The 144,179-nt window shown below is 40.3% G+C and overlaps 5 protein-coding genes across 6 annotated transcripts in view; all 5 read left to right on the top strand.

Moving 5' to 3' along the window:
* cbarpb (CACN subunit beta associated regulatory protein b) overlaps positions 1 to 13,813 on the top strand; it is a 16,686-nt gene extending 2,873 nt beyond the window's left edge. The window contains 9 exon segments of the mRNA XM_034216251.1: positions 1,864 to 2,003; positions 3,618 to 3,679; positions 4,929 to 5,091; positions 6,210 to 6,381; positions 6,778 to 6,930; positions 7,390 to 7,621; positions 8,125 to 8,317; positions 9,390 to 9,665; positions 9,667 to 13,813. Of these exon segments, the coding sequence (XP_034072142.1) occupies positions 1,864 to 2,003; positions 3,618 to 3,679; positions 4,929 to 5,091; positions 6,210 to 6,381; positions 6,778 to 6,930; positions 7,390 to 7,621; positions 8,125 to 8,317; positions 9,390 to 9,665; positions 9,667 to 10,813 (2,538 nt within the window). The 3' untranslated portion in view covers positions 10,814 to 13,813.
* Positions 13,814 to 39,878: 26,065 nt separating this feature from the next.
* Positions 39,879 to 44,733, top strand: fstl3 (follistatin-like 3 (secreted glycoprotein)). The gene is made up of 5 exons (XM_034216196.1): positions 39,879 to 40,422; positions 40,820 to 41,005; positions 42,717 to 42,932; positions 43,026 to 43,253; positions 43,358 to 44,733. The coding sequence occupies exons 1-5, from the start codon at positions 40,353 to 40,355 to the stop codon at positions 43,408 to 43,410; spliced, it is 753 nt and encodes a 250-aa protein (XP_034072087.1). The 5' UTR covers positions 39,879 to 40,352; the 3' UTR covers positions 43,411 to 44,733.
* Positions 44,734 to 53,041: 8,308 nt separating this feature from the next.
* On the top strand, positions 53,042 to 59,301 carry LOC117546131 (E3 ubiquitin-protein ligase RNF126-like). The gene is made up of 9 exons (XM_034216243.1): positions 53,042 to 53,172; positions 54,588 to 54,646; positions 55,081 to 55,141; positions 55,620 to 55,855; positions 55,970 to 56,038; positions 56,142 to 56,211; positions 56,365 to 56,458; positions 57,057 to 57,172; positions 57,276 to 59,301. Exons 1-9 carry the CDS (start codon positions 53,098 to 53,100, stop codon positions 57,453 to 57,455), a joined length of 960 nt encoding a protein of 319 aa, XP_034072134.1. The 5' UTR covers positions 53,042 to 53,097; the 3' UTR covers positions 57,456 to 59,301.
* A 769-nt stretch (positions 59,302 to 60,070) lies between these two features.
* bsg (basigin) lies at positions 60,071 to 70,851 on the top strand. Of its 2 annotated transcripts, none has more exons than XM_034216245.1 (8): positions 60,071 to 60,341; positions 66,072 to 66,240; positions 67,039 to 67,127; positions 67,294 to 67,433; positions 67,647 to 67,923; positions 69,438 to 69,450; positions 69,549 to 69,621; positions 69,749 to 70,851. In XM_034216245.1, the coding sequence occupies exons 1-7, from the start codon at positions 60,278 to 60,280 to the stop codon at positions 69,607 to 69,609; spliced, it is 813 nt and encodes a 270-aa protein (XP_034072136.1). In that variant the 5' UTR covers positions 60,071 to 60,277; the 3' UTR covers positions 69,610 to 69,621; positions 69,749 to 70,851. The 2 variants fall into 2 exon arrangements, with proteins under 2 accessions (XP_034072136.1, XP_034072135.1); XM_034216244.1 differs by having other exon boundaries at positions 69,426 to 69,450.
* A 1,181-nt stretch (positions 70,852 to 72,032) lies between these two features.
* On the top strand, positions 72,033 to 137,956 carry hcn2b (hyperpolarization activated cyclic nucleotide-gated potassium channel 2b). The gene is made up of 8 exons (XM_034216228.1): positions 72,033 to 72,847; positions 74,211 to 74,634; positions 91,141 to 91,302; positions 112,543 to 112,761; positions 121,550 to 121,696; positions 122,207 to 122,447; positions 131,101 to 131,265; positions 135,625 to 137,956. The coding sequence occupies exons 1-8, from the start codon at positions 72,033 to 72,035 to the stop codon at positions 136,590 to 136,592; spliced, it is 3,141 nt and encodes a 1,046-aa protein (XP_034072119.1). The 3' UTR covers positions 136,593 to 137,956.
* Positions 137,957 to 144,179: the final 6,223 nt, after the last annotated feature.

Genomic DNA, 144,179 nt, shown 5'->3' with positions numbered 1-144,179 from the left:
GTCTCAAACTCAAGGCCCGGGGGCCAAATCCGGCCCGCAACTTCATTTTATGTGGCCCTGCAAGAGCTTGCAAAGAATATAATACGTTTATTATACGGTTACATGCCACTTTACAGAAGCAGGTTGCCCATAAACTACATGTCCCACAATGCATCTCGTTTTGTGACATGGGTACACTGAAGAGACTTGCAATTGTTTGCCCTGGACTTCTGCTTTCAGACGTAGTTAATTACTAAGTTATTTTCCTATCCGATATTAATCCAATTCAGAGGCAATAATGTAATATAATACATTATTTGATATATTATATATTTATATAGTTAAAACCGGCCCTTTGAGTGCAACCTTTATGTGAATGTGGCCCGCGATTAAATTGAGTTTGACACCCCTGAACTAAACCATTCAAATACCTGTTCTGTAGCATACATGGGCATCAAGGAACTTGGGAAAAACATTTAAAAAATGAAATAAATAAGGAATATTCAACTGTAAAATGTTGAAATAAATACATAAAATGGGCAATTTATTAATAAACAAATAAACTCTGCATCATTTTGGACCACTAAGTAAAAATGTGTAATTAAAAATGTGGACCCTGCTAAATAAAATAATAAAAAAGATTACGGAGTTGACAGAGAGAAATGTATGGTGTAACTTTTCATTCATCATACATACAATTAATTTGACCTTTTTATTTATCATTCACTGATTTATATCTTCATAAATCATGTTACCTTGGACTCAATGTTATGCACATGTACAGATGGAGGCACAATGCTACCTACCGAATGATATTGACAAAAATTTCCTTTTTATAAAATCATATTAAGGTGGTGAAAATCATGGGTTTATCAGAAATGTCTTTCCATCTGCTTTTGTGTGAGCTGACATCATGGATTGTACAACGTTTTTTCTAATGAATAAAGAGGGAGGGCTTTCAACATATCCTCCTCTGTTGAAACGTGTTCATGCTTGAAAAACTATCTGTAAATCATAACTATAGATAAGATAGAGCCTCTACCGGTGCGCCCTGGGTGGTTAATTCACTAAGCTGCTGTCCTTCCTGGGAGGGCTTTGCCGTAGCTCAGGTACACTGTAGACAGGTTAATAGCATTGGCCTTTAATGATTCATTTCACTGTTGCATTTATAGATTTACTTTATGCAGGCCAACCAGCCAGTGGTGCTAAATCAATCCTTTAAGCTGCACCGTGTTACTGGGAAGGTAAAACAGCTGCACAGTGATGTCGTTAAGTCTTGGCTGCACTTCCTATGTTGCGATAGGAATGGCATATTCAGAGCTTGTTTATCTATTGTATTGTGTTGAAGTGTTTTTTATTTTCTAAAAAGAGAGCAAGTTAGTTCTAGTACCCACATAGGAAATACACACAGTATGTTAAATGTAAAAATTGTTTGCTCCACTCTTTCCGTAAACCCTGTGTTGAGAGGCAGTCGCATTTTTACACTGTTTTTGGAAAATAATCCTTTGACAACTGAGAGTTGCTGCAGTAAGCATCAGCGAAAAGCTTCAGCAGGTAGAGTGCTTATGTGGGAAGTGTTTGGTTGTCCCTGAACCAGCGCATTTAATGTACACAATCAGCTCAGGTCATCACATACCTGTAAAGCATATTTGGGTTCAAGAAAAGCGCTATAGAAATAAAATATATTATTATACCTCTCTTTCACTGCCTACGACTGTAATGAGTCAAATATACCAGTTAGCAGGTCCGTCGGTACAGTACAATAAAGTACCATAGACCTATATATATATATAGACCTTTTCACTGCGGACTATTCATAACAGGAAAGGAATAGATGTTACTAATAATCTAACTATCCATTTTGCCCTCCTCTGTGTATTTCAGGAGATCCCATTTGAGGCTGAGGAGCAGCAGGATGGCTACGTGCTCCTCCTGGTTATCCTGTCCATCCTCCTGGTAGGAACGTTGATCTTCATCTCTGTCCTCCTCATCACCTGCCGCAGAGGAGGCCAATTCTGTACCAGGTACGATGCAAAAAAACATCCATAACATTCAGGATTTCACTTAACTAGAGTGACTTGTGAAGAGTTATAGGATCAAAACTAAGCAACAAACCGTGAAGACCTATGAGCAGTGGACTTATTAAAAAAAAAAGCTTCTGCACATTCTAATAAAGATAGCCACACCATTCCTGCTTTGCTTAACAAGGCTGCCTTTGTGGACGTACAGGTGGTGCTTTTTTTACAGTGCTGCAAACACACACACACACACACAAAAACACACAGTTGACCAACAGAGACTGCTCTTCCTGAGCTCATATGCATTTGCTATTTATAGAGAGCATGACACTTATGTTGAATGTGTTTACCTGCATAATAGATCGGGCTCATTCAGTTTAAAATGAAGCTAACTACTTCCTGTCCACTTTGCTCCATACGGTGAATCCCGAACACATCTTCAGGACGATTCCATTAACAGACAAAGCAGTGATCCACGAAACAGATTAAATCATCTCAAGCTGTTTTGCAGTAAGTGGTAGAGCAAATGATGCAACCCTATATAGTTAGAGATGCTGTTAAACCAAGACAACAGGCTGCATCTAGTACATGAAGCAACTCAGCTGTTAGAGTGTCAGGACCCTCTGTGGGGCTGTTGTAAAAACACCTTGCTGGAAATACATTAAATATTTATGCCCATCTATTTGTGATTCATCTGTGTTTATTCAGCAGTAACATAGCTACCCTCCAGATGCTTTGTCCCTCACTACAGCAGCACGCATCATCAAGTACACTTGAATATATGAGTGCACACCAACTAGATGCAGATAAAACTCAGAGGCTGAGCAGGGAAAAGACGAGGCTTGCCGGCGGAGAGCAGGGGCGAATCGGGCAGACCGGTACAAACGATGAGTGTAATGAGATTTCATAGCAGCCATCGGCGGTGATTAATCCCACATCTCCACCGAACCAGGTGTGTGCACAGAGAGAATACACACACAGTATGAGGAAGCAACAGAGGAAATGAGAGACGAGAAGAAGCAGAGATCGAGGTGGACGGAGAAATCCCTCAAGTCACAAATACAAGCACAGACACATAGCTCTGCTAAATAAAATCAGATGGGATGAAATGTCTGTAAAGAGCTTTCTTTTGTTATGCCTCAAAAATTACTTCCTGGGTACGGGATTAAAAACTCTTCCATTGAGAGACAAAGAAGTTGACACTGGGAGGTTTAAAGAGTGGTTATACTTAAAGAAGGAAGCATTATTCATCCCTTTAACAATGTGACCTTTAATGTGTGTTTTTTCTCTGCAACTTAAAATGAATGGAACTTTAAAATCCAATACAGCACCATGCATTATCAGTTCAAGAGGTTATCAAGTTACTATCAATGATTTAGGCCCGATTATACAGCCAGCCATTTAGAAAAACAACGTGGTGAAAATGTAGACTTATTGTCCTTATGCCTGGATTTTCAATCATTGAACAGAAATGTCCACAGCAACGCAGCAGATCACAAAGCTTTGTACTGTGGCCCCACATGTGGCTGCTGCACACATCAGTCGGGTTGGACAGATGAAAGCCAGACTTCAGTGGTGATCATGTCACAGCATTGATCTGAATGTTTCTGTGTGCCCCAGGGCCAGCGATGACCCTGAGAAAACCAACACCACCTACGTGGAGGAGTCTCTGCCCACCCATGGTAAGAGCAAAAAGGACAAAGAGGAAGAAAGGAAGGGAGGGGGAGGGATAAGGAAGCAGATAAAAAAAAGGCAAATAACCGAGAGAGGGAGGAGTAATGGAGATTGAGGGATTGGATTGATGGAAGCAGGGATATTTGTATCTCGTCAGCACAAAGTGTAACGTTCATTGCATTACAATATTGCGATATCAACCCAATGAGTTTAAGTAGCTGTGCCGCTCCTGGAACACATTTTGGGACCAGTAGATGCACTCAGATCTCAGATACAAATGATTTAGTAAAGGAAAGTATCCATTTGGCACCAAACTGCTTTTGTCAGACTTTTTTCTTTCATTTATTTTAGTCAGCAGTTTGTCATATTACCAGTCACTCTCTACAGAGGTGTCTAAACATCAGAGGCTTCGCTTCACTTATAGTCAGTGTAAATCAAATCAAGTTTTATTTATATAGCACATTTATAAACGATTTTTGGTCGAGCCAAAGTGCTGTACATATAATAAAAATAGCCTACAGTAGAGACACAGGGCTTACATTGTTTTTCTTGTATGATATTATGCCTTATATCACAGTTGAAAGTGATGAGGAATGGCATGCAACACTAACCCTAACACCTGAACCCCTTGATCACCACATGGAACGCCCATTTACGACAGACTGCAAATAAGTCTTGTAAATTCTGTCACATATCAACTAAAACTTCTATTATGTGGTCCGAAGTTCACCTACAAAATGTGAGCTAAACAAGAGTAGGAGTGTACATCTATGGTAGAAGATATGTGAGGCTTTACTGCTAATGTGCTAACATTAGCATGAGTAATGTTTAGCATTTTAGATTATCCTAAGCATGTGAACGTTTTCTAACTTGAACTAAGCACAAAGCAGAGATCTCTGATTATTTTTGCTTTAAACAAAAGTCAATTTGACCAGTGAAACCTTGAACTGTTTGAATATGTTTAAATATTTCACTGAATGAATGAAATTGTTGACTTGCTGGTGAAGCTTGGGGAAAGTCAGGAGATCATCAGTCAGTAGGCTTCATCCTTTAGGTAACATGAATGCTGTTAAGGTATTTAGGTCTGGCTTAGAGAACTAGTTGAGCTGATAAAAGTCACATTTACTTTAAGAACATTACAATACAAATAGAATAATGTCTTGAACACTAACAATGACATCTCGATCTTCCTATACGCGTGTTTCTATTTAATTAACCGTCTGCCTCCCCTGTCTTTTTCCCCTTGTTCTCCGGTAGAAATCACCATCAGGGTGGATGAGTCCGAATGCATGTCAATGGCCAGCTTTCACGACCAGGAGACCGAGCGCTTCCTCTCCACGGGAACAATGGGCCGTCGCGTCTCCTTCAATGAGGCTGCGCTCTTCGATCATGGCAAGAAGGCCCAGGAGAAGGGCCGCAGGTTAGAAAGCCAACATACACAGAAGCCCACATTTGCTATTTTTATATCAGTGTATAACCTTCTTTAATATCCATTCACTCCAGCTCCACTGCTTTCTGAGATCAAATAATTTCACATTTAACCGTGTCCGTCTCTCTTATATGCTGGTTAAGGAACGGGTTAATAATGAATTCAGAATGCATTATGTATGCTACGGGCACAAGGAACTGTCACCCTTTCCCATTATTTCCCTGCCCTGCTTTTCTCATAGAGCCCCGAGCATGATATGCAAATGCTTCAAAGGGATTCAGTGTTGCTAAATGCAGAATCCAGTTTAGCTCTGATCGTTCTGAAGTCAGATATTCCCCCTGTGTCTTTTTGCCTCTTATGCAAGGATAAGCTTCATGATTTAAGACTTCTTGAGAGTGCATGCAACTTATGGCTAATCTTAAGAGGATTTAAAAAGGCCCTATTGTGCTTTTTATGGGGGTTCTCTTTCCTGTGCATGTGAATGCCTGCATGAAATGCCTCGATTGGACTCCTTTGTTAACTAATGTACATAGTGATATCACTATGTAACACTTGAGCTTCTATCGGCTAGCGCTTAAACATATTGTATGTCGTTGATATCCTGGCTCCAAAATGATGGATTCGAGCTTCCTATTGGTATCAGGACAGAGAGTCTCCACACATTCCGTCGCAGACTGAAAACTCACCTGTTCGACTGCATCTTTGCTAAAAAAATAATGTTCTGTATGTAGCACTTACAAAGGATTTGGCTTTACGTGAAGCTAATGCAGTAGCACTTCATCTGGTTGGGCTTATAGATAGGAAATGTACCTGCAGGATTCTTGCTTTTGAGATTTGTCTTAATGGTTGAATGCACTTATTGTAAGGGGCAGGCCATCTCATAGCAATTGACCAATCACAACAGAGCCGGCCACCAAACAAATCAGAGCAGACTGGGCTCTGGTTTCAGACAGAGGGTGAAAAGAGGTGCTGCAGTATGAGAAAAATAAAGAGCTTTTTGAACATTAAAGCATGTAAACATGTCACAGTAAAGTAACAAAGTACTAATATCAACCTGAACATTTGAATAAAATGTCCTCTTTAATTTAACTCTATGTTGTTCTCCTCAGGTACACTCTGACCGAGGGCGACTTCCACCACCTGAAGAACGCACGGCTCACACACCTCCACATCCCTCCCCCCGCCCTCAAGATAGTCACCATCCACGAGTGCGATTCGGCCGAGAACAGCATCACCATGACGACTCGCCCTGTCGCTAAGTCGGCACTTTCCATCTTCCAGGTGACAGCCTCGAACCTGCTATTAGTCCTAATGCATCGTTATTCTTGACTGGGGTCAATTTGAACATCAATCACTTGGGACGGGGCAAGAAGATGAATCAACCCTAATGTAGGTGCATGTGTAGCCAAACAGAGGGATCAAGACCCTCTCATTACAACAGACTGAGCACATTGATTTCACATTTATGTGTTCGAATATCTGTGCAAGGATGACAGCTGGAGATAGGATCGCAACTTGATATTTATATTTACTTAAACATGAAAAAAATGGGAATAGATTTATAGTACCGATTTTGAACAAGTGGGGAAAACATTAGAGCTCTGTAAAAGAGATGCAGGTTCAAGAATGTATTCATGAAGAGTAAAAGTGAAATGTCCTTGTCTTTGTATCCTACAGCCGATGCTGTGCCCCCTACCACAAACTGCGCTGACCAGCCTGAGTGTCAATCCCAGCTGTGCCCTCCCTGGAGATGCTCTGAACTCTGTGGTGAACACCAGCTTCAGTGAGAACACTATCGCTCTCGGCACCAAAGGGCGAATAACCAGCTCTGTAAGTTACCTCCAACTACTGTCACATATATTGCATCAAGTAATAAATACTTGTCACAATTTTGTTGAAGAAATGTCTTAGAAAAGTAGGCCACACAGTGAATCTCCTTCTGTCAGTCATTAAAACAAGAAAAGTGAGTCTGCATACAAATCGCCTGTTAGCGCTCGTGTTGTGAAAAAATGCAGTTCATAGGTCAAAATGAACTGTGTTGAGTTAATAATTTGTAGAGTGCTGCATTTTCTCAAGAAAGTACACCAAACGGCTATTCGAGCCAGTCAACCAGGGAGTCATCCACAGGGACATTATGGGGTCACGGAGCCCGAGGGAGGACCAATAGCGGTGATGTTTGATGGGTAAACAAGGAAGCCTGTGTGGGACTTCACTGTCAGAAGGGATTACACACACACCACAAGTCACGGCAGGTTTTCTTTCTGACGCGTTTCTCCCTCCGTCTCTCAGATCGAGATGATGGGAGCGGGGCCCCGGGGCCGAGGCAGCAGTGTTAGTGTTGGAGAAGGGGCCTTGGTGAGGAGCAGGGGTTCCCCTTATGCGGCAGGAAGTCAGGGGCCTGTGCTGCAGTTCTTCACTAAACTGCGGCGCCATGCTAGTCTGGAGGGGGCCAGTCCCTACTTCAAGATCAAGAAATGGAAGCTGGACAGCAGTCAAAGGGCCTCAAGTCTGGACACCAGAGGTAATGGATCCTTGATAGTGTACAAAATATGTTTAGAAACAATCTGTGCCAGAGGAGGGAAGTGCAACACTTAAAAAAAAAACTTGGCAGTTTTATTTCTTTCATGTATTTCTCTATTTATATGTGTGTTTTTGTATTTTGGGCAAGCTCCTCTCTTGGTTAAGCAGGAGGCTCCAGGAATCAACTGTGCGATGCCTTTCTGTCGCTAATACTGGGATATACACACAGACACACACACGACCAAGACAGATGGGTCAGTGACGTAAAGTGTCCTCGTTCTGAGTCAATTTGAGCCCCTGAGTAAATCCTACCGGCAGATTCCCTTCATTCTATACACACACAATTCCTCTTTGACGATACTTAAGGGACCAAAAAAATATCACAAAATCCCCTCTGAAACCTCGATAAGCTTTCTCCTGAATTAAGTGTCACTTCTGTCCTGTCCGCTGTGACGCAACTTGTAAAACTCACTGCTCTCTTCCCCCATGTTTGTCGTGAGCCAGGCTCCCCGAAGAGGAGACATTTCCAGCGTCAACGAGCCGCCAGTGAGAGCATGGACCAGGAGGACAACGACGCACACCACATAGACCTCATCCAGTACATCGCCCGCACCCAGGACCTCCCCTACTGTCCCAGCAGCCACCCCACCACACGCCTCCTCTCACCTCCTTCCACACCACCCCCCTCCCTCGGCAGGTATCTTTAATTCCCTTGCCATTCATCCTGTTCACTGCTTTGCTGCCTTGCACTCATTTCTTTACCCTAGCTAGAAAAATGTATTATGATAACGATATTACACCGTTAGATAAAGCTCTAAGTCCCAATTCTTCAACACTTTTCCCGTACATAAAAGGGTCCCCTTTATAATCTCAATAAAACACCATTGCAAAATAAATCAAAGTGGTTGTTTTGACAAGCCAGTTGATGTGCAAATGTAAACTATCAGTATCCAAACGATTGAAGGTTAGGTTATATTTCTATTTTAAATTTAGGAAATCATGTTTAAAACTGCGAGTTTTAAATTGTTATTGTTATCACATGAATCTACATTCAAACACAACATGCTGTGTAATTGTAATCCAACACAGGCTTATCTGTGTGTAGTGAGATCCCTGTAAACAAGAACCACTTGAATGATTTGGAGCCAGGGGATTCCCAGAGTGCATTTCTTTTAGAGATTGAAGTGGAGAATCGGGACGCAGAGTTTATTTTGGCATAGGAAATCATTCCACCGCTGACATGATCTGATAATGTCATGATGTCGAAAGACCGCAAAGGTCACTGCAATTCAGTTATTTTAAGAGCGCAATTCAAGCAATGGAGTTTAGCTCAATATAGGGTTATGCAGCGAAAATAACCAGTTTCCTAAAGTACTTTCTTATATAATGTTTATTTCCCTTTACGAAATGTTATTTTAAACAAAAGCAGCATTTCCTGTGTTTTTTTTGCAGACGATTATTGTTGATTGTATTGCTACTGATATAACTTGTGTTCTTTAAATCTGCTGACTATAATGAAAGCAAGGGATTTCTAGGAAAGTATGGTCATGCATGGCATCAGTATTCAGTTTAAGGACATGCAACAGCAGCCATTGCAAGTCATGAAAACCATTGTGTGCACTGTGAACACAGCCATGTGTCAGCTGATTGTGATATTCAGGCAAATGCTCCGACACTGACAGTTGTTTTTGCGAATGTGTGTGTTTCTCCCCTTCCTTCTCTCCTTACTATCTTCATTTTATCTCTCCACACCTGTGTGCACACTACAGGGTAGAGGTGGAAGTGATGGTGGAGGCCAGCTGCAGCCATGGCGGACCAGGGGTGATTGGCCTATCCCCTGATCCCCAGGATGAAGCACTGTCCCTATCAAGAAGGGAAGGTGCAGACCCTCTGGACCCCCCAGATCCCCAGGAACCCCAGTCCCTTTACAAAGACATCTGGAGCCTTCGTGCAACACTGGAAAAATACGCCGCCTCCGACCACAGCAGCAACAACGACAGGAACTCCGTCTGCAGCGATGTGGAGAGTGTGTGTTCTCTGGGGGGGGCGCACAGAGAGAGGAGGGCTCCCCAGATACCCGTCCCAGGAGTTAGGGGATGAGGCAGAGGACATTTCAATGTTTATTGATGAGAGGTTGGAGGTGAAAGAGGGAAGAAAGAGGAAACAGGGAAGCACAGACTCAGAGCGAGGGAGCAGCGATGGAGAAACATCGACTCGTAAACTGCTGCAGATGGACAGCGGCTACACGTCGATAGAGGCTCCGTGTCGCGGTCCAGAAGACTTGCGACTGTTTGGGAGCGCCAGCAGCAGCCCGAAGGACAGAACAGCCCACGAGAAAAGGCACCACTTTACCAGCGCAGGGCGAAGTGGCACTATCGGTGAGAGCTTTGAGTCTCACCACTTTGAGGAGGAACCGGAGGATGAGAGCTTGTTGGGTGCCAGTGGAGGAGTTTCCATAGAAACAGGTGCTAGTTCACTTAGCTGGTTACCGTACGGTCAGATTCTCACACCTCGAGAGGCTGCAACGCCTTCGCCTCAACCACTAATGCTGATGCGGCGAGACTACAGCATAGATGAGAAGACGGACGCCCTCTTCCACGAGTTCCTCCGTCACGACCCTCAGTTTGACCAGCAGGAGTCGCCGCAGAGGAAGCACCGCTCACGGATTCACCTCCGCAAGCAGTGGCAGCGGCACAAGCAGTGGAGCGACCCGGGAGTTAGGTACTTCCAGACCTCTTTTGAAAAACAGAGAACCCCGCTACGGAGGGGGGACAGTGTGAACTACCCTCTGGACACGAGCTACCACAGCACACTCCCCCGCATCGTCAGCGCTCCCGACGAGGAGGCCAGCGACAGGACGGGCAGCACACCCGACAGGAAAAACAGGGAGCAGGGTGTCACCGAAATCACATCCTCTTCTCCACCACCTTGTGATCTCTCCCTCTCAGAGCAAGATGGAGGGCAGGTTGAGCACCACGACCTCCCTCCTGATCCCCCGGACGAGCTCTGGCTCCTTCAGGCGCCCGACTCCCCAGGCCACGGCCCGCAGACCATCACAGCAGAGCTCACGGACAAACTGACTGCTAACCTGGGCGAGAGGCTGTATATGGGCCTGCGCAGGGCCAGGGACACAGCCGCTGAGTGTGTGACGGTGACGGCCACACACACTTCTCCGGACCACAGCCCAGTGTAGCAGGGCTCCAGTCGCCCTCCTCGTCACTCCTGCTGAAACAGCTTTGTTTGATTTGTCCCGACTCAGTTTAGAATGGTGTGATCCAGACCCATAAACACACAATGGAAATGTCTGTCTGTCTTCATATCTGCTGTCATTTAATGTTCAATGTTGCCAAGCTAACTTATCAAAAAAAATCTATTAGTAACAGTTGTGTTCATTGATTGTTTCTGTCTCTACTGCTGCCTTCTTGTCTCTGCTCTCCAGTATTAATAAGTGAAGCTGAGGGCCAACATGGCTTCTGTACTTGTTGATCCACTGTGAAACCAGGTGCTATTAGATGAGTAGAAACCTAGAGATCTGGACGCAACAGCTGGTCCCATGATCATGCATTGGTGGAAAATAAGTATGTTTATCACTATTCATGAGATAAAAATGACTCCATTGATGTTAATTAAGTCTTGTGAGATACACTAGCTGATCACACAAGCTGTTTAGATCAGTAGTTCCTAACCAGTGGCGGTCTTAAGAGAAGTCTGAGATAATTTAAGTTATTTATATTTACACTGAATTATATTTATTTTTATATTGTTTGGTTTTGTCCTAGGCAATGAGCAGTTAAGGCCATTTTAAGTCAGTCTGGAAGCCATGATAGCAATTTCTAGGCACACTAAACATTGATTTATTAAATATATTTCGACAAGTTGTTATTTCCATAAGTTGGTTTACAGCAACCTGTCCAGCTTTGTCAAACTCTTCCATGCTTGTGGCCATGTTTTTTTTATTTTTTTAAAGTAGTTAGTTATCTAGCATTGTTGGAAGATGACATCCCCATTCTTTATCCCGCCTACAAAGCTCTGATTGGTTGATGCTTATCCCCATTGTTTGAAAAGGTTGTTAAGTGAATTTTGATTCAAAACTAGACTTTACTTGATTTAAGGGGTAGCTGAAAAGGTTGGGAACCATTGGTTTAGATATATACACATAATACAGTTAGAAAATGCCAGGAAAGTTAACAAAGTGTCACTTTTGTCTTCATTAAGTGTCTGACTTGTCATGATGTTGGTTGTTTTTGACTGAAAATACTTCTAAGCTATGTGAAAACTGTTGAATAAGTTGTAATATATATTTTGGTACATGCATTGCTGAAATGACAATGTAAACTGATTGGCTGGTCTGAAGAGGACAGGTTAGGACTTAACAAACCAGACAGCCACTTGCACTTGGGTATGATCTTCATCAGTCACAGAGATGACATTAATCTCCATGAACTATGACTCTTAGTGCTTTAGGCATCACTGACATGAGGCGAGCAGTTACATTACAGCTTTTAAACAAGATGGCTGCCCTCACAGACATTTGTTGTCAATTTGTAAGAAAGGCATGCTTTCTTGTGCATGGGGCTCACAGAACAGTCTTCATTTATCCGCATCTGACATTCTTGTTTTCTCCTCCTCTCCCTCTTCTCCTGAGAAAGTTGACAGTGAAGTAGATGCCTCCCTCGGGGGCCGAGGACTTCACTTCCTGCCAGCTTATAAAACCAGGCTGAACAAAGATGTTGTTTGTTGTTAGGTCCACTTGGTTTGTTTTCTTTCTCTTTTTTGGCTTCCTCTGTGCGATTGAAAACAAACCACTACTGCCACTCAAATGAAACCCCAATAACAGATTATGTTCTGTGGGCAAAGAATGATGTTGAAAACCCACTTTTGCTCACAGATCTTAGTTTTTACATCCTCAGCAGTAGCAGCAGGTTGATTCTCGCTCATAAAACGTCGATCTCAGAGGGGCTGTTGGGCTTTCCGTTTCTCCCACGTGCGGGGAGGGGAGCCACTGCTGAAGATGGTGTTGAATACTAATCAAAACGAGAAGGATTTCCACCTTTCATCCCCCTGCCTCCCCTTCCTCGTTGTTTGAGGCTATTACCATGCAGTAAATTGAAATCACTGCATAGAAAATCAGGGGAGAAAAACATTATCCGCCTCTCTTTGTCTGGGTGTGATGATGCTCCTTCCCAGCCTGCATAGATTAGATCTCTCCTGACAGTGTGACAGGAGTCTCCTCTTGTGGCTAAGTGCAGATGCTGCGTTCCTCATTAGGAGGGCAGTGACTGAGATGAAAGAAGGTGAACTCAAATAAGGAGTAGAAAGTGATTTGTCTTTGGATCTCTCCTTTTCCTTCACGCAGGCTCCCCTCCGACACACATTATTTCACCATGAAGAAACACAATGTGCTCAGGCACAATTTTGTGCAATCAAAAATGGTTATGCCAGCGCTAATCAGCAGAAAGGAAATTAAATCCCCCCCTCTGATATAATGGAGCTGATGCCTCCCTGATGATAAAAATTACTCCGCAGAGAAAGTGGAATACAGCTTCATTTCCCACAGATATAAAACTAGAATGTCTTCGAGCTGAATCAAACACAACAGTCTAAAGGAATTTGCCATACGGGGTGATTTTCCGTACATGTGTACAAAGATTGCTGTGTATACAAGCACAATGTCACAGGAGCTAGACTAAATGGATGTCCTTTATTAGGTTTAGACAGATGCTGTGTACCTGGAGACACTGTGGTAAATGGTGTTTGTAAACTAACCAGTAGCCTGTCAATGCATCGATGCTGTGTGTAGGTCTGCATGAGAGTTAACATTTTAGTATAGAAATCCTTATGTTTTCTTAGACTTACGGTACAAGATTTACCTTGAGTTACTGATCCTTTGGTAAAAGGCAGAAGCCGAAACATTGGTATGACCTAGAGATTTTGTACTTTTGAGAGTCATGCTAGAATGCTGTAACTGATGAGATTTTGTGAGATTTATCTCTTGAAAATAGAAGTATTTCTGTATTCCTTGCTTGTTAGTAAATCGCTTAATTTCTCAAAGGAAAAAAAAAAGATGAGCTTTCTTAACAACTTTGCTTTTGTTGATCCAAATGTATTGAGCCTTGAGGGACCAAATTATATTTAAAAAAAAGTGTTATTTTAGGATTGTTTTCCAATCTGTGAATAAATGAATGAAGCAAAAGTGTTTGTAACTTGCTTTATTCCAAGGGAATGGTTGTTAATCATGGCGTGGGAACAGATCCCAGATAAGGTTCCCCGCTCAAGAATCTCATTTCATTTTTCTCTGTTGCTTATAGGTTCCTATTGATTTCTTGCCTCTCCTCAGCCCCGACAGATTAATTGGAAAGAAAAGTCAAATCCAACCTGCCATCTACAAAGGGAACGTCTCAAATGTCTGATTTCTAAAAAGAACAACCTTATAATCTGTCTCACTGAACTGCGCCTTGAGCTGCAGGGCCATTATTTTATAATACAGAAGAAATACTGCCATGCTATCGCACTGGCGATAAATAAAAGTAAGGAGGAGCAAAGTGAAGTGTTGGTGAATAAGGAGGTGATAACTGCTGCTTCCAATGCAGTCACAAATACAGAATACACACTTGTAAAATATGTCGGAGCTGAATTATAATCATGTTCCTGTGAATAAAATACTAGCTACTATCACCAATCATAACATATTCTAAAATCAACATAGAATAGAAAACGAGACTAGGCAATAAGAAAAAGGCTTGACTATTAAAAACATTTGGTAGACAGAGCTAAGTCCGTTTTTTTCTCTGCCCTAAACTACATCATTAAATGGAATTTCTCCACACGGAACATTTTTCTTTTCCATAAGAGCAAATGTATTTTCCTCACTGAAATCACTGTCAGTCTACTGATTCAATACACATCATACTGACAGACTGCAGGGTGGACTACACTCATTCCGTGGAGGGTGGGGGACCTCCTTGTCCTCTGGGTGTGTTTCAATGTTTTGCATCATGGTGTGCATTACCTCTATCCCTTTTATTGTCTGTCAACCAATCGCAGGGCAAAACACCTCAACACTCAGCCAATGGGGAATGTGTAGAGGGGGCTCCTTCAGTATTGCCGGTACGTCATTATCTGTGCAGTGTTGAAAAAAACAGAGTAGGCTGTTCCCCCCCCCTTCGGTGTGAACTGTACTTGATGGTAACTTGAAAGGAACAGGGGTCCAACAAAAAAAATGTGGCTCCAACATGCCTCATGCACAGATTCAGCTAAAATCTCTTTAACATTTGAAATACATAACTATAAATCCAGTCTGGGAACATAGCCTTTTCACACAAAAATGGCAATAGTATGCATTAAGATAATGTGACAAAATACACATATTGTTGTTTATTCTGTTGTTTTCTGTTGTGATTGGCTTTTATCAAACAACATTTAGACAGTAGCATGTTACAGGCCTAAGCTTTACAATGGAGACGGGTCCATGGGCTAGTCGAGGGTCCATGGTGAGTTTGTTCACTTCTTTGTAATACAAGCAGGATAGACACAGACAGACAAAGACAGAACTGCAGCTAAAAAGTTGGAAAATGTAGTTTTGGGTGATATGATGAAAATCATGTGACAGTCATGCTAGAAGTTCTGTGTGAACAGAGAAAATATTATTGTTATTTCACTTTGTGACAGTCATAAAGGTTACAACTCCAAAAAGCGAGTGCCTGTGTGGAAGGCCAGTTTGTCTTAAAACATATTTATTATGAGGGACTGAGGCTAAATGACATGTTGTTATGGGTTACAGAAGCAAGGGAAAGACTATCAGATAGAATCAATGGCCCGGTCCCAAAAACCAGTTAAACACTCAGGGACTTAATTAAAGTCACCTGGTAAGTGAAGAGAGGCTGATATAAATAGGAATAAGACAGCACTTTGCAACAAACCAGGTTACCTTGACAACATCTGAACACGTTAATCACCAGAGTAGGATTGGGACTTTTCATTTGATGTGTTTTCTTTCTTCAAGCACTTTAAGCATCGACTGCTTACCTCTGCTTTACAATGTGATGAAGACATAATTGTCAAATTATCAATTTATTTGTATTTATTAATATAAGTATTGCTTTTGGGCTTCACCTAATAATCCCACATCACAACGCTATGAACTCTGTGGGGAAGTTCCCTCACGCAAAATCTGCTGAAACGTACTCTTACTGAAAGTGTGTATAAAATGTCTCCAACGGCCGATTTGAAAGCCCTTGCAGACTTTACGGTTGAGTTTTGTAATTGGGATAAGGCCAGCGGTTGTACTGTGTGTGTGTGGACTGGTGTTTTGACTGCAGAGGATCCTTCCCTACCACTTCTTAGTCTAGCTGCTTTGTAAACGCATGGCTGGTTTTCCGTGTTAGCATGAAAACTGATGTTGATTTTTTGCCACTGGGAGACTCTTGCAGAAAAATACGAGCTGCAAAACACAAAACCCCATGAATACAGATGTTACTGAAATGCTTCAGCTGTCATGTTTTTTTTACATTATTACTGCACATATTTTATGTATGTGTATATATTTTACTATATTTTTTATTATTTGTAATGTTATTATAGTTTTCTTATAGTTCTCTATCTGTGTTTTTTTTTTTACTTGTATGTATGCACCACGACACTAGTCAAATTCCTCGTACGTGTCAACCTGGTAATAAACCAGTTTCTGATCCTGATGGTGTCTTACAGCTTGGTGCAGTTACACTTCACTAAATAAACACAGTGACTTATTCAGTCCATTCACAACTAAACTGTTGCTCATGCCACAGAAAGGGATGGTGGTGCTGCTGTGCCCTTCTTCACACACCTACACAAACACATTGCACTATCTTACACACTCATTTGCAATCCCCTCCACTTCCCCTCCTCTTCTGCCTTCAACATCAGAGGACTGCATTCAGGGATGTTTCTGAAAGGAAAACCCTTTGCCTCCCTCCCTCCCTCCTCACCAGCATCACCAGCTCCTCCCCCGTCCCCCCTCCACCCACACATTTCCCCTCCTCTCCCTCACCAGATTTCCTTTTAACTCCAGGCGTTGTTTGAATGTGCGAGAGCTGTCGATGACTCACCGGGTTCCTCTCTGCTCATGATTAAGCGGCTATTGTATTTCTCACTTATTATGGTCGGCGAAAGAAAATGTGATGCCAAAGGCTGATAAGTGTGAAATAATGTTAACAGAGCAGACCTAAGCTGTGTGTTAGACAGCCATAAAGCTAAAAAAAAAATTGTTTTTACTACTAGTGTTGCTTTGTATATTGGAGGGAAATAGTGCCAAGACAAGTACTAGTGTTTATTTTGGTACATGATTCATAAAATAGGAGCAGCTCATGTTCATTATAAGAACAATGATGGTAATTACATCAGATATCTGGAGTCTGTGGATATATTTGTGAGAGGCAATGGATTTTTCATACTCAAATCAAATCAAGGAGAAGAACACTATTAAAGTGTTTGCTGCTGAGTGAGTCATCGAGGAAATGAGGGGGACAGTGAAAATTAAGACAAGAAGATGTGAAGACAGTGAGGCAGACACAGATCGGGCTGTCACAAATTAATGGGCTGCTACAAAAAAGAAAAGTGGAAAAAGTAAAGAGAAAAAGAACCGGAGAAAACCCTAGAAAGCTGATTATGCAGCATCTCCTGCCCACACAGTCTGCCCACGCTCCCTCTCTCCAACGCCTCCTCACCCTCCTCTTCCTCCTCTTCTTCTTCCTCTTCTCCTCGTTTAGGATTCTGCTCCATCCATTCCTCCGTCCCTTTTCCCTTCTCAGCTGCGTCATCCAGCTTTTTCATTGTGTTGCGCTCCCATTCTCCTCCTCCTCCCACCTCTCAGGGGACGGAGCAGAACTCTCCACTGCTTCGCTTTGTTATTACATTCAGGATGAAGCTTTTGGGCTATTAGCTTCAGCAGCTACACTCCATGATGGTTTGAAGGACAAACGCACACCCACACACATGCAGACAATATTCAGTACCACTTTACAGTAAGACTACCCTTATAAAGGGTTTACGAATAGTTTGTAATTCATTTATTAATTAGGTTGTGAACACTTTATAAATCATTAATAAGCTTTTATAAGACATGAGATAAACAGGGCAACTGTGACCGGTTGCTTGCCAAATAGTGAGCCCACATGTATCTGTACTGCTAAGTCTTATATTGGCTACTTAGCTTACTTCGTCTTCTTCATCAGCCAGCATCCTTGGTATCTGTTGCTCACTGAGTTGATTCTCGCTAAGTAGCCAATATAAGGCTTAGTCATCTTGCCAAATAGTGAGCCTGTGTTGATATATAGGTTTATATGTAACTGGTTTATAAATGGTTCTTAATGATTAATAAAGTGTTTACAACCTAATTCATAACCTAATTATAAACCCTTTATGAATCCTTTATAAGGGTAGTCTTATTGTAAAGTGGTACCCAATATTCCACACACTGGAGAGTTATAAGCCGCCTTTAACTGTAGTTATGTGTCATTAAAAGCTTGGTAAAATGCTTTAAAGAGAGGGGATTCAGTTGTATCTTTGTGTTAAACGTACTGAATGAATATAAATATATAAAGCTGACTACAGAAACAATATTTATTACGTACAATTTAGACTTTAGGTTAATCGGTATGACTTTGGTTGTTGAGGGTTTCCTTTCCTGCCATGTGTAGTTACTGTGTTTACAGCTGGAAACGTTTTCATCCAAATCTTTGTCTGATCCCGCAGATAAAGAGTTTCTCCGGTTTACCAGTCACACAGATATTCACACACACACACACACACACACACACACACACACACACACACACACACACACACACACACACACACAATAATGGGTATTGACAATTACGGGAAAGTATAAAGCGGTGACAATAACAAGTCAAACAAACATGGACTTAACATGTGACAGCCACACAAAGCAACCAATATATCCTTGCATGTGTGTGTGACTACCCTACATCAAAGTGTACACATGTACCTCCCACGCATCACACACACACTCTTCACTACACTCACACCTCCCACACTTGTGCCCACACATACACATATACTACTTCATGCAGTTAGGTTAGAAAAAGGTCTCTCCACGCACGCACGCACGCACGCACGCACGCACGCACAATCCTGAGTGCTCCTGCCATCCTTAACACAACCTGGGGAGAGACGTGTGTCAGTGCTGAGGTGAAAAAAGGGGATGAGAGTGACTCACTGCACCTTGGGACAGGCAATCCATAACATCAACACTGATGTCCACACTGCCAAAGGGACATGACTGGAGGATTATGACTCAAATTATCCTACGTATTAAAATATCAATGCTTGTCCAGGTCACACAGGGCCTGAGGAACTGAGTGGGAAGAGTAAGGTCGCAGAAGAGACAGACCAATAGGAAATAACCATAAAAAAGAGAAGATTAAAGCAGCAATAATCTATATTTCTTTGGCTGTTTCCATAAGTGAAAAAATAAATAGTGTATCCGCCCTGTGATTTTTTAAATTGCTATGGGTCTTTCTTGGCCTATTACACCCTTTCACCATGTTTTTGATGAAAAACTTGCATTGTTTTTTTCTTTAATCCTGCTAACAAACACAGACACACATACCAACATGACCTCTTCGGCAGAGGTAAACATCATGAGATCACAAAAAGCATTATAGTTAACTCTGAGGAGGACATTAATGTCTGTACCATGTTTGCTTCAATTCATCCGACATTTGAGAGCTGCTTTCAAAAATGTTGTACAAAGTAGTATATTGAGACAGTGAGATCCTGTCGTAGTGTTCACTTGTTCCAAAATAATACTTATTGCACTAATTATTGCATATCTATTGGAAACAACAGTGGTAAGCGTTTAAAGGTACTTGATTGGACTCCTTTGTTTAACTTCCTTAACATAGTGACATCGATATGTGACACTCGCTCTTCTATTGGCTAGCACGCCAATACATTGTACGTGAAAAAAATAAGTGAAATGTCAGTAGAGTAATCTTAACAAGTGTTTATTAAAGAAGACCTTGACCTATTTCCATTTGTTTGGCAACAGGTGCAAAGCAGGAAAGCAGACTGTGTACTAACTCACCTTACAACAACAATAGCTGGTTTCACTCATTCGAGCTGTGTGACAACGAACTGACAATGAGGTGTTGGATGATTCATTTCAAAAGGAGAGGTGTTTTGCTAATGTTAGCAGGTGCAGCTGTAAAGTCCTATTATAAGAAAACAGGAAACAACTCCAAACAAAAGGCATTTTTTTGTCCTTTTTTTTTTTTTAAAGCTAACAAGTGTTCTTGGAAGAAAAAGTAGTGTTATGTGCCCCCTCCTCTATGTGCCTCCCCCATCTCTTCTCACACCTCCTTCACAGTGTGCCTCTCAGCTGTGGGTGTACTGATTAGCCTGATCCATAAATAAATAATCAAAGTGAGAGCAGCGTCATTCCACACGCCCCTATTATCACACACACACACACACTTTTCTGATCCTCGTTATGATGTGTTTTATCGGAGGATAACTGAGAGACGGAACTCAAGCCAGATTATCTCCTGCTCTGATGAAATGCACAACAATAGGAATATCAGCATGTGTGTGTTTGTGAGTGAGTGCGTGCATGTGTGTGTGTGTAGGAGATAGTGATAGAGACAGGAGAAAAAGTGAAACATACAGTCAGTGCGAGTGTGACTAAACTGACTGCAGCAGAATGACTCACCCTGTTGCCATGGTAACCTAAAGACACTCTCTCCTCTATATCGTGCCATTCCAGCTAAAGGGGAGAAAATGTACGTTTCCGGAAATCAATGTGGAGAAAAAAGGCTAAATAAAAACCCTTATATATAAAAGCAGAATTACCAAATAACACAATGCTCTGATCCAACCACACCTCGTTATCTCTCCCCCCTGTCTTTCTCTCTCTCTCTCACACACACTGCAGTATAAAACCCAGCAGCACACTCTCCTCCGCGGTAGTGGACTGGACTGATGTGTGTGGGTGTTAAGCTCGAATGCCCTTGGTAAGTGAAAGCCATGTTGAATAAAGTTGGCCTCCAACCACAAAACTAAACCCCCTTTAGAATTCATTTTGAGCCAAGTTTGGATTGTCCCAATTATTAAAAAATACTGTGTGTCCTTCCTATGAGATGCAACAACCAGCAGCAAAACAGCAAATACCACAGCATAAAGATTTATAATCTTTTATTTCCAGTGGTGAATACTGTCTTTAAGTACATTTTTAAAGTGTATTTTACTTGACAATGTCTATTTCTTACCACCTAATACATCTAACTTACAACATTTTGGAAGCAAATATTGTACTTTCTACATTTACTTTGCAGATTAAGCATGGTTCAACTTTCCCATTCTACTATTTAACAGCCTGCAGGTGTAAAGTGTAATGGAAAAGTTAAAGAGTATGGAGCAACACCCCTTAAAATTGCATGCCTGTGTGTAAGGGTTTTACAACTTGGTAATTTAACCATGATGTTTGAAGTTTTCTTTTTTAGGAGCTATGTTGGGCTGTGTCTTGCCTAAGGACACCTCAACATCAGAATACAGGAAATGCTAATACAAATACATTAATATGTCACACTGGAAGACAAGCAATGGCTGAATCCAAACCTCTATCTGTATCACCAGAGAGATACCAAAGATGTGTACATTTAACGCTCAAATCTCTTCTCTAAAAAGGTCTGACTGTCCTCCCCTCAGCAGAAAGAAAGAAATAACCCCGCCTCCCATAGTAATTAGTGTACAGCCCTGTTCAAATAATGTGTCTTCACTTCAGATTGGAAAAGGAAGTAATCAAACTTCCCACCTCAAATACACCAGACTCCACTTTGACACCTTCACCCACGATTAATTGGCAATAGAAAATTAATCAGACCAATTTTCTCTCCATGTCCTTCGTGAGGTGGGAGAACACAACACCCAGAAGTCAGGGCAGACAAGAATGATGGTTCTCCTGTTTAATTTAATTGGGTCCTGTGTGGACACAGTCACATTTCTAGGCAGCTCATTAAGCTCCACTATGGAAAAATAAATGTTCCAATTCAAAGACTAACCCAATGAAACACGATGGGCTAATAAATAAATGGATATAATTTCCCCTGTGACCCCAAAGACAGGTCTGAAGCAGGTTGTAGTGCAGTCAGAAAAACATGTGATAATGGGGAATACAAAAAGATGATTGTCTTTAACTTCTGAGTGCCTGCCCCAACGCTGACGGAGTCTGTGATGGAGAGAACAGATTATAAAGGGCTCTGGAGAGGCTGTAGCCTCTGTCACCTTGTTGACTCACCATGAAGTCACTGCAATAAGTGAGGGGGAAGATGAGAAAAGTTGTTTCATAAGGAAGTCAAAGCTATTACAGTATAGACGGACTTACTGGAAATGATGCTGTACTACGGAGACCATGTGTATTTAATTAAATCAGGATCTCGAAACAGAATTGGAAAATTGTTGTGGTGACTCCTACACAGAATATGCAGGAAGATGTTAATAACTATCATTTTGATTCTGCAGTCAGCCATTAAAGATCAGTCATGAAAATGTGTGTAAATCTGGATGTGTGCTTAAACGTGTGTGTGTGTGTGTGTGCGTGTGTGTGTGTGTGTGTGTGTGTGTGTGTGTGTGTGTGTGTGTGTGTGTGTGTGTGTGTGTGTGTGTGTGTGTGTGTGTGTGTGTGTGTGTGTGTGTGTGTGTGTGTGTGTGTGTGTGTGTGTGTGTGTGTGTGTGTGTGTGTGTGTGTGTGTGTGTGTGTGTGTGTGTGTGTGTGTGTGTGTGTGTGTGTGTGTGTGTGTGTGTGTGTGTGTGTGTGTGTGTGTGTGTGTGTGTGGGGGTATGTTGTCTTGCTAGGGGGCTGACATCGGCAACATGCTGCAATTAGCCAAACGAGAGAAAATGACATATTGAGCGCTGCTAGCACCTTCTGTTAGTCATCCGGAGAATGTCTCTTCAGGCCGTGGCTGTGCTGCTGACACAACTACAGCACCATCCTGCACAGCATCACTCTCTCATGTTCAAGCAGGAAAAGTCAATGAGTTGATATTACTCAGCCTAATTCAGTGTTTTTTCCTCAAACCAGTCAAATGTGATGCATATTTGGAATATACAACATACCAACTTTATGTATTGGTCTTTGGTTTCCTTTTGAGGAACTGACCTGAAAAGAGTACTGTATATGCTGTGAACAGTATAGGTCAGAAGGTTTGTTGAACACACAACACTGTGAAATGTGTCTACAGGCAAGCATATAAAACATATATGAATCATAAATTCAAACTCAACTTTCATGAATAAATCATGACAATGCATGACTTGAGTTTTAAAAAGAATATTCCCATTTTTACTATGAAAGTGCATGAAGTGCATAGTCCTTTCCCAAAAACGTCTTTGAGAATGATTCAATACAGACCCATACAATTAAACTTTAAGAAAGCTCATATCATAACAATGACAAAAGCACATAACAAACACGTTTTACCATAGCAATCTATTGGTTGTCACCACTGAAAAAAACTGAAAAAAAGCAAGAGCAGCAACAAGAACAAGATTTGTGTAACCTCTTTGTTTTGACTGTGGTAGACTGGCATTATTGTCCAATAGCATCCCATCAGCTTATTTACACACAACCACACTCTTTTGTATTCTAATTAGCCCAATCTCTTTCATATTTGTTATAGTTACAATAATGTTTAAGTCCAACGATTAAATACTTCTTTGGTCCATTGTTCTAGTGATGTGACGTTCTCGAACGATCCAATTCTTTTGAACGGCTCTTTGGTATGAACGAAGGGAACCGAGTCGTACTTGGTGAGAGCCGTTCTTTTTATCGTTGGCTCACTGCCTGCCATAAATCCACTCGCCTTTACTTAAACCCCACGGACCCGCCGAAGGGGCCGAAATCACAACATCTGCAAGCAAAAGTGTCTGAGGGCTTCTTAATATTTAATAAACTATGAATGTTTCATATCTATGTAACGGGAAGAAACTCAGCTAACTGACATTTTTTTAAACCTCAAAGCTAATGCTGAGGCTCTGAATTAGCCACGGGCAAACAAATATTAAGGCCGTTAGCACAGAACTGTAGCTATACCGATATACTTATTGGATCTGCACAAACAAGCTTAGATAACATCCTGAGATTCCACAGATTATAGAAATATAAGGATCATCACTGAGTGATCTGAACTCGTGACAGGGGAAGCAAATACAGACAACACACGAGTAGCTTTAGGTAGCAAAACACGGAGATATGCTCACCTTAGCTGTTATTCTGATCAAAAGTCGTATTCAATGGCATTAAAACGAGAAAAAACGCGGCTGAAGGTTAATCCATAGGTTATAGCAATGTGTCTGTCACTTTGAAAAATTATTGATAGTCCATAATTCAATTTTTATGCAAAAATCGGAGAAGAAAAATTAGCTGCTAATGGTAGCAACCAGAGGCTAGAGCAGCTTCCGGTTTTTCTACGCGTCACTATCACTCCTTATTTGGTAACCTGTGTGTGTATGGGGAACTTTCCCTCGATTCCATTGGCTCTGACGGTTAGAAAGAGATGTCAATCATCAAAATCGAGCAAGGGAGGCCAGAGATATGGAAAATCCACCCAAATGACCCCAGAAGTGTTTTTTTGTGCTAAATCTCTCTAAAAAGGTCAAATATCACTTGTTTTGCATCAATCTTGATACAGGGTACTTATTATATGTTGTACTTTGGATTCCTAAAGCTTTTAGTCTACTAACCCATCATCCAAGGGTAGTTTTCTCTTCACTATAAATAAAAAAGAATTTTTGGACGGACACTATAATTTACAGTTTTTTACTATGTTCAATCTGAATTTTCTTTAAAATAATCTATATTGATTCTGATTTTTCTACATACAACTCACAGGTTTATCATTACTTTGAGAAAAAAGATTATTCATTTTCCCCTTTTAGACGTGTAGTTATGGTCATTTGTTCAGGAAATGTCATTTTCGAGCCTGAGACCTGAAAAACAGGCTTGGGGTCTAACTTAAAGAAACTTGCTTTCCTGAATGCAAATGTCCATAGATTATGGCATAACGCATGCTGCTTGAGTAGTAGTTTGGCTGGCTGAGATGTAGCAAGTTATACATTTTCTGTGAATAAAAGTAGATGGCAATACAGTCAATCATTATCCTGTTGATTATTTCGCAGATAAACCTATTAACCCCGCCACCTTTAAAAGAAAACGGCTCTTTTGAACGGCTCTCGGAAAGGAACGGAGCCATAAGATCCGGCTCCCTTCAAAGAGCCGTAATTCCCATCACTACAATGTTCTCTACAAGACATGTTCTTACAAACAGGATAATTGTTTTCCAAAACTGTTACCAAACACTGTTGAAAATTAAAATAGTTGTATGATGTGTGTTACGACTGCTGCCTTCCTGTTGTCTTAACTGTGGTAATCTGTGTGGTATGTAAATGAGCTGTGCGGTTGCCTCCTGAAGATTGTGATTGGAGCACGCTGGGCCCGACGCACTCCAATCGCAGCGCACAGCCGACGCACACCTGCTGGAGATGACTACAAAGCCTGGGGACAATTATCACTCTGGAGGCTCTGACATGTGGACAGACGCCTCTCGCTACTTGGTCCAGACAGATCTGTTAACTGTGGTTAAACTTGTGTGCCCATCTCCGTGTGATGCTGTGTATTAGTAGTGTCTAGAGTAGCTTAGTTAGAGTGTAGAGTAGATTAGTTAGTGTTTAGAGTAGCTTAGGATTTTGTGACTGTTGCCTTTAGTTTAGCTGTGTTATTGTACAGAATCCTTTTGTTAGTTGTACCACTTTTAAAGAGAGGTTTTGTTTCGTTCTTTATTAAGTGTATTAGTATTTATTTTCCCTGTATGCAATTAGACTCCTTTTTTAGAGTCCTCCTTTTGTTTGGTTATTTATCAACCTGTGCCCTTTTGGCCTTTTTGTTTGTTCCAGGCTGCATGCCTGCCACTTTGTTTACCCTGCTATGTAAAATAAACCCTTTATAATGATACCAATTCCAACTGGTGTGTGTTGCAATTCCTCATCCCTAGTGAGGACGTAACAATGTGACAATAATAAGTTAGGGTTTGATTTGTTAGAAACAACAACAATTACTAAACAACATCAAACATTTTGAGTTAAAAGGACTAATTTGTTAAGATAATATTACCTCTGTCATCATGGTTACACCAAATGCAATCACAAGCCCTTAGCTTTTCTTCTGAACCAAGCTTAAACTTAAAGCTAAGTTATTTTGTCTCTATTAAGGGATACCACTTTACAATAAGACTACCCTTAATATAGGATTCATAAAGGGTTTATAATTAGGTTATGAATTAGGTTGTAAACACTATTTATCATTAAGAACCATTTATAAACCTATACATCAACACAGGCTCACTATTTGGCAAGATGACTAAGCCTTATATTGGCTACTTAGCGAGAATCAACTCAGTGAGCAACAGATACCAAGGACGCTGGCTGATGAAGAAGACAAAGTAAGCTAAGTAGCCAATATAAGACTTAGCAGTACAGATACATGTGGGCTCACTATTTGGCAAGCAACCGGTCACAGTTGCCCTGTTTATCTCATGTCTTATAAAAGCTTATTAATAATTTATAAAGTGTTCACAACCTAATTAATAAATGAATTACAAACTATTCGTAAACCCTTTATAAGGGTAGTCTTACTGTAAAGTGGTAACCTATTAAGTGATATTTTTGATCCGGCAACACCTATAACTGTGATATTCTGGCACAGACCAAATACGCTCTCTTGTTCGTTTTTACTCCAAGTGTCATCAAATGTAAACAGGATATACTGTAGGAAGAGGCAAACAAACCAAAAGGCGGAAATTGCCCAACACTTTCAAATTGAAAAAAACATCATTACCAGGCTATTATGCTGTCATCAGGCCCGCTCCTGTACCAGCCAACACTGCCGTGATAGACTGCCTCATCACATGGGGGGGGGGAATCATTTTCTATAGCAGCTCCTCTCTGAGAGTGGCTAAATCAGGGGAAAGGTAAAGAGGGAGAGAAAGTGGAATGAAAACCAACAAGGAGTGTGTAAAAGGACTTAAGAGGTGTGTGTTTGCTGTGTGTGTGACACCTGAGTGAAAGCGCTGAATTGGAGCAAGACTCAATCTGCTGATATTGTCCCTTGAAAATGTTTGGCACAAACAGCATGTCTACATGGCATTCAGTGAAAAAAATGGCCGTGTAATGTTACTGTCGCCCTTGACGTTGTCTTAATATTTAATACAACGCGTTTCCAGTATTCTCTCTGCACTCGTTTTAGATATTCTTACTGATGTAGTACTCAGCTGCACTTTGTGAAGTGCTCAAAGAAAAGCTACAAAAAAAGAAGAAATAATTGTGTTAATCGTGGTTCCACACCACAATAACTATATTGAAATACAGACATTTAAATGTTTGCTTTCTGTTGTCTCTATCTCATGCAATAATAATGAGCGAGGCATTAGGCCAAATCATAAATGGCTATTCACAAAGCCAGTGTTGCACAAGTTGATCTTTTCAGAATTTATAATTATAATTCATTAAATTATTCATTAAATTATTTTCTTTATAATTACCACTCGTTTTTTTTAACTCCAAGCCTCAAACTTAAATCAGTTTCTATAAGTATGCCGGCAATTCTTAATGCTGTTCCTTTATTGTCAATAGAATGAAACACATGGTTTACATTTGTTGTGAACATGTTTAATATTTGTTATTTTAAAGGCCCTTATGGGACGGGCATCGTAAATTAGCAGTAGCTATAGATGCTGTGATGTATAGTATGTACAGCTGTTGTGAATATGTATCTATGTATTGTATTTATCCATTAAAACTAAAGACTAAATGAGTGGATCTGCTGTGTCCGGCCCCTCCTCTGCCCTTATCCTCTCATTACTCTGCTCGGCCTAATATAGCATCACACTTACCTGGGGGGGGGGGTGACATCATTCTCCCCGGAGAAGGGCTCCCCTCCTCCTCCTCCTCCTCCTCACAACAGCATCATCTGGAGGAAAGGACAGAACATCTATTGATGCATTTGGTTTTGATACATGTTACTCTTTGATTTTCCCTCCCTCTGGAACTAAAATGTATCTCCCCGTTCCAGAATAAAGGGTCTTTCTGACATATAATTTATTTTTAATCAAGAGCTCACTGGCAGGGACAAAGACGACACGTCAACGCTCTGACAGCTTGTTAGCAGATAAGGAACAAACCCACGGATCTACAAAGGACATACTGACAAAAGTGGGACAAATATGTGTATCAGTCGGTGTGTGTGTGTGTGTGTGTGTGTGTGTGTGTGTGTGTGTGTGTGTGTGTGTGTGTGTGTGTGTGTGTGTGTGTGTGTGTGTGTGTGTGTGTGTGTGTTGTGCAGAGGGTCGTGACTAGTCTGTTCTCATTAGGGAGTATGCCCTTTGTCTCTCACACTTGACACACAGTCCACTCAAGACACTCACATGCACACTTTATTAAGCCCTGGTGGCTACAGTTGGCGCCTATTAAGATTCACCCCCCTCAACAACATTGTGTACTTTACCCTTTGTGGACATCCATTCCCGGTATCAAAAACATACTTTTTAATATATTTTTTATATAGTTTCCCCCAAAAGTGAAGCCAATGCAGAAATGCCTTTAACTTGCATTTTCCCTCATGGCCAGCAGGGGGCGCCTACATTAGTTGCAAAAAGAAGTCAATTGTATGGAAGTCATTAAGAAAATGCCCATATTTCTACTTCTGTCTTACTTTTCACAAATGTCCTAATTGGTTAATGGTTTTAATCACCAGTTTGAAATCTTCCCTAATCCATCATGATGTTCATTTTGTAAATTCCTATCCCAAAAACATAGTGAAGACAATAAGGGAGCATGTGTCTTAGGACGTAGATACCTTGCGATTGACAGGTCACTACTACAGTGTTGTCTGTGCTTTTGATTTCAAACTTAAACCCCTTTCACAGTGTGTTTCCAGTTCATGAAAGTTAATGCTACCATTTTGGTCGCCAAAACAAAATGGTCCAACACAAAGATGGGGACAAGCAAAATACCAAACTTGAGGCTTATGCTGTATCAACGAACGCTTGGTTGAGAATACAGGCGTCTACTTCTAATATATAATCTGTGGATAATGAAAAGCTGATGAACAGCGAGCTATCAATATTAGCATGTCACCCACACGTTTTCCCTCCAACCTTCCCTCTGAAATAAAAAAATGGTCATATAAAGAACCATTTCGACATTCAACGTGGTAGTATTCAGCCAAAGCAACAGGCAGAGTTTATAATAGAAGGTTTCACAATGGTTGTATTCACCGTCACTTTAGAACTCAATGTGTCCCCAGCAGGTGGCTTTCCCTTCTTCACATTACGCATCTCCCAGGAAACAACAATGGCTCAAATGTCCTTCCAACTGCCAGAATTATTGAGCAGCCCACTTCTTGAACACACACATCCTCTGTGAAAGCAGTGAGTAATGTTTGGAGATGGAGGGATGAAGACCTTTTGTTTTGTAGCAGCTCCAAGAGCATGAGTGATGCCAGCTGTTCCACAGGGGCATGAGGTAGGTAGGTTGTGTGCGTGTGCATGTGTGTGTGTGTGTGTGTGTGTGTGTGTGTGTGTGTGTGTGTGTGTGTGTGTGTGTGTGTGTGTGTGTGTGTGTGTGTGTGTGTGTGTGTGTGTGTGTGTGTGTGTGTGTGTGTGTGTGTGGAGACCTTTTTATAACCTAACTGCATGAAGTAGTATATGTGTATGTGTGGGCACGAGTGTGGAAGGTGTGAGTGTAGTGAAGAGTGTGTGTGTGATGCGTGGGAAGTGCATGTGTACACTTTGATGTAGGGTAGTCATACACACATGCAAGGATATATTGGTTGCTTTGTGTGGCTGTCACATGTTAAGTCCATGTTTGTTTGACTTGTTATTGTCACCGCTTTATACTTTCCCGTAATTGTCAATACCCATTTTTTTTAAGAAATTAGTTTTTCTTCCTTTTTTCTGTGCTCTTCTACCCACTCTCCAGAGTTTAACAGCTCTTCCACACCTCCACCACTGCAGTTACATGAAAATAAAAATAAACATTGAACAGGGACAGTTTTCTGTGATTCCACCAAGTTCAACAATGAACAGAAAATGTCTTTAAGAGGAGTGATTTTGGAGTTATCCTGTACTGAGGACTTCAAGGTTTCAAATTCTCTAACCTTGTTAGAAACTGGATTTGGATACTTTCAAGAACAAAAAATAAGCTTCATATTAGTTGAATGACTAGATATTTCAAACATATTTATTTTGGAGACATAACCATATATCCTCTATTTATTTATAAATTGTCATCATGACCAAAATGTCATGTTTAATTGAATGGCTGTAAAAGTTGTTTTTTTTCGTTCTCCAGTTAGCCCATGTATTATTTGTACTTTGACTCTTTGTTATTGAGATTAGACTTTTTTCATATGTTTTCTTGTTAACAAATACAAATATTTCTTGAAACATGTTTTTGTTTTCTTGCATGGTAAACAACAATATCCAAAAAGCTAATTTATAGATTTTAATGCTCGTAAAGGGTAGTTTTGCTTTTTGAGTTTTATGGATAAAAGAAAAAGTGTAATTGTTCCTATATTTAAAAAAAAAAAAACGATTGAATGTTTTCACATTAATTTACATTGTGTCCAGTGTTTAAACATGGGTGTGTAAAAATATAGTATATAGTATCATCAGCGTTTCTGACCCTGTCTTATTTGGTTTTGGATAAAAAACAAATGTTGTGGTATTGCCTTCTGCTGTCTGCAAGAAGCTTTTATTAAACCAGATAATCTCTTGAGTGTGTTCTATAGCTCATGTAAAAAATCATTCTTTGAAATGTTCTTAATCAATGTCTACAATATAGTAACTCTACATGATCCCAAACTTCATCATGTGCATTGTGTAACATTGCTCTAAAGGCCCGACATTTAGGCTCTTACCTTACTAAGAGTGCTGTCAAGTATCAATTAAAATTATTTCTTATAGCAACAGTTCTGTGAAGCTTGCATCTGTAGCCCGCTGAACATATTCCACTTTAAAGAGGTGTTTTGGCTGCCGATCATTAAAACTGCATAGACTGGTGCCTTGACTCACCGTAAGTGGCCCCTCATGTTCATATTTACAATGAGCGGGGTAATTAATTCTACAGATCCATCTGCCCTTTTGCTTGTTTCATTATTTATACAGCAGCCATTTATTTTCCATCTACCAGTTATTCCCATCCTCTGTCGCCTGTTTTGCTTGGCACTGTCAGGAAGCAGCGACCATATATGGGCCATCAATTGATTTCATTCTCTGGAATAATGCTGTTAATGACCAGAGGGAGGAAGCTTGTCAAACATGAAGCTGCAACCAAAACTCTCAGCAAATCACGTGTGGTGGTGTAAAATCATGCTGGCAGTGCAAATAGTAGTATCAGACTGTGAACTTGACACATGAATGTGGCTCTTATGATTCAGTTTCACCCTGAACGCATTGAATCAGAGTCACATGGTCGCAGAGCTGTCAAATGGAGCTCATTCGTGAAAGACAGAATCAAAACTTTCCCTCCTCTGTTTTGGTTTTATTTATCTGTTTATGACAGCTTTCAATGCGACAGCAGCAACAAATACATTTCAGTCATTTGTTGCCATGGTAACTGCTGCCAGCATGAGTATCAGCGTGTGTGCAGCCAAGAGTCTTTAAAGGGCTAGCTCATAGAGACACATGCGCTGGAAGAGATGGTATAGAGATGTATGATTAGTCAAACAACATATATGAATGTGTCCTTCCAGTGTGTACACGGTGAAGCTTTAAATACCCTGTTGTTTACTGTCACACAAACACAAAGTGAGGCATGTGTTTACTACAAATAAATCTGTGTTTAAATAGTATTTCTTTGTAGGCCTTTGTCCGTATTAAAAAGCTCGTTAGAGGTCATTAAAAGATATGATGAAACATAGACCAGCCATATTGTCTGTGTTGGAGCCATGGGATCCGGCACTGAGGTTTGACGAGTGAAGATAAAAGGCTGGAAGACAGACACGCTTCACTTCAGCACAAAACAGCCACGAAAAAGGGAGCCAAAAACAAGGGGGCTTAATGCAAATGTAAAATAAAAAAAAGCTTGCTTTCACACAAACCACACACACACGCTCTCAGGCCTGTATGAAAGTTGAATTGCTGCTTCAGAGGCAGAGAATGATTACTTGCTCACGATGTGTGATGTGTCATATCAAGAACCTCTCTGCTGGATCCTGTTCAAGCATCGTGAAACAACAGCACACGGGCACAGTTTCAGTGTGATTTAAGGACAAACACGTTCCGTGCTGATCTCAATGTTTTGTCACATAACTGTAATAACACAACATTTTCCATCAGACAGTGGTCTTTCAGAAATCTAATCATCATTGTCTTTCATATTTGTTTTTGCCATCCATCCAGCTATTATGTTTTCTTTCATACCTGCAGCAAAGGGAACATGAATGTCATAATGTTCTGACATATAACCCTTTGGTTGTATAAAGTGAACATAAGTGAGAAAATAGCCTTTACAGGACACAGACTGGCAGATGTCTATCTATGACTCATACAGATGCAACTACAGCTGACATTGTGGGACTGTTTTCTTACCTGGATCTAAAATACTCTCCTTATATGCGCTAACATTGGATTTCTTTCTCTCATCACAATGCAGATCCCCAAGCAAGTGATACAAGCATTTCCACCGGACTCCTTTTTTTTTATCAACTAGTATTGATTAAAAAGAGATCTACCTTACAGCAGCTCATCTGAAACAGGAAGCATAGAACATTGATGGATTATAGTATTCAACATTTACCCTGGTATATGAATGAAGTGTTGAGAAATAGCTGAAAAAGCACCATATAAGATGTCAGTATCTCTAAATCTCATTAAAGATATCTTGCCAGTAGTGTTAAAAAACATATTAACAAAAAGTAATTTTTATCAAGACTTCCAGTTCGTGCTAAATTAAATCGAAAGTTTGTATTTCTGTTGAGCAAATATCTGATTGTGCGGGTGCTGGGAAAGACTCTAAAAGTCCTTATTGTCTTACTTCTGTGTTTGACTTTTGAGACTTTTTTCCCTCGGCACATTACATAACTTTGTGGTTTCTGCCAATGATGCACCAGCAATCCAGTAAACTGCTACTGTAAGTAGTGGCTGCCTGCCTACAGTAAGTGAGTCACATCGAGTAGAATATTAGCTGTACGAACTGTGGCAGCTTTAAATGAGGTCTGACAAACACTGTTTGTATAAGTGAGCTCTCAAGGCGACATAAGGCAAAGTGAAGTGTAGAGACAGCAGATGGTTTCTGGCACATCAGTTGTAATCTGACAGACAGGGTATGTAGTCGTGATCAGGAAGCAGCTGAAGTCAGCACTGGCAATGAGGAACTCACTTTATAATAAAAATGTATAATGCTGCTCCTCCAAGTCTTTTGATTCATTTAATTTAAATAAGGACGGTAAGGTTGACAAAACTGATGAGTGAGTTTCTAACTTAATTTTCATTCATTTAGAGAACGACTATTGGATCCCACAGAATAACAAAATCAGACCGAGAGTTAAGTTCAATATCTAAAACCGCAGGCTCTGTACAACATAATACAATAAAGGAGATATCAATATCTCCTCCTCACACAGAACTTCTGCAACCCCCAGGTCAGACGCTATCTCTCTCCCCTTCACTGCCATCACTGTGCAACTACTCAAAAATATATGTTAGTAACTTACTAACTTGCATCAATAATTGACAAAAAGAGACACAGCATTTTAAATGGAATAGTTTGCAATGCTTGTATGACAAAAGAAATGCAGTGGCAATTATTGGCAAGCATGCAGTTAACAAGTAATGACATGGCAAGGGACTACACAGGAAACCTTTTCTCAGGAAAAATATCTGGTATTTCCTGCATCCCCTGATCCCCAACATACTCAGCAGTTTATCATAACATAACACAGTTAAGAAACTAACCACCTAACATATTTCAATAGAACAAAAAACTATTGACTGAGGCCATACTCGGCCATAAAAACGGATTACAAACATTCATCACCCAATATGATATTTGACACAGATTGTATTTGTTGTTCAATATGTTGGATATATGGATGTACTGACTTATTATTAGCATCAGCAGGCAGCAGTAAAATTACTATTAGTTAGAAATTACTCGCAACTTTTTAAGATGTGTATTTCATTATCATCGATGTCATATGTGTTAAGTCTGGATGCACCAGGGTTGTGAAAGTCTATTCTTTTAGTTGAAAACTATTGAGAGCTTGTCCATCTTGACAGGAGGCATTCAGCCAAGATGACCACAAGGGGTTAAAAACAGCCTGCTGGGGAAGGGCAAGAAAGATCCAGAGTGGCACACAGATGGAGCTCAATGACAGGCGCTCTGACACCGAGGGAGACCCCTAGTCACGACCACGTCAGTGCCCTGCTCTGGTTACGAATTGAGCCCCGAAAGAGGGGGCTCAAGAGAGCGGAAAGGGCGAGATGGTGGCAGGGAGGGAGGGAGGCCAGGGACTGAGAGAGGGAGAAAGGTGAAGAGGAAGAGAGTGCTGTTTGTATGAGCAGCGCGTGTGCCAACATTAACCTTCCCCATTAATGAACCGCTGGAGGGACTTTACACGGTCAACGTTTAACACAGGAAGGAAGCAGGGAAGAAAGGGTAGAGGAAAGTTGTGTGCAGAGGGACAGAGGGGGGGATTCTATCCGGTCTTGTCACTTTCCTACCCTCATTGCCGGTTCAATCAGTAACACACATTAGGGGTAAATTGAGTGGATAGATGATGCAGCTGCTTTCAGCTTTCAGGGCAGACAGAGCAATTACCTCTGCTGAGCCCTGTTTAGCCGTGTGACGTTCACAGCAACTTCAGAAAGGCCAGTGAAGGAGCATGTATATATAGACAAGGGCTTTTTATCATGTCTTGTAAAGTCCTCATTTCCTCAATCAGTCAAGAGTGCAACTTATTTTACCCGTAAAATGAAGAATGTTCTTCACAGAATAGCTACAGCGCTTTTTGAAATGTAATTCAAGGGGAAATAGCTACGTATCTTTCAAGAAATTGGGGAAATACATATAAGAGATAAATGACAAAACAGGAGGAAATAATGTTGAATATGTCAGTCACCATGAAGTAAATCAGCTTTTTGGTGTCATTCAGCAACCACAGGAAGCATACATGTGACTAATCCTCAGGTCTAAAAGTCATCACACTGACCTGTCCGCTGTCCCTCCTTATGGGCGTACAGTATCAAGCAGATGACAGATGTAACTAGGAGAGAAAACATAACAGTTATCATCTGTTGATGTCCAAAATTAAATGTTAAATACTTTTTTTAAGTTAGGCATATGTTGGCTTTAGCAGGCTGCAGAGATGGACAAACATTGGCTGAAGAAAGGATGGAAGATGGAGAGACAGGCGAGGGGCGCCCCCATCTGGTCATTTAGGTTGTTAAGAACTTCATTGGTATTATGCAAGGACTATTTTAAAGGTGTTATGCTACATGTTGCCAAGTGTGTATGACTGTAAGATATCCTTAAATTCAGGGCCGGACTGGGACAATAAGTCAGGCCGGGAATTATACACCCAACCAGGCCACTACCAGTTTTATTTTGTGTAATTTTCCTGGATTTATTTGTCAATATTTACAGCGTTGCTGCCCATAGTGATAGCCCTAAACTTTAAAACTACCCCAGAATAAACATATGGACATGGGTTACTATTTTTTTTTTAAAGTGCAAATCTATTTAGGAACCTATCCATGTGAACATATTTTAAGTGGAGGTGGACCTCAAATCCTATAGGGGGGTCCGGGGGCATGCTCCCCGCGGAAGTTGTTTTTTTTAAATGTTGGACTTAAATGCATCAATCTGGTGCACTTTGAGGGGGAAATAAAGAGACTACACCCATATGAAACAGAACTGTATACATTTAAATAATCATAAGAACATGGCCATAACCAATAACATACCATATCCAATATGGAAAAACATTGAAACTTGTTTATTTATTTGTTTTTGGTTCATTTATAGTTAGCATGGCATAGTGTGTCTGTGCTCCTGAACCAGCCTCTCCTGTCTCCCTCCTCTCCCCCTGCTCCTCTTTGAGGCAGCAGCAAAGACTAGTTTTAGCTCTCAACAAGTTTTTAAAGTTTATCCTACCTTTTTTCACCTAGTTAACTTTTTTTTTTGTATTATTCATCTATATTTTACTAATCACTCCCCCTTCAAATGGAAATATGTGTTTACATAAATGGTGACCAAACCGTTTGAGACCCACAGTGAACTTAGACTAAGTTAACTATCTAAGCACTCAGAGAGTCCTTTACCTCACCTGAGCTGTAGTTATCAGCCTCTCAGTCTGACAGGAGAGGACTCTCCTCCACCTTGTTGACAGCTCATTCCGTTAGCGCCGCTAGCTAGCACCGGATGCTAACAACAACAATACACGTAACCAGTGCACGCGCTTTCTCTCTCGCTTGCTCGCGCCACACATACACACCCTCCCGAGCTTGAATGACACGAGACCAATCAAGGGCATTAGTGTATGATCTGTATGCAAGTGGCCATGTCGGCAGGCCACATCATGAAGACAGCCAGTCACCCTCTGTGAGGCAGAGTCAGACCCACATTTGCGCAGCGTTGCGTTCACAATACATACAAAAGATTCCTCAGGCCAGCAGGCCACTTAACAGGCCAGGCCATCGGGAAACCTCCCGGTCCTCCCGATGGCCAGTCCGGGCCTGCTTAAATTGAATACATATTATTATCACATGAAAGATATCAGGCGTTGGACTATTTATCAACACACAAGTTTGTCATTTTGTTTACCAGTTTAAGTAGATATTCAGATGTTTGACATACAAATCACAAACATCTTTATTAAAAATAAAAAGTGACTTAAAAAGTTATTGTCGTAGACACCGCCCTTCAAATCTAAATCATGTAATGCTACAGCTATTTTGCCTGCAGGCCCAAACAATTTAACTGCGAGACAAACAACCGTTAGCTAATTAGCATGAGCTTTAGCTAGCAACCAGGATACTCTCACAGTAGTGAAAGCTACACTTTGTTATTATTCCGGCTAAAGATACTACTTAGCAACATGTTGTATGAAGGTACGTTAATACCAAACTTCCCAAAACATGCTATTTTTCTTGCTTACTTCTTTGGCCTTGTCAGTTTACTTGGAGTCATTAGCTTACTTTGCTAATGTTTACTAGGTTACTGTAGCCTAGATATTTGAAATTAATAAAAGTACAAATAGCTTCGCCTGTAGCCTACGTATTTTAAGTCAACAACATGGATCAGGGAAAAATAAATGCTAATGAATTCACTTGTTTCAACCGTAGCGTGTAGGCCTATAGGGTTGTATCATAGGCTCGCGTGACATCTGCCTTTAGTTTAGACTCAGTGCTTCTCAAAGTGTGGTCCGCGGACCACTGGTGGTCCGTGAGCGCCCCCTAGTGGTCCGTGAGTATATTGGTAAAATTTCACATTTGAAATTAATTAATTAATTTAAGTTTTCCGCACTCTCCCGGGAATATCTCCGCAATGGAGCGAGCTTAAGTTTCACTTTCAATTGCATGATATAGCCCAGATAAACACCTTCATCACACATGTTGCCACTTGTATGAAAAAGTTTGATTCGTCTACAATCTAAAGTTTAGATTGTAGACGAATCAAACTTTTTCATACCAAGGACCACTTAACCAATAAAAAAACACTTGCGGACCACCTAACTCCACAAATATCCAAAAACACATCGTTTTTTACAAATTGCCTGAAAATGGTACAAACAAGTGGCAACATGTGTGATGAAGGTGTTTATCTGGGCTATATCATGCAATTGAAAGTGAAACTTAAGCTCGTTCCATTGCGGAGATATTCCCACGAGAGTGCTGAAAAACTTAAATAAATGTATTTATTTCAAATGTTACCAATATACTCACGGACCACTAGGGGGCGCTCACGGACCACCAGTGGTCCGCGGACCACACTTTGAGAAGCACTATGCATCTCATGTTTCTCATGCTACTGTAGAATGTAGTAACCCAGGGGTGTCAAACTCAATTTCATCGCGGGCCTCATCAGCATTATGGTTGCACTCAAAGGGCCGGTTGTAACTTTAAGACTATATAAAAATACATATATAAATATATCATATATATATATAAAATAATGTATTATATTACATTATTTCCTCTGCATTGGATTATTATCGGATAGGTGAATAACTTCATAATTAACCTCATCTGAAAGCAGAAGTCTAGGCCAAATAATTGCAAGTCTCTTCAGTGAGAATGTTACAAAATGATTTAAAAAGAAAAGCTATGGAGAAAAAATATTTTTAAAATAAAAAGTAACATTTTGAAAACAAAATCTAATTCTGAGAAAAAGGAATTCTAAGAAAAATGCATATTTTGAAGAAAAAAAGGCAAATTCTGAGAAAAAAGTCTAATTTGAGATGCATTGTGGGACATGTAGTTTATGGGCAACGTGCTTCTGTAAAGTAGCATGTAACCGTATAATAAACATATTATATTCTTTGCACGCTCTTGTGGGGCCACATAAAATGAACTTGCGGGCCGGATGTGGCCCCCGGGCCTTGAGTTTGACACCCCTGTCAAGTAACGTATGCACAAACTCTACTTACATGAGAGTTCAGTTGAAAGTTAAATGAGAGTATGGGACTCCCATCTCTAGCACTGCTTTCCACAAACCTGCAAACTTCCTCCACTAGATGGCAGTGGTGTTTTTATCTTTTCTGTTATAGGCTACTAACAGGCAAATAAGTATGTTATGACAAACTGAGCTCCACACCTGCCCTGTTGAGATGCACACACTCTATTTCACATTAGACACAGTCCACCGTGGGATTCTTCAATTTCATGCTTCCCTTCAGAGCCCGGCCACTTGAAAGACACCAATATATCTCAAAGACGGGACACAGTAAGCTGCACCCTAATACAGATCCTACATTTGTGGGTGCTCCAAAGTCCCCACCATGCTGTATTCATTTGTATGGCTCGGCAGTGATGATCCAAACCATATGAGGAGCTGAGTGGATCTGCAGAGACCCGGTGAAGAGGCAGGCCACCCACAGCCACCGCTCACTGCTCTCTTTTCGTCTTTCCTCCCCTCATAGGTCAGGCAGCATTCCTTCGGTACCCCGGGGATCTACGCTGAAGCAGGCAACATCATTCACATAGACTCAGATACAAGCTTACTACTATCATAGCATATGCTACTTTTATTGATCAAAAGGGAACACATAAAAAAAACGGTGATAGATGGGCAGACTCAAATAACTTGGCATTAGTGAGTACCTCTCAGTGTCAGAGGGTGAATGAGTGCAAGAAGAGAGAAAAGTGCAGATGTTCATATCAAACATGATCATGATGCACATTAGCCTTTTGTTACCTTTTATTTGGGACTTTTTTTTAAACTTGATGGTGTCTGGTCGACAGATACTGTAAATAAACCCACACTATTTCAATGATTTCAGTCTGGCCTGTTGTGGTTGTCTGTGTTTAATCATCAACTTACAATGAGGGGACATGAATGTTCTTGATAAGCTCCAACATTGTCGTGTTTATTGGAGTTGATATATTGCTCAAGGGCACGCCACCTTCACTCCCATATGTCAGTATTTTTTGCAGCTGTAGAGTGAAATATCAGCATTCATTGATAAACCCAGATAGTCAACAAAACAAGGTATAACGTTGTTGGGGAGGCAGATGACTTCATTTATTCATGGGCTGTCATATAGAATGATTTCGCACTTGATATACATTTCATGTGGCATGATATGGATGAAAACCATTTGAGAATAAAGTAACCACTTTTCTGCGGTGGTTTTACTTTACTCTGATTTTACACTACAAAGAAGCAGAGTTTCAGGTCAGAGCTGGATCAAAGCTGCTTCAAAGGACTGTTGTTTGAACAGTTTAATGAGATACAAAATCAGTATATCATTTCTAACGGCCACTGTTCCCTCGGAAAACCACAAAGAGCAGCTTCTAGACAGAAAACTACCGCGATCAAACTGTATGCTATTTATGAGGAGAATACACTTTTGAGGTTGCCACATTAAAAAGAAAGAAATGACACCATATCAAAACATCCCACCAGACAAATAGAAAACTTGAACTGCTTTATGTAAGGTCATATTCAGAGGTTATACTGAGTAAAATATTCTCCCAAATACTTAAACTTTTAATTAAATGTGTCCATTTGATAGGCCATGTGACGGAAATTTGATTTAAAGTTTAAAGAAACTCACTAAACCTTTTCTTGGACTTAATTAACCTTTAATGGCCTTAGTAATATGGTGTGAAAATGTTTAGTGAGGTCATATAAGTGCCCCGCGTCTGGCACTGGAGGGCATGGATCATTTCCCGACTCTGAAAATTGAGTCAGAGTCCCACTGTGTCCTGCCCTGGCTTATTACTGGCTGAGAGCATCGCCCATCCCAGCAGCATAATTCCATCTGGGCTAAATATTTATACAGAGGGGGAACGACATCACTTATCCACAACACATCCATTCACGTAAGAGAGAGCTACTTCCAGAGCTGAGCTAGAGTGATCCACTCTGTTTGCCAGAGAACAACACTTCTTTTTGCTGATAATCTGCAGAGATAAACTTTCAGAAAAAAAGGTTTTGAACAAAGTAGAGTCACAATGATCTTTTTTGTTCCTGTTTTTGCTGTGCTTCTCACTTTGTATCAGATTGGGAGGAATCCTGCCAGTGGTGAGTGAATCTTTTTTTTAGTATTTTGAAAAAGTAGGACCAAAAGAGGTCAGAATTTTAACATAATTGCAAGACTCCTTTTGCAGTTTTCATAATGATGAAGTACTTTTTCCAGAACTCATATTTATGTACTGTTATGTATCTTTTATAAATCCTTTTTAAGAAGCTACTACAGGAAAGTCATATACTCTTTCTTAAAGAAAAACTTACAATTTATATCAGTGATAATGTCCTTATAAGGTTAATTTTATTAGGTTAATTTTCATCCAACTACAGTTCTATAATCAGCCATTGATTACAAAAAGTCCAATTATCAATCATTCTGAATTATACACTTTTTTCTGTATTCATATCAATGTTTATGAGTCAACTTATCTTATTGATGTACTTTCTGCAGCGGGGATGTGCTGGCTGCAGCAGAGTCAGGACCAGAGGTGCGACATGGTGCTGATGAGAGGGGTGACCAGAGAGGAGTGCTGTGCCGGGGGCCGCCTGGACACAGCCTGGTCCAACTCCAGCCTGCCCATGAATGAGGTCAGCCTGCTGGGCTTCCTCGGAATTGTCTCTTGTAAACCATGCAAAGGTAAACAAACAAACATTTAAAAGATTAGTTGAACCTGCCAAGTAGAAGGAATCCATTAATGGTGCTTTGATTTGGCGTATCACTGCGGGGAATGGAATTAGTCATCGCATGTAAACCAAAAGTGAAATGCTCTACTTAAGTACCTAAAACCCACATTTAAACAATTTACAGTCACATTGTGAGTAGACTTATGAAGTTTTACAACCGGAGCAGGCTGTTTCTGTCAGTAGTAGTCTTAAGGTAAGTACCGGGAGTTCTAATCTCTGCTTGGATATCATTTGCAAAGGCTTTACTTGTGTTTTAAAGATCACAGGGACAAAATTGGCTACTCTGTTACACAAAATGAGTTTTTGGGAGAGTTGGTGAAAATGAATACGAACCATTTGGCAACTGTAAATCAAGATATGTACACATGTATTTCCCGGAGAAGTTTGCTAACAAAATGCAGACCTGGATCAAGAGAGCTGTTTCACATTACTACGCCCAGCTGTCCTAAAAATGTTCATCCTGTTGAATCTCTGCGAGGTTCATTCTGGTTCACTTACTGATATATTTTGTTTAATGAGCAGTAGGCCTACTTAAAAATTAGATTTATCCACGCTAATAAGGTCCAGTAAAAATCAACACATTTTTGGCAAACCCACATAACCACAGCCTCCTAAAATTTAGATTGTATTTGTACACAAAGGTAGCCTGTTAAAAAGGACTCACATGAAGGTAAACAACTTTTACATGGAAAATGAATAAAAGTTGGGTGAATCACAACTTGAATCGCCCCCTTCCCTTTAAAAAAAAAAAAAGCCTGTTTGGGTCCAAGAGCAAAATAAGAAAATACATTCCTGCAGGCTGGAATAAATGCCTGCCACATGTCCAGAAGTCTGGGACTCATAATGTGCTACACTATCTTGATCATTTAGAATTCTGTGGAAGGAAATACGCTGTCGCTATCATGAATGTCCCGCCAATAAAGTCGACCCTGTCATCATCCTAAGACTGTAGTTTTTATCAAACATTTGCTTATTGGTAACTGCAGAGTAGATACAAAAAAAATGCATCAAGAGACAGACGGAAATCACACAAAAGTAAGACCAGAAGAGTATGAGAAATAAAAAGCAGATCTGAAATAAAACAGGATATTAAGGTACTGGTAAAGACTTCAAATAATAAATACGTTCTTATAGTTTACAGAATCCTCAGGACTCAGTGCTGATCAGGCATCATTTCTAAAGGTCCTGGGAAGAAACATGTGTGCATTGTCTAACTCAGCACTGTGTAAGATTACAGTTCCCCCTGTGCTTTGACATTATGGGGTGTCAGAGGAGCCCGGGGGCTTCCTCACTTCTCAGCCTGTAAACTTCTCTGACAGCTATTTGAGCTCCGTCTACCACTGAGCCCCTCCGTCCCTCTGCAGGAGCTTAGCCCAGTCAATGTGCAGCCGTACACATAGATCTGTTATGAAAACACGCCAGCCTCACATTCCAACAGGCGAGACACCCCTGTGTGTAACGGTCAATAAAGAGATGTGATCATTGTAAATATTGTGCAAGGTGAAAATGGTGTTATGGTCTGGGAAAACCCCAGATCCCGAGCTTGTTTTGTATGAGAATGCCTGCGGATCACCTGATGTCTACAGACTTGTTAATACAGTAACATTACACTGAAACTGTGCAGTGCTCACGCACATATGAAACCACTCGCTGTGCTTTTGTAGAGACTTGCGATGGAGTCAAATGCAGTCCCGGGAAGGTTTGCAGAGTGAAGATGGGAAGGCCTCAGTGTGTGTGCGCTCCAGACTGCTCTCAAATTACCCGGAAGCACGCTGTGTGCGGTAGCGACGGGCGGTCATACAAGGATGAGTGTACTATTCTGATGGCCCGCTGCATGGGGCACCCCGACCTGGAGGTCATGTACCAAGGAGACTGTAAAAGTAAGTAAAATGTTTCTACTTTATGCTATTTTCAAGATACGCCGTTCTGCACAAAGCAAGTTTGGTTACTTTTAATTTGTATTTGTTGCACAGAGTCGTGCTCCAACGTGGTGTGTCCCGGTACCCACACCTGTGTGACTGACCAGACCAACAGCGCTCACTGTGTCATGTGCCGCACAACTCCCTGCCCAATGCCCATGCTATCTGAGCAGTCAATCTGTGGCAACGACAACATCACTTACCGCAGCGCCTGCCACCTCCGCCGCGCCACCTGCTTCCTCGGCCACTCCATAGGAGTCCGCCACTACGGCCAGTGCAGCAGTAAGTCAACCAAAATACCTTCTCTTCATCAAGTCTTACTTGTCTGTAACAATGACAATTCTGCAGCTTTGATGGAAGCACATTTTAACCCTTTTTTTGTGCAGATCCTCCTCGGAAACCTCAAGATTTCGAAGGCAGTGAGGAGAACGCAGTCTAGATGGACAACTCCTGACTCGGGCCTTTTTCAAGAGACAACTTGGTCGACAAACCTTTCAAAGTGTCACACCACTAGCTTACCATGAAGACCTCTTTTTTGGGCAATCACTCCCTCAATCCTTTGTGCACCGATGACCATATATTTGGATCTCTGTTGGAATACATTATATAATGTAATTTCCTCAAAAATAGCTACAAAAACCCTGTGAGAAATTTGTGCTAATCTTGTGTTAGTTTGGAAAATAGAAGCAGATTAACACATGTTTTGAGATACAAATATCTCAGGCTCTTTGGGAGATGTGTGCATATTGTAAATAGAATACCACTACTATTTATTGGAGAAGGTATCAAACTCTATTTATGTTTTTATTAGTTAGTTACAGTTCCATATATCCTTGGTAAAGCTGATGCATAAAACGTATTTATTGTGTTCGGTTTATTGTGTATGTACAATTGCGACCACTGGCATTTTTACAGCTTTTTTACCGTTTTTACGATCTCAATGCCAAACAAACAAAGTGATTTTCCAAACAGGCTGATGGAAAGCATCACTAATATGTTTGTAAGTTGTAACCACTTCCCATGTGGATTTAATTCCCCACAAACAAAAAGTACTACAGTTGTACTGTGTCTACTTTTTGTAGCTCTCGTCTGGAAGGGAGGAAGGGGCTTAGCCTAAACAAACCTGCATAGTCTCTATATCCCTCCTACCACACATGTTTACTCTGGATCCTGATTCAAACTCTTTACCACCCGCAAAAATTAACAGTTTGGTTTTGTTTGGAGTTTCAGAAGACTGTTGGTACAAACCCAAAGTCCTCTACAATACCTCCTCTGTTGACTGCTTGGCTTTGTTTTGTAAATGCATTTTGGGAGGTTGTGCTAGTTCAATCTGTGGCTGTTTTGCTGCTTTTAATTCGATTGAAATATTTCCAAGAATTGCCAGACAAATGTAATCAGCATCATCTGATTGAAACGAAAATTAAATTTGTCTGGGAATTGACTGCAGTTATCGCCAACTGAACATACATGATTATACTGCTATCGGAGATGAATCAACCGGTTCATCGTTGACACTGTAACATATCGATAGAAATCACCAATTTCCAGTCCAATTAAATCTTTAAGCTCAACGCAGACTTATGAAATACTTTCAATAACACTTATTGTGTATTACGCAACATCTCAATGAATCTCATGTAAATAACAGACTTGTGTGTACCTGCCTGTGTACCTACTGTGAAATGTGATCGACAAATGCATCAACATATTTTTGTATTTTTGTACTGCCATTTCAAAACTACATAAAGTGTATTATTTGTCACAATGTGTCCTCTTTCCTTTTTATCTTTTATAAGATGAATACACTGGATTCCCACTTTGCAATCTGTTTTTTCTCCAATCCACGTCATCACATCATCTGCATTTGATTATAACACCTACAGTTTGTCATGCATTTTTAAATATTTAGATTATCCCCAATTTTGTAACAGTATTAATCATAGCAAGTTTCAGCCAAATGAGTTCATACTTGTTTCCTAAAGTTAACTGGATGGTGTTCTTATGCTCCAGCAGCCAGGCGTGCTCCCTTTAAATGCATGCAGCGGTTAGACCTTTTCTCCTGTGCATGCCGTGAGTCGCCTCTCTGACAGGCCTCTCAAGGCTAAACGTGAGAGGCGGCAGGGAATCAAATCCAGGCTGAGCAGCTTTTTCTCCCCTTGTCTCCTCAGGGATATCCCCCTGATCTGGGGTAGGTGGGTGGGTCAGGGGGTTGGAGGGTGAAGAAACGTAGGAATGAATGTTTCAAAGTGCTGAGGCCTGGGTACTGACTCACTCCCCTGTAAAAAAGTACCTCCCTTGTTTTTCTGTCTTCTCTCTCCTTCCTCTGAATCCTGTTCTCCGCCATGCTGCAGCATCTGGTTCGACTTTAGGGAGATGTTTATATTCCTGTCCAAGAACCCTTTTATTACACTGGGAATGGAATTAGATGTTTTGTTAGTTTGAACAGGGCAAATAACAATGCCACTGAGGGGCTGTTGCTGTGCCCACACATACAACATAACACACATAATTGGCTTTTTCAGATATATTTTTATGTTTTCTGCACATTGTGTGTAAAATTCCATAAGATTGATTGATCCAAAGAGCCATACAAACATAATGGTCACATATAGTCTCCAGAATGGTAGATGTGACTTCAGAGGGACCCTCTGTACTTGTCCAGGCAGAGGTTTACTTCTGTAGATTGAAGCCTCTCATTTCAATTCAGTTTTTCATCTTTGGTTTTAATATATAGAAACCTATCTAAACTTTAACTGCCTAATCTACACCTCGTTATGAAGGATGTATATGGAAAATGCAATGTTAAAGCCAATTATCCCCATACCTTTATGAGTCTTCTATAAATTCCTCTGCGACACACACAATAAACTCACCAAACCCGTGTTTCTCACCATAGTTTAAAAAAGTGGCAACCCCACAGGAATTTGCAGTGAACACCCACTTAAATAAAACATTTGTCCGTACTTTGCGGTACATGTGTTGAAATGACATGGTCTTCCAGGAAAATAAACAAACTGAAAAATAAGTTGAGACAGCACTTTTGATAAATGTATCTGGACAAACAATCCTGATGATGGATAAGAGACAAATCCCATTTGCTGTTGTCATTATGACTGTGTAATACATTCACCAGGAACAACCTGTATCTCATCACCACAAAAGCTTCTGACTGATGTTGGATATGATGCGCCTGTGTCACACCAGCGGTGGTACAACCACAAAACCACAGAGTAAACCTATGAGCCATTTCAGAGCTATCCACATTACACTCAACATGAGACCTCAGGAATTCTCTGCCCACTTTACTCCCTATTTCACTCTTTTTTTCTTTAAGTTATGGTTTGTGGTGCAGCAAATGAGGGGTCAGCCTCACTTCCACTGGAACACAGCTTTGTGTGTGTGTGTTTGTCTGCATGTTTGAGTGTGTGGGTGCAATGCATCTCACCTGTTATGAGCAAGGGATCAGTCACACACATTACATCACAACCTCTAGCTGAGTTGTGTATTTCCCTACAAACACATGGGGCTGTGATGTGACGCCCCCACTGACATTGCAGCAGTGCGTAATCATCCTGCTCTGAGATGTCGAGCGTCTTTCTCAACGACGTCCACATGGTATCATTTCCGCCAAGTTGCTGTACTACTTCCAGTAAGTGAACAGCCAAAACTTAGATTCAAATGATGTTTGGATGAGACCAAGGCACCGTGGAGTGTTTCAGACCACCCACTCTCCGGATCGCGCCACTGCATTGTAAACAGCTCAGACTCACAGCTGAAACTAATAGATATCAGATCCATCACTCCATCAGAATATATCTGCCTCACACTTTATTTACTAGGCTTGCTCTGTAACATGGCAAGCCTTTTACTTTCCCACATGTGCATGAAATTACATTTTGACAATTGATGATTAAACTGACACAACAGACCACACTTCAGTCTTAAAGTTTATACTGCGGCAGATGACGTTCTATGAAATTCTCGGAAATGCTCTTTATTTTTTCTTATCCCTGATGTGGAATCATGTATATTTCACTGAATCATATTTTAGACTACCAATCTGTCCAACTTCCATCATCGAGTGCTGCTCATATAAAGATGATGACAATATATTGAGAAGAAGAACTGAATTTATGACATCTTTAAACCCTTTATAATCACAAAACTATAATGATTATGTCAATCATCATTACAAGGTTGTAGTGCTCCAAGATGTTAATGTTTGCTCGGCGTAGGAGACGTTGTCCCTTGCCTGGCAAACATTAGCTTGACCTGTCAACACAGCAAGTGGTTAATTTGAAACCAAAGCATGTCTCACTTTGCGCAAAAACTGAAACTCCAGGTATTCTTATTGCAAATTGTCAGTGTTTTTCAGGGATTTGCCCAGGATCCGATCACCGACAAAAAAATCGGAGTTAGGAAGTTGTGCAAATGCAAATTGTCCACAATTATTCTGGGGGAATTGTCTCACTTCCTTGTCCAGACCTCTGGGACGGCTTCTAGTCTGTGTGTGGTCTGGCCCATAGCCTACTATGTACTGCCAAGAGGAAAATGTACTGGGAATACAACGTTAAAGATGATATACTGTATGTTAAATGTAAATATAGAATATTGATTTGAAAAAAAGTCAACTGTAAACAAAATCACCTGCCACTCAATTTTGACGGTATTAAATAAACATTGAGGTACTGCGTGAAACTACTCAAGAGTTTTGTAACACGTGTGCCTGAGACAATATGAGATTGTTGGCTCCCTCTGCTTTGCACTGACAAGGTCATTTAACTCAGTCTGGTTTGAGTTCATGTTGAATTATCTAGCCACACAACAACAAAACATTCAATGAGGTGTGAAAATTGTGCTCAAATTATGTCAAATTGTGCAATTTGAGGCTTGGAAAAGTTCCAGGCCCCGTTTTTTCACCATCAGCTTTCCAGGTGGCTCTCGCATAACAAGAAGCCTACTGTATGAGCCTTGTTTGCATCAGAACGTGGTTGCCTGTAATGGACAGTTTTGCTGTCATGTGTGAAAGTATGCAATGCAAACTCAGCAAAGTGAGAAAGTTATAGATAGGATTTAATTATATCTTGCCCACTCAATATCAACCGTTTATTTTAGTTGAACAGGGAGCCACTGCAGGACAAAGCTAAATCTTTTAGGCAATTCTCCGCTTGCTGAAGTAGCACAGTGTACCACAAATGAACTCAGAGGCCCATATGGTATCTATTGGAGCCTCCAGACCACAGAGCTGCACATCTTGTAAACACACCGATGGTCAGTTTTAGATTAGAGGAGTAACTGCAGCCATGCATCATGTCATTAGTTCCACTGTTGTTGTTGTGTACTGCGGAGGCTACGAGACAACTGCGTGCGCAAATATATAAACACTTTCCCATACTGTATGTACAGCATGCCATGGTGAAAAAGTATTCAAATCCTTTCTTTCAGTAAAATAGTAACACCACAATGTTCACATTTTACACACATGAAAGTCCCACTTTCTAAAAATGTACAATTGAAGGAATGTTAGTACTATCACCAAAAGTAAAGTATAAAAAGTGTGTATTCATTTTGAAGAAAATAAATTGAGTTTTGTCTATTTATATGAGGCTTCTTGTTTGGATAATATCGCTGCTGCATGTATTTTGCATCTTTGTGCTGTGTTCAAGGTCAGTCACGAGCAGAGGATGTTAGAGGGGAAGGGGCTTAACTGCATAAAACGGCACATCGGCGAGTTTTGTTACTAATCTAATAAAAATATGCCAATGACTCATTTTTGTTCAAGCAATATTAAATTGTATGTTTTTAAAACAAATCACTGTCAGGTTGGTTCACACACTGCTTCAAGACAGCTATTTAAAAAGTAAATGCAAATAAATTAAATGTATTTCTGTAAATTCTTCTAGTTACTACCTTCTCCATAAAGGCATTCTGTATATTCTTTAGCAGGCACTAAGAAAATGCTAATATTGTATGTATTAGACAGGTTTATGTTTGTCATCGATCATTTTTACATAAAAGGCAAACACACTAAATACAGTGCAATTTGGCACAATTGTAGCCTATGTCTTTGGAAGAAATCAGATTCAATATACACATGACATAAAATACAAAACACAACTTGTTTTTCTAACTGTTCAGTAGCACAAGGAACTCTGTGAACTAGGTTACATGTGCACAACAAATATAAATTATATTTGAATAAGGGCATTTCTCTATAGGAGGGCAAAAGGGCAGGTGCTGAAGCCCCCTTTGGGGTCTATTTGTGCTCGTGCCTGTTCAATGTTGTCATAATTCAACTCCTTTATATAATGTTGGCTAGTTAAATCTACAGGGAGAAGCACATATTCCTAAAAAAGTCAACTTTTCATGTGCTCAGATAAACATCCCTGTGTGACAACGCATTTTCCAGCTGATTCGTGATGTTTTTATTTAGTGCATTCAGTTTAAGAAGTACAATTTTGATTCAATGGAAAAAGAAGAAAAAGTCAATAGGCTTTTTCCTTGGAGAGGAAGCGTGTGAAAAACTGTAACCTGAAAAGTAGTAACTAAAGCTGAATGCCAGCCAATAACAATACTCCATTAGATAATATTCTGAAGTGTTCCTCTTGTACACACACTTGTTATTGTCCTTTTTCTCCTTCATTACACATTCATCCACCTTTTGGGGAATTCTATGTGGAAATGCGATAGGCTTTGTTGTTTTTCTTGGGAACTTTTCTTCCCTGCTGTGGAGGTCTTTCAGTTGGTGTTGATGTGTGGGATGGGCTGGGTAGAACAGATAACATCACAGTATGTCCTTCCAACATGATATGGTTTGTATCTTGTGCTCAGTGTCCTTGTGTTTCCTTTGACTTTACACTATATTGCATCATTCGGTTTTTGTGAATGATTCTTTGTTACTCATGATATCATAGACAAGTTAGGATTCTTTTTTTAAAAGGGGGACCAATCATGCTAATTTGCAGCTTCATATTTGTGTTTTGTGCCTCTGCTGTGACATGTTTACATGCTTTAATGTTGAAAAGTATCTTATTCGCATACTGCCTGCGCAGCAGCACCTCTTTCCACCCTCTGTCTAAAACCAGAGCCCAGTCTGCTCTGATTGGTTAGCAGGCCAGCTCTGTTGTGATTGGTAAACCGCTTAGAGATGTCCTGGCCTATCATGTGTCAGAGCACTCGTTACATTGTGATGTCACTACGTTACGGAAGTAAACAAAGGAGTCCAATTGAGGCATTTCAGGCGGGGTGTGTGGTGTGGGAGAGAAACTCCCTCTGGAGGAAACACAAGGATTTTAGCCTTTGAAGACACTTTACACTAGCACAAAAACCTACATAACACACTATAGGAAAGGATAACCCCAAAAAGCCACAAGACATTTATATGAATAAAGAGAATAAAGAATAAAAGTCCACAACTATGCTAGCACGTCTGTGAGGCTAGTCATAGCAGTCATTTGAGCTTAACGCAAATGTTTATCAAGTATAATATTCCCCATGTTCAATATCTTTGTTTATCGCATGAGAATGCTAAAATGTGTTAATTGATACAAATGTATAGAGTAAAGCTGAATTGGATGGGAATGACCATACTGCTAGTTTGCACCTTAAAGTGACTAGGAAAAGAAACTAAAAGAGAAGGCTATACAAAAATGTGTGTGTGTGTGTGTGTGTGTGTGTGTGTGTGTGTGTGTGTGTGTGTGTGTGTGTGTGTGTGTGTGTGTGTGTGTGTGTGTGTGTGTGTGTGTGTGTGTGTGTGTGTGTTGTGTGTGTGTGTGTGTGTGTGTGTGTGTGTGTGTGTGTGTGTGTGTGTCTGATGCACAGCTGTGTGTCTGATGCACAGCTCTTGTGACACATGGCCTCAGACAGAGTGTGTCTGGAGGGAGAAAGAGTCTTCGATGGGTTGGACTGAAAACAAGTGACGCATGACTAAGAGGCCCAGGAAGTTCTAGCAGGCGGCTGTTGTTGCTGAGTGTGTGTCTGTGTGTGTTTATGTTTGTACCCGAGTTTGATTAGAGGGGCCCAGAGGGACTATGTGGGGCAATCCCGGCTGGAGTGTCTGGAAAAACTCTATGGAGTGACAAAAGCAGCAGTGTCCCTTACAGCATATCTGTCTGCCGCCATGGCTGCAGCACTTAATCACCTCATAGTGTAATTGAGTGTAATACATAAACCTTAAAAAGAAGCCAGAGAACACAACAACAAACTGTACGTGGATGTATTACAGCATGTGATTTTACATCGATACATGTGCAATCTAAAAGTGGGTTTATCACATCAGCAGGAATAATTCAAATCCCTTGCAGAGTTTTACAGCATTTATGCAAATAACAGCATGAAAAAATCGAATGTATTAATATGTCTTCAAATACCACAACTCAAGTCCAACGTGATCATTGCTCTGTCTGGTAAAGATGTTTTCTCCTGCTCTCACGACCTGTCCCTGACCCAAAGTCACCCACTCCACAAATTCAATTGCTACAATGAGCATTTGACTGGGCTGGCGGTGACGCACTGGGCGCGGAGAGACAAAAGCTTACCTCAGCCAGGCAGACATAGCAAACCTCAATGCTATCAGACCCTCTCTAATCTCAGCCCATGGGACAGTCGTGTCTTTCTCGCTCCCACATGGCCAGTTCAGACACAATGCCGGCCCAGAGACGAGTTAGGTTACACTGTGAGCTTTGAGAAAACATCCATGCCTAATATAACTAATCATATCTTTGCCTGCCATGTTGGGAAATTAAACCATTGGGCCACTTAACATCTTGCAGTATTAGAACTTTTGACAAAAATGATTTTCTGCAACATTATGAATACAATAGAAACTAATTGCATCCAGGGTTACTCTCATCTAGAAAAAAATAAATATCAGGCCAGATGGTTTGAGGGATGTGATTGGCTGATAAGAGGTCGGATGGGAACTCCTACTTACTCTCAACATGTGACGCCAAGCACCAGAGATAGTGCAGACATTTTTACAGCCGTCACTCTGCAGTTATATGGAAATCACATTATGGATACCTGTGAAACAAAAATATTGAGGACATTTTTAATTTACAGCCTCGAAAATAAAAACAGACCCAAAAACAAAACAAAATCAATCATTTTCTTCTCCAGTATTTATGCAACTAAGCAAGAACTTCACTGCTATCTCAGGGCCGACAGATATCCGCCAACAAGAACTTGGCTGTGTCCACACAAGACGAGAGAATGTCTTTCCCATGTGAAGGGCTATTTGTTAACTGATTTATTTGTCTGATTTGACACTTGATAAAATGGTTCCAACAACAACTGTCAAATAATCAAGGAAACACACAAATCCACCTTCGACGAGATGCGTTTCTCAAACAAACAGATGCTACTTTTCAACATTTTAAGTATGACAGTTAGGCTCAAGAGGTGGTTGACTTCAATGGAAAAGTAAAATGTGTCAAAATAGATCCAGTGCCGTGCAAGATTGCAAAAACACATCTCTGGTTTATATGTGAACAGGGACATAAGAAGGCCCTGATCAGGAATATTACTGGAGTTCAATGGAGACACATTGTGGTGATACATAATACAGACGTTTTCATTGGTATGTGAGTATGAATTAAGGACAACTAAACCTGGTTAACCCGAAGATATAATAACCTGAATGAATATTTCATCATTTCTTAAGTTAATATAGCAAGAATGTATTGTGTCCTCAGTCCCTGGCTACCATGTGAAGTACAGTAAAACTCTTCATCAATTGGTACACAAAAGCACCACCATGTGGCCATATTCTTTATCACACATAATGGTTAGTCTTTTGGAAATGCAAATACATAGATAATTCAACAGTAAAATAAGCCTGGTTTGAATTTCTTATGTTTACACCTTTTGTAAAATAAAAAGCCAAATTAATCCATTTTCAATTTCACAATCCTAATCTGTAATTATAGGATAGAATATATAACGTATCCAGTAATATTGATTTTGCTTGTTTTTTCTACATTTTCATCTTTCATATATAACACATTTATATTGTAGGCCTATTATTATTTCTAATGTACGTTTGTTGTATTTTCTCGCTCCGTCAACATTGACCTCTCCGGTGCTCCGTAGTCCTTCCTCCACCTCTCTACCTGTTTAGTTGTTAAAAATGGCTGAAGCTCCTCCATGGCCCAGCCGGTTCTTCTGTCACAGATGCTCCGCAGAGATTAGTCCTCGGCTTCCCGTAAGTACCGTATACATAAAGTAAACATGCATTCAGTTGTACAAATTAAAACAAAAGTGGTGTTGTCGTTACTTTATTGGAAAGCTTTTTAGCAACGGCCCCAACAGTTAGCATGCTAACAGTGTTAGCTGGCTACTACGAGGGTCCCGTTTATCTTGCTAACGCTAATACAGTGTTAGTTAGCTTGTTATCTAAGTAGTAAATCCACCAGCATACAAACTTATACTACGTAGTCATTACGCAACTGCCACTGCTGCGTTGTCATGTGTCATTTATAACATCGTTTGGCTGGATAATTCGTTGATTATTCTGCGTTTGACGGGGTATGTTAGCCTAACTGTTAGCTATATTCACTAACAAAAACGGTCTACTCTTTGACACTGATCGCCTCAAATGATCGACTTCGGGTATTCGTTTCATTTGTGAGAAGCTGTCCTTACTATGTTTGCTTGGTTGTTAATCACTCCAACAGCAACAATGCCACTGCATCCTTTTCTTGTTTTGCTATTCAATAAAAGCACACAAGTGGCATGCTTGTTAGGGGCTAGAATGATCTGTCACAGAGCTGTAAATGTGCTCTTCACAATGCAAAGCTCAGCCATAGGTTTCTGTAGGATGCTGGTTGGGCCTGTGGCCACATTAACACCCCAACTGCTGTGTTGTCGTTATTAATAGCCACTTATTTTAGTTATTTTGAGTTCAGGTTAATTTTATTTTGTAATTTCAGCCATCTCATATGCATCTGATTGACACATGACTATCATAAAACAAACATAAGGACAACACATCTATATATACTAAGAAAAAGCACAAGGATGATGTGGTGTGTTTGGAGCCTGGGAGAGAAGTCGTAGCTCATTCTGGTGGTTGGGCGTATGCAATCCACTACCTGATTTACATCTCTGCCGGTGGATGTCCTAAATGGATCAAAAATAAAATCCAGTTGGTGACCTGGTGACCTTTGTGTTGGCTTACCGATTACAGTGTCCTTATCAAATAGTGACACACAAAAGGAAATAAGCACCTGCCAAATCCAGGCAAGGCTAAAGTTGGCTGTGGCAGCTACTAAAACTTCAGGTCATCTCACCTGCCACCATCGCTGTATGCTTTCCCTTACATTAAGAAATGAAGTCAAACATATGTATTAGTGTTGCATGGTATATTCCAGTCTTCCAATCTGTCTGGTACCTCTGGCCTAGTGTGTACAACTCCCAGGTGTTAAACATATATTTCAGAAGTGCCACTTTCAACAGTGTCAGAGAAGATGACCTGTAATGTTTACTCACTACAAGGAATAGAACAATTGGGTGTTGCTTGCCCAACAGTCTTTTGTCAGACCTTCAAACATTTCACACTGCTTTTCTTTGTTGAGATGGTAGGCGTGCTGGCTTTTATAACATTTTGTTTGTTTACAGGAGTACACATGTCCAAGATGTGATTCAGGGTTTATTGAGGAACTGCTGGAGGAGAGAAGGTGTGTATGCATTTTATATTGAGCCCAGTTTTCCTAATCAAGGCCCTTTTTTGTGACTATTACACTGTACCTCTAAGAGAGTTATGAAAAGTATTCAATCATTCCCTATGTGTAATGTAACTTCATAGATGTTCTTTGTAAAGGAAATTATTTATTATCTAAATATCCTTATTTTCATAAAATGAACCATCATTCACAACTGTGTATACTGTATAGTAGGGTTCACATAATTGGCAAATAAAGCCGATTATGAACATGCCTAAGCTGATATTTAGTATACGAACCCCTTAAACCTTTTACATTTCAACACCTTCATATGTTAGATCAAGTAACAATTGGGGAAGAAATAAGTCATAGAAAAGCTTGATTTCATAATTGCAAATTATGTAAACTATGATAAAGCATCCCTTAGTAACCACTTGTCCCCTGTTTAGTGCTGACAATGGCTCCACGTCTACCATTTCCAGTGCCCCCCAGAACCAGCAACCATTTGAGGTATCAATCCCTTTTTTCACTACAAGGTTTCATAATGTGTCAGAATTTCCTGAAATGGTTTCCATCTGCATGTTTTGCTCATCTAGAACTGCACAGGATGGAAGTCTTGTCATAGTTTCCACTTCTGCTTTTCTAACGGAACAAATTCTGTCTCTGTAATGTTATATCGAATTGATTGGGCTGTTATAACTGTGCCCAAAGACAGGTAACAGTGATGGCCTGATATGTAGGTTATGTTAGTGCTGTAGGGTAACCTTTAAATGTTACTGAGGATGTGATGATGATGTTACTAAAGTTAAAGGGGGGTTCTCTTTGCCGGCATGCATTTCCATTGGTTCGAAATTTGACCTCACTGTCAACAAAACTCTAGTGCTTCAGGTGTTTGTTGGTACAATAAATAGCTGCAGGTATGTAGAGGACTTGCAAAGCTTCACATGTTTCTACCATCAAGATTACAGCAATCCTGTTTTTCTCCCAGAATCCCGACCAGCACATGTTTACATTCCCTTCGGGCTACGGCCAGTTTGCCCTGGGTGTCTTCGACGACCGCTTCGACTTCGGAGCTGGGCTGGGAACAGAGGACAACAGGGACGCAGAAAACAGGCGAGAAAGGGAAACGACATCACGGCAACGATATGGTGCGAGGCAACCGAGAAGTCGTCATGGCTCAAGGCGACAAGCAGGGAGGCCAGAGGGAGTTCCCACTTTAGAGGGGTAAGAGTACAGACTGGGACTTGAGTCAGAACTCAAGCATGAGTGGGACTAAGAGGTTCCTTAATAGTGGATCACTTGTTCTAATTTATAATAGTGCTATATTTTCTATTATAGAATCATTCAGCAACTGGTGAATGGAATAATTGCACCCACTGCAATGCCAAATATTGGTGTTGGACCCTGGTGAGTATCAGGCACGGATCTATATTTAACAATAAAAATGAGTTCTCCACAAAATGCACTCGGTGTCTCCTAACTGCTCTAATGTTTGATTGTTCTTTTTAAGGGGTGTTCTTCACTCAAATCCTATGGATTATGCCTGGGGTGCTAATGGACTAGATGCAATTATAACTCAGGTATTTATTAAGAAGTCCTCATTGTTTTAAATAGTTTCATGTGTGATTACTTCCAGTAGGGATTTGTTTGAACATTTTACACATGTTATATCTGCAGTATTAAGCATGCAAACTACATTTAAATAATTGTCCGTCTTTTTTTCTCGTCTTTAGTTATTAAACCAGTTTGAGAACACGGGTCCTCCGCCTGCTGACAGGGATAAAATAAAAACCCTTCCTATAGTTCATATTACAGAGGATCACGTTGGTAAGTTAAACCATTTTCTGGAGTGTAATATAATGTGTTATGGCTGGTTTTCTTTTTCCTTCAAATATATAAGATGAAACATTGTTTGTACAGAGATATCATTTAATTTTGTATTGAAAGTTGAGTGCGCCAAATACATCAGTGGTATTTCAATGCATTAACCATTTTGCCAAACTAGCCACCTTCAATAAATGTAGCTTTAAACATTTAAGAATGTTTGATTCAAGTTTTTCAACAAGTGAGCTCAAAGGGATGAAAAAAAAAAAATCTTATTGGAGGTATAATCTGACTTATTGGTAGACAGAATCTTTTTTGAATTCAAACATGTTTAAAGTCCATCTATATGTGCTGTTTTTATAGTTATCCTAGGTACTGAACACACCCATCACATCCTGTTTTAGAGCGCTAGTCACTCAGCATAGCTTAAGTCAAGTCGCCCAGCAGCACAGCATCCTACCCTCTTTCTGAAAAAAACCAACCCTTCATTATCACATCTTATTTTAAACATTTCTGTTGCAGTTTGTTTTTCTTTAAACCCCTTGTCCCAAACTACTTGACAAATCATATCAAATAATGTTATTTACACATTTGTTTTCAGCTTCAGGACTGGAATGTTCAGTGTGTAAAGACGATTACAGTGTTGGAGAGATTGTGAGGCAGCTCCCATGCAATCACATGTTCCATAATGACTGCATAGTCCCCTGGCTGGAACAGGTAATGCACCTCAGCCTTCTTATGTCTGATATATCGAACTGTGTGATGTGGAAGTATCATCAATATCCGTTACAGAGCTTATTTTATCACTCTTTCTCTCCAGCATGACACTTGTCCAGTGTGCAGGAAAAGCTTGAGTGGACAGAACACGGCAACAAACCCTCCAGAACTATCAGGGATGAACTTTACCCCCTCCTCCTCTTCCTCCTCCGCCTCTTCATCTTCCTCTACACCTCAGTCCTCGAGTTCGACCAGCAATGAGAACTCCACTGATAACTCATAGAGGACCACTTGTCCTCATCACCCTACGAGCTGTTTATAGCTCCTAGGCTGCTGTACTTCAGAGCTGTGACCTCCAGTCCCCCCCGCTGTAGGGTAGGGACCTGAGCAGCGGCCAGGAGCACTGGAGCCTGATCAGGGGTAAGTGATACGTGAGGTCCATGCAGTTCTGCCTGCCCTGCTGCTCCCACCTTGATCAGGGATCTGAACAAAGGAAAGGCGGAGGGAGTGCAGCTTCTGTCAGGGCGGATGTGGAGAAGTACTTCAAAAGGGCTCGAATCCCCTCATACAGGAAGAGAAAACAAAGGGATCCAAAGGTAGAAGACTCGGGACAACGAGACAGTCTCTTTTGCAAATGAGGCAAAAACAAATGTACAGTTATTCCTTTTTATAAGTAGCATTCATATCTCTGATAAAATGACCCAAAGTGCACGATTAGTGTGCATTTCAGTTTCTTCGTGGTTTAGAATATTACATTTGATTTGTTTTAATCTCGAAACAAAATAGTTTATGAAATGATTTTATTTTCAAGATCCACTTACAGATGACCTGAGACCATACAGGTACTGTTGTTTGCACTGAAAATGAAGCGTCAAATTGCAGTAATTTGGTGCCGTTTGGAAAATCAAAAATCAAATTAAACATATTAGGATTTTGTTGTGTTATCTGCAAGCCTAAAAATAATTAGAAACATTTCATTGCTTTTTTGCATTTTTAACTTAAAGGTAAATTAAATATTTTCTAAAGTTGCCAGTTGAAATCTATTGATTTGCAGTATGGTCGTGTCAAAAAAAAAAAATGATATGAAAATAAAGCTGTTTGGGTGCTACCACTCAAAATTCATGTAAAGCATTCTCTGTGTCTGTGTTTGGGTGTGTATATAATCCTATTTGAAGTCTTATTATGAAAATTGAGCTTGTTTCATAAAGTGACAACATACATGGTCAACCACTGGGACAAAGTCTGTTAGACACAAGTACGGTGAAACAAGAACATTTTCCAAAATGTAGTTTGTACAGCAAATCACAATAATTGAACAAAAAAATATGTAATACGGTAAAGCTTTTTTGAAAACAGGCAAGCTATAGTCTGATTTCCCCCAGTATAATGTATGTCCCTTTTAAGGACATCTTGCCGATTCTTGGACCAACCATTATTATTATATAAGGTTTCGTGACCATTTTGTACTTTCAGAGAAAGTCCTGAACTCGTGAAATGTTATCAACAAGCCAAAAATATTCTGCTTCCTTTTATTGTTAAGCAATATGGGTGTATTTCCTCTGCATTGTACCTCTTCTCCCCGGGGGTTAGGGTTCAAAGGCCTTTCATCTGAGGGGATTGTTAAGAACGGAACCTCTTGTGTAACTATTTACCTTAAAAAATGAAATGGTGTTTTAATGTTCAGTGACTACAGATTCAATGTCTAAAACCACTTTTTTAGCTCGGTAAAAGTGTGTGTATGTGTATCTTTTTTAAGTGTTGCAGCTCACTTCTAGAAATGATTCAGATTTTGTGACTAAACAAATAACTCAATAACAAACAAGTGAAAACATTTAAAATGCATTTTTAATAGGCAGGGTTGTAGTAGTCTTAATTCAACTATTGGGTTGTCTGGAATTTGCCTTACATGTTTTTCATTGCTTTCTCTCCAAGTTCCCATTTCACAGCCAACTTCGAAGAAATATTTCTATCATCTCGATATTTCTTTGCTAATATCTCAATTGTGTTATGTGTCATTATGGTCACTGATTACAGCCTACATTTTTTAAATGGTGTGCTGAGCCTGGTCCATGCCTTCTGATCAATTGTTTCTTACCCAGTACTAACCTCATAAATCAGATTTTAAATAATGCAGACAATTCATTACCCAATTTTTGGTATTCACCAACATATGGGCGAATTTCCTTTAGACACTGTATTGAGTTTACTGATGTGCATGCTAGTCCTGTAAATATGTGATACAAAAGGTGTTCTCTTAAACATCGACATAATTATTCTGTTTTGACTTTATTACATTTTACATTAACATCCCTTTAAAATGTTGTTCCCCTGAAACACATGGAAATGGAACTTTCACCACTTTTCCTTTAATACCATTAAATTGAGCCTATTTTTTTTAAATAACAGAAATATGATCATGAAATATCAGGGGTGGAATGTAACTAAGTACATCTACGCAATTACAATTTTCAGGTACTTGTATTTAACTTATTTTCGCATTATGCTACTTTATACTTCACTCTACTACATTTTGGAGGCAATTTTTTACATCTTATTACACTACATTCTTTTTTTAAATAGTTACTAGCTACTTTGCCGGTATGGATTCACAATAGAGAATATAAATCAACCAATTAATCAGTATAGGTTAACCCAACAGTAGCCTATAGCAAGTAATTTAAAAAACCTAAACAAAAATGTATTTAAAAAAAATCTGATATGGTCCGATATGTTACTGGAAAATGTGTGCTTTTACTTAAAGTACAATTTTGAATGCAGGACTTTTACTTCGTAAACAGGGTATGTTTACAATATATTATTGCTACTTTGCAAAACATCTGAGTACTTCTCACTGTTAAATAGGTTTAGAAAGAGGTCCATTCATGATGGCGACCGAGAGCGTGGCCACGCCTCTAAAGTATTACGTCACGTTTACGTGCTGATCAGGGCGTATGCGTGAGGTGCAACCAGAGGACGACATCAACTGAAACATTTCAGGGTCCACATCTCGCTGGAAGTTCAGAAGGAAAAGGAGGAAGAAGATTCCGCCCGTCGAATTAAACATTGTGTTTATTCGACGACTTAGTTAATACTTAATCATCCACCATGAACTTACTGTGGGCTGTCAGTGCCCTGCTGTTGAGCTGTTGGCGAGCCAATGCGTCCACAGGTAAGAATTGTTTGTCAGCCATGTTGGGAGAAAATGTATCGTTGACTTTGCCCTTACTGGTTAACCCTAAGAACATTAAACAATGGTTAATTCTGCTTCTTATTAGCCAGTGTTATGAAACGTATTTTCTCTGTCGAATATGTTTTCGCAGATACAATTATTACGGAATGTAACCAGCGTGAATAGGAAACAGTCACGTATTAGAGCTAGCTGCATTGGGTTAGTGTTATCGCTATGGACACATTTAACGTTAGTCGGAAAATCCTTTCGGACGATTTACCAGGCCGTTTCGTGACAACACCATTTACATAACGTTGGATTTGTCTTTTTATCTGCCTCAGCTTTAAAGAAACGAGGTAAGATATTCATAAAATGTTAGCGGTGTAAACGTTCACACGGCGTTAATTTAAAGCGTATGGTGGTTCAGTTAGCTGTTGTCCACTGAATTAAATGACAGTTGCGTAACGTTGGTAAGTTATGGTAACCGTCAGTAATTATCGTTAACTGCTGTCTTCACGTTCACCCTGAGGGTACAATAGTAATTTTAGATTTGTAATAGGTTTCCTCACAGCATTTAAGGAACTGGAGCATTGCTTTGTGACGTTAGAAGATCCCCCATGGGCATAGTTGGTGGTTTGTTCTGATAGACCGGCCATTGGTTGTCTTTTCTGTGAGCCAGTAACATTAGGCCCAATCAACACGATGCGTATCAGCTGTCACAATACAGTATTGGCAGCCGCCTGTCATTTTCTGTTGCAGTACTTGTACTACTATAGCAGGGGTGTCCACACATTTTTCCCTGAGGGCCACTCACCTAGAGATGATGTATTTTGCCCCATAAATTAAGTTATAAGTCATCAAAATCAATCACATGTAGGTATTATTCTTGATAATTGAATATGCTTAAATAAAAACAGTCTCCCTCCCAGCTTTCCATTAAAAGGGTAGAGATGTTGTATTGAGGGTCTTTGAATGACCTGCCGCTTGACCTTCTTTGCCCAACTCGTATGATGGCATGTGTCACATTTGAATACCATTACTGTGGAAATAAAGCTATTCTCTTAGTTACAGAAAGCACAATGAATTACCTGTTGGTTGCGTCACGTGACATGGGTGTCAGTGTTGGATATTATGGCAAATAACAGGCTTGGCTTAAATGCTCCTTGGAATTGGGTGTGAGCCATATTTATGGCGATGCTTACTTCTGCCGTTAGCTGTGCATATAGCAGTTATGTTTTACATTTTATAATAAAGCCACCTTCAAATTGTTACCCTAATGCCACATCTCTATGAACGATCATCCCTTAATGAGCTTGTAAGACTTTAAATACAATAGTGAATACATAGGACGCCATTTATACGAATGGGAGTTATTCAGTTGTTGTAGTGCTTAGGATTTTGATGTCTGATTTCATGAAATATATGCCTTTTTACGTAATTAAAATGGAATACTGTTGAAATGGGTTCATGCTTTCTGAAAGAGCACACTTCCTAATATGCAAACTGAGTCATTTTCCTCTGTTTTGTCTTTTAAATTTAAATTTTAAAGGTCCTAATCATTTGCTAAATGGTAGGAAAAACAAACCACCATTTTAAAATCCCGGCTGCTCAACCTGCTTCACTCAAATGATTCTATTGCAGTCGACACAGACAGTGACAGGTTGTTGTATTTTGGTTGTGGGAGTTGACATACTTCTTAGTGTTGATACATCTTTATTCCACCACAACTGAGTGACTAAAAGGTTGGCTACTAGATCACTCTACACTGGAAACTGAAAGCTTGACAAATCTGGTCATATTCAAAGGATTTTATGTCTGTTGAATGTGACAAGTATTTGCCCCCTCCTCCATCAGTTGTTTATTTCCAAACAGTGACCTTGTCAGAGTATTTGAAAGGCTGAAATGAACACATATCATGGCCTCTTAACAGTGTGCCTGTTTTCTACGAGTGTCATTGTTTTTTGCATGTTGCACCACTGGCATCCATTTTCTATTGGAACGGTTCTTGCATTGTACGAGGAGTGTTTCCCACATTCTTTTGTTAGATGTTAGGTTGGGTGGAGTCATGCGTTTTAAAGTTAAATGAAATACATAAATATGGTGCTCTTTAACGGCTACATTTGCTCTTTGGTGGTTCCCATCGAGAAGTGTAAAACTATTTCGAATTTATTATGAAGCTGTAGTGGGATAAATCAAACGATGGAGGGTTGCTGCTGTCTGGGTCACTAATGGAAATCACAGACTATCTTTTCCTGTTCATCTTAAACATGTCAATACACGTTGTCACCCAACTGTTGAGTGGCATGAGGATCACATGTTTTAAGCTTTGTGTGTACCCTTTGACTTTGTAATAGGATCAGTAAATTCCTGCTTGAGTTAATTTTTTAACCAACTCTTTCTCACTCTAAGTTATGAGCACGTATCCTCATGGTTATGGTTTATTTGCTATCTGCATGACATTTGTTATTATATGTTTTTCCATGTACAGTATGCTTTAAGGTTTTCAATCCCTTTGTACATTGTTCAGGCAATTCACTTAATGTTAATCATACACAAAGGTAGAATATTAGCTATGACATTTTTTTTTCTGAAAGGGCTCCAGGGCTAAAGAGCAGGGGGCTAAAGTTAATCATGTGCTACGAAGTTGACCTTTTATGTAGTGCTGATGGAAGCCACCAAGCTTCCTTCATAGGTTACATGATATTTGAAAAGAGAATGAGGGTCTCGGTGAAAGTTATCTAAAAGTGGTCCTCTTTTGTTTTGTCTGATTGACTCCATGTTCATTTGTGGCGTTTTTATTCTTGGTTTTCTTCTGCTCTATTAGTTAAGGTTTTTATGAGAGGAGTTGAAAAGCTGGCCGTGCATTGGCCTGTAGCGTGATAATGGTATTTTATTTTTGACCCCCTCCCCCCCTGGCCACCACTGAGAGGACAAACAAGTCCTCCCTGCCTATTATGAAAATACAGATCTTCAATTCTTGGAAGAAAACAAATGTTTAAGTTTAAAGTAAATCCATCAGAAAGGGTATGTTATGGGACTACAATTCGTGAGCATAAAGTCAAAGGACAAATAATTCCTTCACACAGCTCAGTGCAACCGAAGTGCTTTAAATGTTTTCCCTTGTAAATACACCAATGCTGAATGTTGGCGCCTCTCAGTGGGGATTGGAAAAATAGGTGTTAGCACAGTTTAACACCCTTACCACTGTTGGATGTCACGAGTTACACGGACAGCCCGAAATGTTTGCCTGTCCAAGGCTTTCATGGATTTTTTGGTGATATGTTTTTCATTTGAAGCTCATCTGCCTTTTTCTTTATATTTCATTCATTCCACATTGCTTTGATTTCATGGGAATGCTATTGGATGCTTTTAATGTCTTTGTCTTTTTATGCTTTAACTCTTTTGGGGATGCCTTGATCAAGCTTATTCCAAGATTGACAACATTTGTTTTTCAATAATTGCTAATTCAAGTACTTTTAAAGCCTTTTAAACGACTATCACACTGACATTTAAAATCCCTACTTACTGTAAAGTTTTTAAATATAAAAAAACATCAGCTTGGCTCATCCGTAATTACCTCTTTAGGTTGCATTTGTCAGAGTGCCAGAAACTAATATTTATTTACCAAAATAACTTGTGGAAAATGATGCTCTGATCTTTGTTCTATGTGCTTCATTTCATTTGTGTTCTATTAACGTTGTCTCTTTTTCTTTCTTTTTCCTGTATGCTTGTCTTTGTTCTATCTCGGCCTTTTATCACCAATCCATTAAATCACATGGCTTGCTTTAAACCCATCGCCTTTAAACAATACTTAAAATCTCTGTTTGCTGGGCTGGCTGTACACGTTGCTCAGCGGGGTTTATCAAATCCCCCATGTCTCGGATGAAACTGATCAGTGACAGCGCAGAGCTGCACTGTGAAGTGGTTGGGAACCCCATCCCTGAAGTGCAGTGGTGGTTTATACAGGGTGACGAGAGCTTCACCCAGCTCTTTGACGGGGCACATGATGACCGTGTGCTGATTAATGCCACATATATAACACACGCCACTAGCACCCTTCACATCTCTAGCCTCAACCTCAACGACTCGGGCACGTACGAGTGCCGAGCTTCCAACGATCCTGACCGTAACGATCTGAAGAAGACGCCAAAAATCAAGTGGATCCGCTCGCAGGCAAACATTATTGTGATTGAACGTGAGTGGCAGAGGAAGCACGAGGAGACTCCGGTCAAAGTAGCTTGGCTGTTCTCTCCTCATTACTGAAGTCCTGGACATTCAGCTCCTGTTTCACTCCCAAGCCTCCTAGTTCCACTCCCAAGCCTCCTAGTTCCACTCCCAAAGCCTCCTAGTTCCACTCCCAAAGCCTCCTAGTTCCACTCCCAAGCCTCCCGGTTCAATACCCTCTCCAACCCGGAATACTCTCTCCCTCGACTCTCCTCAAAAGCTCCAAGGATGTCCTGTAGTTGTGTCCGAGCCTGGTCATAGAGTTTGGCTGGGCTTTTCCCTAATCCTGTGTCACCTGACACAAAACTGTGTCTTTAATCTGATGCCTTTTTTTCCCCCTTGTTTCAAGCAATAGGTACCACAATGATACAGTTTTAAAATATAATACTGGTCATAAGGTTGGACATGTGCAAGTGGCTCCTGCAGGAATGTTATTCCATGTGAGCAACAATGAAGATTTAAATCTTTTAAAGACAAACAAAAAAGGGGTGTCAGATTTCTTGATTAGCATTTCTTCTTCGTAGACATGAATTAAAGTCATCGGTTTCCTTAATAGGTACTAACATTGGCAGTGCCCCCTTTTAGTTCTGCTTTCAGACCATCCCTGTGGCTCATAGCATACTAAACTGTATGCACAGAAGATGGCAACTCATTATTACAAATCTCAGTCATGGGCTATCTTTCTGGGTATTATTTTTCTCACTTTGAAAGATTGGTCAAGTTATTCAAGCTGTTTAAGCAAAACAAAATATGTATTATATTTCAAACCACATTTGTTGCATCTTCTGTGTATTTATTTAAACACATTTTCCCCATGACCTTGTAGACTTCTGTATCTGCTAGATTTCCAGTACAACTCCTATCCTCTGTTCTACTGTTGGTGGGACAGACCGCCCCAATTAGGGGAGCTCTTTCCTACTTTCTTGGAAGTTCTGTGAATTTGTGTAGAGCCTGTCATTTTGTCACGTTGGTATCTTGGTTCCATTTGTGAGAACAGATTGGTTTTGCTTTTCAAATTTGGTAAGTTGAAAGTCAATGTGATGCCTTGGTAATTATTTTCACTTAGCACTCAACAGTCACCTCGACTAAAACCCCAATCTATTTACACCCTGGCATGAGCAAGACGTTTTTATTTCTGTGGGCATAAGGCTGTCATGTACATGCCCTCTTACATTTGAGCTTAAAAAAAATCTCTATTTTCTGTAAGGAAAACTGTTGAGTGTTAAAAGCAAACATACAAATGAACTATATATTACAAGTGATTGCACTTATTGATAATGAAACATTTGCAATACGTTCAGGGATGAAGTATAAAGGCATTAAGACTTAACTGCACATCAAAGTGCAGATACTACATTTTGCTCGTTTTTTTTAGTTACCTCGTGAAAATCACACTAGTTTGACCTTTTTTACGGCAGCATTGATGTCTAAACTTGTCATAAGCTGGAATTCAACCATTTTAGAAAAGGTTGTTAATATATTATTTTGTTCTCTCTTCATCTTAAGCTCCAAACATCATCACCGAACCCTCTGAGGTCAGCAACCAGACCTCTGCACTCCTCAGCTGCAACCTGACGGAGACCACCCTCCACATCAAGGGCTCCCACTGGGTCTACAATGGCAAACTCATTGAGCTTTCCATATCCAAGGAAGCCACGGCATACACAAGCCTCCGGTGAGTAGCTATATCCCCCCCCCCCCCCCCATAGTGTGCCATATGGGCATATCTGCCCTGCAGTTACTATGGCACAATAAAGGAGCTCATCCTCTGGTTGTGATGCACATGTCCTTTGTCTTGAAACTGGTCATTAACATGCCGTCTTCCACTAGCTTGTATTGAAGAACAATGTTTTGCATCACTCACCAGCCAACTGAACATTAACTAACGGCTTTGCGTGTCTTGCTCCAGTCTTTTTGCTCTGGTTCTAATGCTGTCCCTTTCTGGCTCTCACACTACAGTCAGTATCCATCTTCATCCTCTGTTCTCTCTCACTTGCACGTTTGTGTGTCTGTTGTCCCCCCCCCCCTCACTACTCTCTCTTCCTCCCTGGCTGCCTCCATTAGCAGCAAAGCTAGAGGCGCCATTCAGTGCTCTTGATTATCAGAGAGATGGACCGTGCAGTCGTGCAGCTTTGCCTGTAGTCTTGGCAGCGCGGATAAGCTCCCCTAGCAGTGTGCTCACTTGCCATGGCCTTAATTCCCCGTTAGAGAGCGGGCAGAACTCTACGGGACAGCAGCACCGAACAAAGCGGGATTGTGATTACCGGGGGAAATTTGAGATATTTGTTGCATGAACAAGCAGCTTTATTTGTAACCCCTGGCCACTGAGCATTAACGGGCTTCTGTTGAGAATGCTTACTCGCTGATTGGATAACTAATCGCTGCCTCATGAAAGTGTTTTCGTAGAATCTTTTAAAGTCACCACCTGTTTGCAAAGAGTAATGGAATCCCTCTTTCTTTTTTCTTTCAATAGTTTGGAAAAGATCACCCACAGTTCTGCTGGGAAGTATGAATGTGTGTTCCTGACCGAACCAGAGGTGAAGCAGACTATTGAAGTCAAAAGTGAGTTCATTCAGTAATATCACCGATCAAAGCTGCATTCATCGATAGTTTTAATGTCAATTGAACTCGATGTTTACATGTGGGAGCATGTGAGTTCACATTGGCAGACTACTGCGCTCTCAGGTTGCCATTCTAGTTTGACGATGTGTTTCTCTTCTTGCCGTAGTCCTTCCCCATGTTGCTGCCTACAAGCACTCCGAGCACGGCAATGAGAATGACATAGGTGTGATGGTGTGTGTGAGCCACGGCTACCCACTGCCCACTGACTGGACCTGGTTCAAAGAGGAAGAGGGCAGCGCCCCAACGGTATTTGTTTCTTAAGCTTGGGTTATCTTGAAATGATTCATGTTCATTGTCCCCTGTACTGAACCCAGATAACGTGCAAAGAACATCAGTCAACTTAAATATTGTGATTACATTTTTATTTTATTTCCAGCACTTCTATTTTAAAGCAAAAGGAAATCATGTCAAATACCTGTCTTTTGCATTACTAACTTATTCATTAAAAATACCCCTCAGCCGATCATCAACGGCACTACCGTCAAATATGAGATCAAGAGCACCCCCAACAAGACCACCCTGACCATCAATGACCTGAGCATGGAGAACGACATTGGGGACTACAGCTGCTCTGGAACCAATGAACTGGGCACCAACTCTGATAAGATCCACCTGCGTGTGCGCAGCCGCCTGGCCGCTCTGTGGCCCTTCCTCGGCATCGTGGCCGAGGTCATCATCCTGGTGACCATCATCTTCATCTACGAGAAGAGGAGAAAGCCCGATGACGTCACTGACGGTACGCACGCCATGCTGCCGACACCACGATATACTACATCAAATCGTAAACATTGTTGAGACAGACATTAGCCTTCTTATTCACTTTTATGAGACATTGTGTCGACAACAATGTATGCCGTCATAATAAAGGCCGACAAATCGGCTAAGGAAATTGCCATCGATGCTTCTTTAATCCTAGGTCCTCTTCAATCTTCTAACTGACGTCTGAAGCCTAGACAACTCCACCACTGCTTTCCCCTTTAGTCACTGCGTTTAGTTTTTGGTGTGAAATAATGACACAGGTTTTGAGAGTAGAAAAATGCCCATATATCATGAAAAGATAGGTTTCAAATTGACTGTGGTAAAAATTACCACCAGTAGACGGTAATTTCCTACTTGTGCTCAACTTCTCTTGATGCGTAGACTAAAGGACTTTAAAGTAGCCTTTAAAGTCATTCAACTTTCAACCGGAGAAAAGGGCATCACACTGTAGGCATTGTTTATTTGGCTGAGTAGGAAAGATCGAGTGGAATCCAGAGACCGTTAGGGCAAAGCGTTTTTTCAAAGTCAGATATAAATGCTGTAGTTGCATGCATTTATTATGAACCCTTATTGTCTATGGTTTGTCTGTTATTTGTATTTTATTTTAATTATGACCAGATGTTAGATTCCCCCTTTTTGTGTAAACGATCTGTGATAGAAACTATTATTTTTATTATTTACATTTTTACTTTTCTGTTCGCTGCTGATTTTGCATTTTGGTAAGTGGACAAAACTGCATGTCAGACTGAAGTGGTTGAGCTGAGATGACCGCGTGGGAACAAAAAGCTATGGGAGTCTGAATGATCTGCTTTCATAGTCACCACTTCGAAGAGGAATGTGGTCACTCTTTCACTGGCCCTGCAATCAGAGCGAGCTTCAAACACGTTCCTTCCACTCTATTGACCCTTTTTAAAAACCATGTGTTTGAGCCAATGAAAGAGTCAAATGAGACACATAAGCTAGTGTAATGGTTTGACATGAACACGTTGAGAATTTAGAGGTTCAAGCATTCTGTCTGCATGCCCTCCGCATCTTGTACTTTATGCATGAAAAAGAATAGGCTCGGTACTTCATTTACATACGTCTCATTGGCCACAGATATGGGGTTTCTCTTGCTCTGGTCCACGCCAGGTTGTGTGTTAGCTCTGTCCGTTTTCAAAGCTGCTTTCATATGAATACAGCCAATGGCGTGTTCCTCTTGTGTCTTTTGCTTGTGTTGCATGAGCCGCTGTGATGCTAGGGACGACTGGACCATGTACACACACTTTGATTCATGGGAGTTTAAATATTATAGAGCCAATAAAGAGACATGCGCCAGTCTTTAGTGATGTGTTCTTTATATTAACACAACCAGGGAATGTGGTTTTAACATTTGCTACTATCATCTGTGGGAGAGGCATGTCTTGCTCACACCAGTAACACTGTTATTGATAACTGACTTGTTTTTGTTTTCTTCATTGACCGGTTACTGCTGTGCAGATGAGGACTCAGGATCTGCTCCTCTGTAAGTACAGTTAGCAACTCACCAACTTCACTTTCTCTCAAGATGTTGTCTTTTATCGATAACTCATGCTTGCCTTTGTGTTTTTTTTTTTCTTTCAGGAAGAGCAACTCTACTGAAAATCACAAAGACACGAATGTGAGACAAAGGAATTCTAATTAGAAGCGGAAAGAGGTGCGTAAAAGTTATTACTTTAAACTATAATTGGAAAAAGCATGTATTTCTTCCCCACTCTGTATATTAAAATAAAAATGGAGACACCTTTTTAAATTCTTCATCGTGCAACTGTTCTCTATCCTAGATGGACATCCAGACGGCGGTCCAGGACTCGGCTGTTGTGGCACATTATACCGTGCACCCTGCATTTTGAAGAACCTTTTTGTGCTTGGGTCTTAATGTTTTAAGAAACTGACTGATTTCCTTTAGTTTTCTTCTATATTCTTCTCCACATCGTGCAGCCACAGAACATAGTGTGAAGTATTTTCTGCTTGAGGCCGCTGGGCAAATATTGCATGAGTGTAAATTACCGGTATAGCAAAGTGTTTGTTTGTTGTAAAATCATTAGACGGTTCATGTGAAGAATGCCTCTTTGTGGTCATCTTTCTGTTAATGCTGACGCTTCCTTCGCTGGCCTCACAGTTGTCGGTCTGTGCTTTTTATATTCTCCAATCTGGAAGACTTCTTTATAAAACAGCACAAGTCCTGTTATGAGGACAACTTTTTTGATCCTAATCACTGCCATTTAATATCAAAACAACAAGAGTGCGTTTTTTAAATCATCCTAAGCAGAGTTTCATACTTTGCCTTTACAACCACTATTTATCTTTTATGTGCAAATGTGACACTTCAAATGAAAATCAGACATCCTTTGATTTAATGTCTTTAAGGTGTTGTTGCCATAAGAAATTACAGTTCTTTAAGTGGGAAATCATTTGTCCTTTTTAAAATCAAGCTTTTATTTTTCTGTTAACATATTTTTTACATTTTTAGTTTTTGTCACTTGTGTTTTTGTTGCTAATCTCACATCCAGAGTAAAACGTATATTCTTAAGGACTAAGTGCAAGAGATGTAACACTTGCTTATGTTGAATGCAACTTGAACACACGTGTTTAATTTAAGTACAGAAGACAAACACTTAATTGGATGTTTTTATTTCTCACTCGATCGGAGATGAGATAATTGTGTGCGATTGTTGGACCGTTGTCTCTGTTACCTTCACTGTGTAGATTATGCAGAAGCCATATGTTCCATTTAACCGGATTAGTGTTGTGATTGGATATTGCCATTTCAGAGTTACACAGATAAAAAGATCTAGCCAGAATTGTGTGAATTGTTGTACAATCCATGTAAATGGAACACCATCTGTTGCACAACTCACAAACTGATTAAAGGCATTCCATTTTACTTGTTTGTTTGTTGACTTTCTTACATTTTTCTCAGATCAAATGGTGACTACGGTCAAGAAGCACTGTGTTTGAGGAGAGCCTCATCATTATTTGTTTGTAGGATTTATCATTGTGTAATAGGTCAGTCTTAAGACAAACAGTTACTGCTATGAAAATGTGTTTTTGAGAAGATATCTAAAGCATGTCATCAGGCCTGATTCAAATGCTTTATGCCTGTTTGCCTGTCTATGATCTGAGAAGGAGAAAAGCTCTAGACTGTTTTGTGCCTAAACAAATGCACACATATTCCCCCCAAAACACGTTGAGTGTTATATTATTATTAAACATGGAGAGCACATCATTTGTAAGAACCCCACTCCAACAATGTTTTGGGTGCTTCATGGGCACAAATATGTAACAAAAATAAAGATTGAAATGAGCTCAACCGTGCTCTTATATTGAAATGACCTTATATGAAGGATCGTTATCTTTTAGAATCAGAATTATCTTGGCTAATGTCATTACGAACGTATTATTTGTTTATCGGAGGACTGGCATTTTAGGAGGCTTGATAGTGTGCAACGTGTATATTTCTCCACAAGGTGGAGCCATTTGACTAATAATCTTGAACCCTTGACCCCTGACTGTTAACAAAAAGCAACAGGCTGCTGTAAATACAGTCTCTCTGAGAGGAAAGCCTACATCTGCAATTATTATGGATCACCTGACCAGGGATTACAAATGATTGGCAGATGGTCTACCTGGGATCAGCTGTGCATGACAACAGATGGAGACCTAACCCTGACCTTCTGTCACCTTTATCCTGCCTATCCTTGCTCAGATCAGGTGAGCATATATTTATTCATAGATTTGTGATTATTAATTAGGAGTTTTCTTAATTACACTGCCAGGTTATTTTGTCCACATAGTTTATTCAATATTACAAGGTGTTTACGACCTAAAGGTGTGGTCTCTTACTCTCTCTCTTATAACACACACACACTATTTTTCTAACAGCAGCCAAGTTGCAGCCATAGCAACGCCACCGGTGCTCTGTTATCCTAAATTGGTGTGTGTGGAGAGCACAGGCTGCTGTTGAACTCCTCACTCACTCCCTCTCTCCGCCGCCGCCCAGTCTGCCAGGTTCAAGGTACGGGGAGTGTTTCTCCGTCTGTCCCTCTTCTCTTGGTTCCGCCTGTGATGGACGAGGTGGAGGACGGCGAGGAGGAGCCCAAATTCCAGCAGCCCAGACCGCCTCAGGTATACAGTTTGGATCATGGGAGCTGTGGAGGAACCAAGATGAAGAAATTTACACCAGGAGGCGGAGCCGCGTCCATTGCGCGTAAAAACTCCAACAACAATGAGCAGTGGCTCCTGCAAGAGGACGAGGACTCCGGACCTGTCGGTGCCAGTGGCAGCACCACCTCTGCTCTGCTGTGCCGGAGGGATGCTGATGCAGGGGGCGCGCTCCTAGAGGCAGGCGTGACAGGAGAAGGAGCCTTCGTTATGATATGCAACAAAAACGGAGACTGTAGAAGGGACCCGGCCAGTTCAGGGAGCCTCTCCTCTCTCATCTCCAGGCAGGAGAGGAAAACAGATGGAGTAGTGTCAGCTGAAGACGGGAAGGGACAGTTTGCAAGTATGGACGGCTCCCTCACTTCAGTGGGGTCCCTGACACAGGGGCCGGTCGCCGAGGTCAAGACCGGAGCAGCGATGGAGAAGAAGGACTCCAGAGTTTCCTTCTCCAACGCCGCAACTAAAGGACAGACTCCGAGTCAGCAGTCGAGAAATTCAATCACATTTTCCAAAGCTGAGGATGGCTCTCAGATAGTTCCGGATGATGGAGGCCTCAGGGGGAATCAGACTTACATGCAGCGGCAGTTTAGCTCCATGCTTCAGCCCGGAGTTAACAAATTCTCCCTGCGCATGTTTGGCAGCCAGAAGGCAGTGGAGAAGGAGCAAGAGCGCGTCAAATCAGCGGGTAATTGGATTATCCATCCATACAGCGACTTCAGGTATGGGTCAAATTGAGTTAGATTCTTAAACACATATATCTTATATTGAATGGTGTTCATACAGTAGAAGATACAGATCCCTGTTTGACATTAGCCAACTGTCCGGTTGTACCTTCTCTAACTTTATGTAAAATAAGAGAGAACATATAGAATAGTCATTGTATTCAGATATTCATAAATCTTCTTTGGGATTAAAATCCATATCTATCCCTTCATTTTAGAATATCTGAGAAAACCTGAAACTTGCATTAAGTGGGGTATAATCTGATCCATGAAAAACACTGTGAAAAAAAAAATATTATGGCAACTAAAATATGTCACACAATTATAACGAGCACATTTCCTCTAAAAGGCTTTGTTTAATGAGTTTCCTATTAAAGATGAACTTGATGTGAAGTCTGAGAAGTTACATCCTTGAGTCTGAATGCTTCTTTACATTTCATTTTAGCCCCAAGGACAGCTCCTCCAATTATCCCTTATAATAAGTATGACAAAGTAGCAGTCTGAAGATAAAGCCAACTATTTGAGCTCTTAACAGGCTGTGTTCAGATTTGTATTAAAATATTTTATAATATAATGTTGGTTAGTGTTTTTTGGGGGACTTATGTCAACATTCATGACTCAGCAGCACTAGTCGGCTCTCTCTCTCTCTCTCTAGACTCCCACTAACATCCAGCAGATACTTTTTTAACTAATAATCTGCTATTTATGTGCTTGATTTAATGTTCGCTGTGTTACAAAAAATCAGTTTCTTGAGGCTCAATTTGACGTCTTCCTATTTGTCTAAGCCAGCATTTCAAAGATATTCATTTTAAGATCACATTACACAAACATGCAGCAAAACTCACATTGAGATTACAGGAACTAGTGTTTTGCATTTAGAAGAAAGGATAGGCCGATTGTCAAAATAGTTGTTGGTTGGTTCTCTGTTGATGTACTGTCTCGGCTTTTAAATGAAAGGCATCACTCTTATAATGTAGCTCTTAGGTCGATTGATTTAGTATGACTAAGCATTTCAGAGGGGTTCTCTTGAGCTAAATGCAAACAACTATAAATCACAAATGGAACATTAGTGCTGGAATAACTGCTGACGCATCGTCCATCAGGAGCTTTACTGTGATAATGGGTGTCTGTGTCTTTTGTTCTTTGTGTTGAGATGAAGTGCACCCGGCTTATCTTTCCTGTTCTATTCCTGTCCCTCTGCTTGTCCTTGGCGTGACCTTGTCTTGAGTCAGATGGCATAGGTTACCTCATTAGGAGAATACAGTGCACTTAAAAAACAGGCATTTCAATACAAGATCAGCCATTTGTCAATGTTTCCCCCCCTAAATATAATCTTCTCCCCACTGCTCTACCCTAACAGGTTCTACTGGGACTTCACCATGCTGTTGTTCATGGTGGGAAACCTGATCATCATCCCCGTGGGCATCACCTTCTTCAAAGACGAGACCACGGCTCCCTGGATCATCTTCAACGTGGTTTCTGACACCTTCTTCCTCATCGACCTGGTGCTGAATTTCAGGACCGGCATCGTGTTCGAGGACAACACCGAGATCATCCTCGACCCCAACAAGATCAAGAAGAAGTACCTGAAGAGCTGGTTTATGGTGGACTTCGTCTCGTCCATACCTGTGGATTATATCTTCCTCATCGTGGAGAGAGGGATGGACTCTGAGGTGTACAAGACGGCCCGGGCGCTGCGCATTGTCCGCTTCACCAAAATCCTCAGTCTGCTGCGGCTGCTGAGGCTGTCCAGGCTCATCCGTTACATCCACCAATGGGAGGAGGTAAGCTCAGATTCAACTTTTATGATCCAATGAAAGGGTTTGTTTGTTACTCTGACCACACAGGGACAAAAGCCTTAGGTTGGAAACTAATCTTTATGATTTGATTTTAGATATATAATATATTGGAGCAAATACACAAGGGAAAAATACAGCATGAGCACCACTTTTGAGGATGTTGTGCTATATTTAGTAAAAGGAAGTTGTTATGCTAATCTATTCCATCTGTACAGCTGTCTCTGTCCGTTACCAGACTGAAATTGGGTGATATATGGGCAGATATTTCATATAAATAAAACATTTTGGTGATAATACATCAAATGTTATCACTCAATCATTTTGTTAAATATTTGACAGTAACAATACATGTCATATACATCTACTTAATTACTGTAGCTGTCAAAATAGGATAGCAGCAAACATTTTCTTACATTCAAACTTAAGAAATTGAAAATTGAATTCCTGTTCCTTTTTGGTTGATCCTTATATCGGCTAAGCAACACCGGCCAATATATACAAATCCCTGAAATATTGGAAGTTGAGATTTGTTTATTATCAATCCATATTATATAGCTATAGACTACGATCTCAAAATTATATCACTCTGTCCGTCCTCTCAGTACGCACGGTGCTTGGGGAAAAAGCCATATCATACTCTGCCCCCTCGACCTGGAACACACTTCAGCAGGAACTTAAGCTGACCAGTTTGATACCCATCACGGATTTTAAACTCATTTTAAAAAAGCTGGAGAAATCATCTGTGAGTGTTTGCACCTGCTATATGGATTTTAATGACTACTTTTTTTACGGTGTTGTATTTTAGTGTTGCCTCTGTGTTTAGTGTCCTGTCTGTCTGTAACTTGGTAGTGTTACCACTGAACAGGTCTCTCTTGAAAATGAGACCTTGTGTCTCAATGAGATCTACACCTGTATAAATAAAGGCTAAATAAAAAAATATTATATAAAGGGTCTATTAAAATAAGTCTTATCAACGTAATGCCTGCCCCTGATCACAGCCACCACTGCTGTGTTACTGATCACTAGCATTTCAGTGAAGAAGTAAGCTGCAGTTTGGTTATGACAGAGTATTCCCCCATCACTTTGATTTGTGTTTGCTCGTAAAAAGAGAGTCTGACTGTGCTCCAATTAATAATACAATATTTGATTCCAGGTCAGTGTGTTGTGAGTATACAAGTAATTGTGTTTGTACTTCAAAACAATCCTCCCTATAATTACTTCCTGACACTCAAAAACAGAGAGTTTACCTTGTTGTATAGCAATAAGCCGGATAGCTGAATAATAGCTCATTATATCCCAGTGTAGTGATGTAGTTAAGAATTCATTAAATATTAATATGTGCCTATCAGTGGGAAAGTGAAGAGGGATTTTCCCAGGAATTAACACAACCATGGGAGACACTAATTGGCTTTTTATTTGTTCTCATAACAACAGATACATTTTTCCATTTCAATAATCGTTTTAATGCAAGATTGCAACTACACAAGCTTTCTGATCTCATCATGGGCGTAGGAAGCATCCTCAATGTGGGTGGGACAATTCGACAGGGGTGTGGGCAGGTGGTGGACCTCACCTCCTCTAGGGGGGTCCAGGGGCATGCTCCCCCAGGAAGATGATTTTTTAAATATTGAAGTTAAATGCATCAATCTGCTGCACTTTGAGAGCAAAATTAGGGACAAAATCTTTGGATACATCTCTCAACACCCATATGAAACAGAACTGTAAACAGATTTACTTTTTCTTTATGCATATTTTACAAATCACTCCCCTTTTAAACTGTATTCTTGTGTTACTGTCCTATAGTATGAGTTGGAATTATTTCATACCTGTTAGTCTCTTGTTTTTTATAACTATAATGATCATATAAAGCTGTGCCTTGGAAATACTTATTTACATAAATGATTACCAAACCGTTTGAGACCCGCTACTTTGACTAAAGTGAACTATCTAAACCAGGGGTGGGGAACCTCCGTATAGGGCCCTCGAGAGCATTTGGTACGGCCCTCGAGGTAATTTCTAAACACACGCTAATTAATTAGTCTTTAGTTGAAAGCCGAGTGGCGATCTGTCATACTGATCATACAGCCAATAACTTTGTTGTTATTAGCATCTGGTTAGCTAGCTATGCTAACGAATATAAGAAGCTTTTTCTACAACCAGTGAGGTAAAGGCACATCTTTATATGGTTATAGTTATAAAAAAATAAGAGAATAAAGTAAACGGGTATAAAATAGCCTACTACATGACAGTAAAAAAAAGTTGTTATTAATAAACAAGAATACAGTTTGAAAGGGGAGTGATTTGTAAAATATCCATAAACAAAAAATTAAATCTGCTTACAGTTCTGTTTCATATGGGTGTTGAGAGATGTCTCCATAGATCTCTTCATTTTGCTCTCAAAGTGCACCAGATTGATGCTTTTAACTTCAACATTTAAAAAAAAAAGGAGCATGCCCCCCGGACCCCCCCAGAGGAGGTTAGCCCCCCCCCACTTAAATCATGTCCACATGGATAGGAAACTAAATACATTTGCACACATCTTGTGTCCATAATATCTATGTGTTTTGGTGGTCATGCCACAACCGTGCACGTGCATGCATGCGCGAGTCATGGTAAAATATCTGGATTAAGAGGTTGCTTTTTCTTTGCACAGCATGAAAGAAAGGCGAAATGAATGGGCTGTGATTTTAGTACTTTTAAGCAGAGGTCAATCATTTGTACTTTGATTGATTGATTCAAAAGTTGATTAACAGCTTGTATATTGGGTACAGTACAGTACAGCTCAAAACATACAATTGTTAAGGGGATGCAGACCAGAGAAAGACTTTCGTCTTGTTTACATCAGGGTCCCCCATTTCCAATTCATCATATCATTTAAGACATATAAGCAGGGCTGCACATAACTGGTGCGCAGGTGCGCATGCGCACCTCCGCCAAAAAAAGAGCACTGTGTCATTTGAAAAAAGGCGCATTTACGTACCAACATTGAGAGAGAGAAGGGAAAAGAGAAAAGAGAGAAGAGAGAAAAGAGAAGAGAGAGAGAGAGAAATATATTTGCGAGTTGCATATGAAGTCTATGATATGAACCTATGATATGAACTCAGGGCCGGCCCGTAGCACTGGCGTAATAGATGTTCGCCTAGGGCGCCAGATCTGGGGAGGCTGGCAGCTCTGGGAGGGAACAAACCATTTTTGACCGTTGGTGCTCATCCTAATTTTCGGCCTTGATGTAACAACATTCATAATTAAAACCCTTTGATACACAACATGGGTCAAAAGTGACCCGACAGGGTTTTAATTGTAAATATCTTTGCAATAAATTCATTTCACCGTTCAGAATTCCAGGAATTCCTCAAGTAACTTGTTTTTGATCATCATAAATTCTTATTTTCATTTTTACTTTTTTACTTTTTTAATAAAAATCATTTTTGTACGACTACCCCTCTAAAACACAACATGGGTCAAAAATGACCCGCATTCATTTCCTATGTTATTTCATGCATGGCTGTGTTTCTTTGCTCTATCTTTTAAAATCTATGTATTTAACCATTTAATATTACAAAGTATTTCTTACATATCTTGTTTTTGATTATCATAAATCATTATTTTCATTTTCTCTGTCTACATTTTGGAACTAACATAGTTTTTATATTACTACATCAAATTTACACACATGGGTCGAAAATGACCCGCATTCATTTCCTATGTTATTTCATGCATGGCTGTGTTTCGTTGCTATATCTTTTAAAATCTATTCATTTCATCATTTAATATTGCAAAGTAGCCTATTCATTAAATATCTTGTTTTTGATGACCATAAATCATTTTTTTCATTTTCTCTGTCTATATTTTGGAACTAAAATAGGTTTTGTATCACTACATCAAGTTTCCACACATGGGTCAGAAATGACCCGTGCAAGTGTGAATTTGATAGGAACCTTTGATTTATAAAATGTGTGCAGTTAGGAACATTTTTACTGTGGACAACTTTTCACTTGTCAGAATATGGCGCTGGTCAGAACTAAACAACTGGACAACATTTCACATTCCACTCTTGTCAGAAGGAAACAGGCTGCGTCTTCAGATCTGATTCATGTAAGTCTTGTTTTACAATTGTTTTACCTAAGATAACTGCACATAACATTTGAACAGTATCCTTACCTGTTGGGAAAGAGAAATATGACATTAGCATATTCTATTCTAGCTAGCATTACATTAGCATATTCTATTCTAGCTAGCTAATGTTAGCTTGTGTTAGCTAGGTCAATTCTAGATCGCGGTCGCTAATATTAGCTAATGCATACATGCCAACTCTCTTGCCAGATCATCTATGAAATGTAATCATGTCTTATACAATAAATACGCTATACTATTTTCAACCCATTTGTCAATCTGGAAATACATACATAATAATAAATAAATACATTTAAATACAGTCATATAAAGGTATAAGCTAATGTCAGCTAGGGCAACAAAATAAAACTTGAATTAGAAAAGTGTACTGTATAATTTATCAACTGATGTTGTAAATATTATTTAGATTTTCTTCATCCACAGTATGGCTCGTCACACTCATTCACGTTTCACGGCTGAAATGGTCATCGAGATGTTACATCAAGAACAGGATAAGGAAGATGGAGCAATCCTTGATTCTGACTATGAGTCTGACCTCTCTGATGATGAGTAGACTATGTGCCACAGGGTCAAGCTGAAGTTGCTGGTGATGAAGAAGACTCCTTGGACGAGCTAGAAGACTCGTCTGATGAGTCCTCTGAAGAGGAAACTCAGACCCAGGCCAATAGGCTAAGTAAAAAGGGGTCTTACTGGAATGAGAAACCCCCCACTCAAGGCAGAGCAAGAACCCATAATATCCTGAGGAGGTGTCCAGGACCCGTATCTGGTTCAACAATCATTTCACCAAAAGATGCCTGGGAGTTGTTCATTAGTGATAACATCATAGAGGAGGTTTTAAGATGCACTAACTTAGAGGGACGCAGAGCCGCAGCAACAAAAGGAAAAGAGTGGAGATGCCTCGACAAAGTGGAATTCATGGCATTTATTGGTTTGACCCTCCTTGCAGGGGGGGACAAGAGCTGGGATGTGGCCTTGCGGGAGCTCTTTCTGGATCCCCTGCAAAATCTGATGTATAAGGCCACCATGGGGTTCCACAGATATGAGGATATCCGCCGCCTCATACGGTTTGATGATAAGAGGACTAGGGCTGTTAGACTGGAAACAGACCACATGGCTGCATTCAGATATGTGTGGGACTGTTTCCTGGCCAATTGCAAGTAAGTGTTCGTCCCCAGTGATTGTGTCACTATAGATGAGCAGCTTGTGCCATTCCGTGGAAGTTCTTACAATACATGCCAAGCAAGCCAGCAAAATATGGGATCAAAATCTTTTGGATGTGCGATGCAAGGGTCCATTATGCATTCAATGGCATGATCTATACAGGGCGACAGCCAGGAGAGGATGTTCAGAGGAACCTTGGCGAGAATATTGTCCAACAGTTGTCCAGCGGAATAAGACACACAGGTGAATATAGAATACAGAGTATACATACAGTGAATATACTCTTGAAGTTCTAGCACAATACCTAGATCACTTTTCCACTCTCTCATAGTGTCTATTTCATTTTGTATTACCATTGTGAGAAATTGATTAATTTATAAGCATAGAATGGAATAAAATACAATGCAGTACTCCATAATTATAATAATCAATATTCCATCAGGTTTATTTTAATGTTAGAATTTAGAGAATTACATGTTGACTAAATTGACCATTCATTTTTTTTGTTCTGTTCATAGGTCGCAACATAACCATGGATAACTTCTTTACCAGCATTCCTTTGGCTGAGAAGCTCCAGAGAAGAACCTTACGCTTGTGGGGACTCTTCGCCAGAACAAGCCAGACATACCACCTGTCATGAAGCCAAACAAACTGAGAGAGAAGTACAGCTCCAAATTTGGATTCTGTGGCAACATGACAATGGTGAGCTATGTCCCGAAAAAGGGGAAGGCTGTTGTGCTGCTAAGCACAATGCATGATGACACAGCAGTGGATGACCAGAGTGTTAAGAGGAAGCCAGAAGTGATCCAATATTGCAACCACACAAAATCAGGAGTGGACACAATGGATCAAATGGTTTGCACGTACACCTGCAAGCGGAGAACACGGAGGTGGCCCATGGTGCTCTGGCACAATGTGCTGGATGTTGCCACCCTCAACGCCTTCACCAGCTACACTGCACAACACCCTGGTTACATGGGTGGTGTGACTAATGCACGGCGGCTCTTCATAAAGGAGCTGGGCAATGAGCTGGTCATGCCACACATGAGGAGACGCATGGAGGGCACGTCCCACCTCCAAACCCATATTACAGAGACAATGGAAAGATGTGGGTTAAAAAAAGTAAGCGCAGCCACCACCCAGCCACAGGAGGGCCAAGTGAAGAGGAAGAGGTGCAAGATCTGCCCAACTGCCAAAGATCGAAAAGCCAGCAGATGGTGTTCCAAGTGCACCAGCCCTGTGTGCAAGGAGCACAAACATGTTGTTGTGATTTGTGAGGCATGTATGCACTAGATTGCAACTTACTCATATGAGTTCATTTCATGAGTTTGTTTCATGAGTGTCATGAGTTCATTTTAAACATTCAGCATTCACCACAGTTCACTGCAGTAACAATACAGATTCACTAACAGTTCAAAAAGTTCTAAATTAATTGTATCAGTTGTACGGTGTATGCTATGTGTGAGTGTGAGTGTGACAAAGTGACAAATAAACATTTCAAATATTAAATGTGTTATTCTTTGGTCCAAATCACTGCTAAAATGTTTTTTGACAAAATCATTATTATAGTATGTCTTTTTTTTTTATAAATACCACACTTGCATACATGGGTCATTTTCGACCCATGTCTGTAAACTTGATGTAATATTATAACAACTATTTTAGTTTAGTAATTAACAAAGGAGAAACAAAAGTAATGATTTAGGGTTTTCAAAAACAAGATATTTAATGAATATTTTGAATATTTAATGATGAAATAAGTTGATTTCCAAAAATATAGCAAAGAAACACTCAACCATGCATTAAATAACACTGTAAGTCAATACGGGTCATTTTTGACCCATGTTGTGTCTTAGAGGGGGTTTCCATAGCTTGTGTATCAAAGGGTTAAGTAGATGTAACACCCTTTTCACCCCGGTTACACGTTTCATTTGCCCTGTATGATGGGCGCTGTAAGTGATGAAAATGGGGGATGTTGGCTTATCTGGCGCCCGCAGCTCACAGCCAAAATGCGAGTGAGCTAGGGAGAGAGGGAGGGTGCACCGGTACCGGCGCTGTTGTTATTAGAATCTGGTGCTAGCTGCTCTAACGGAAGAAGAATATGTTTCTACAATAATGTGGAGGGAGAGTCCTCTCCAGTCAGACTGATAGGCTGATACTACAGCTCAGTGAGGTAAGGACTCTGAGTGTTTAGATAGTTAACTTTAGTCTAAGTTCAAACGGTTTGGTCACAATTTATGTAAACACATATTTCCAAGGCACTCCTTGAAATCATTCCAATGTATACTAATACTATAGGACAGTAACCAAAAATATCCTCTAAAACTGGAGATAAAAAAAGCATAAATAAATAAATGTTAAGGTAAAATAAGATATGAATGAACAACATAAATACAATAAGTTACATTAATTTGTTATTGGCTATGGTAGGTTATTGGTTATGTTCACATACTTATTTGATTACATCCACTTTTCTAAGATGACAACAGAGACTTTCGACCCAAACCCAGCTGTTGACTTGTGGATGCAAGCAGCTAATCGCAGACTCAACCAGAGAGGAAGTAGTAGGCCTACATAATCAGCTACCATGTCTGACAGAGAGGAAGACAGTGAGGAGAACAGTCAGGAGGGTAGTGATGACAGCTTGTTTACTGGTCGTGCTAATGTTGTCTTGTGTTCACCTCTGTCTGCACGTGTGTTCTGTGGCAAATAAAGTCAAGACCCCCTCAAAAGTTACAGTTTATTTCATTTTAAGGATGAGCACCAAGCAACATCTCCAGGTGCTCCTTTGAGAACCAGGGCAAACAAGTTATGTGCACCCCTGCATATAAGACATATTTGACATACAGATGGCTTATTTACAATTTACATACAGGTGGTTTTTTACATACAGATTGCTTATTTACAATTTTCATTTTAGATTTCGTTCTAATACATCCTAACCGGACATTTAAGACATACCAAGTCTACAGATATACAGTTAATAACAGAGTCTAAAATGCGAGTATATACATAGATGGGGGGGGAAGCTGTCCATTGAACGACAGGTTGAGATTTGTACCATTACCGGGGCCAGTTTTGCAATGCTCTCCCCCGAAGGTGCTCTTTAAGAGAGGTTTTGAGGTACGGCCCTCGGAGGATGTTGAAAAAATTGAAATGGCCCTTGAGAGGAAAAAGGTTCCCCACCCCTGATCTAAACCCTCAGATACCTCATTCACACCAACGCAACTCCGGTTCAAGCTCCGTGCTAGAGCTTTTTGTATGGGCATAAATATGTCTCGTAATAATTTGTGTGAACATAAAAATAATTTGTGTGTAAATATGTGATTTGTAAATGTAAAACACCATCCACAAATGTGTTTAAAAGATTTGCAAACTCACAAATAAATGTGCAAGTGTAAAACGGATCTGCAAATATGCTAAATATTTTCACAAATAAAAAAAAGATCTGTGAATATCTCTTTAACATTTACAACTTTCGATCAGGCATTTGTGAATCCATTTTGTATTTGTCGACCAAAAATGCGCTTGCGGATCTCAAATCTCTGCTCGCGGATCTCACATTTCTGCTTGTGGATCGTCTTTTTACACACACGGAATTTTGAGACATATTTTCCGCCGGTCTCCGCTAAAATCTACTCGTGTCACTCGGTTATTTTCGGAAACCATGTGATGGCCCGCTGATGACGACATTTCCGCATGATTTCAAAGTAAGAGCATGATGGTTTGTTTAATGCTCTGTTTTTTTATTATAATGAACAGCGGAACGTTAGATGCATTCTTTATCACCATCATCATCATCATCATCATCATCATCATCATGTTTTAGTGATACAGTTAGTTTGTGTTAGTTTATTGGTTCAATACAGCATATATCGAGCACTTTCATTGATGTTGAAGTACAGGCTATACGCCACTTTCGGATCCCAGGGGGAGCAGCTGGCAGCAGGCAGCAGGGTGCTAGTGGAGTACTTCAATCATGACCACAGAGCGTGAACGTTGTGATCAGCTGTTTTAGCGCAGTTCTCCAGTGAAGGGGGGGGGGGGGGAGAAGTGTCTCCCTCCGCAGCCGGTTGGCGTAGTTTTGGCACAATTCCTTTGTACGGACCGACGTTAACAGCAGCCCTGTCTGTGCACACGGAGACCGACTCTGTCTTCCGGTGATCTAACCGTCTTCGGGAAAAGCTTCACAAGTACGTCGGTACGCAAATGCGCTTTGTGACACAAGTGACGGTACGCATTTCAGATTGTTGCCGGGCATTCGTACCTGCGTATACCAGTTATATACATTATGCATATACAGTAGAAAGGACACGATGAATATTATGACATTTAATGTAGCCTTACTCTGAAGGCTAACCTAAATACGGTGCTTTTCTACAGATTACTTTATTACTGCACTGGTAAGGTAAAATTAGGCCGATTAATAAAATGTGAAGTGCTTTGTAACTTTGACCAGCTTGACTGAATACACAACACACAATGAAGAAAGAGTTTTATCTGGGCTGCCAGCTGCTCCCCCGGGACCCGAAAGTGGCTTAGGCTATCTATAGCCTGTACTTCAACATCAACGAAAGTGCTCGATATTGAACCAATAAACTAACACAAACTAACTGTATCACTATAACATGATGATGATGAAGATGATGATGATGATGATGATGATGGTGAAGTAAGAATGCATCTAACGTTCCGCTGAGAGGGAGGGGCTGTAGTATGAGCGTTGGAAGCTCAAATCAAGCGATTCACTGGCTGTGTATTTGTTGTTGATAAACTACTACGCATACGTGACTGGCGAGGTGGGGTGTGTGGTGGGGGGGCCAACAAATATATCAGGGTGGCCATGCCCCCCCCCCCCCCCCCCTGCTGGCGCCACTGCGTGAGACACGATCAGCTTCAAGATTTGTTGATGCCTGTAGTGTAGACGGGCCGTAAGAGGCTGCGGTGTGAAGAGGAAAACCCGGTGCTTTTCAAGCTCCAGCTCCGAACCGGCCCCGAAACACCGTTGGTGTGAATGAGGTAAGAGAGTCACTGAGCTGTAGTTATCAACCTCTCAGTCTGACAGGAGAGAGCTCTCCCTCCACCGCTTTAATAACAGCGCCTTATATCCGGGTGCTAGTGGAGCAAGCTCGTGAACCGTTTGCGCCGGAGCCTCGCAGCGTGGAAACTGTGGCGCGCATCATTTTACAACTAAAGACACAGCTACACAAAAAACGCAGCATGTGTACAGCTCATGTGTACGGCTCTGAGAATCTGCCTTGGTACAAAGTAGCAGTGAAAACATGGTACGGAGTTTCATTGATTTGGGCATTCTCACAATAAGCAAGTGGAATGGATTTGATAATGAAGCACTGACACAGCGCTCTACAAAGTGTGGCGAGTGGATAGGCCGATTCACGGACTTTCCACATAGTAAAAGTGGGGGGGGGTCTAAACTAATAATTGTAAAAGGTGGGGGGGACTTGTCTGGTGTAAAATATTTTAGGTGGGGCTGTGGAAATGGTGAGGGGCGGGGGGGGAGGACAAATTGAGGCTTAAAAATATGAGAAGACTGATCAATACCTCCATAATCTTCAGTGTGGTTAGTTATGAATCTTCCAAAACTTCCTAACACCTTGTCCTGGACATAGTTTCTACAGTATAAACTGTGCAACAGTACAGTAGGCCCACACAAACTGCAGAACACCGGGGCTTTGGGAACACTCAAAATTACTTAAAATGATTGAATTCCCATTTAACCTGTTAAGGGGCTTTTCCCCCCCGTTTTTTTCTCACGAAACTGTGTCTCAGGGCTTCTTAAAATGTAATAGACTATTCATGTGTCCTACTCATTTAACGGGAAGAAGCTCAGGTAACTGATGATATGAACCATGTTTCACAAGAAGCGTCTAAATAAGCTCTGAGCGAAAAAATGCTAACGCACTCTAGGTATAAATTAGGGCTGTCAAACGATTAACATTTTTAATCAGATTAATCACAGCTTAAAAATTAATTAATCATGATTAATCACCATTCGAACTATGTCCAAAATATGCCATTTATTTATACATATTGTTGTGGGAATGGAAAGATAAATGAAAGAAGGCGGATATATCCATTTAACATACAGTATCTATGTTTATTATAACATTTTTCTGCGTGTCAAAATGAAAAACAACCCACACACCTATCAATCATCAAACCGTGGGGTCTTAATTCATTACGTGTTGATTTCTATCAACGGTGGAGTACTTCAGGAAAGTCGACGGGGGGGGGGGGGGGGCTAGTGGAGTACTTCGTGACCACAGAGTGTGAACGTTGTGATCAGCTGTTTTAGCGCAGTTCTCCAGTGAAGGGGGGGGGAGTCTCCCTCCGTAGCCGGTTGGCGTAGTTTTGGCACAATTCCGTTGTACAGACCGACGTTAACAGCAGCCCTGTCTGTGCACACGGAGACCGACTCTGTCGTCCGGTGATCTAACCGCCTTCTGGAAAAGCTTCACAAGTACGTCGGTACGCAAATGCGCTTTGTGACACGTACGCATTTCAGATTACGCACATAACCTGCGTACCAGTTATGTGCATCCCTGTACTACAGCAAAAGTATTCTCCGTCGGGACTTCCTGCAACAACACCACGCCGTTATCAAAGATGTTCTATTGAGAAGACGATCACTACGTGACAAAAGTTTTCAAAACCGTGGCTACTGAAATCAATCTTACTAACTGCTGTCTGTGCAATTTACTCCGCGCGAGTTGGCAGACTTTATTTTGCTTCCTTTAACATCATTTTTCATGGTGGGGCTAAGCCATTTATTGGTATGGGTGTAGCCTACCCCAGCCATACCCTGGCGCTGCCACTGGTGGCACGTATGGGGCGGGCCATTCTGCACATGCGTTAAATATTTTAACGCAATTAATTAAAAAAATTAATTACCGCCGTTAACGCGATAATTTTGACAGCACTAGTATAAATCAATCGATATACTTATCAGATATGCACAAACAAGCTTAGCTAACAAGCTGAGATTCCACAGATTCTAGAAATATAAGTATCATCACTGAGAGATCAGAACTCGCGACAGGGGAAGCAAACACAGACATCGCACGAAGTAGCTTTACTGTTGGTAGCAAAACACGGAGATATGCTCCCCTTTTGCTGTTAATCTGATCAAAAACGAGAAAAAACGCGGCTGAAGGTTAATCCATAGGTTAATCCAATGTGTCTGTCATTTTGAAAAAAATATTGATAATCCATAATTCAATTTTTATGTAAAAAACTGAGTTTTCATAATAGCTGCTAATGATAGCTTCCAGAGTGTATGACAGCTTCCTGTTTTGTCTCCTTGGATACGAGTCCAAACAACTCACAGACTGCACCGGGCGCTGACGTAGGCGCCCCTGTGACCATCAGATTTGACGATGCTGATTGGCTGAAATTATGTTTCGGCGGCATAGTTTAAAGAAAGCAACAGTTGGCTTCTGCTGCACTTGCTGGACTCTCGCCTGGGCGCTGTGCATAGCGCCCAGACGAGAGAGGGTAATGATACACGGGCAAGGCCAGTCAGGAAACATCTGACTTATCAGTGACTTTAGACATCGTAACACCATTTTAAACAAGATTTTATTGTAGATTATACATTTTACTGATGCCAATTATATAATATTTACCTTGTTTAATAAAAATAAAATAAAATATATATATATATATATATTTTTTTTTAAATATATATATATTTTTTAAATATATATCTTTTTTTTTTTTTTTTTTTTTAATGTGGGAAGAGGGGGGGTGGCGCCCCTAGCGCCCCTATGGACCGGCCACCACTGACCCTCATATAATGGCTGCGATGCCCACCTATTTAAATAAATACAATCTACCCTGGCCTCATAGGTGCTTGTGTATATAAACTGAGGATCCCTATTTGGACTGACCAAGCATCCTTGAATAGGATTGTGTGCTCCCTCGCGCTGAAAATAACCACTGCTCTTCTGATTACAGAGTGATCATTTGAGCTCTAGGAGAACCCTGATTACTGAATCAAACATTCACAACTGAGCGCTGATTTTCTTCGACTCAGCCCTGCTCTGATCCGCTTATTCCAGCCGGGCTCTGCTCAGCTCGATACGAACGTGGCTGGCAGTGTTTCTTCTCAGCTCAGCTCGGCTCAGATCGGGGTTTCCTCAAAGATCATGTGTAATAAATTATAATTTCACCGCTTAGCTCAGCTGCAGTGGGCCGACCGAGTGTCCAACTGTGCTCATAATTAAAAAAGAATGAGCATGTTGTGTACTTTTTAGACGTGATGTTTGAATCGACTGGTGTTTGTGCTTGTTGTACAGCCAACAGAGAGGCAGAGATAAGCGTTGTCGGGAAGTAACAAGAGCAATTTCCTGACACAGGAAGCTGATATCGAAGCTCTCCACTTGCTGGCATGCGTTAGAAAGGATGCCTTTTTCATGAGTCCGACAATAATGCTGAATGGGTGGAAGCAGGTGTGTATGCATGGGAGCAGAGATTGGCAGTGGGAGTTATATTCATCAGATTCAATATTTATCTTTAAACGTTTAATCGCCAGGATCACCGTGTCATTGACGATATGCATCAGACAGGAGTAGACAGTTCTTTATCTGTGTTGCTCAGACTGTGAGTAGTGGTCACAGTAATGTGCTCTGACCCAGATTGTGGTCTGACAGTGACACATGGCCAGGTGCTGTTCAGGTGTCGGGGGGGGGACATTAGTCCTGGAGCCTCATTAATCATGATGGGCATGCTTCCTAATCACAGGGCAAGGCCTCACAGTGTGATTCGCGTTCTCCCTCTCCAAATTAGCTACGTCCATTGACCATTATGCGAGGAGACAGTGTCAGTATCTGCAATGTGCAAGGGGGAGGAGAAACCTAAACAACTCAAAATATGTTTGATTTAATTTTGAATAATGATGTTCCATCCTTTACCAAGTAGAGACACCTTGATGCTGAATATATGATGTTCTTTGTTAAGACAGCTATGTCAAGAGCATTTAAAGCACTTTTCATGTAAATTGCACAGAAAAATTATTCATGGGATTTGGCAAACGCACATCATTAGAGAAGGAGTGTGAGCAAGAATCATGGACATCAGTGCATCGAGTTTAAAATATGTGTCGTTCTGTGTGGACGGAGAAATATGTTAGACCAGTCGGCTTCAATCAAATTGTATATTTAAAACAGAGGACCCTCACACACAGTGTATGGCCTAGTTCACATGTAGGACAGCTCTCTAGTCTCAAGTGAGACTTTGTTTTTGATATAAGAAATAATCAAACCAGGCCCATAAAGCAGGACTTTCCAGTATATTATATATTATATATGACATACATCCACCATCTGGCCTACATCCCCTCTAAGATCAAACTCTTTCCCTACTGAGAAACAAACTTTAGCTTATGATTCAACAAGTGCATTGGAGTTAACCTACTCTCTGCTCACATGGTGGTATCGGCCTGGCCAACAGCCAGCAGGAGCCGCAATGAGTGGTGTTTACAAGGCTGTGACCACAACACCAGCTTCACACAGATGAGCCTCCATACCTGAGGGGAGTAAATCTGAGAAACAGCAGAGAGAGGCCGACCGGGCGGCTGATCAAAGCTTTATCAATGTCTTCATTCATAACACAAACTCTTGTTCATTTCCCCGACTGCTTTAAATGTGTAAACCCCCAAACGGACACTATTATTCTTCTAAGATTGATGAGGAATGACATAGCATTCATTCCTTTGTTACTCATTATTATTGACACCATATCCTGTTTTAACTATTTAAGTGTATTTCACTATTTGAAGTATATATAGAGTACATGAATTGGAAACCCAACTAGTTTTCAACACTTTCCATTTAAACATATAGCTCTCACGCTGCTCTTTGCCTAGCTGTGGTTTTAATTATCCGCACTAATCAATACTTTTATTGTAATGGTGAATACATTGTTTTCAATTTGATGTATTATGTATGTATTTTTGTTTCTTGTCTTAATTTAGAATATACTGTCTCTCCTATTGGAGTTGCAACTTCAGCAATTGTGAACAATTCAGACTTGATTTGACAAAAAACTACATTCATTATCATCTTCATCATCAATAGGTGGCTTATTTTGCTAAACTCAAAAATTATTTCCAACCGACTAAGCAGTTCCCTTCAGTGTCTATCAGCATTTTATACTTTATTTTCTGTTCCATAACACACTACAGTTTTAGATTATTCTCACCACTGTCATCAGTGTCATTTCCAGATATAGCAGAAAGGTGTTTTTGTGAAAGACTCATATGCTGCATGCCCATCACCATAGAGCAGGGGTGTCAAACTCAATTTCATCGCGGGCCTCATCAGCATTATGGTTGCACTCAAAGGGCCGGTTGTAACTTGAAGACATTTAAAAAAAAAAAAAACTATTTCTAAGAAAAATGCATATTTTGAAGAAAAAAAGGCAAATTCTGAGAAAAAAGTCTAATTTGAGATGCATTGTGGGACATGTAGTTTATGGGCAACGTGCTTCTGTAAAGTCGCATGTAACCTTATAATAAACATATTATATTCTTTGCACGCTCTTGTGGGGCCACATAAAATGAACTCGTGGGCCGGATGTGGCCCCCGGGCCTTGAGTTTGACACCCCTGCCATAGAGCAACAAAACATGGCTTAAACAGAGAAGGTGAATGTTGGAATTAGATTATCCAGTTGACCTGAAACTCCACATGATGTTGCTTTGTAACGATTGGATTTTTAAATACGCAACTGAGAGAATAATATGTCAATGTTACATTTACAGTACACAGTACAGTAAAGTATTTACTCCCCTTAAATTAATTAATTAATTCTGCTGGAAGATAGTATGCAAGCCAAACTATGTCCTATAAATAACAGCTACATATGTTTGTTTTTTACTATGCCTCCTGTAGCACCTTGGGATTGCTGTTAGCAATGAAAGGTGCTTTAAAAACCGAATTTATTATTATTATCATATTATTATTATTACGTTACTTTACAATTAAAAACATCGTCACCGAACATCCGATTCTCTCCTCAGCAGTAATACATGCTGGATATACTTTTTGTGATTCCAAAGTTGTTACCTCTATCTGTAAAAAAATAAATTGTATTCCGCTCACACATCTATTTCTGTCTTTTTCCCTCCTCTCCACTTTGATGACCCTCTGTCTGCCAATCTCCTCTGCTGCTGTCAGATCTTCCACATGACCTATGACCTGGCCAGTGCTGTGATGCGGATTTTCAACCTGATTGGTATGATGCTGCTGCTGTGTCACTGGGATGGCTGTCTCCAGTTCCTCGTCCCCATGCTGCAGGACTTCCCGTCAGACTGCTGGGTCTCCCTCAACAAGATGGTGGTAAGCAAAATGCTGTGTGTGTTTATGTTTGCGTATACGTGTCAAACAATACCACAGATATCAGTATGCAAAGCTGTTTAAAAGAACAATTACTGCAAAAACACAAGCACAACCCCCCCCCCCCCTGTGGAGCAAAAGAGTGTGTTATTTGCAGGCAGATCTAGTTAAGGATGAGTCTGCAAAAAAACACACACACACACACAGGCTGGCCTCAATTAAACCCTAGAGACATGCCGTGTACAGAAAACAGGAGTGAGGGATGAGAAAATAAAGCCTGTTTTTACTCGCTCACACACTACATCATGTGTTTATTCTTTAGCTGTTCTCTTCTTTATCTCGCTCTTATTTACATCTCCTCTCAGATGTCGGTAGCTTCTGGCCATCTGCTGATAGACTGGCCATTAGGAGAGTTTTTTCCTAAATGAATTCTGGCATGAAAGAAAAACTCTCTGGAGAGCAGTGTAGTGCAACACTCAAGCTGCATGAAAAATAACAGAATCTACCACACCATTAAGTTGAGAGTTTCTGTCTTGATCATTTTGGCTTAGACCCTTCCTTCCTGTCTGACTTGTCATTTTTTATCAGAAATACCTGACAGCGAGTTTGTGATTGACAGAGCCAGATGCAGAGAGAAGCTGTGACACTCAATCAATCAATCAATCAATCAATCAATCAATGTTTATATAGGCCAATATCACAAATGTTACATTTGTCTCAGTGGTCTTCACAGTGTGTACAGAATATCAGTATGACAATACGACACCCTCTGTCCTTAGACCCTCACATCGTACAAGGAAACACTTCTGGAGAAAACCCACAGTTTAAGGGGGGAAATGGGAGAAACCTCAGGGAGAGCATCAGAGGAGGGATCCCTCTCCCAGGACGGACAGACGTGCAATAAATGCCGTGTGTAAATCGAAGAGATAATACATTTACAACATAGGTAGTCCAAATGTTTGGAAATGCATGTGTGTATAATAGGAAGATGAATCCACGAGGATATCCATCCAGGACCTATGATCCAGGACCACAGCCACGACTCAAGATCCAGGGCTCGCGATGCAGGACACAGGACCGCAGGATCATCCATGACTCCGGATCCCGGCGTATATAGACACCAAAAAGAAAGAAATTTGGGGAAGCTGGGTTAATCGGAACATGAGAGTACACAGGTATAGACAGAGAGAAGGAAGAAGTAAGATGTCCCCCGACAAACTAAGCCTATATCAGCAAAACTAGGGGCTGAATCTAATCAGCCCTAACTATAAGCTTTATCAAAAAGGAAGGTCTTAAGCACACTCTTAAAAACGGATAGGGTGTCTGCCGCCCGAACACAAACTGGAAGCTGATTCCACAAATGTGGAGCTTGATAAGAAAAGGCTCTGGCTCCCATTGTACTTTTAGAGACTCTAGGAACAACCAACAACCCTGCATTCTTGGAACGCAATGCCCTAGTAGGACAGTAGGGTATAATGAATTATTTAAGGTAAGATGGCGCCTGCCCATTAAGGGCTTTGTAGGCGAGAAGAAGAATTGTAAATGCTATCCTGTGTTCTATAGGGAGCCAGTGTAAGGCAGCCAGAACAGGAGTAATGTGGTCCCTTTTCCTAACTCTGGTTAGTACACGAGCTGCAGCATTTTGAATCAGCTGAAGCGACTTGACTGACTTACACCTGTCTGTTCTCCCTGTTGCTCAATACTCGCATCTGTCACACTGATTTTGGTTTTTACACTGTATTACACACGAATATACACATTTACACATGTTGCCTATAATCCCAGTGTCAGGCCTGTTAGTTAGAACAACTAGAGACCACCACTCAAATTCAGATTTGTATCATTTTGTATTTGTCATGATGATCCATGTATGTTAAATGATATGGTGTCTTTTAGGGGTGGGATATAAATATATATTCACACAAAATGGGCATATACATCATCTAAGATTCTGAATGAATTTAAAAGTCAATTCTTTAAAAAAGTATATTATTTTCCTCAAAATAGCCTAGATATTGATAAAGACTAACAGTAAAACCACACACCAAGCATAGGTTGTGCCCCACACATCGTTGTTTGATTTGTTGCAACAGTTTTACCCTGTTATTATGTGTACAAGAATATTCTTGAGAAATACTGAAGACTATTGTTGTTGCGTAATGTACCGAATCGAGAATTGATTTTGAATTCAAAATCGAGAATACATTTTGATCAAAATGTGACACCAGGTGTAAAAAATAAATAAATCAGGTCTCAATTTCCACTTTTCACACTATGCCGATAAGTCAAATTAATGCATTTATTGTGAGTGTTTTATAGCAAACCTATGTTGTAAGTTCAGTAGACTGGATGATTCCTTCCTCTCACATTTGTCACCTAATTTTGGCACATTAGTGACATTCAGCCTTTAAATAGTCCTCTGAAAACACTTTTTACGTGTGTGTGTGTGTGTGTGGCACGCTGACCAAGCAAGGAGGCAGAGAGTTCAAATATAACCCGGTGTGGGCATTTATTACTCCTTGTGGTACATGACACAGCCTCAATATTACTGTCTCATGTGACCACAGTCACCAGCAACAAGGATCTCACACACACTAACAGGAAAAACAGCACCTAAATACACACAGACTAATCAAACCAACAAGAGACAGGTGAGGGGGGAGGAGACAACACAGGGCACCAGATGAACACAATCAACAACAACAGACAAGACTGGAGGGGGAACACTTTTCAAACTAAAACATAGGCTGCTTCTCAGGTCGACTATTTTTATTTCCTCGCTCCTCGGTCCTCGGTCTCACCGGAAGTTGATTTGCCTGCGTCATCTTGAGTACCGTCCCATGGCTCTTATTTCTGCCGGAGGACCGAGGAGCGAGGAGCGAGGAGCGATAATGGAGGAGCGATAATCGAGGAACCACCAGACCATTCTCCGATGAAATCCTCAGATACTCGCCCCGCCCCCTTACTGTGTATCGCTCACTGATTGGACGATGCAGTGCATGCACTGATCTCATGCTTCTTGACATGAGAGCCGTTTCCCAGCGGAGTGAAGAAAATACATGAACCTCACGGGAGTCACTCCTCAGTTTATACCGTGTTTTGTTTCAATTCCTGTTTCATTTAGTTATACATATGTGATATATCTGAACAACAAAGTGGTCAAAAATCATTTTATTCATTTGTTGGAAACATTTTCATGATCGCTTTTTTCGTTTTACATTTTCATTTATTGTCATTTCCATTCAGTCAGTCATTAAGTGCTATTAAAATGTTAATGTGCTACATATCCACACAAACAAACAAACAAAGTGTGAAATCCAATGAATGTTAATCTGACTGGGTTTTGATAGATAACATATCTCTTTTTCTTCTCTCAATTATTTTATTTATTTTGTGCACTCTAATCAATATTAATCAAACTATTGTTCGTTTATACGTTTTAAGAATGGCGTTTATCTTTTTTGACAATGAATTCTTATTTTATTTTATTTATTGGGATCTACAACAGATGATACAAATGTTTGTGTCAGTAAATGTGTACTAACAGAGGCGGAGGTGTGTGTGGAAATAACGGGGACAGAGCTGGCTGCTGTCAGACGATCAGCTGTGCAGCGTCATCACAAACGGACGTCGCTTCACGTGACGCTCCGGAGGAAAGGACGTCCCATTGCTCTTAAAACTCATTTCCCTGCTTCTCGTGGTTTCCTTGCGTCCCTCCATGCTTCCCTGGTGGGAGGGACTAAACGCAGGGAAACGACGCAAGTGAGGGAAGCAAGGATTTCATTTAATCGACCTGAGAAGCAGCCATTGACAGATCGTGACAAATAGTTACATAAATTACATATATTCCCATGCTTCCTGTGCAATGTTTTTAGTGCTATATTATCCGTAACAGAGGCCGAGATCTATGGCCCCAAAGATCGTGTGTGTGTGTGTGTGTCGCGCTGACCAAGCAAGGAGGCAGAGAGTTCAAATATAACCCGGTGTGGGCATTTATTACTCCTTGTGGTACATGACACAGCCTCAATATTACTGTCTCATGTGACCACAGTCACCAGCAACAAGGATCTCACACACACAGGAAAAACAGCACCTAAATACACACAGACTAATCAATCAATCAATGTTTATTTATATAGCCCAATATCACAAATGTTACATTTGTCTCAGTGGACTTTACAGTTTGTACAAAATATCAGTATGACAATACGACACCCTCTGTCCTTAGACCCTCACATCGTACAAGGAAAAACTTCCGAAGAAAACCCACAGTTTAAAGGGAAAAATGGGAGACACCTCAGGGAGAGCAACAGAGGAGGGATCCCTCTCCCAGGACGGAAGGACGTGCAATAGATGCCGTGTGTAAATTGAAAAGATAATACATTTGCAACATAGGTAGTCCAAATGTTTGGAAATGCATGTGTGTATAATAGGAAGATTAATCCACTAGGATATCCATCCAGGACCTATGATCCAGGACCACAGCCACGACTCAAGATCCAGGGCTCGCGATCCAGGACAGAGGAGCGCAGGATCATCCATGACTCCGGATCCCGGCGTATATAGACACCAAAAAGAAAGACATTTGGGGAAGCTGGGTTAATCGGAACATGAGAGTACACAGGTATAGACAGAGAGAAGGAAGAAGTAAGATGTCCCCTGACAAACTAAGCCTATATCAGCAAAACTAGGGGCTGAATCTAATCAGCCCTAACTATAAGCTTTATCAAAAAGGAAGGTCTTAAGCGCACTCTTAAAAACGGATAGGGTGTCTGCCGCCCCGAACACAAACTGGTAGCTGATTCCACAAATGTGGAGCTTGATAAGAAAAGGCTCTGGCTCCCATTGTACTTTTAGAGACTCTAGGAACAACCAACAACCCTGCATTCTTGGAACGCAATGCCCTAGTAGGACAGTAGGGTATAATGAGTTCTTTAAGGTAAGATGGCGCCTGCCCATTAAGGGCTTTGTAGGCGAGAAGAATAATTTTAAATTCTATCCTGTGTTCTATAGGGAGCCAGTGTAAGGCAGCCAGAACAGGAGTAATGTGGTCCCTTTTCCTAACTCTGGTTAGTACACGAGCTGCAGCATTTTGAATCAGCTGAAGCGACTTGACTGACTTCTTGGTACACCCTGATAATAAAGAGTTACAATAATCCAGCCTTGAAGTAACAAATGCATGGACTACTTTCTCTGCATCGTTTTGAGGCAAGATATGCCTGATTTTTGCAATGTTACGTAGATGGAAGTAGGCGGTCCTTGAAATTGATTTTATGTGGGCGTTAAAGGATAAATCCTGATCAAATATAACACCAAGATTCCTTACAGTCTCACTGGAGGCCAAATTAATGCCATCCATAGTTAGTATATCCTTAGATAATTTGTTTCGTAGATTCTTCGGGCCAAGTACAATAACTTCAGTTTTGGTCGTGTTTAACATCAAAAAGTTTAAGGTCATCCACGTTTTTAAGTCCTTAAGGCAGTCTTGAATTTTATTTAGATGATTAATTTCATCAGGCTTGATTGATAAATATAGTTGAGTATCATCCGCATAACAATGAAAATGTACAGAATGATTCCTTATAATATTGCCTAACGGAAGCATATATAATGTGAACAAAATAGGTCCGAGCACTGAGCCCTGTGGCACTCCATGGCTAACTTTGGTTTGCGTGGAAGATTCATCATTGACACGTACAAACTGAGAGCGTACAGATAGATAGGACCTAAACCAGTCTAAAGCAGTTCCCTGTATGCCAACTAAGTGCTCTAGTCTTTGCAATAAGATATCATGGTCGATAGTATCAAATGCAGCACTGAGATCGAGCAAAACAAGAATAGAGACACGTCCCTTGTCAGAAGCTATTAGAATGTCATTTGTGACTTTAACCAGAGCTGTCTCTGTGCTATGATGTGTTCTAAAGCCAGACTGAAAATCTTCAAATAAATCATTGTTTTTTAAGTAATCACACAACTGTTTTGCGACCGCTTTCTCAAGAATTTTTGAGAGGAACGGAAGATTGGAAATAGGTCTATAATTGGCTAAAACCTCTGGATCGAGGTTGTGCTTTTTAAGAAGCGGTTTTATCACTGCTACTTTGAATGATTGTGGAACATAGCCTGATAATAAAGACATATTCATAATGTTTAATAAATAAGTGCTAATTAATGGAAAAACTTCCTTCAACAGCTTAGTTGGAATTGGGTCTAACATACACGTTGATGGTTTAGAAGAGAGAATCATTGAATTTAATTGTTCAAGGTTTATGGCTGAAAAGCATTCTAGTTTACTATCTAGTGTAATATTAGAACTTACGTTCCGGGAGCTGTTGATAACACTATACTGGTCAAAGGCAAGAGGTCATTAATTTTGTTTCTAAGAGTAACAATTTTATCGTTAAAAAAGCACATAAAATCATTACTACTGAGTGCTATGGGAATAGAAGGCTCAATCGAGCTATGGCTCTCTGTCAGCCTGGCTACAGTGCTGAAAAGAAATCTTGCATTATTCTTATTCTCATCTATTAATGAAGAGTAGTAGGCTACTCTCGCTTTACGCAGTGCTTTCTTATATTCATTGAGAGTAATATGCCAAATTAAACGAGATTCTTCAAGTTTAGTGGAACGCCATATCCTTTCAAGTTGTCTCGACTTTTGCTTTATTTTGCGGGTTTCGGCATTATGCCATGGAGCTAATCTATGTTGTTTTATTTTCTTCTTTTTCAAAGGAGCAACAGAGTCTAATTGTATTCGCAGCGCATCTGTAGCACTATCAACAACATGATCAATTTGGGGTGGTGTACATTTTGTATAAGTTTCCTCCCTTACATGCAGACATGCTATCGAGTTAAGTATTGGTGGAATCTCTTCCTTAAATTTGGCTATAGCACTAACAGATAGGTTTCTGCTGCAGGAGCTTTTGACTAATGCTTTGTAGTCTCGTAACAGTACTTCAAAAGTTACTAAGAAATGGTCGGATAAAGCAGGAGTATGCGGTTCGACTAATAGTTGCTCAATTTCAATACCATAAGTCAGAACAAGGTCGAGAGTGTGATTATAGCAGTGGGTTGGTTTATTTACACTGACAAAAACCAACAGAATCTAATATAGAGTTAAATGCAACAGTAAGGCTATTTTTATCATCGTCAACATGAATATTAAAGTCACCTACGATAATTACTTTATCTGTTTTAAGAACCAAAGTTGATAAAAACTCAGAGAATTCAGATAATAATTCTGAATAAGGACCTGGTGCACGGTACACTGTAACAAATAAGATTGGCTGCAAAGTTTTCCAGGTCGGATGCGTAAGACTAAAAACGAGACTTTCAAAGGAGGTATAATTTAATTTTGGTTTAGTATTGATAAGTAAACTTGAGTCAAAGATTGCTGCAACTCCACCTCCTCGGCCCGTGCCTCGGGCAATATGAGTATTGATATGGCTGGGTGGAGTGGCCTCATTTATGCTGACATATTCTTCATGTCTCAACCAAGTTTCAGTGAGACAGCATATATCAATATTATAATCTGATATTAAATCATTTACCAATATTGCTTTAGATGCTAGAGATCTTATGTTTAAGAGACCACATTTAATATTCCTGTTTTGTTGCACTGTAGTAGTTGTTACATTTACTTTTGTTAGGTTATTATGTATGACACCTCTATTAGGTTTTACCTTAACTTGTCCTTGGGCAGACACACACACACCGCTAATATTGGGTATTTTATTGGGTTCGGGATTCCTATGGATGACTGCCTAGGAGAGAGCGCAGAGAAGCGTGTAAGACTGCGACTCCGCCTCCTGGTCTCAACTCCAGTTTGTCATGGATTAAGTCCACAAAGCCCTGAAATGTTTGCCGAAATGAGATCTGCACCTTCCAAAGTAGGATGAATGCCGTCTCTCTTAATCAGACCAGGTTTTCCCCAAAAGGCTGTCCAATTATTTACGAAGCCCACATTGTTTGCTGGGCACCACCAAGACAACCAGCGCTGAAATTATGACATGCGGCTATACATGTCATCATTGATCAGATTGGGGAGGGGACCAGAGAAGATTACGGTGTCCGACATTGTTTTAGCATAACTACACACCGACTCCACATTAAGTTTGGTGCATTCTGATTGGCGTATACGAACATCATTACCACCGACGTGAATAACAATCCTACTGTATTTACGTTTATTTTTAGCCAGCAGTTTAAGATGCGCCTCAACGTCGCCCGCTCTGGCCCCCGGAATGCATGTGACTGTGGAGGCTTCGGTCTCTAAATTCACGTGTCTCATAATAGAGCTACCAATAACCAGAGTTGGCTTCTCAGCGGGTGTCTCGCTGAGTGGGGAATATCTGTTAGATACGTGAACGGGTTGGTGGGGACCTGCGGGTTTCGCGTTATGCCCCTTCTGAACAGTCACCCAGTCTCCCTGCTGCTCGGGAGTTGCCGGGGGACGGCTAATAGGAGCTACCTTTTGCCGGTCCGGCTAACATGGGCTTTACTGTATCTGAGTTACTTTCTAAGATGCGGAGCCGGGCTTCTATGGCTATGATTCCCGCCTCCAACCTAACAACTATACTACATTTAACACATGTACCGGTACCAGTAAAGGAGGTAGGGAAGTAACCAAACATGAGACAGTTAGAGCACGAAATAGCACCCGAGGGTGGGGAAAGAGCCATGGCTAGCTATCAAGCTAAAGTAGCTAGCGTTAGCAAACCCGAAAAGAGTGTAGGCTAAGAGAAGGAGAGTTGTGAGTGCTTAAGTTATAGTAACGTGTGATTACAACGTCAGGCAGTTGCCGTGATCCAGAGTTTTAAACCGTGATCAAGAGTTTTAAAACGATCGATTAAGTTAATAAGCTATCAGCAACAGAACAGGCACACGGGATACCCGGAGATGACAACAACCGGAAGTTACAACATGCTTACTAATCAAACCAACAAGACACAGGTGAGGGGGGAGGAGACAACACAGGGCACCAGGTGAACACAATCAACAACAACAGACAAGACGGGAGGGGGAACACTTTTCAAACTAAAACATAGACAGATCGTGACAAATAGTTACATAAATTACATATATTCCCATGCTTCCTGTGCAATGTTTTTAGTGCTATATTATCCGTAACAGAGGCCGAGATCTATGGCCCCAAAGATCACCTCCGTTTGTGTGTGTGTGTGTGCGTGTGTGCGTGTGTGTGTGTGTGTGTGTGTGTGTGTGTGTGTGTGTGTGTGTGTGTGTGTGTGTGTGTGTGTGTGTGTGTGTGTGTGTGTGTGTGTGTGTGTGTGTGTGTGTGTGTGTGTGTGTGTGTGTGTGTGTGTGTGTGTGTGTGTGTGTGTGTGTCCTGGGGCCTATACTGCGAAGCTGGTTCAACCTAACCTGGATATGTTTGAGTTAGCCGGTTGGCCAAATCCAAAACATACGCGCTCTCGCTAAACGGTACTACGACGCGGGTTATCAAGTGGATCGCTCAAGCCAGCCGTTTCCTATCTAGTTAGGTGCGCGTTCACATGAAATGGGTGGTATTTGGAGCATTCGACCAATCACAAACATGGAGAAGCATACTGACAGCGCAGCGTCATACTTCCTGAATGAAAAGTAAACTATAATATTAGACATATGAAGAAGTTAAACTTTAAACATCCATGACTTAAACACTTTATCCAGGATAAAAGCCACATAGCTGCACCTGCAAGGTGAATACAGCTGGTAAAAGAAAAAGCGTTTGAATGCATACATTAACAGGTTTATGATATCACTGCCCCGTCTAAAACACGAGTGGATCTGACTTTAATTACATTTGTCTCGAGTGTTTCGTCAACTTAATGTGTTGCTTAAAATAATACTTCTGCATACAGTATGTGACACTGTGAGTGTTGCACGGCCAGATACGGCTCAGCTGACTCATTTAAGGAAATATATGATACATTATGATGTGATATGCCGCGCGGACTGTACTTAATGTTACTCTGATCCGGTTACTTATGTTGTGGCAGATATTTAAGTAAGCTTTCTTAACGCTAATGTTATAATAGTCAGATTGCTCTGAAGATGGGAGGTGATATTCTATTAATGTTCACGTTCACACAGTCGGTGATTTTTGCCGGCCGTCTTTCCTGCAACGGCAGCTTTTCTGTATTTCCTTTCTCCTGTAATATGACTTGATCGCTTTAAACTCCGCACACTGAGCTCTGATTGGTCAGCAGGCAGTGCTTTCACTGAGTTGAGCTCTTAGCCTGCAACCTAACCTGGTCCCGACCAGGTTAGCCGCTAAGCATAAGTTACCATGGAGATCTAGCCTGCTAAAAAGAGAACCAGCTTCGTTGGACCGGAAAGCCGGAGTTTTCCCTGAATTTAGCCGGCTGAGCGAAAATCCTGCTTCGTAGTATACCCCCCTGGTGTGAGATCTTCAGGAACAGATGGATCTCACACCCATTGACCCTGGGGGACATCACTGTTGACTCTTTCTCATTCAATCACTGGTTTAATTTCTGGATCCATCTTCTTTTCCCACTCTCACCCTCTACAGACACACATACACACCAATAAACACACATATGTGCGTCTCTTCTATTTCTATAGGGGCCACAGAGAAACCCACTGCTGTGTGCCAACTCTGTATGTCAGTTCTCACCAAAATGCAGTAAATTAGTCATGTTGTTGCTTTTCGCTAAGTAACCACATATTGGATGTCATAGGCTCCAGATGTATCCTGCACAGTGTTCAGACATGCCTGCCCCCCCGACATCACCCCGTTTCCTCATCTCACATTTGCAAATATAGACTTGTTAACCCGTTGCTGCAGATACACGCTTTACAACATCAGGAAGATACGTCCCCAGCTGACCCAGAAAGCCACGCAGGTTCTGGTCCAGGCTCTTGTCACCTCACGCCTAAACTACTGCAACTCCCTCCTGGCTGGTCTACCTGCATGTGCCATCCGACCTCTGCAGCTCACCCAGAATGCAGCGGCTCGTCTGGTCTTCAACCTTCCTAAATGTTCCCACACCACTCCGCTCCTCCGCTCCCTTCACTGGCTTCCGGTAACTGCTAGAATCCACTTCAAGACACTGGTACTTGCATATCATGCTGCGAATGGATCTGGCCTACATCCAGGACATGGTTAAACTGTATACCCCAGCGCGTGCACTACGCTCTGCATCAGCCAAACAACTCGCTGCACCCTCGCTGCGAGGGGGACCCAAGTTCCCATCAGCAAAAACACGTGGGTTTGCTATCCTGGCTCCAAAATGGTGGAATGAGCTCCCCATTGACATCAGGACAGCAGAAAGCCTGCACATCTTCCGGCGCAGACTGAAAACTCATCTCTTTCGACTCCACTTCGAGCGATAGAATTATTAACAAAGAACTGCTAACAGAGCACTTATATACTAATAAAGGACTGGCTTATCTATAGCCAGTTGAGTAGCACTATGAAACCTGATGTACTTATATGATTCTGTTTTCTTCAAGGTTGTGTCTTCCTGGTCGAATGTACTTATTGTAAGTCGCTTTGGATAAAAGCGTCAGCTAAATGCAATGTAATGTAATGTTAATAGCCAATTTGAATGTTTTCCATTCTCTAGGAACAGGCCTTTTTGATATTGCTTGACAACATTTTTGAATGTAATTATCCCCAAAGGGTTTAATGCATTGAAAAATATATTTGTTTCAAGCCGTCATCTCTCCTCGCCTCTCTTCCTTTCCCCTCGCCGTGCTTACTTCAGTCTTGTCTTTGAAGCCTCAGAGTGATGTGCTTGTTTACGCTCGTGTGCAATTTTCCAAGGGAGATGCCGCGATGCCAGAGAGCACCCCTGGGTGCTGCTCTCCATCTCAGGGTAATCAAGGTCAGAGATCCTCTTCAGAGCGGCTGTAAAGGAGTGACGCAGCGTTAAATGATACTCACCCAGGCTGTCCGCAACACTCTACCTTTCTTTTTGCATCCTCCATGCACTTAAGCTATCTTAGGGTCATTCACTCGCTCAGAGGGCACTTTCATTTGCCTTTCATACCCTCTTTTAACCCTCCTGTTGTGTTCGTTTTCTCCCCCTTAAATGGAATTCGCCTTCAAATTTGACCGGTCCTGTTTTAACTGCTATTACATTCACACAAAAACCATTAATCATCACCAAATTTCATTTAACACCCTTTCAAACTGTAAATATTGTATCAGACTACTGGTATACATGAACAACTGCAGTAAATATACAAAGAATAGACACTGAACATGTATTGCGTGGGCCAGGTGTGATCCATGTGGGGGGATGGGCACATAAGAGTGGGAAATGTATCAAATTGTTCTGTGTGTGTGCCAGGTGTGATTCACATGGGGGGATGGGCACATAAGGGGGGGAAACACATCTAGCGTATGTTTTATCCAACACATCCTCACTCCCAGGTCGGCCTATGTTGACGTTATGTCAAGTCCCCTGTCGGCTTTTTCCAACGCAAGGGGGGGGGGGCCTTAGCGTCCATTTTCAACGCAAGGGGGGGGGGGGGCCTTAGCGTCCATTTTCAGCTTTCCGGGATGTCCATATGCTTCTATGGACGCTCATGGAAGCACGGCATTCGTTTGTGTCGGCTGCCCTTAAAGGCAATGTGAGCGTCCATTCTCATTGGATAACGGAGAATTGTACACCCGGAAGTAAGTATTCCCCTTACTGTCGATTGATTTTACAGTGATATCTGCAATACTCATCGACTAAAAAACACCAGATTATCCTTGTTAATTACACAACATTGATTGGTTTAAATTGTGTGCAATGCTTTTGTATTTTCCCCCTTCGATTCGGAGAAACAAATATGTTTTCGGAGTAAAGGATGGCAGAAGACACTACACTACCCAGAATCCCCAGCTATCGTTTGGACTACACCATGTGCTCTGTTTGACGTCACGTGATCTTCAAATTTCTCCCTGCAGAAAAAAGAAACATGGCCGAACTTCGTTTTATTCTCGATGGAAAATGCCTATTTTAAAGTTAGTTTGGCCATTAAAATGCGTTTTGATGTCATTTGATGCGAGAAATATGAGTTGTTATTTCAGATTATGTGTGCAGTGGATGTACATGATCTTTAGTTTGCTAGTTATTACGAAGATTACTTCAGGAAATTTTGTCCATAACGTTTTCATTGTTACCAAGGTGGTTGCTAGGGACGCTGCTATCGATATTATTTCTGTTATGTTGTGTAACTGTTTAATGGTGTTATCTTTATTGCTACCTCCTTCCCCGTCAATGTATAGTGTTGGTCCACAGCGCAAACATATTAGTTTAACAAAATCCGCATCTAAAGATAGCCTACGTTATTTTCCCCTGTGCAATTCCAGTCTCACATCTCACAGCACATCGTCATTAACAAATAACGGAAACAGACCGAAAACATTTTTTAAAAATACAATAATACTTTATTCCGAGTGTGCTTGCTTTTCTCTTTGGAAGTCATCACATAACGGCATTGTAATACACGGTTCGGCTGCATTAAATATTACATATCTGCCGTAGTTCTGTATTTATAGAGCCCTGATGAGAAGACTTCTAGACAAACATGAGGAACTGAAAACGTGACGTGGATCATAAATATATCAGCCATTAAACAACATCTTACATTTCTTTTCACACAATACGTCTCCTTGCAGTATCAACACTAATTCGGCTGACTTTTATATTTGATCCAATTGGTAGATAGGCTGTATTTACACCATAAAGGTGCACAGCTGATATAAAGGGACACCTAGTGGTTAAAGCATGTTATTGAATTTCATTATTTTTATTATTAGATATTAATAGGATCCCTATAAGTATATTAATTACTCGTTATTCTCTACTAATAGTTAATTAAAGACTGTATATAATGACTATTTTGCACATCCCTTTCAAGATTTCAAGATTTTCTAAGGTTTATTGACATATCATATAGGCCTACACAACTATGGTGTAGTTATGCAATGAATGAAAAACTTGGGTCGCAGGTTCCTCAATAGTGCATTACAAGACATCTATCAATATTTGTGCATACCTCCAGCAATGTTAACTATGTTGAAGCAGTTATTTTAACTGATATTATACATAATGTATTATACTCTTATAAGATTTATGTAGATATTTAATCTCCGACCTTGTCAGGTATTGAACAATCAATAAATAAAGAACACAGAATTGTTGAATATAAAACACAGAATTTTTGTGATTATACTAAATGATTTACAAATAAACACCACTGCATATTTAACTGTTACACATGCTGATGTAACGCAAATGTTCCAACTTGAGATCAATAAAGTATATATTATCTTAAGCTGATCGATGGCTACTGCCATATTTGCAAAATGTGCCTCTGAACCTTAACAAGTGCATGTTTCAGGCTTATCAATTAATGTAATGTAATGTCATGTTATCAATTAACAACAGGGGTCACAAACATAAGACCAGCTGTTAAATAAAGCTCTTCTGACCTTAGCTGGCATGTGTATATATATATTAATGCTGCCCATTATGGGCACAAGCAATTTTCACCCATTTATTAATTATATGTTTTAAATGTGAGTGTTTCCTATCCCCTAAACCTCCAGGGATGTACACAGTTTAATACTGGCAACTTCTTATTATGGGAAATACGAAAACGTCTTTTAAAACTACAACTCCCAGTAGAGACGTGCCATAGATACAGAACATGTTGCGAAACAGAATAGCCAGCATTTGTAGTTCTGGGGACGGGGTGGGGGAGGGGGGGACGCGGTGGACCCGTTGAAATCCAGTTTTGGACAGTCTGCCGTGATTCCATCCCATTTCAAGTGCTGTTCGAGGCTCGGCGTAACCCTCGGAGAACACTCTCCAATCACAGAGCTTGAGGACTATCACGGGGTTTGTCAAACAGAGCACATGGTGTAGTCCAAACGATAGCTGGGGATTCTGGGTAGTGTAGTGTCTTCTGCCATCCTTTACTCCGAAAAAACATTTGTTTCTCCGAATCGAAGGGGAAAAATACAAAAGCATTGCACACAATTTAAACCAATCAATGTTGTGTAATTAACAAGGATAATCTGGTGTTTTTTAGTCGATGAGTAGTGCAGATATCACTGTAAAATCAATCGACAGTAAGGGGAATACTTACTTCCGGGTGTACAATTCTCCGTTATCCAATGAGAATGGACGCTCACATTGCCTTTAAGGGCAGTCGACACAAACGAACGCCGTGCTGCGTCCATAGAAGCATATGGACATCCCGGAAAGCTGAAAATGGACGCTAAGGGCCCCCCCCCTTGCGTTGAAAATGGACGCTAAGGCCCCCCCCCTTGAGTTGGAAAAAGCCGACAGGGGACTTGACATAACGTCAACATAGGCCGACCTGGGAGTGAGGATGTGTTGGTTTTATCTGATCCGGATGGTTACTAATTCCTTTTCTTTATGGCGGTCATTTTTGACCGGGAACACCATGGGTGTTGCAAAGTTGACTAAATCATCCAAAATTCAATGAAAGTGGTGATCAGCAATTTTATATGTTCAAATGTCTACTGTGAAGGATATCATGAAGCGATGTAAAACAAAAAAGTTATGATTGATGAAAGTAGTAAATCGGTCAGATTTGACCCGAACACAACAGGAGGGTTAATCATCGGTCTGCCTTTGTGTATATTTGATATGATAATCAAAATAGCCTCCTCCCAAACCCTTTCTCTCCCATAATGCATTAGGCTCTACCTCAAAACAGTCAATAACAAAATCTGCGACTCATAAATGTGCACTTTATTGTTATAAGCCTGATAATCACTCTCCTGCAGTGAAGTGATCAGGTACCACATCATAATGGTCTTTCATTTAAGTTGATCTCTGTTACGTGAATCACGGGTAGGTCGGTCCTATATGCCTCACTCTGATTGGCTGCTGGATCAGCGGAATTAAAATAAAGCCTCTCTGTTTCTCCTGTTTCAGTCTGAGCTCTGTTACTGTCTTCCATATTAGGGCAGCTGAGAGACATTTTCCTGAAGAGGAAGAAGAGTTGCTAGAATTTCATTAGTATGCCAATTAGCTATTATCTATGGATGTGCACTGTACTGTACGCACACAATGATCCACAAATAGGCACTTCATGAAAACATCCTGCTGTCAGAGTTAATAATAAGGATACCCCCCATTCTCTCAATAAATGAAGTGATCTAACTGTCGGGCAGGCCTGTCAGCACACACAAGCATACGTGTCATTTGAGATATGTGTGTGAAGGAGGGTGTGTGTGAGTTGAGTTGAGCTTCAGAATGAATTTGGTACATGTAATAGATCAGTGTGAAAGAACATCCATATCATTTTTCAGACAAGATTTGGAACATAATAAGGTAATAGACGTGAGTGGCATGTGGAAATGGATCCTTAATTTATAAAGTTCAGGAGACTTGAAACTGGTAAAGTATTCATGTGTATTTGTTTAGATATAATCCATTTTTTAATAAAAGTAAAATTAAGGGAAGTTTGGTCAATGTTGACTTTATTGAAGAGGGTAGAACTAATCTGAGTGTCTGTGAAACCCCATTTCAAGAAGGACAGTAGTTTTTGTCATATTGAGCCAAGCAGTGATATTCAGTGTAGACACAAGTTCAGAGCTCCCTAGAGGTTTTCTTTGAATTGTAACCTACCGTCTCCCCCTTTTTTTTCTAATTATCATAACTACAACAACCACCATGTCTCTTTCACTGTCATGAGATGAGCACAGATGCTTTAGGCTTGTGTCCTTTGGCCTCCGCTTGCATCATCAACCTGACAGATTCTCTGGATGCTCCTGATTGAAAAGCAACAGCAGTCAGGAAACTCCAGCTGTGTCTGAATTCAGAGGATACGGCCTACAAAGAAGGGTCCCTCAGAGGCCAGACTGAACCTGCTCCTCTTCTGCAAATGATTCACTCATTGGAATAGTAACCATTATGCACCTGTGCTTTGTTTCCCAGCTTTCAGTTTTTTATATATTGAAAGGCCTGATATAGTTGAGTGAACAAAGGGTTGTGAAGGCACCGGGTAGAAGTTAACAATATTTGAAGAAGTAAAAAAGATTGTAAGACGAAGAGCTATACAAACACATTTTAAATTGTAAATTAGCTCGGGTCGGCCATCATAATAAATAGACTTAGAAAAAGAAAGATTTTATCAGAGTACTTGTCAGCATTTCTCATCAAAACGGTCAATTACTTCAGACACCAAACCATCCTACAACATTTTTTACTCCCTTGGTTTTAAATATTGAATACGAACTCACTGGTTCTAAATAATGAATCTTAACAAGGCTAACAAGGTTTTTTACGGCAATTTACATATTCAAATTTCAATGTCAATGTTGTCAAATGTCAGTCCTTTCAAGCAGACCAAACTCCCCCTGTGAGTTTTTCTCTCAGAGACGGACTGCACCCTGTCAAAGAGGTGCTCTGCAACGCACACACACACACACACACACACACACACCACACACACACACACACACACACACACACACACACACACACACACACACACACACACCACACACACACACACACACACACACACACACACACACACACACACACACACACGCACCATGCACTCCCTCATCCCTAAATGTATTATGTACAATTAGCTGCTCAGTGAAGACCGCTGGCAGATAAAAATGAACACCAGAGCTAATTTCATTGTTTTCCTCTTTCTTCCCCCCCTTCACACAGGGTGGTCTCCCTGTAGAGTTTCTTTATTGTGTTACTATGAAGGCTGTAATTTCCACTAGTAAGAGACGGCTGTGCACATTGTCAGTTTTCATCAGCAATTATCTCAAACCTAAACACACACTGACCAGTTACAGCTGGTCGTGTTTTGTCTCCATCGCTAAGCTGGTTGCCAAGGTAGCTGCCAGGCAACAAGAGCAAAGCATCCTAAAAGTTACAGCGCCCTGTCAAGAAGTACAAAACCTCTTTTTGCATGCACAAACAGAGGATAAACAAACAGGATATGAGCTTTAGAGGGGCTGTTGGATAGAAGTCGTCAGCTGTGTGTGGATAGCTGGAACCAGGCTAGCTGTTTCTCCATTACCAGCCTTTAAGCTGAGCTAAGCTAACACCACAGATATCGATCTTTTCATTTGACTCTCGGCAAGAATGCAATACGCACATTTCCCTTAATGTTAAACCATTAAATAATACATCAACTAAACCTAACTAAAGTACATGTAAACATTCACATAGTTTGTATGCATCATCCAGTATCAATTCTGTCTCTTTCAGGTCAAGGTGACACTGTGTATTTGTATGGAAATCAGTGCAGAAACACTGATCTGCTCACTAGGCCTTGAGATCAACAACAACATTTCTAGGAACACAGGAGAGTGGAGCAGATTTATCCCCGGTCACACAGCCACACAGGCATGAGTAATGCACCCTCTTGTCATTGATGAGTTGTATTGATACACCCTTTATCTGTACCTAGCTAATGCTGGGTGTTCTTGATGATACAGTGTGTGCCGCTGCATCTCATCTTTTAAAATGGATAATGAAAGTTCCACTTGCAGTTTTACAGTTTGCATGTTTCCATTCCATCATGTCACAGCATAAGTATGGATGACACATAGGCCGTTTCTCAATGTCGAGTATACCTGCTGCAGAGCCACTATTTCAAGTATACTACGTCATCGAGTGGCGCAGAATGCTGGGCATTTAACATGCATTTAAACAGTCCTTAGGCGCCACTCGATGACGTAGAATACTTGAAATAGTGGCTCTGCAGCAGGTTTACTCGACATTGAGAAACGGCCATAGACAAGCTAAGAGCTATTCCTTGATTTTTAACTCAGAAGGATCTGCATTTAAATTGTTTCTAGTATTCTTGTTATCTTGTTTTACTTTGTACAGAAGATTTTACATTTAGGATGAACCCCAGTGACGCTTAAGACAATATTTTCTGAATCTCTCTCCACTGAATCACTCTATCTTAATGTGTGTGTGCCTGTAAGAGAGTAGGACCGAGACACAGATGTAGCCATGTGTTAGAAGGTGTTTATTTCTTTGCCTGGGGTCTTCACATGCTGTTTATCCACCAGTAAAGTTCCAAGCATGCTGATGGCTGACTGGAGGGATTCAGCTCCGGGTCTCTTCACCACCCGGGGGCAGTGGGGATGAGAAACAGACTGAAGCTGGGGTGTTATCAGGGCCGCCCCTGGCCAACTTGGGGCCCCAAGCGACATTGTGAGATGAGGCCCCCCCCCCCCCCCCCAACCGACAGGAGTGAACTTTTTTTTTGGAAACAAAGTAGGCTACTTTGCAAATATAATTCCTGTTTATTATTATTATCAACGTTTACTTTTTTATACAGTGAGGTAAATGGTAAATGTTCATGTATGTCGTTCAGTATGGGTTTACAGGTGAATTTTGCATTTCCTGCCAAATACTAGCCTCAAAAAGATAAAAATATAATTAATGCAAATAAACTACTTCTACTAATAATCATAATCATAATCAATTCAATAATAAAAATACTATATTGTTTTATTATAATATAGTTGTCATATAGTCAAGACAAAACATGCTTATGACATGCTCAAAAACTGATATTTCTTAAATCTGTATTCAAATGTAGTTTCCTCTGTCAGCAATGTATCAACAACTACACACACATTTCTATCAGTGTTTCTCTGTGTTGTGGTTGACATGATGATGACTGTTAGGAGTTAAGGGGAGAGGCTGAGCATCACCATGAAATGTGCAAATTGACATAAAAATGAATAAAAGGGGGAAAAATGCTCCATATTTTTTAGGCTGTAAACTTTAACTGTTATGTAAGCCAAGTAGACAGACAGTTTATCACTCTTCCTCCTGTATATTAGCAGATAAAAGGCATAACATAATGAATGAATGGTAAATAAAGAATGCTGGAAATAACTGCATCTCCATTAGCCTGTATGCTCTGCAGAGACTGCCTTCTTCATGTCGTGAATTGCAGCTGATGTTTTAATATGGCAATTGGCAATTTGACTTATACAACATTCGCAAGTTGTACATTTGACTCATACAATAACCCACCTTCGAGTGATGCTCTAGTTTCTTCATGTTTTGTTTTTTGCGCCGGACTGAAACTGTCTTTTCACCGACATCTCTTCACCTGCACTAGTGGCCGTATCAAAGCCGTGATTGGTCAGATGTTGATTCATTGCAACGGTGTCGGGTTACAGACGTGCTCCTCTTGTCACCTCTCACTCTCACTCTCCCGGAGAACTGAGCGGAGAACTGCGCACAGCAGCTGAGGCCCTCTGGGCGGGGCCCCCTGCGCAAGGCGGGGCCCCATGCAGCCTGCGTGATTGGCCTGTAGGGAGGGGCGGCCCTGGGTGTTATATTAGAGTTTTGCTTATTATACTGGGCTTAAGGATGACAGGGAGACAAGGATTGCAGTAACAAGGTAAATTTAGAAATAACAACAAAGCTAGATATGTATTGATGGTGCTTACAATCTTAAAGGCTTGTCGCGGCTTTTTCTGTCTTTTATCAAAGATTATAAGGCCCAGTTTTATCTCCTTATAAATCTAAACCTCTGATCCAGCTGCCAGCTCAAACAGATAGGAAGTCACACTCACAGAGTTTCTGGTTGCCCTCCTGCCTGAGGCTAAGTGCCTTTAAAATCTCATCATCTTTCCTTCCTGCTCCTGGAATCATCTTGACAAACACACATTTTCATTTGACGGCGCCTCTTCTCTGTACGTCCCGTTTGACCTCCTCCAAAACAACCTGAATTTGAATCTCAAATGAAATGCAAATGCCCCTGGAAAAACCCAAATCAGATACAAATACAAGAAGTCAATCAGTGACTGAAGACACCCCAGCTGTTTGAGGAGAGGGTTTGAGGCGCAGTGGTGCCTATGGAGGGCTTTTTAATGAATCTAACACTGGAGAATTAGAGCTGACTGAGTGTGTGAGCGCCAATCAAAGGCAGACAGGAGCAGGCAGATGTACAGGCTCCTCATTAACTCTCACTTTTCCCCTTCTCCTTCTGCTCTGGCCAAGACGAGGCGAGGCTGCTCAGTAATAATGATAACGCTCTCCTCCAAACCTGAAAAACATCCCCAGACACTTCACCAGGAACGTCTTAGTCTTTAGACCTTTTTTCTTTAATTAAGTCATCACTTATGCTAACCTGTTTTAAAGGTCAAACTCATTGTATCATGACCGTAACAATATAAAAGTGTGAAACTATTCTCGGAGAACAGTTTCACAATCTTGCCTCTTTGCAATCTTTCCCTCTCTCCACACAGAATGACACTTGGACCGAGCTCTACTCCTTCGCCCTCTTTAAGGCCATGAGCCACATGCTGTGTATTGGATATGGAAGACAAGCCCCGGAGAGCATGTCCGACATCTGGTTGACCATGCTCAGTATGATCGTGGGAGCCACCTGCTACGCCATGTTTATCGGCCACGCAACCGCACTCATCCAGTCTCTAGACTCCTCCAGACGGCAATACCAGGAAAAGGTAACAATCGTATTTTTTTCTTTTACTGGATGTTTACTGCTTGATTTTACTGGATGGCTTACAGCTAATGTATATAGTGTGGGGCAGATAAGGTGTCAGTTAAAACAAGAAAAAAAGAAAATCACCAACCCTTTGCAGACATGCAGATAGCTGTGTAGTTTTACACAACTATGTCCAGGTTTTGAGATTTCCATATTGAGATTTTAGTGGTTGAATTAACTTTGTGTTCAAAGCATTCCATTTTAATATAAAGGTGGGGTAGGTCATTTTGGAGAAACCAGCTCAAGTACACTAGAATTTGAAAATAGACAGCCGGAAAAAATAATAATCTGGTCTGTACCGTTCTTAGTTTATTATTTGAAAGACATACATAAGAGTGAGATTTTCATTATCATATTCAATATCTGAAGAGGGAAAATGAGTGTACTTCCTAAACTATTTTTTTTAAATCCAGCAGCGACACCACTTTTCAGAAATCATGTACTGATAAATCCACACACTGGGCTGTGTTGTAGAAAACTTTCCACCGGAGAAATAATCCTTATGAAACCTGGACTGTGTGTCTGTGGATTATCGGGGGTTACTGGGAAACTTCGTTTCGAAAGAGATGTTCCTTTTGATAGTTATTGAGGTGGTGTCAGAAGTCTCAGAAAAATATATCTCAAAAATTAAATGTTTTTGCCACATGAACCAACTTTTTGAAGTAAGTACATTTGCTAGGGTTATGGAGAAAAAGAAAACTGGAAAAATGAGGGATGTATTTTCCATGGTCTATTTATAAATCAATGTTGAAATGAATCAGGGGTAAACTACGTTACGTTCGCAAAAGATCCGATTCTTTTGAACGGCTCTTTGGTACGAATGAAGGGAACCGAGTCGTACTTGGTGAGAGCCGTTCTTTTTATCGTTGGTTCACTGCCTGCCATAAATCCACTCGCCTTTACAGGAACTTGCTTTCCTGAATGCAAATGTTCCATAGATGATGGCATAACGCATGCTGCTTGAGTAGTTGCAATAAATTGCATTACAAAACTCAACAGAAACATGTATTTTTCATAAACATTCCCCCCTTAATCTGGATAATCTGTATACATTCCTGTGCTAATAACTAGTTTTTATTTCGACCTCTAAAAGCTGTGTGGATTTTGGATGATCCAAACAGACCAGGAACAATTTAAGGTGCACTTTAAATATATTTTATAATGCTTTTAGAAACGAGGTCCCTGACATGCTGTATGGTTTTTAAACCTGACACACTCAGACAATGATAGTGCTTTTTAAATCAGTAGCCTCAGCGTGCCCTGCCCAAAAAAACATCTTTCAAATCCACTTCTGAAAATCCACTCTCAAAGACTTTCGTTATGTAATTGCCTTCTGATCTTGACAAGTTTAACCGTGTTTTGTTTCCCTGTGCAACTTATAAAAGTCTAATTTCATGTTCCTCTTTTGATCCTGTTTTCCATTTTGATATCTCCATTGTGATTCCTTCTTCATTATGTTGTCTTTTATATCATTCTTGTCTTCAAGCTTTCCTTTTCTGAATGTTTTAATATTTTTTTAACAGTTACTGTACATCACATGCTTGTGGGATTTGCAGGAGAGTTATATCAAGGTTTTACATCAAGACAAGAAGTGATTAGTGTCTGGCAAACATATTGATTCTAAAGGACTTCTGGGCGGATATTCATAACATATGTTTGCTTTACAACTCATGACAATAAGTCCTAAAAGGATACTTCTTGTTTTCTTCTTCTTTTTTTGTCCAGGCTAGACAAAAACATTAATCCTACAAATGTCATGCAGTCTTCACCAAATGTGGTCCGTAACTTGGTTGGATGAACTTTAAAAAGTTTTTAAATGATACTGTAATTGGTTTCTAAATGGACTTGACATTAATGCTGTAACTCTGATTGACCTCGACTAAAAATAAAAATAGAGTTAAAGGGTAAATAAGCTGCTGAGCCTCAGTGCAGTCTCTGTTTTTAGTCAGTTATGTGTATCTGTACTCTGTCAGCGGTGTGACGTCTGCAGCCATCAGTCTCATTCTGCTCTTCTTCCATGATGCACAGCAGAGAAATAATGATCAGAGTGGCAACACATCCCTCTGCCGTCCCCCATGACTGTTTGTTCATCATTACCCAATGATGTGAACCATGCTGCTCTGCAATAAGCAGCGCCATCAGATGACAGACTGGAGACAGAGTTATGGGCTGAAACTAGCCTCTCCAACAAGATAGATTCTTTGTTTAAGATAATGTAAATCATAGTGACTTGTATTCACATAACACAGAGTAAACAGTTGGCGTCATGCTCGACGTTGAGACAGAATGTCATAATGTCTCCAGCACTAAGCGTCCTGTCCTGTATTAGAGGTGTGGATTATATACTGAGGTAGACAAAGCATGCTGGTGTGTTTCTGCCTTATCAGAATGGATTATGGTGTTTGGTTAGAGCATGTATAGCAGCTCTAGAAATAGAAACATAAATAGAGACACACAGAGCTGGAGATAAGGGGGGGATGTTAATGAGAACGACTACAGTGTTTAATTTATAGGACTGAAAGAGACTCGCCCCTTCAACCATTTAGTGTTTCAGTTGTTAATCCATTATTTATTGCAAATTATTTTACCTGCTTATCCATTCCCTTAAGGTATTTATATACATTTGTTTGTCCATTATCCATTAAACAAATAGTTATTTACTTTTGTGAGATGAAGCTAATTATTGCATCTGTTTATCCATTACTTTTAGGAAATCCTTTCACATTTTCTCTTTTTCTTTTAGCTCTTTGTTCAATTTGATTATCTATTGCTTATGGCTATCTTTTTCAGATGCATCTGATACTCTTTGCTTACTATTTAAGATATATAATTTTCATTCGTTTAATCATGACGTTTCACTATTTTACTTTGAATTCCTTATTTTAAGCGAATTATTTTCTAATTATCACTGGCTTTAATTTACTTCCTTTTAGCTAATTAATTTGTTTATTTATTACTTTTAACTAATAATCTTCCCTTGATCCCTTTCTTTTAGCTAATACTTCATAATGAATTGGTCCATTACTTATGGCTAATTGTCTAATTTGTAATCATCCCTTTTTGCTCAATATAACACTAACTATGTAATGCTGTATCCACTGCATTTAGATTATTTGATTATTACTTTAGCTATATGTTTTTTTCTCTTTTAAAAACAAATCAGATCATCATTTCTGTTTCTTTTTAAAATTACCAAGCCTCTCTAAACTCTATACATGGTTACAAATACCATGGTTTGGCATCTTCGTTCTTAAAGAAAATCATTTAAACATGATCCGGCTGGAGTTAAGGAGAATCACATTGACTGACATGAAGTTGTAGACGTGTTTCTCCACAAACAGTATTACTACAGTGAGGTGGTGACAGCAGCTCAGTTTTCTCTTGTCCCGCCCCTCCTTCACGTTGAGGTGACTGCTGCTGCCTTCATCCCGTGTTTCTCCACACCAATCCTCCTACCCCCCCCCCCCCCCCTCCAGCCCTCCCCTGCTCCCATTCACCCTTGACTATTGGGCAATACATCATCTGCCACCAGCACTGGACACGGACAGAGGGCATTAGCTATTATGTAACTGATCTCCCGCTCTTCCTCCCCATCACTTCCTCCCCTTCAGGAGCCATAGAGCGGCATGTTCGAGTTATAGTGAGAGGAGTGAGATGTGACCCCCGGGGGCCTCGGGTGATGAACACTGGGCAGTGACACATACAGTAAAACAGTGACCTGAGGAACTGCTCACTTTATAACCTGGATGACCACTAATGCCTGGCTTGGGCTACCTGGATCTTGGACACTTATCAAATATCTAATTACATTCATGGTTCACTACCTTGCTTTTTCTTGGGTTTTCAACCACATCTCATTGTCAGATATGGTTGGAAGCTCCAGAAATGGTTAGTGCACCTTGAGTTAAGATTCTATTCTGGGTGGCCACTCTCTCCATAGTCAATGAGGTAGTTTCAGAGTGAGAATATCCAATGGTATGATATCGAGGGAGTTATAGGCTTTCCTCTCCCTCTTCTGACTTACTGAAACTTTGATTCAACCAGAAATATCCCTCAAATTTTAAATAATTACATTTTCATCACTCATTCAAAGACCTTTGATCAGGCCAATATAGTATATGTTCAAAAATAAAGCCTATAAAGGAGCATTTGCCGTCATTGATTGCACATACTATGTATACAGAAACTCTTTGTTTCCTTGTTTGTATGTTTATATGTGTACGTTTTCCTGCGCTCCTAATTTATTGAGTTTATGTATAATTCTGATTTCAGCTGGGGTTTAAAAACATGTAGGACACACACACACATACCATGTATACATCATTTCAGGGGACATTACATTAACTTACATGCATTTCCTGGAGACTTATCCTAACCTTAACCATAACCAACACATGCCTAACCCTTACCCTTACCCTTACTCTTACCCTAATCCTAAACCTAACCAAGTCTTCACCCTAAAATTAATTATTCCCCTCATGGGGACCTCCAATTTGTGCGAGTCCCCACACGTGACTATGTAAACAGATTTAGGTCCCCACAAGTATAGTAATGCTAGGCCACACACACACACACACACACACACACACGCACACGCACACGCACACGCACACAGATAGGACTTGTCACATCCTGAGCCCTGATGCTCAGTGACATGGCACATTAATGGGAAGGCCAATTCAATTTCTCCCTTCCCTCTGTGGCAGCTTACAGTGACAGCCATGCCTCATGATGGTAGCCACCAACTCGGGGCTTTATGTCCCATAAAAAGAATTCTGTGCTTCCCCTTAACTTAGTCCACAGGCGGAGAGGAACAGATTGGATTTCAGAAATGTAATGCAATGGTAGTGTTACACAAGTACTGCAAGAGGATCTAAGTATAGTCTTAACTTCATTCCCCAACCACAAAATCTGATTTTACAAAATGGACACTGTATTGTAAAGACAGTTGGATGTTATGTGTGTCTAACATGTATTTATTTTAGCTTTTAAACGAAATAAGTGTAATATAGCGAATGTTTGAAGTTCAGCTTCCTAAATGTGCCCATTTTGAGGGTAAATATTCATAGTAGAAGTGAGTATATTGCTATACATTTGAGAATTGGTTTATAGATTAGGTTATTTGTATTAGAGTTTGTTTGTGGGTTATTCAGTGTGACTCAGAGCATCATAATTAACGGTTCAGGAGATCAGACCCCTCATCTCTCTCCCATGTTCCCTTTTAGATCATGGCCATGTGCTAACACAGCATGCATTATGGATTCCCACAATATATATTTTCTTCTTTTTATTCAATTTCCAGCCAAACATAATTTATTGTATTTAATTCAGCTTCACTACAACTGTGTCATACTCCACATGTTGTAGCTTAAAAGTAGTAAGAGTAGATTTTATTTATTTTTTGCAACATGAGGGCTTTTGACACCCTCTCCATTTACTGACTTTGAGTGACATGGTCTCTAATCTAAAACTAATGCTGAGAAAATCTGAAAGTCAATAAGACTCAGCTCCTTCAGCAACCACTTTTAAAATAGTGGGTTATATATATATATATATATATATATATATATATATATATATATATATATATATATATAGAGAGAGAGAGGAAACATTTATTGGAAGCCTCCCAGTTTACCCCCAGGCTCGATTAAATAAGCTGTATTCTCTGGACGGTGGCTGCATCTTTAATTGTTACTGACACACGGCAAATGGGAAGGAATTTGTGTAGTTTAAGGGAAATTGCTTAAGTCTTTTTTTGTTCTACTTGGTGAGTTAGAGAGACACACATTTGGGGAATCCCCTCTCATGTCCTTACCTTTTTATTTAAAAAGAAAGTTCCGTTTTTCTGTATAATGTCTTAACCTTCAAGATGTGTTCAAAATGTGTAAACATGGTTAAAGATGAAACCAAGTAAGGGTTCGTTTTGCACTGCCATGGCTGTTCGTTCTAAATAAACCATGGACAAAGGCAATTAATTAAGACTGAATGAGATGAGATTAAAATTGGTTTACGTAAGAAGGAAGAGAATGCCGTTAATTGTTTTGCAGATGTAATTTAATGATGTGGTTCATTAAAGTAAGTGATACACTAGGATTTTCATTTTGTCATGTAAGAGGCAATGCGGTTCTGTTTGCATGTGTCTTCATTGTGTAATACATATATAGATCACAATGGAGAACAGTAAGATACTTGGCAATTATTAGGCAAAAGTGTTTAAAAGAGATAGGGAAATGGAAAGAGTGTGAGGAATGTGAATTTAAAGCGGAAAGAGAAGGATTAAAGGAGATGGAATGGATTTAAAGTTGTTTAATTAAAAATAAATTACGTTTCCCTGAAAATAAGGACGTATATCACTCTCTTTCACTAATGAGGCAACTCTTACATAAAAGCACGTTTTCTCTCCCACTGCTTTATATTATGTAGGATAATCCTACTGTATGGAAACAAATTAATGCTGCCCTACCATGACAGCCAGTGTGTCCTGTAGAAAGGATAATGTGATTTACCGTGACACCAAAGGCACCAGGGTCAAGCCTTCATTTTCTCCTCTAACCCATATGTCACCTTATCGTGTGACACAATGTAATTTCTTACAGAGAGCCACCCTATAGTATGTACGTGTCATTGACTGTTACAAGCAAGGTCACTGTCATACAGGGTGTGTCCACATTAATCCTGATTGGCTATACTCACAGGCAGGAATGATTTGCCTCTCTAGAAAAGATTTATTTTATAGCTGCTTATATTGTCCATCCAGGGACTTAACGAGATACAGATATGTGCCAAATTGAAGTAAAAAAATAACAAGCCATTGACAGAGTGTACAAGTCTTTAAATTGGTTTTAAAACATGTTTGAATTTATTTCATATTGCCCACTCCTAGGTAACGCATGTTGACTGTCATCTAAACTGAATCTGTATGGGAAAAGTTTATCTGACTGATTTCAATAGCAACGTTTTATTTTGTCATATTTTCTTCGTAGATGTTTTTCTTCAGTCGAGGTTAAAAAAGTATAAACTGACAGCTGTGATAGCTATAACTTCAAAGCAGGAAGGTAAAGGAATGATTACTCTGCTGATTAATATTGCCAAACCACAGGCTGTAAACAACGACGGCTTTGCTTGACGGGGGGGCAATCAATTTATTTAGTCTTTTACTTCCACTGACAGTAATTGGTACTGCATAACTATTTGAGCACTGCGTATCAAACCTTAACATTTGAACTCTGTATAGAAGATTTGAGCTGTGTTTTGTGTCTTTCGGTGCGGTGCTGAACAGACTTGGTTCTCCTTTGACCCCTGATTGAAACCTACCACTTATCCAATTGACAGTTTATCCCCCGGAGGGATGACTCACACTGCTTAACACACACACATATACACTTGGGAGCGAGACAGATCTTACGTAACACTTTAAAGTTGCTCCAACAACAGAGCCACGTTGAGGCACAGTATTGATCGCTGTTAAAAAACAGATTTGTGTCCATAAACAGCTAATTTAATCATATTTTTCCTGCTTGTATGTTGTATACTTGTGAGTCTGATTCTGATATAAAAAGGAAGTTCACAGCACTAGTTAAGTTTGGATTAGATCAGCGATCAGATTTGACTTATTGTCATTGCATAAAGTACAAGTACAGAGACAATGACATGCAGTTAGCTTAGCATCAAACCAGAAATGCAAAAAAACAGAAACCATGTGTCCATTTCTCCCCTCAGGGTGTTGATGTTTTGCACGTAGCATATATATTTACATTGGAAGGTGTTGTTGTGTGAAATCGCAATAAATTGCCGCATCTTCCCGGTATAAATAAAGCTTAGCAAAGGGGCGTTGGTGTACAGTGAATGTGAAGATTCATTCCCCAATTTACACAGTGCCATGCAATTCCACCTCTCAGCAGAAGCTGTACAGTAGATCCAGCTGCTATTTTCACAGGGAATCCAGGCATGAAATGTGTTATGGAGTGGCATAATGAGTTGAGGGAAGTGGACACTCAGGGTGCATGTGATGCAGATAAACATAACGGTGGCGAATATGTGATGGCTTGAATCATATGGGTGAGCAGACACGATGCGCTGCTGCCAGCCAACCTCCATATACCGCTCTTTTTTTTCTATCCACATTGTAACAGATTTATCAACACCAACATACATAACAAACATCTTGCTTTCTCAGTATAGTAACCCGAGTACACAAATGCCCAATGTTCTGTTCAATTATTTACCTATGTCTTTTTCACTCAATTTACCAGATCATGGGTGAGTTGTTTCATATATTTAACTCATGGAAACACATAACAATAGTATGTATTTTCCATTTCAAAGCCTGATAATATGAACTGTATGTTCAGCCCTTCAAAATAAAACATTTTTAGTCACACCAACGTTTGTGGATAGGATGTACAATAGCAGTGTCTTCCTTCTCTGAACACAGTAGAGCGTGATGAATCCTCGAGGGATATACAGAGCTGTCATGTTTCTTTGACAGCTTCATCACAGTTTTCCTCACATAGCTACAAGATATAAATGTGTCACAGGATCTTCATGTATGCAGAGCTGTACATCCCGGCACACATGAAAGCTACAGCTGGTGATTGAGGAAAAGTATTTTGGGTATAAATGAGAAGTGAGTGGTGTGCCTACAGCTGCAAAGTAGGACATACTTCAAAACTTTTCCCGCCACAATTAACAATAGAGATGCTGAATTTTGTTTCTCCTCACCTCTTTCTCTCTCCATCCTACAGTACAAACAAGTGGAGCAGTACATGTCGTTCCACAAGCTACCAGCAGACTTCCGACAGAAAATCCATGACTACTACGAGCACAGATACCAGGGCAAGATGTTTGATGAAGAGAGCATCCTGGAGGAGCTAAATGAGCCTCTGCGCCAGGTACCAAAACAGCAAAGCATAATGTGCTCATACACCAACAAACACACAGCTTTATCCAATCTTCTCTGCATTGATTTAGTTATAAACCTTTTGTTATTTACTTTCTTAAAGAATGGACTCAACATTTAATTCACCCAAAAGTAGTTTTTCCTGCTGCCAATATTGTTTGCTGCAGTAAGCAATAACAAATTCCCTCTTGCTTCAAGGACACTTCAGGTAACAGAAAATAAAGAGAAAACTCAAATGGAGAAAATTAATGATATCTTATAATCATGTGTTTACCCAGAACATATTGTGAAATCAACAGTTTTATAAGTTGTTCTTCCTGAGATGCCAATGCAAACATACTCCTTAATGCTAAATCATCTATTTTCCACAACAGAACATTGCAATTGATTTTGGTATTCATGCTGTGTAACCTCTAAACATTGCTGTATAGAAAACACATGCATGCCTACCAATCTCTTACCCTGACATTATGATCCACCGCTGTTTCCTCTTTCAATTTAGGAAATCGTCAACTTTAACTGCCGTAAGCTGGTGGCTTCCATGCCGCTGTTTGCCAATGCTGATCCCAACTTTGTGACAGCCATGTTGACCAAGCTGAGGTTTGAGGTCTTCCAGCCTTTAGACTACATCATCAGAGAGGGCACCATCGGCAAGAAGATGTACTTCATCCAGCACGGCGTGGTCAGCGTCCTCACCAAGGGGAGCATCGGCATGAAGCTGATGGACGGATCCTACTTTGGAGGTATGTCACTGACTCGGTCATCTTAGTATCATCAGATGCTGCTCTATATTATTCTTATTATTCTATTTTTTCTTTCTTAAACTGTGGGTTTTCTCTGGAAGTTTTTCCTTGTACGATGTGAGGGTCTAAGGACAGAGGGTGTTGTTTTTCTCATACTGATAATCTGAACAATCTGTGCTGTTGTATTAGCTGTAAAGTGTCTCTACTGTAGGCTATTTTTATTATATGTACAGCACTTTGGCTCGACCAAAAATCGTTTATAAATGTGCTATATAAATACAACTTGATTTGATTCTGTTCTGCTCTGATTTTTGTATTCGTCTTTTCTATTATTTTACTGTTTTGTTCTGGTTTGTTTTTTGGCCTGTCCTATTCTCTTCTGTTCATTTCTTTTATTTTGTTGAATTCTATTCTATCATAATGTAGTCATAGAAGTAGAATTGAATAGAACAGATTATTGTGTAACATAATGGAATACAGTAGAATAGAACATTTGTGTTATCTTTTCTATTATTTTCTATTCGGTTAATATACTCCCGAGGCAAGGCAGGCTCAATTTTACAGAACATTTCAACAACAAAGCAATTTAAAGTGCTCTACATTAGCTCTTACAGAAAGAGAAAGTAAATTAAGTTAAAAAAGAATTGAGAAAGTAATAACATAGAATTAAAGTTACATTGCTGTGTAAGATATGAATAGTTATTTGTTATAATAAAATATATTTAAAAAGCCTAGATTTTAAAGAACAGGGAGTTGTAGCAGACCTGCAAATTGGATATTTGTAGCATGAAAACTGAACACTAATTCTCCATGTTTACTTTTGACTCTGGGAACCGAAAGAAGACATGTCCCAGTCGACTTGAAAGGTCATGATGGTTTATAAAGAACAAGGAGATCTCAAATGTATTTAAGCCTTAAACCATGCAGTCCTTTGGAATCCAGCAGTACTGTTTGACGGACAGTGTAAAGACCTCAGAACTGGACTAAAGTGATCCACTTTTTGATCTTGGGGAGGACCAAGGACCTGATAAAAATCATTGTGTCTCCTTTGTGGAGGACACAACACTGAGGACTTTATTTCAAACACCATACAGTACATGCAGTTTATTTGAGTCCTCATGTACTGTGGAAAGCACCTCAGGGCTTTCTAGTGATGTAACACACATGGGGATATGCCCAACAGAGCACATGTGAAGTCTTTCAAACGTGGTAATGTTAGCAAACACACTTTATGGCAGTAAGGGAGTTAAGTGGTCAAATATCTAAAGTCATAGCTGTTTCTGTTCTTCACAAGGGTGCTGTTTTTGTATTTATGAGTCTGATATAAAGATGTTAGAACTCTGTGTTCATTGGCAGCCTCTTAGAATACACATTTTAACCCAGATCCTTTGCAGGCTATACTGAACCTTTTCCCCTACATCGGGGAAACAGAGCAATGAGTGAGACAGAAAATATTTTGTCTAAAATGGTTGATGGAATTTCCGACATTGGGTTTACATTTTGTTGGTTCAATGTTGATCAAATGCAAGATTATTAAAAATAACTTTTGATGTTTTTTTCAACTAGCAAATTATGCCTTACTATACCGCATTACTTTTCCAAGTGTCAGGAAGATTACTTACCTGAGTAAAATAGAAACAGCATTGAATACAATTTAATAGAATAGAACAACAATAGAACATTACACAGGAGGAACATATCTCTATTCTATTCCGTCCAAATCTATTCAATTATATTATATTTATATTAAATTACAGTATATTCTATTGTATTATTTTATATTCTATTTCTATCCTATTATTTTCCATTCTGTTATGTTCTATTATACTCTTTTCTATGCTTTTCTATTTTATTCCATTTCGTTCTGGTCCCTTCTATTCTATTCCATTTCCCCCCCCCCTGCGATATATATTGCGATATGAAAACATACAGGAATTGTTTTGTTTTTTTCCGCAAACCATTCTTTCTTGATCTCTAATGCTATACAATTGGTAATTTTTAACGATATTTAACCGGATAAAGGATTTTAGTCACCGACGTCTGGATCTTAAGTTATCAGAGCAACAAGCTGAGCTAGCTCGGTTAGCAGCGCCGAACTGCCCTGGAGAAACACATGAAACTACTTTATTCAGTGTTTTTATCTTTAATCACGGGGTCAGTTTGCTTTGGAGATTTGATTGTAGTTTGCTGTGCATGCAGAGCCTGCATGCCACTCACTCAATTACCCCTGACATGAGAGCCGCGCAAGCTTTCCTTTTGTAGCAAGCAGCAAAATAATTGACATCTAACATGACATCCACGCGATGTGAATATCGCGCATGCGCATATCACGATTATCGTCACGACACGATATATCGGGCAACCCTAATTCTGTTCCATTCGGTTAAATTGAGGGCTGCTCGATTATGGCAAAAATCATAATCTCGATTATTTGGGTCAATAGGCTAATTATTATTAAAAACGATTATCCATTTACTTTGAAAACATCAATTTATTGAAAAAAAGGTGTAGTATGTTTTTAACAGTTGATTACCCTGAACTTTAAGTATAATAGAGTGGCGAAGTCACGCCCATCTACTTCTGGTCCATGGGACCTTATTTCGGAAAAATAATGTATTGAAGTCAATGGAGAGAGAAAACGTATCTTTCGATCCCGTTTGAATTGTGCCATGAATTACACATATGATGTTTGTCAATCTTAAAAAATAATTTCCATGTCAAAAAAGTCACAGTTTGTCTTAAAACTGTTGAAATATAAGACTATGAAAAATACGAAACTAGAAAGACTACAAATCCCAGAGTCGCGTCAGTGATGTCACAATTATTTTTCCTCCACTAGATAGCTAAAATCAGATAACTTTAACAAGATGCCTGTGTGCTTAGTACCAGGTTGTTATCATACCAGCAATGGTTCTTGCTCGTTCTTTCGCTTCCCGTCTGATGAAAGGACCAGGAGTGGCTGGATCAAGTTAGCTACCTAGCTAGTAGCTAGCACGTTAGTTAGCATTACAGCCTTGTCATTTGTATTAGCCTTAATATGAAGTAACATTAAGTAACCTAAAATGTTAAACAGTAAGAGTAGTAGTCATATTTCGTGAATCCTTTGAAGAGTACTGTCACACCGGTGCAGGGCCGCCCCTCCCTACAGGCCAATCACGCAGGCTGCATGGGGCCCCGCCTTGTGCAGGGGGCCCCGCCCAGAGGGCCTCAGCTGCTGTGCGCAGTTCTCCGCTCAGTTCTCCGCGCACCCCCCGCGAGAGTGAGAGGTGACAAGAGGAGCACGTCTGTAACCCGACACCGTTGCAATGAATCGACATCTGACCAATCACGGCTTTGATACGGCCACTAGTGCAGGTGAAGAGATGTCGGTGAAAAGACAGTTTCAGTCCGGCGCAAAAAACAAAACATGAAGAAACTAGCGCATCACTCGAAGGTGGGTTATTGTATGAGTCAAATGTACAACTTACGAATGTTGTATAAGTCAAATTGCCAATTGCCATCTTAAAACATCAGCTGCAATTCACGACATGAAGAAGGCAGTCTCTGCAGAGCATATAGGCTAATGGAGATGCAGTTATTTCCAGCATTCTTTATTTACCATTCATTCATTATGTGATGCCTTCTATCTGCTAACGTACAGGAGGAAGAGTGATACACTGTCTGTCTACTTGGCTTACATAACAGTTAAAGTTTACAGCCTAAAAAACATGGAGCATTTGTTCCCCTTTTATTCATTTTTATGTCAATTTGCACACATCCTAATAACAGCCAATTAGCACAGCACAACAGCTATAGCAGGGCTGTAATGTCAAGCAAATATTTTTCATGAAGGGAAATCACAGGTCTCCCTTCACATAACTTGCATTGCTTGGAGTGAGGGCACAACATAACCCCTGTTTGTGATAAAATATCTCAATGAGTAAGTAGCAGTAAGAACATGGTGATGTCAGGTCAAACATGCCCTGAGCTCCAATTCATATTTTTAGACTTTAGCTCTGTTGACATGAGTGATTATAAACATCAGGTCGCAGTAGTACAGTATTCTGTAACATATACTATCTATATTGCCTTTAACATTTCTTGGCCTGAACTGAATTTCTATCCACATTATCCTTTGCTACATTTGTAAATTATTTGCATTAATAGATTTAGAAAAAAGCCAGAGTTTTGTAAACAGTTTTCTATGGCTTTAAAAGCAGCTGAATCTGCAGACTAGACTTTGGCTATTTTTATAAAATTGCTGTCTGGCAGAACAATGCACTTCATTGGTTCATTAAACATCTGCTTGTGTACAGTTCAATATTCACTATCTGAGAATTAGTCTGCACACAACATCTTATAATTCAAACCTTTATTTTGACAATATAACAAATCAAATCAAGTTTTATTTATATAGCACATTTATAAACGATTTTTGGTCAAGCCAAAGTGCTGTACATATAATAAAAATAGCCTACAGTAGAGACACTTTACAGCAAATACAACAGCACAGATTGTTCAGAATATCAGTATGAGAAAAACGACACCCTCTATCCTTAGACCCTCACATCGTACAAGGAAAATCTTCCAGAGAAAACCCCACAGTTTAAAGGGGAAAAAATGGGAGAAACCTCAGGGAGAGCAACAGAGGAGAACGGAGGAGCTTATGTGTTTCACTGATTATCTATAAACACATACATATTTCAGAATCTAGAAGGGAACTGGGTTAAGAATATTGTTGTATTTGTAGCAGAAAAAGGTTTTCCTGGTAGCAGAAAAAGAAAAACAACTGTAAAGAAATATCATATTTAAGGATGATAGCTACTCTGCTATAAATGGTTACTAAGTGGTTTGAAAAGCTTTTTAATTAAGTGGTTTCATGAGAATAATATTCTCTCCCATGCAGCACGTCCTACTAATGATGAAATAATATGTAAATGGTTGTGATATGTAGCAGGAATATATAATATCCGTGACAATTTATGAAAAGACGTCTGGGGCTTCTTGTGGATCTGAGGAGAGGTTCTTCCACAACTCCGAACTTTATAATGCTAAAAACCTTAAACTTTAGTAATAAAGAAAACTTAGAAACGTTCTTTTTTTCAATGACTTTTACCTTATTTGACTACGCTCTTTACTCAGTATCACTAACGTGTTAATCAATAGACTGAGTACTGGTATGAGTACACACCCTGTTTAAAATGCGTCATACTGTACAGTGTACACCCTTTTACTTACATTACCGCAGTTGACCATGAGGAGCAGAACATACAGTAAGAGGTAGAGCGTCTATCTGCATATGCTATTCATTATTAATCTACAGAGGAACTATAAATCCTTTATCAGACAGGCAGAAAACATGGTCACACTCTAGGTTACCCTTTATTGATCCCTGGATAAAAAGCTGCTGTAACCTGACTCATAGTCAGTGAATGTAGGCGTTTATGAATGAACTGTATGCACAGAATCTGTTGTATAGAGACAGGGATTGTGTTCATTTCTAAAGATTGACACACTGAAAGCTGTTAGATATATAGATAGCATAGATCCTATCAACACTTACAACTTTTTTTGCCTTTTAAAAAGATAGAAATGTTAGAAAATACACTATATTTATTTTTACCAAGATAGAGATGATAATGATAATACCATCCTTATGTGTGTACATTAAATATGAAGCTAGTGCCAGCAGATGGTTAGCTTAGCACACAAAATGAAAACAGCTAGCCCGACTGTTAAATGTTGCCATCTAACTCTTTTATATGAAAGTAATTAAGAATGAACAACTCTAATGAACATTGCAAGGCTCCACAGTAATGGTTGCCAGGTTGCCATTGTTAACCAATTCTTGAACTTTGGTTGCTATCGGTGAGCACCACATAAGAATGCTGTTTTAGTTCTAAGGTCTTCAATGACATCCACTTAAACACAGACAGTGGCAGAACTTCAGTGTTAGTATTATTAGATCTCAGTGCTGCGTTTGACACTGTTGACCACAACATATTACTAGATCGACTGAAAAACTGGGTGGGACTTTCGGAAACAGTTCTAAATTGGTTTGAATCCTACTTGAAGGACAGAAACAACTTTGTTTCTATAGGTAAATACACATCTGAGTTGACAAATATGACATGTGGGGTACCTCAAGGCTCCATCCTGGGGCCTGTTCTCTTTAACATCTACATGCTACCACTGGCTCAGATAATGAAAAACAACAAAATAAGTTACCATAGCTATGCGGATGACACACAAATTCACGTAACAATTTCACCAGGAGACTATGCTCCAGTTCAAACACTGAGTAAGTGCATTCAACAAATCAATGACTGGATGTGTCAGAACTTTCTCCAATTAAACAAAGATAAAACTGAGGTAATGGTTTTTGGAGCCAAGGCAGAACGTATAAAAGTTAGCGCTGAGCTTCAGTGTGCAATGTTCAAAACAACAGATAAAGCCAGAAATCTAGGTGTAGTCATGGACTCTGACCTGAGTTTCAACAGTCACATTAAAACAGTTACTAAATCAGCCTACTATCACCTAAAGAACATATCTAGGATTAAAAGACTAATGTCACAGCAGGATTTGGAAAAACTTGTCCATGCTTTTATCTTCAGTAGACTCGACTACTGTAATGGCGTTTTCACAGATCTCACTAAAAAATCTATTAGGAAGCTGCAGCTGATTCAGAACGCCGCTGCTCGAGTCCTCACTAACACTAAGAAAGTGGATCACATCACTCCTGTTCTGAAGTCTTTACACTGGCTTCCTGTGTGTCAAAGAATAGATTTCAAAATACTGCTGCTGGTTTATAAAGCACTGAATGGTTTAGGCCCAAAATACATTTCTGACCTCCTGCTAAATTATGAACCATCCAGATCTCTCAGGTCTTCAGGGACTGGTCAGCTTTCTGTCCCCAGAGTCAGAACTAAACATGGAGAAGCAGCGTTCAGTTATTCTGCTCCAAATATCTGGAACAAACTCCCAGAAACCTGCAGGTCCGCTGAACTCTGACTACTTTTAAATCCAGACTAAAGACTTTTCTTTTTGTCGCTGCTTTTAATTGAACTATTCATATCTTAAACTGCACTGTAACTTTTATCCATGTATTTTTTCTTTTAATGTTTATTTTATTAGCTTTTCTTTTTAATGACTGATTTTAAATGCCATTTTCTTAATGTCTTACATTTTTTGTAAAGCACTTTGAATTGCCTTGTGTTGAAAAGAGTTCTGAGCAAAAGGTCAGAATACTTGCAGAAATCTCATTTAAAATATTGGGAAAAACACTTATTTTCTTCCATATGTTACTGTAATGAAGCTTTTATTATTTTATTTCATACTTTCATTACGTATAACAGCACAGTGTCTTAATCATTCAAAAAACATTTGACTAAAAATCCATATTATCATTTTTGGCAACCAAAAGTGAATGCCTGGTTGTCAATCGTGGAAACTATTTTTAAAGTTAGTGTTGAGCTCTGTAATATTTTAGTCGTATTGTATATTTATATACTTTCCAATGACATGTGTAGGTTTGTGTTTCTTGTTCTGATGCTGCCTTGGTTTGCTTTGTGCATCTGGAGACATCACAGTCATGAACAGACAGTCACAGTGCACTCCACTGTAGCACCTCTACTCACGTCCTTAATGTAGTCTCCTCGTGTTTCGTTATTTTTCTCCCTTTCCCCACAAATAGTCAGAGGAGGTCGACCTTTCATGGGAGTAAAAAGAGGGCATATAGTTGTCAAGACAACCATGGGAGCAACAAGGGGAACAACTGAATGTAATGAAGCTCAGCTGAACATCTCCAAATATAGAGTGTGCTCCCTTCACACAGCTGTCAGCACAGTGGAGGACATATTCAGTTTTACTGTCAGTGGATCAACCTGGCTACACACAACCTCCAGAGGTGGGAAGTAGTGGAGTACAAATACTTTGCAACTGTACTTAAGTACATTTTTCTGGTATCAGTACTTTACTCCACTACTTATTTTTCTGACAACTTTTTACTTTTACTTCTTACATTTTTAACACAAATACCTGTACTTTCTACTTCTTACATTTTCAAAACAGACTCATTACTTTTTTAAATCTGTGTTTGGTGGCGTGATCATTATTATTTAGAGTCATTGTGTGCCTATTGATTTGAACACGATCCGTGTATCCATCATTTCCTGGTCTTCTCTAAAGGAGAGGGACCAATGAGAACGTTGTCATGTTGCCGTTGTTCAGCATGGAAACATTCATTAGCTAACAATGACATTATTGTTCTATTGATATCAATGGAGGTCAGGTATTCTTTAAAGCAGCTGGTAGTTATGGGTACTTTTTACTTAAGTACATTTCAAAGCCCATACTTCTTTACTTTTACTTGAGTAAAGAAGTTCATTCAGTACTTCTACTTTTACCAGAGTATTTTTTAAATACGAGTATCTGTACTTCTACTTGAGTAAAGGATGTGTGTACTTTTGCCATCTCTGACAACCTCTGAGCACCTGTACCACTTCTGATCACACATTAGCTCAAAGCCTAGAGTTCTGGGATGTCAGTTTCAGACGGCTCAACATATATCCTGATTTATATCATCTATGTTCTTTTCTCTGGCACTGACACTCTGAAAACTGTCACTTTTTTTGATCTGATCATCTCCTGTCTGCTCTCACTTTCACCTCTCCAGAGATCTGTCTGCTGACCCGTGGCAGACGGACGGCCAGCGTGAGAGCGGACACCTACTGCCGCCTGTACTCGCTCTCTGTGGACAACTTCAACGAGGTGCTGGAGGAGTATCCCATGATGAGGAGGGCCTTTGAGACGGTTGCCATTGACAGATTGGACAGGATAGGTAAGAAGGCCAACTTGATTTGTAACGGCACAAATAAAGTTAACTTTATCTGATTTTTTTAACTCATTGTTTCTTCAAAATGTACTACTGTCCCCAAAATGTACTACTGTCCCCAAAATGAAATTTTTCGGGTCCATCTGGGCAGAAGATGCACACGTTGACATTATTTTTCTCAGATCTCAATCACAAAAAAAATCAATTTCATTTTTCCATTCAGACCAAATGTATGAAATGTTTCTTGGGACATTTAGTCACGGATAATGAGCATTACGCCTCACTGATAAAAGCCACAGGTAAGGTGCCTATATAGGCATATGTGAGTCATTCATAAGGTGAAATGAGGCATTATGGAAATGTATTAATTCATTAACTTGAACACTGCACTACCTGACAGCTGTGATCCACTGTGTGAATGATCCTCAGAGAGGAGTCGATGGTGAAAATATATTCATGGCTGTGAAATGATTATGCGGTTTCGTGGGCATAAATCGGTCATGAAAATGGAAGACTTCCTGTGGATATCTGCCATTTTGCCAACTGTTATTTAACATACCGTGAGAGACACTTATGACTATCATGGCAGAAACCACTGAGCAAGATTATGGTTTGAACCTCTGTAATATTTCTAGATGAATGGACTGATTTGTTATAAGTGATCACTCAGCAGAGACTCTGTCTGAACACTGAATCACATACGCACTTAAACGTGCACAAAGACTGATTTTTCTTTGAATCCGCGGTCAAGATTCACATTGAGAGATGCAAACTTCTCTACAATATCGGCTCAGTTAAATCTGCTTTTTTTTAATGAAATTTGGTTTGTTTCAGATATTATCGGAGTCTGCATGTCCCAGAGAATGTCGTGGCTGTTCAGAAGAGTAATGTTTTGTCACAGAATGTACTGTCACATTTGAAACAAACCAAGTATATTTAAAAATCTGTTAAAGGGGCCCTATTTAGATTTGTTGGGATTTTCCATTTCCTGTAGTGTGTTTTATAGGTTTTGTTTATGTGAATGGTCTGCAAAGGCTCTGGGCTCTGGTTTCAGACAGAGGGTGAAAAGAGGTGCTGAAGCACAGGCAGTATGAGAAAAATATATACATTTTTTAACAATAAAGCACGTCAACATTACAGTAGAGGCACAACATACAAATATGAAATTACAAATTAGCATAATAGGGACCCTTTAATAATCTACAAAGCTACGGTTCATTTAGTAAACAAATCTACATTTAATACAATATACAGTACACATAGCATTGGTTTACTAGCGGTATGGCGGATGCAAAGACGCATGGTGGCGACAATTATCAGCCCCCAATTATTTTCTTTATCTGTTCCCTGAAGCCGTTTGTTAACAAGTCGACGCAAACTTGTTATTGTTCTTCACTATGCGAACAACTTTCCCCTCCCTTAACACCCCGCAATGTCAGTCATGCTGTCGATGTCAACCCCCCCCCCCCCCCCTGGTCACATGACCACACTTCACATATTTACAAAAGCCCTGATCAGCCGCCTGCCAGCTGTTGCCATAGCAGCCAGATTCCACACATGAGCAGCCTCCAGTCAGCCAGCTCACATATTTTAGCGGGGAGACTGACGCGTGTGCTCCAGGACATAACCGCCGACCAAGTATTCCCACTGGGCTCCTTGTGCACTGTAATCACTGATAATGTGTACTTTCGTTTGGCTTTGTCAATAGTGTAAGTTATAAAGCCTCTGTATCAAACACACAGAGGGCTGTCAGAAGATACAAATATGACATTTAAATACAGACTTTCTAATACATTTCAGATGCTTTGTTCCTTTCATAGTAAGAAAAGATTGTTGATGCATTTCCATAAGGTCTTAAGTGTGGAATAAGTCACAGTTAAGATTTTTCATTGAGCATCTGTGACCAGGATGGCTTATTTAGGATCAGTTCAACCTGAAGGAGCATCATTATTCACTATTCTGATGGAACCAGGCTTGCTCCAACAGCAGCCATTTATACATTTTAACAAAAACTCTGACCTGGGATCCATTCCTACAAATATAGAGAGCGGCTAATTGTCTTCATATACTTAATGCATCGTAAACAGTGTCACACAAGATCAGCAGAATAAGCAGTATTGCTGTGATTTAAAGCGGGATGGAGGTGACGTGTTACTTGATAATGAATAGGCAATGCAACTGATATGTGAGCTTACATGAGCTAAAGCCTAACACCTGCTCATTGGCTCTGAATTCTGAAAGGCTGATAGCTTAATGAAACTCTGCATTGGCGCCACATGTGTGTCTACCTAACGGCATGTCCTGTCTCCTTGTCAACGCACCCTTGAAGTGCCAGCAGAGAGTTATTGTTCTTATATGTTGTCTTTGGCCTCTGTGAACCAAGAACAAGCCCCAATTATCTACGAGGAATATCTAGAATTAATCCTTGATGAAAAACTCTCTCAAAGTTAGACCGGGGATTTTCCAGGCTGCAGCACAGCAAAAGAGGATTCTTCTGCCTCCTTCCTGTCGTTATAGTGGACCTCATCACAAAACCTCGATGGTGTGAGTTTTTTCGGCCACAGATGGAACTCATGCAAGGGATTCATGGCAGTCTGGATCTGCCTACTCCCATCTTCCTCCTTCTGGCCCTGCGGATGACTGTGCTAGAGAGAAACAAGTTCATCACCGACCTTTTTGACCTCTTTGTTAAATGTGTATCACTCAGGCTGTTGTAATGACTAACAGCCTTGCTTCAAAGCCAGCTCCCTAAACCACCTGCTGCATCAGAGAATCTTGGAACAGCCCCTCTTCAACTCCAAGTTACAGCAGATGGTGGATCATCTAGGTTCAGCTCAAAAGGCCAACAAGCAGCTGATATCTGGTCTTTGATCCCAAGCGTCTTCCCCCTGCAGTGCTTGTTAAGCCCTGCGATTGGCCTTTAGCGTCATAATCGCCATTGGCCGTCTGCTTGAGGTATTACAACTTTTAGCGCTCCTCTGATAGTTGCCTGGTTAAACTCAGAGGTTCTACCCCATTGGTGCCATAGAATTGCATACAACTCGTGTAGTGCAATCCAATTCTCATGTATTTAGTCGTATGCTGACTTCTTGCCAAATTCGCATAATCTCTAAAACCTAAAACTCAACGCATAACAGCACTTTTTTTTAGAATTATTGTCTTTTATTGTGATTGTAGTAATGTGTTTTTATGACATGTACATCACTTTGGCTCGACCAAAAATCGCTTTTAAATGTGTTATATAAATAAAACTTGATTTGATTTAGAAGAAGAGCGCCTGCATAAGTGTATGAATGTTTATGCAGAAGTGTCGAGATCATACCAGTTATGCAAGTAAAATGTGTCTAAAGCATCTGATCAGGCATGTTTTTATCTTCACCACAATTAGAGCCAGCACCAGTCATTTCTAACAACATGAGCACAATACAAGAAATGAAGCTTAGCGCAAGTTCAGACAGGAAGAACTATCACTCCGTATTGCACGTCATGGCAATACTCGCTCCCTGCACTAAATGACAGGGAGCGCCACTCCTCAGCTAACCTATCACTCCCCTCCATTTACAAGCCTAATCATCGCACCTGTTAATACCTCTATATATGCTCTCCCCTTTCCTATCAGCTGTCTTCCAGGTGTCAACGCGCAACCCTCCTCCACCCCTTCGCCTCCTGCTTTCAACTCAGGACCAAGCTTAACCTTCTCCCTTCCAACCGGACCTAACCACTTATCACCACCACCAGTGTCTAGACCCAGGGGGGTTCATCGGAAACGGTTCTTCCCTTCCCGATTGATATCCTACAAAACCTGGGCCTAATCGCCAAAACACCATTTCATTTACTTGTTATAAACTGTCATCATTATGTTTCATTTATATAATGTGACCGATAATAAATATGTATTCCATACATCACGTCTCTCCTGATTGAAAACCTGTAATCACCTACAGGAAGTATATCCATAGAGGCACAAATGAACGGATGTGTTGGCAACAGAAATGCTCTCTCACTCTCATCTAAGTGAGTCTGCAGAAACCCAAGCAGGCACAAACATTAGCCCTGTGATGGGGATATAGTGAGTCAGTGTAAAGAGGATGCTCTTTATTTCTCTCTCTATCTTTGTTGTTTGTCAGTGATGGATTTTGTGTTCGGAGGAAACGGTGGATAGTTCTATATTTAGGCTCCTTTATCCACCGTCACCGGGAATAGAATTAAGGGTAAAGGTAAATGGTGATGATGTTTTTTCTGTGTCAAATAGACGCTGAGACTAAGAGAAGGTAGAATAATGCTATGTGACCTTGTCCAACTAAAGCTGTTTTTCTCTTAGCAAACAATAAAATAAACCTACATGCTGTGTCCTTGTCATTGCAGGCAAGAAGAATTCAATCCTGATGCACAAAGTTCAGCATGACCTGAACTCAGGGGTCTTCAACAACCGCGAGAACGAGATGATCCAGGAGATAGTTAAATATGACCGGGAGATGGTTCAGCAGGTTGATGTTCCACGGCCGCGGGCCATGTCCATGACACCTCCTCTCCACGGCAGTATCTTTGATTCTCCGAGCTCCTCCTCGCGTCCTCAGAATTCAGCGATCGCCACTCTGCAGCAGGCCGTAGCCATGAACTTTTGTGCCCCTGTGCAAGGTAACTCGATGGGAGGGGGGACCCTGCAGTCGCCCAGGATGGTGAGGAGATTCCAGGTGCTGGAGAGTGTGCCCAGCCCAGTTTCAGCCTCTCCCCTGCAGTCTCAGTTCCTCCCTGCTGGTGCCTTCGCCTCCGCCCTGGCCAGCCCCTCGGTCCAGAGCCCGCTGGCACTCGGAAGACGATCTTTCCAGTTCGGCTCCAGCATGGCCGGCCCCCCCTCAGGCTCCCAGCTCTCTCTGACCCAGCAGCACATGATCAGCCCCGCACACCGGCCCAGCTCACACGAGAGTACTCATTCCCTGCAAATGGGCATTTTAAACCAAGACGCCAGGGCACTGTCAGCCTCTCAGCCCTCACTGCCTCACGAGGGGGCGCAACAAGGTGCCCCAAGCCCCCCCCAGTCCACAAGAGTCTCCTCCACTTCTATTGGCCCCCCTCAGATAACATCGGGTCACACAGGGGTGCGTAGCGCTATACCACATAGGGTGGTGCTGCCCCACCAGATGTCTGTGGGGGCTTTCCCTGCAGTATCCCTGCCTGGGTCTACGCAGGGTTTTGGGGCCGGTGCAGGGCTGGCAGTAGGGGGTGCGGTAACAGGTCTGGGGGACTCAGGGCTACCCAAGAAGGACTCCATCGGGAGCCTTCCTGAGACAGACCACATCAATGTCAGATCCAAGCTATCCTCAAACTTGTGATCCTAATTAAACTCTTCTAGTGGAGTGACTCTAATGAGGGGCTGGACTGCAGGAGCACGGGGGGGGGGGGGGGTTTCTGCTCTCTCTCCCACAATCTGCTCAAGTTTGACTATCCGAATGTATGAATGATAAGTGAGTGGAAGCAGGGAGAATCCATTTGGAGACTGTTCTAACATAAAGTCTGTATGAGGACTTTTGAATCTGCAGCATTGAGTTGTTTCTACTCACAGACTTTATAGTTGCACAGTAGTAGTAACGTAGCATCTTCCCATCTCCAACGTCTTTATTTACTGTATTTTACAACATAGTCAACAACATACTGTATCCTCTTTATTATCCTTTTATCCACGTCATGTAATGCAAACTTGTGGTCGGGTGGATGGGACTAAAATAAATCAGGGACCTGCTTCAGATATCAGAAGTTGGATGCTACTGTATCTACTATATTATGTGGGCTGGCTGTAAAAGACGATCATCTCACAAAGTTACAATTATTGTAGTTTTTGTAAAGAAACTTAAAAAGTTTGAACATTAAAAGGGTGTTTTTCTTATATTTCTTAAGACTATAGACCATATTTGTAAGCACAAATTGGACAATATTCCAATATGACCTTATTATAAGTATTTCGAGCCATATTATTCCCAGACTATTGATATGAATACCATTATTTACAAATCAAACCCTGATTTTTTTTATCTAGTTGGCCTCTTTTGTAAGTCTCCCCTGCCTCTGATAGTCCCCACAAATAATTATGTGAGACCCTCGGACAGACAATTAATAACCTTCATACTAAAAGTACAGCTGTGGAACAAAATGTCTATTTCCAGCCAAGCCATCGATCTCTACAGGAAATGTTTGTTTAATTTAAAATTGCGTCAATCAATATTTTTTATATCAACAATGAATAAAAGCCCTAAGGTTAATGTTAAGGGAGTTCCTTGTAGTGATGAACCAAAAGAGAGGGATCTGTATCTCCGTTGATCCTTTTTCTTAAGCAAAAGTCTTTGGGTTTAGAGCCCATAGATTTCCTGCCATGCAGTCTTATCACATATCAAACCTGTTTTCAGTAGCACAAGGCAAACGTTTTGAGCAAACTAAAACACATTTGTTCACCTGCAAATTGAACAAGCAAGAGAATCAGATGTTTCCCTAAGGAGTTGGTATCGACTCAACCAGAATAATATAGATATAAAAACATAGGTGGCCAGAAAGAAGACTCCAGTGGTATTACAATGTTGCTTGTGTATGCTGAAAGTTATAAAATGTCAGCTTGTTTTGCCATTGTTTTTCCATTTTAGTGGCCTAAAATACATTGGTGCAGCTATAAGATTCGTAAATCCAATAAAAATATCCCTGACTCAAAGACACTTTTTCTTGACAGCAGATTATTTAAAGTATTAGTTGAAAGACTGTAGTCACGTGAGTAGTAACAGATTAAGTATTCAAATGTATCTTAGAAATTATTATTCACTGCCAGTTAATTACACCGAATTTTGTACGACTCAAAATGTAAATCCATTCAAACTCGCATAATGAATCTTTTTTTTTAACCCTGAATCTCATATTTCTTGCAGCAGCAGTTTGGGCAAATTGTTTCTAGGCCAAAGTGAATTCCATACAGATAATGAAACTTGTGCAGAGCTCGGCCTTACTGTAAACGCTACAGCTTCGATCGACAGCCAAGGACATTTGCAGGATGTATATTGCAGCGTGCCTCTGTCATTGACGCCTCATTAAGAGTCCATCAGACGCCGCTGAGTTGTGTCCAAAAGCATTAAAAAGGGAACATTTTGTCCTGAACCTGACATTATACTCACCACATCTCATTAATGCCTGGACCATTACTGGGTAATGACACTGGAAATTGGAATCCCTCCGGTCTGTTCGAGACCGTTATTATTCTACTTTCATTGGATTTCATATTTCAGTGTCAATGATTTGCATTTTTTGTTTTGCTTAGTTTCAGTCCCTGTGTTGTTATCCACCTCGAGAGTTCCAAATGGGACAAGGTTGAAGGTTTGTAAGTATTTTTATAAAGTGTTTTTGAGATCTGTTGTGTTTTTGTTCTATGCTCAAATGATGCCCTTTGGAACCCATTTGAATGCCTTGAACACTTATTTATATCGAGGCTTGTTATGGTAATGTTTTACTGAACTTCTCATTGTGTTCTGGAGAGACCGTCTCAGGACAAGAAATGAATTTAGTTACAAAACAACTTTATGGACATTTTCACTTCATTAGAAAGCACACAGTAGAGGAAGATAAAGGATACGGAAAGGATGACTTGCAAAAAAACAAAGGGCCGGTAGCTAAACCTACATCATAAGTAACTCCAATGTTCTCAAACAACACAACACTTTTAATAAAAGCTGAAGAACGAACAAAGTGAAACCAAAGTTTCTTTTTATGTATGCAAATGTCTAAAACTGTTGAATCATAAACTAACTAAAAGTACTAATCAGATTATACAATTATCAAGTTTGGTAATATTGACAGCAATAAGTGTTTGATAAAAGATGATGTGTTCAGATTAACTTCTGTTTCATTGTTGAGATGTTGATGGAGGTTCAATATTTTCCCAAACTTCACAAGATTATGTCTAAAGCCTGATTTTGTAGCAGATATTTAGATTTAAATCTGTACTCTGGTTATTTCTATTTGTCATCATGTAAAGCCGACTATTTATTCAGTTAGCGTAGTTTACTGTTACTGTAGACTTGCTGAAAAAGTTGTTTTAATCTTGGACAAAAATGCTTACGATCATCTGTTTGGACTCATATTACTTGAAGATGTAATTAAAGCAGAACAAAACCGTTTGCATCACAGAAGATCTATCACTTGTTTTTCTACAGTCGCTCACAGTTTGTATAATACTGTGCCAGATGCTGTGGGTTCTGCATGGTTTCTTCTTCTGTGTATGTTTTATTTGTTTATTTATTTTTCTAATCTCCCTCCACAGTTCATTTGCAAATGTTAAATGTTTTAACAAATGCTACAACTGCTCGATGATTTTGCCTTCTATACTCTTAACCTCTGACATCTAATTAGCATGTTGCCCAGAACCCTTTAAATGCTCTTTTCCCTCTTTTTGCAACTTTACAAACACATTTATTAAACATATTTATTATTTATACGTTAATGTAAGCAGCTGTTCACACACATGCGTCAGCGACATTAACAGAAACATTTGTGTTTGCCACGTTGTGTGCTTTCAAACATGTTCTCCCATCCGCCCCGACTCTTTCTTTAGAGATCTCTCTTTTGTGTCTCCAATGTACGGAAGAGGATTAGGGTCACATGTGCATTTTTTAAAAGATCTGACCCGAGTGAACACTTTTTTTTGTTCTGAGGAATAAGCCAGAATTCTGAGAAAAAGATAATTATATATTTTTTCTGAACATCTCAGAATTCTGACTCTTGTTTCAGAATTATAATAAAATACAAATAAATGTCACTTGTGGTCCTTATCCTCTTCCGTCCCAATCAGCGTCTCCAGAGTTAAAACGCCTTCCCATTCGAATGAGTCTTTGGGTTAATCAATGGCGGTAAAATATGGAGGTCAGGGCGTTTGCATACAAGGGCTGTTCTTCGGATTGAGGGATTATGTTCTCCTTACATCTAAAATCATATGATTTGTCTCTTATTGGCCACTAGAGAGTATATGACACAATCTTTATACTACATGTTCCTGTACTTAACAGTAACATTTAAAACAGTGATCACTCTGCATTCATTTGTTATTAACTTACATTTTGACTTTCTTTCTTTTTCATTCTTTATGTAGTTTTCTTCTTCAATTCTTTCTTTCTTTCTTTTTTTTTCTCAGACTGGATACAAAGCCAACTCCAATTCATACCTAAACACTACAGACACATGTAGTGTGTGGTCTAATGTTAACTAATATCTAAACCATTAATAAATACATATATTCCCCTGTATCTCAGGCAGTCGCTGTCAGTGAAATCAGACACTAACAGTGCAGCACAAGTGTTTCTGTGTCAGGGGCCTGATTTTCTTTTAGTGGCTTTTTCTAGTTGTCACATTAACAACGTGCATATATAGTGCCTAGCATACACTTTAGTCCTTGTGTGGGTGGATGTAAAACTATATATTTAAAGTAAGCTCCTCCTAGTACAATCATTTCTGTCAGTTATATCTCACTGCAACACGTGAAGAAGATACAATAAATTGTGTTCCAGTACGGAATGATTCCTCTGCTGTGTGTTTAGTGAACACAAATAAGTTATAATAAGTTTGCAAATTCTTATTAGAAGCAGATCATTACTGCAGTAAAGGCATGTGATGGTGAATGTCTCTGCTTTCTGTTAGACATTATATTACAGTGTGTGTCAAAGTTACAATGGCATATGAATCTCTGTTATAATTGTTTACATACTGACTTATTTAATATAATCTGATTATTTGTCTGCTTATCAAGAAAAATGACACTTCAAACTCAGTAAAAGATGAACATATTTCTCATGCTGAATTTTGGGATTTTTGTTTTGAGTATTTGAATGCTGTCATTATTAAATTTGACATTTTCAAAGCCTCTTATGTGCCCGTTGTAATTTTTTTACATACTGTAACATACTGACATCAATATGTAACACTTGCGTTTCTATTGGCTAACAGTTTAAAACATTGTATGTGATAGGCTAAGGGGCGGGACATCTCTAAGCGGTTGACAACAGAGCCGGCCAGCTAACCAATCAGAGCAGACTGGGCTCTGGTTTCAGACAGAGGGTGAAAAGCAGGCAGTATGAGAAAAATAAAGAGCTTTTTGAACATTAAAGCATGGAGACATGTCCCAGCAGAGGCACAAACTACAAATATGAACCTGAACATTTGCATAGTAGGGCCCCTTTAAGACTAACTTATACATTTGATGTTTGTGAATCTTCGAAAAGCTATCAAGAGAAAGCTTTTGAAAACCATTTTTGCTCTGTCGTACAGAAAGTGGCGACAACGCTTTTTATAAAATGCTAAAACATCTCAGACATCAAACGTTTCTTGAGTCCATTATTCTTTCACACTTAGGTCTTCTTGATAAGTCAAGAGTGGCATTTTGTCTATACTGCTGGTGTGGCAGCCAGTTTTCCCTGCACAGTTCAGATGAACTGAAGATTCAAACACTTGAGTGATTTTTCCAATCAAAGCTTAGTGCACATGATGAATCTTCTGTAGATGTAGTACTTTATCATTTACTGTTTATTTTTGCTACTTTAAAAGTCCAAACTTCCACTTAATCTTATACAAATAAATATCCTAAAGAAGCCCTTTAACATCAAAATAAAAAAGCAAATTCATTGGATCCTAAGTAGGGACTCTGACACGTTTCATCCACGCAGGTCTAGTTCACTGAAGCCTCTCTGAGTCAGGCACCAGATGTGTGTGTACCGTGTGTTTGATGGTTGTTAATCAACCCATCACTGCCTGTCAGTCCGGATATAGGTCAGACAAAGGAAACTCAAACTGACACACACACTGTACCACCTGTCTCTCTCTCTCTCTCTCAAACAGCAGCGCTCCCTCTCCCCAGTGCTCACCCCACTTCCTCTCCCCCGCTGACAGAGAGCTCTTGCCCTACATGCCCCCACCCCCCCAGGACTGTCTGCTCCCCTGAAAGAGCCGCTGAGTGCCGACCCTCCCTGACTCCGAGGGCCAGGAGATGGCAGGGATAGCCCAGGAGCCTGGCAGGTAATCAAAGCGCTCTGAGAGAGAGTGCTGCAGCTATCTGAGAGCGGTTCCAGCTCTGGCAGAAAGCAACCAACACTTCTACTGTGTCCCCTCTCTCATGATCCTGTGGTGGTAATAAAGAGTTTGCTAAAAGCCCCACACTCATATCTCCTCGATGAGATTCACTAACGCAGGCGAGGTGTCATTCTGGGAAATAGCTGCATATGTTGTCGACATTTAATTCAAATGTAATTTAAATGTAAAGCAGACAATACTCCATACTAATATTTCTGCCATGCCAAATAATAATCACTTTCTATTTCTCGTAATGGTGGGTTACAGCGTATCCCAGCATGCTTCAGGTGTAAGACAGGGAAACACCCCCAGTCCTTTTTTTTATTTATCAAAAGGCTAACACAGATATAGAGGCACTGACATTTCAAGCCTCAAGACAACAACATTCACAACATGAAATGCAAAGAAATAACACCAAAATATTGAGATGTATGGTATAAAAGAAAAGGACTTGAGGCTCTCCGATCTGATGTCATGTCTACTGGAGCTTTGCATTATAAACAAAGGGGTACAGTGACTTCTTTTAATTAGTTTGGACATTTTCTGCTTGACAGTGCTTACCCTATACTCAGTACCCCAATTGTCCTGACCTTGAAATAAGTAGCATGATGAAACGAACTTAAATCACAGTCTACTTGTTTGTTTTTCCAGAGCTTTCAGCTGCATCCCCCAGTCTCCATCAGCAGAGGCGCTGATGAAGGGAATTAGGGGACTTCAAATGTATTCAAATGGCCACACATTTGTTAAAAATCACCTTCTTTTTTGCTAAGCCTATACAGTAACGAGTTTAAAGAAAGGAGCATAACATAATATAATCAAATGCAGTACTCTTATTAAGTATTAAATAGAACATTTTACAACAAAACACCTCATATTATAATTATAGTATGACACAGAGTAGAGGTCAGACAGAGCTTCATTGATTGTTTTAACACACTGAGTTTATATACCGTAAGATGATATCCAGAGACTTTTTAAAGTCTAGGATCTCAATGAACAATTACATATATTTAGTATTTAAGGCAATTCATATTCAAATCACTTGAAAAAGACAAACAGGTTCATCCATCAGCATAAAACTGTATGGGCTCAAAGAGGGAAAAACATTTTTAAAAGAAAGTAAATGATAATATTTTCTTCCCTCAGGAGATGTCAGAACTCCATCACCTTTGCACTAGATATTTCCCTGATACAGAAACATCATCAACAGGACATCTCTCTGGAGAGGAGCAGTAATGGAGGCTTTTTGACTACTTCCTGCTACCAGCCGTGCTCCATTAGGGATACTGCGGGTCGGCTCGGTGCAGCTCTCCCATCTGACAGCAGACATCCTTGGAATAACCCCAGAGTAAATGATACAGGCCCATCAACAATTTGCTGTATGAGCACCACTGATATCCTGTTTACTTCCTCAGCCAAAGAAAATGGTAGTTTCTGCTCCCGTCATCTCAACATGTATGTTCCCTGACCTGATCCTCCGTACTTACCCTCCATGTGTTCTTCCTTATTAACTGAAGTACTGCCAGCGTTTTAAAGCTCCTATAACCGTCCCTGTGGCGCGAGTCGCAGCTATTGATCGAGACACTAATGTCTTCAGAATCCATTCATCCATGACCCCTCCTTGATATGGAGGTCATGATGGGTTGAAGCCTACAGTATAAGTCACAAACAAGTCATAGTAAAGTATGTCTTTAAACAAGCTTTAGGAATGTCATAGCATAGCATGTCGTCATATCATGTTGTCAAAGGTACGTCGTATAAATTCATAAATGGTCATAGTGTAGTATGTCGAAAAAGTCTAATGTAGTATGCCATTTAAAGAAGAATAGTAT

The sequence above is a fragment of the Gymnodraco acuticeps genome, unplaced genomic scaffold (assembly GCF_902827175.1).
Source record: "Gymnodraco acuticeps unplaced genomic scaffold, fGymAcu1.1, whole genome shotgun sequence".
NCBI lineage: Eukaryota > Metazoa > Chordata > Actinopteri > Perciformes > Bathydraconidae > Gymnodraco > Gymnodraco acuticeps.
The sequence above is the reverse complement of the archived record's forward strand: the minus strand, read 5'-3'. Positions and strand labels throughout refer to the sequence as shown.

Excerpts from the sequence above, each read along its gene's own strand:
- LOC117546131 (XM_034216243.1), top strand. The coding sequence starts at position 53,098 with ATGGCTGAAGCTCCTCCATGGCCCAGCCGGTTCTTCTGTCACAGATGC. Across the intron at positions 54,647-55,080 it reads GAACTGCTGGAGGAGAGAAG|TGCTGACAATGGCTCCACGT; the intron begins GTGTGTATGCAT and ends TCCCCTGTTTAG. Across the intron at positions 56,459-57,056 it reads TATTACAGAGGATCACGTTG|CTTCAGGACTGGAATGTTCA; the intron begins GTAAGTTAAACC and ends ATTTGTTTTCAG.
- bsg (XM_034216244.1), top strand. The coding sequence starts at position 60,278 with ATGAACTTACTGTGGGCTGTCAGTGCCCTGCTGTTGAGCTGTTGGCGA. Across the intron at positions 67,128-67,293 it reads GCAGACTATTGAAGTCAAAA|TCCTTCCCCATGTTGCTGCC; the intron begins GTGAGTTCATTC and ends TTCTTGCCGTAG. Across the intron at positions 67,434-67,646 it reads AAGAGGGCAGCGCCCCAACG|CCGATCATCAACGGCACTAC; the intron begins GTATTTGTTTCT and ends AATACCCCTCAG.
- fstl3 (XM_034216196.1), top strand. The coding sequence starts at position 40,353 with ATGATCTTTTTTGTTCCTGTTTTTGCTGTGCTTCTCACTTTGTATCAG. Across the intron at positions 41,006-42,716 it reads CTCTTGTAAACCATGCAAAG|AGACTTGCGATGGAGTCAAA; the intron begins GTAAACAAACAA and ends GTGCTTTTGTAG. Across the intron at positions 42,933-43,025 it reads GTACCAAGGAGACTGTAAAA|AGTCGTGCTCCAACGTGGTG; the intron begins GTAAGTAAAATG and ends TTTGTTGCACAG.
- hcn2b (XM_034216228.1), top strand. The coding sequence starts at position 72,033 with ATGGACGAGGTGGAGGACGGCGAGGAGGAGCCCAAATTCCAGCAGCCC. Across the intron at positions 112,762-121,549 it reads GACGGCAATACCAGGAAAAG|TACAAACAAGTGGAGCAGTA; the intron begins GTAACAATCGTA and ends TCCATCCTACAG. Across the intron at positions 122,448-131,100 it reads GGACGGATCCTACTTTGGAG|AGATCTGTCTGCTGACCCGT; the intron begins GTATGTCACTGA and ends TCACCTCTCCAG.